The 144,179-nt window shown below is 41.7% G+C and overlaps 1 protein-coding gene across 1 annotated transcript; it reads right to left on the reverse strand.

Moving 5' to 3' along the window:
- Positions 1–14,587: 14,587 nt before the first annotated feature.
- LOC106578577 (cadherin-10) lies at positions 14,588–85,681 on the reverse strand. The gene is made up of 12 exons (XM_014157565.3): positions 85,308–85,681; positions 78,002–78,354; positions 54,841–55,135; positions 47,253–47,372; positions 43,657–43,824; positions 43,021–43,208; positions 36,115–36,374; positions 31,669–31,805; positions 18,940–19,061; positions 18,739–18,847; positions 18,290–18,538; positions 14,588–15,641 (listed from the first exon to the last, which is right to left on the reverse strand). Exons 2-12 carry the CDS (start codon positions 78,215–78,217, stop codon positions 15,148–15,150), a joined length of 2,358 nt encoding a protein of 785 aa, XP_014013040.1. The 5' UTR covers positions 78,218–78,354; positions 85,308–85,681; the 3' UTR covers positions 14,588–15,147.
- Positions 85,682–144,179: the final 58,498 nt, after the last annotated feature.

A 144,179-nucleotide genomic window follows, 5' to 3' on the forward strand; every position in this document is an offset into this window, starting at 1 on the left:
ATTATCTACACATAACGAGCAGCTCATTTTATAGACATGAGATGGTACATGGCAGACCAATCCGAAACTCATCTCTCGACATATTCAGCCCAATCATTTTCTCAGCCGATCATGGCTAACGGGAAGGTTCCTGCCTCTTTCTGTGGCTAAACCAACTAGGCACGTAATTTAACAACTTTATTCATATTTACAGATGACATACAAGTTTGTTATTAAGGCACATGAAAGTTAAAATGTTCCAGAAGGCATTGCTGCCAAAAAAACGCATCTCCTGTAAAGTTGTGATTTGCGACATATGCCTAGTTTCCTGAAATGAGTCACAATTTGTAAAAATGTCCAAAACATAAATCAGTTGTACAGTTAACTACCAAAATTAAGGAAAATGAAATAATTACATGGTCTTTGGAAAGTATTCATATTTTCCCACATTTTGTTACATTACAGCCTTATTCTAACATTTATTTAATCGTTTTTTCCCCTCGTCAATCTAAACACAATACCCCATAATGATACTGCAATAAGTTTTTTTTTTTAATGTTTGTAAATATATGTATGTATATAAAATGAAATCACATTTAGGTAAGTATTCAGACCCTTTACTCAGTTGAAGCACCTTACAGAATCAAGTCTTCTTGGGTATTATGCTACCAGTTTGGCTCACCTGTATTTGGGGAGTTTGTCCCAAACTTAATTTTTACCTTTATTTAACTAGGCAAGTCAGTTAACCTGTTAGGGCTAGGGGGCAGTATTTGCACGGCTGGATAAAAAAATTTACCCGATTTAATCTGGTTACTAATCCTACCCAGTAACTAGAATATGCATATACTTATTATATATGGATAGAAAACACCCTAAAGTTTCTAAAACTGTTTGAATGGTGTCTGTGAGTATAACAGAACTCATTTGGCAGGCAAAACCCTGAGACAGATTCTGACAGGAAGTGGATACCTGATGTGTTGTATTACCTTTAAACCTATGCCATTGAAAAACACAAGGGCTGAGGAATATTTTGGCACTTCCTATTGCTTCCACTAGATGTCACCAGCCTTTACAAAGTGTTTTGAGTCTTCTGGAGGGAGATCTGACCGAACAAGAGCCATGGAACGAAGATGGCCCATTAGACACCTGGCGCGCGAGTTCATGTTGGGTACCCTCGTTCCAATACATTATAAAAGAGAATGCATTCGTCCACCTTGAATATTATTCATGTTCTGGTTAAAAAAGGCCCTAATGATTTATGCTATACAACGTTTGACATGTTTGAACGAACGTAAATATATTTTTTCCCCTCGTTCATGAAGTGAAGTCCGGCGGGCTTAGATCATGTGCTATCAAGACGGAGATTTTTGGACATAAATGATGAGCTTTTTTGAACAAAACTACATTCGTTATGGACCTGTGATACCTGGAAGTGACATCTGATGAAGAGAATCAAAGGTAATGGATTATTTACATAGTATTTTCGATTTTAGATCTCCCCAACATGGCGGCTAGTCTGTATCGCAACGCGTATTTTTCTGGGCGCAGTGCTCAGATTATTGCAAAGTGTGATTTCCCAGTAAGGTTATTTTTAAATCTGGCAAGTTGATTGCGTTCAAGAGATGTAAATCTATAATTCTTTAAATGACAATATAATATTTTACCAATGTTTTCTAATTTTAATTATTTAATTTGTGGTGCTGACTTGAATGCCGGTTATTGGAGGGAAACGATTTCCTGAACATCAACGCCACAGTAAAACGCTGTTTTTGGATATAAATATGAACTTGATAGAACTAAAAATGCATTTATTGTCTAACATAATGTCCTAGGAGTGTCATCTGTTGGAGATTGTAAAAGGTTAGTGCATAATTTTAGCTGATTTTATGGTTTTGGTGACGCCTGTCTTTGAATGGCACAACATTACACACAACTCTTGTAAATGTACTGTCCTAACATACTCTAAATTTATGCTTTCGCCGTAAAACCTTTTTGAAATCGGAAAACGTGGTTAGATTAAGTAGATGTTTATCTTTCAAAGGGTGTAAAATAGTTGTATGTTTGAAAAATTTGAATTTTGACATTTATTTGGATTCAAATTTGCCGCTCTTGAAATGCACCTGCTGTTGATGGAGTGCACCACGGGTGGGACGCTTGCGTCCCACCTAGCCCATAGAGGTTAACCTCTTGACGGTCGCCTAGGATAGGGGGCGCTACAGCGATTTCGGAAAAAAATGTGTGCCCATTTTAGATGGCCTCCTACTCAAACTCAGAAGCTAGAATATGCATATAATTAATACTTGTGTTTAGAAAACACCCTAAAGTTTCTAAAACTGTTTGAATGGTGTCTGTGAGTATAACAGAACTCATATGGCAGTCAAAACCCCGAGACCGATCGTAACAGGATGTGGAATTCTGAATTGCGGACTCAACTTCACCACTTTGCCTGTCATTCACACAGTGAGCAATGGTTCATTGAGCACTTCCTATTGCTTCCACTAGATGTCCCCAGTCGTTACAAAGTGATTTGAGCCTTCTACTGTGAAAACTGAATGAATGAGACGCAGTAGAACGTGGTCACATGAGGAGGGCCATCACCATTATGACGCCGGCGCCCCTGGCTACCCTCCCCTTTCGAAACGTTTTGAAACACAATGCAATCATCCCCCTTGAATCTTATTGGAGCTCTGGTTGAAAAAGGCCCTAAAGATTTATGTTATATAACGTTTGACATGTTTGAACGAACCTAAATTAAAAAAATATGCATTTTTTTCGAAAGAGGTGTCCCGCGCACGACGGAAGTTTTGGAGCAGCCTTCAGAACGCGCCAACAAGAACAAGCTATTGGAACATAAAGGATTAATTTTTTCGAAGGAAAATACATTTGTTGTGGACCTGGGATTCCTGTAATGCTTTCTGATGAAGACAATCAAAGGTAAGGGATTATTGACAATAGTATACAAGACTAGATTTGATATGCGATTGTTCCAAGATGGCGCTGACCTGTATTGCTAGCCTATTTTCTGAGTATCGCATCCCCTTTTATCGCAAAGTGTGATTACCCAGTAAAGTTATTTTTAAATCTGGCATTACAGGTGCTTTCAAGAGATATTCATCTATAAATCTTAGAATGACAATATTACATTTTTAAAATGTTTTCGAATAGTAATTTAGTAAATTGTAGCGCTGTTTCACCGGAGGCATTTGAGGGAAAATAGTTAGTCAACGTTACGCGCCGATGTAAAATGTTGTTTTTATATATAAATATGAACCTTATTGAACAAAACAATGCATGTATTGTGTAACATGATGTCCTAGGGGTGTCATCTGATGAAGATTGTCAAAGGTTAGTGCTGCATTTAGCTGTTTTTTGGTTATTTGTGATGCATGTGGTTGGTCGGAAAATGGCTATGTGGCTACTTTTACGATATACTCCTCTAACATAATCTAATGTTTTGCTTTTGCTGTAAAGCCTTTTTGAAATCGGACAGCGTGGTTCGATTCAGGAGAGGTGTATCTATAAAACGATATAACATATTCCTATATTTGAAAAAAAATAATTATTACATTTTGTTATGCTAATAGCGATAGGATTTTTCGCTGGACCCCCGACCAGGGGTTAAGAACAAATTTTTATTTACAATGACAGCCTACCACGGCCAAACCCGGGAAACTGTGCACCGCCCTATGCGACTTCCAATCACGGCCGGATGTGATGCAGCCTGGATTCAAACCAGGGACTGTAGTGATGCCTCTAGCACTGAGATGCAGATCCTGCAGATCCTCTCAAGCTCTGTCAGATTAGAGTGGGAGCATTGCTGCACAGCTATTTTCAGGTCTATCCAGGGATGTTTGATCGGGTTCAAGTCCGGGCTCTGGCTAGGCCACTCAAGGACATTTAGAGACTTGTCCCAAAGCCACTCCTGCATTTTATTGGGTGTGTGCTTAGCTTCGTTGTCCAGTTGGAAGGTAAACCTCCATTCTGAGGTCCTGAGCACTCTGGAGTAGGTTTTCATCAAGGATCTCTCTGTACTTTGCTCTGTTCATCTTTGCCTCGATCCTGACTAGTCTTGCAGTCCCTGCCATTGAAAACATCCCCACAGCATGCCACGACCATCCTTTACCGTAGGCATGGTGCCAAGTTTCCTCCAGACGTGACACTTGGCATTCAGGCCATAGAGTTCAATCTTGGTTTCATCAGACCAGAGAATCTTGTTTCTCATGGTCTGAGCGTCTTTAGGTGCCTTTTGGCAACCTCCAAGCAGGTTATCATGTGCCTTTTATTGACGAGTGGCCACTATACCATAAAGGCCAGATTTGTGGAATGTTGCAGAGATGGTTGTCCTTCTGGAATGTTCTCCCATCTCCACAGAGGAACTCTAGAGCTCTGTCAAAGTGACCATCGGGTTCTTGGTCACCTCCCTGACCAAGGCCCTTCTCCCCCGATTGCTCACTTTGGCCGGGCTGCCAGCTCTACGAAGAGTCTTAATGGTTCCAAACTTCTTCCATTTAAAAATAATGGAGGCCTCTGTGTTCTTGGGGGCCATCAATGCTGCAGAAATTATTTGGTACCCTTCCCCAGATCTGAGCCTTGACACATCCTGTCTCGGAGCTTTATGGACAATTCTTTTGACCTTATGGCTTGTTTTTTGCTCTGACATGTACTGTCAACTGTGGGACCTTATATAGACAGGTGTGTGCCTTTTCAAATCATGTCCAATCAATTGAATTTACCACAAGTGGACTCCAATCAAGTTGTAGAAACACATCTCAAGGATGATCAATGTAAACAGGATGCACCTGAGCTCAATTTCGAGCCTCGTTGCGACGGGTCTGAAAACTATACGGTATTTCTTTTTTATTTGTAATACATTTGCAAAATTTTCTACAAACCTCTTTTGGCTTTGTCATCAGGAGGTATTGTGTGTAGATTGCTGAGGAATTTTATAATAAGGCTGTGACGTAACAAAATGTGGAAAAAGTCAAGGAGTCTGAATACTTTCCGAAGGCACTGTAATCAAATTATCATGGCTAGTGAAAGAGATCTCAGTGACTTTGAAAGAGGTCACAAAGCAGCATAGGAGGTTTAAGCGGTTGTGGTGTGTGCGTATCTGTTTCTCAACCCAATAGAACACTTATGGGAGATATTGGAGTGGCACCTGAGACAGCCGTTTCCACCACCATCAACAAAACACCAAATTATGGAATTTCTTGTGGAAGAATGGTCTCGCATTCCTTTAATAGAGTTCCAGACACTTGTAGAATCTATGCCGAGGCTCATTGAAGCTGTTTTTGCGGCTCGTGGTGGCCCCAATGCCCTATTAAGGCAGTTCCTACCATTTCTTTAGATTCCTCATGTCTAACTCATTGTTATAAAATATGTTGATCCAAATCAGATGTTAGGTACTGTATTTATGGAATATTATATGAAACATCTAAATTGAAATGACCAATTTGTGTGCAATCAGTTAGCTTAATTTTTCAGATATCAAATGATATTTCAACAAAATAATGTTGCACGAATGCTAATCTTATCTGTTTATAAAAACAGAAAAGATTAGCAGAACCACCTGAGACGGTGTGTGTCAATCCTTTTTCTTGTTCTTTTTGAGATGGAATGACCCTGCATTTCTCTCCCTGGGTTTTATGATTTAGGAAACAAAGCACTATTAGAGTTTAAGCTACAAGTACCTTCTTATATTAAAAACCTATAGTGTGTATATATATGTATATGTATATGTGTGTGTGTATATGTATGTGTGTGTGTATATGTGTATATATATATGTGTGTGTATGTATATATATGTGTGTGTGTGTGTGTGTGTATATATATATATATATATATATATATATGTGTATATATGTGTATGTATGTATGTATGTATGTATGTATGTATGTATGTATGTATGTATGTATGTATGTATGTATGTATATGTGTGTGTATATATGTGTGTGTGTGTGTGTGTGTGTGTGTGTGTGTGTGTGTGTGTGTGTGTGTGTGTGTATATATATATACATATATATATATATATATATATACATATATAGTAAAAACCTATGGTCCTCCATAGATGGGTATAGCAGAGGTCCAGCTGATGATGCTCAGTATCTTCTCCCTGGTGTGTCCTGTCCTGGCACAGATTCAGTCTTCAGCTCTCTCGCACCATAAAATCCGAAGGTGACGGTAGAATTGTCGGGGCTATTTTTCATCAGGACACTGAGTATCATCATCCTGACTGTGCAACCCTGGGTGTTAGAGAATTGGCTTAGCTGAGTCATGGGGTATGAAAAGCACTGAGAAGGCACTGTCAAGTTTAGAGGGGTAGCGTTAGGCAAGAGGCAATACATCTTGCCTTTGTTTTACTAGTGCGCCATATCCCTAAAATGTGACAGTGGAAAGTATAAAGGACTACCTCAGAGCTGCAAATAGACAAATAAAATGTTCTCTTCACAGAATATTGAAAAACATGGCCAAAATGCAATAAGGAGAGATTAGACTATCCACCAAACTGATAGCTAATGCTTGCTTGCAAAAATGCCCCCTTCCTTGTAAACCAAATGCTTCTCTTACCTTGACTGGTCCTTCTAAAAACCAACCAACCTCAGAAAAGCCCATAACTCAACATTCCCAATGACTAGCACGACATCGTCTTTAAGAATGTATTTATTCTTATTAACAGATGAGTCTTGCATTTAACGGGACCATCGGCTTCCATGATGACTCGCTTGATTCGTCGTTACTTTCCTCCTCCAGGACGCATCGCTGGACGCACCTCTTAGCTCCACTCAAGTGTGAGTTCAACCTCTTAACAGGGGGAACAAAGGTTGCGTCCCAAATGACATCCTATTCTCTAAATGGTGCATGACTTTCGACCAAAGTCCTATGGCCCCTGGTCAAAAGTAGTGCACTAAATAGGGAATGGGATGTAACTTTTTACGTAACCACTGACTAAGCCATTTCCACTTGCCTAGGACCCCTCCATGCCTCAGGTGGTCCTCCTTACCTGACAGAGCCTGTCACATCCCGTTCACATGCCAATACTTTACCGGAATTATTGATAAATATGGCCTAGGGGGTCCTTAACCATCTCTGAAAACATTATTTTCCTCTGCCATTCTTGAACCTGATGTATTATACAATGTGACATAGAAACTGACAATCGCTTGTTCTCGTCAACTTCACAGGGGGTACAATAACATCCAAAATAAAGAAAGTTTTGGATGTAGTTATTTCAACGTGCTTGTGGTCTATTATTTACACTGTGTAAGGTAGTGCATATTCAAACTGAGAATAAAACGGGAGGATAACAGAAAGAGTAATACCTAAGCTGTTCACCGACATTGATTACAGCTCAGCATTCAACACCATAGTGCCTTCCAAGCTCGTCACTATAAGCTCAGGGCCTAGAGTCTGAACTCCTCACTGTGCAACTGGGTCCTAGACTTCCTGACAGGCCGACCCCTGACAGCTCGAACCTAGGTGGTCAGAGTAGGCAACAACACCGCCGCCACGCTGATCCTCAACACGAGGGCCCCCCAGGGATATGTGCTGATTACCAAAAACTACGAGACAGTTTACAGGGAGGTTAGAGCCCTGACGGAGTGGTGGCATGTAAATAACCTCTCTCTCAAATTCAACAAAACAAAGCAACTGATCGTGGACTACAGGAGACAGAAGAGGGAGCATGCCCCCATCCACATCGACGGGGTCGCAGTGCACATCACTGAGGACCTGAAATGGTCCCACACCGACACCGTGGTGAAGGCACAACAGCGCTCAACACCCCGAAGACCCTCACAAATTCTACAGATGCACCATTGATAACATTCTGTCGGGCTGCATCACCGCCTCGTACGGCAACTGTACTGCCCTCAACCGCATGGCTCTCCAGAGGGTGGTGCAGTCAGGCCAACGCATCACCGGGGGCACACTGCCTTCCCTCCACTCTGCTACCATCTAGTGGACAGACAATACAGGCGCATCAGATCCTGGAACACAAGCCTGAGAAACAGCTTCTATCACCAGGCCATCAGACTGTTGAACAGCCATCACTAGCTACCTGCCCGATACTCTGCCCTGCACCTTGAGACTAATTCCCCATATATATATATATATAGAGCAGTGGTTTCCAAACAGTTGGGAAGCAGTAGGGGTGTGGGGTTCCCACTCCCCCCCTTTTTTAAAGACCCCAGTCGGGATTTCAACCTACTCTTGAAAGTTGTAATAGTAAAATGCACAATGTGATGTAAGCGAGGCCAGAGTGAAAGTTTGGGAACCACTGAGAGACATTGAACATTGGTTACTTCATATTCTGTTTATATACTGTTGTTTACTCACTGTGTATGTACAGTATACCAAAAATAAATAGGGGTTCAACAAGGGTTCTTTGAAGATCCTCAAAGATCTTCAATGAACCTTAGGGTTCTTGGCATTGAACATTTCCCCCAGAGGGTTCTTCTAAGAACCCCATAGGAGGTGGGGTTCATCGAGGAACCTCCTTAGTTGGTGGGGTTCTTGCAGGAGCCTAACTGCCCAACTGAAACGTTTGGATTTCAAAGGACAGCAGGTACAGGCACTTAACTGAAAAATAAAAAGATCTCATCAATTTAATGTTTGTCCCTTGAATGATGTACATTTTTTATTTTTACCTTTTAATTAACTAGGCAAGTAAGTTAAGAACAATTTCTTATTTTCAATGATGGCCTAGGAACAGTGGGTTAACTGCCTTGTTCAGGGGCAGAACAACAGAATTTCATCTTGTCGGCTCGGGGATTTGATCTTGGAAACTTTCGGTTACTAGTCCAACGCTCTAACCACTAGGCTACCTGCCACCCCAAATTGTTATTGTTTAATGATGATACCATTTATTTTTTTCAGATTTCTGCAAATCTTTCTAAAACAAAAAATGGACAACAATTAACAAAGAAGTAAGAATATGTATGCTATAGGAATGTGTTGAAGGCTAGCTGTATTGGGTGCAGGTTACTAAACTGATCACTTTTGTGGCTGTCTGCAGGTACACAGATGAGGAGGCATACAAAGGTATGTTATGCAGATCACATTTACCATCCTCCTCCCTTACTGAATATCCCATAGGCCTCTACATTATGGACAAAAGTTTTTTTTTAAATTCACATTCATCACAAAAACCAAGATATGAATACTGTTGTGTGCATGTTTTGTTAAACATCTGTATAATTACTATTTTTTGAATTCACAGACTACACCCTCCCTACACCTGTTATGAATATAACAGGAAACCTGTTTGATCACCATGCACTGCAAAATCATTCTGGCTGTGGAAACGGAGAACATCAACACGCTGGGAGTTTATCTCATATGTCTTTTTTTATCAGCTTTGCCACTAAAATCATAATAAATACTGACTTGTGTAATGATTTGTGTAATGTTTTACCCCTTTCATCTGTGTCTGGTGTTATCTAGTTACTGGCTAGCTAGGTCTTCAGTCAGCATGGAACAAAAGAAGGGGCTGCGACGTTCAAAACTCTAAAACAGTTATGTCGACACATCCGTCAGTGCTGCTGTGAATTGTATCACAAGAGACATGCCAAACAGATGTATACCTTTTTATTTTCTTATAGGTGATATTATAGTTACAAAAAGGCTATTTTACTTGAGAATCAGGAAAAACAGTTCATGGAATTTAGTTTAATTGACAGCATTTACTAAGGAACTCACTTGGTGATAGCCACTGAATTAGAAATGAATGAATTCAACAACCATCTAACAAATATAGTCATGGGTGGTAACTCTACAATTCACTGGAAAGGCACACTGGGAAATTATATTGGAGGTTGGCTTAGTGTGGGTGTGGCTTTAAGTTAGTTATTATTGCTTACCTGTGAGTGGAAGAGCTGTACAAGTTTAACAGTTCTGTGTTTTTTTATTACCTCTGGACTGTTGTTGGATATGGTAACCATTTATTCCTCATCAAATCAATTTTGTTTTGGTCACATGCAGATGTTGGTGCGAGTGTATCAAAATGCTTGTGCTTCTAGTTCCGACCATGCAGTAATATCTAACAAGTAATCTAACAATTTCAGAACAACTACCTTTTACAAGTGTAAAGGAATGAATAAGAATATATAAATATATGGATGAGCGATGGTCGAACGGCATAGGCAAGATGCAGTAGATGGTACAGTATATACATATGAGATGAGTAATGTAGGGTATGTAAACCTATAACATTAACATTATATAAGTGGCATTGTTTAAAGTGACTAGTGGTACATTTATTACATCCAATTTTTAATTAATAAAGTGGCTAGAGATTTGAGTCAGTATGTTCAGCAGCCACTCAATGTTAGTGATGGCTGTTTAACAGTCTGATGGCCTTGAAGTTGTTTTTCAGTCTCTCGGTCCCAGCTTTGATGCACCTGTACTGACCTTGCCTTCTGGATGATAGTGGGGTGAACAGGCATTGGTTGTTGTCCTTGATGATCTTTTTGGCCTTCCTGTGACATCGGGTGGTGTAGGTGTCCTGGTGGGCAGGCAGTTTGCCCCCGGTGATGTGTTGTGCATACCTCACTACGCTCTGGAGAGCCTTACGGTTGTGGGTGGAGCAGTTGCCGTACCAGGCGGTGATACAGCCCGACAGGATGCTCTCGATTGTGCATCTGTAAAAGTTGTGTTTTTGGTGACAAGACAAATTTCTTCAGGCTCCTGAGGTTGAAGAGACGCTGCTGTGCCTTCTTCACCACGCTGTCTGTGTGGGTGGACCATTTCAGTTTGTCCGTGATGTGTACGCCGAGGAACTTAACTTTCCACCTTTTCTACTACTGTCCCGTCGATGTGGATAGGGGGGTGCTCCCTCTGCTGTTTCCTGAAGTCCACGATCATCTCCTTTGTTTTGTTGACGTTGAGTGTGAGGTTATTTTCCTGACACCACACTCCGAGGGCCCTCACCTCCTCCCTGTAGGCCGTCTCATCATTGTTGGTAATCAAGCCTACCACAGTAGTGTCGTCTGCAAACTTGATGATTGAGTCTCTATCTCAGGTACAAAAACTGTCTGAGTTGGTTTCCCTAGACTGCATATCTAACTGGCACTAACACATTTGAAGTCTTTCGTTAATGATATCTTGCATGTAGAGAATTTGTTTAATATAAGATTTTGTATGTGGAGCAGCACTGTATTCATTAAATAAATGGCAACTTTTTTCTACATGTTTTCCTCAGTCATTTACAGAAAGTTAAAGTGGATTTAAGCGGAATGCAACACATTGAGTAAAAATCAACACATTTTTTACACATCTGTGTGTCTAGTTATGGTTAAGGCAAAGGTAGATTGTTACTTGATTTTTACTCACTGTGTTTACTAATACCGTAAATTCCGGACTATAAGCCGCAACTTTTTTCCCAGCTTTGAACCTCGCGGCTTAAACAATGACGCGGCTAATATATGGATTTTTCCCGCTTTCATTTTTTTTTTTTTTATAAAAACACATTCTGTGACGTGCTCAGTTTTTTGGCGGCATGAAGCTTTCATTAGACCAATGAAATTGTCGAACGGGTTAAGGTCAAACAACTTTTTTGTTTACTGTTTAGATTAAATCGAGCGCTCTCAAACTTCCCATCATTCTGATTACGGTAGTCATTTTGTCACCCTCATCATGGCAAAGACACGGAGAAATGCATATGATGCAGCTTTCAAGTTGAAGGCGATTGATCTGGCTGTTGGAAAAGGAAATAGAGCTGCTGCACGGGAGCTTGGTCATAATGAGTCGATGATAAGACGTTGGAAACATCAGCGTGAGGAATTGACTCAGTGCAAAAAGACAACTAAAGCTTACTGCTAATTTTTAATTTTTTGTTACAAGCCGTGTTTCGTTAAAGCCTGTGTAAAGTTCATTTATTTCAATGTACCGGTAGGCACCTGCGGCTTATAGACATGTGCGGCTTATTTATGTTCAAAATAATATTTATTTTTTAATTCAGTCAGTGCGGCTTATATTCAGGTGCGCTTAAAAGTCCGGAAATTACGGTAAATTAAATAGATTATAAACTCATCAAAAAAGTAACGTCCCTTTTTCAGGACCCTGTCTTTCAAAGATAATTCGTAAAAATCCAAATAACTTCACAGATCTTCATTGTAAAGGGTTTAAACACTGTTTCCCACGCTTGTTCAATGAACCATAAACAATGAATGAACATGCACCTGTGGAACGGTCGTTAAGACACTAACAGCTTACAGACGGTAGGCATTTAAGGTCACAGTTATGAAAACTTAGGACACTAAAGAGGCCTTTCTACTGACTCTGAAAAACAAACACCAAAAGAAAGATGCCCAGGGTCCCTGCTCATCTGCGTGAACATGCCTTAGGCATGCTGCAAGGAGGCATGAGGACTGCAAATGTGGCCAGGGCAATAAATTGCTATGTCCGTACTGTGAGACGCCTACAGGGAGACAGGATGGACAGCTGATCGTCCTCGCAGTGGCAGATCACGTGTAACAACACCTGCACAGGATCGGTACATCTGAACATCACACCTGCGGGACAGGTACAGGATGGCAACAACAACTGCTCGAGTTACACCAATCCCTCTATCAGTGCTCAGACTGTCCGCAGTAGGTTGAGAGAGGCTGGACTGAGGGCTTGTAGGCCTGTTGTAAGGCAGGTCCTCACCAGACATCACCTGCAACAACATCACATATGGGCACAAACGCACGTTACTGGACCAGACAGGACTGGCAAAAAGTGCTCTTCACTGACGAGTCGTGGTTTTGTCTCACCAGGGGTGATGGTCGGATTTACGTTTATCGTCGAAGGAATGAGCGTTACACAGGAGGCCTGTACTCTGGAGCGGGATCGATTTTGAGGTGGAGGGTCCGTCATGGTCTGGGGAGGTGTGTCACAGCATTATCGGACTGAGCTTGTTGTCATTGCCGGAAATCTCAATGCTGTGCGTTACAGTGAAGACATTCTCCTCCCTCATGTGGTACCCTTCCTGCAGGCTCATCCTGACATGACCCTCCAGCATGACAATGCCACCAGCCATACTGCTTGTTCTGTGCGTGATTTCCTGCAAGACAGGAATGTCAGTGTTCTGCTATGGCCAGCGAAGAGCCCGGATCTCAATCCCATTGCGCACATCTGGGACCTGTTGGATCGGAGGGTGAGGGCTAGGGCCATTGCCCCCATAAATGTCCGGGAACTAGCAGGTGCCTTGGTGGAAGAGTGGGGTAACATCTCATAGCAAGAACTGGCAAATCTGGTGAAGTCCATGCGGAGGAGATGCACTGCAGTACTTAATGCAGCTGGTGGCCACAGCAAATACTGACTGTTGCTTTTGATTTTGACCCCCCCTTTGTTCAGGGTCACATTATTCCATGTCTGTTAGTCACATGTCTATGGAACTTGGTCAGTTTATGTCTCAGTTGCTGAATCTTATGTTCATACAAATATTTACAAATGTTAAGTTTGCTGAAAATAAATGCAGTTGACAGTGAGAGGACGTTTCTTATTTTGCTGAGTTTGTATGTAAATTTGAATGCATACTATTACTATAGACTCCCACAAGGTCCATAGCAGTCAACATGTGTATCATAAATCAATCTTGCTGGAGGAATAGTATTAGCATGAGATGAGAATGTTATCTACCCATGTTGTTTTTATTTTACCTTTATGTAACTAGGCAAGTCAGTTAAGAACTAATTCTTATTTACAATGACAGCCTAGTGGGTTAACTGCCTTGTTCAGCGGCAGATCAACAAATTTTTACCTTGTTAGCTCAGGGATTCGATCTAGCAACCTTTCAGTTGCTGACCCAACACTCTAACCACTAGGCTACCTGCCACCCCTTTAAGCAATGGCACTTCAATAGGATTACAAATGATTCTGTTGTGAAACTAACCATGACCAACCCCACAGGTATCCTTCAAAGTTTCGGATTGCGGCTTGTGTAAGGGGGTGATTGAGTTTGTTACTGGAGTGATTTATGTTTGTAACTCTGAGAGCTATACATTGGATGCATCCCAAATGGCACCCTATTCTCTATATACATTAGTACCCTACATTTGACCTTGGCCCATAGGGCTCTGGTCAAAAGTAGTGCACAATGAAGGGAATATGGTGCCATTTTGGGTCACAGCATTGGCTATATTGGATTTCATTCCACTCGTCTCAAAATATGCATGCAGATACATTATCCATAATTGGGCAAAGAAATTAAATAATGGGTTTTTTTTGTCCACAAAGAGAAAGTCAAGAGGTATTGATCATACAGTATATATGTAAAGTGGAACCTCCCTAGCAATACTCATATCGCTAATATATTACTGCCATCTGATTTACATTGCACCATAGTGGCTAACAATAAATTGAGGTGGTGGTTGTAGCTCATGTCTAGTTTCCCGTACTTCAGATGTGAAAACGTAATATTTACAATGAGTTTTGTCAGCTGAATATTGTGGAACTTCTATATTATCAAATTCCACTGATATGATGTATCAACTTGTATTTTAAAGAGGCCAAGGCGTTAACTGTGCGATTCATAAAGTATTACTAATAAAACTTGAAACTCTATGAAAAATGTATGAAAATGCGAAGTTTCTTATTTTTTTTATTAATAAAAGAAGTATAAAAATATAAATATAAAACAATATGACTTGGCATTCAAACAACATGAATTCAGTGTGTGACAGTTACCCTACAACGTACACATCCTTATTACATCATACACCTACAGTATATGATGAAATGGATCCACAGAATAAACCTAACCAACCATTAACATGAACATTGCTTGCCAAACAAAGATGGCGAATAGGGTATAGTATGTCCATCATGGAAAAGCAGTTCATACATGTATCTATTTCAAATTTACTTTGCAGGAAAAGCATTTTTTTTCTCCAATAAACATTGATAGTATACAAGACTACTATCTCACTCCTCAATTACAAAACACATTGTCCACACCATTGTTCACAACATTTCTTAAAATGCAAAGGCATCTTTACTGATTATAACCAAAAACAGTAAAACTGTGAGAAATATCACCACCAGTAGTGAGTTTAATGTTTAATTCATGAATTCTACTTGACCAGCCATATGAATCAATGGATGGGTTGCAGGATAGTGTGTGAGAGAGATTATCAATGCATGTCGTTGATGATGAGCTCCGGTAGTACAGGCCTAACTGTAACCTAGGTTTCTCTCTCCGTGTCCTTCCCTATATACATGTCCGCTAGTTTTTTGAACGCCGGTCCCCAGTTGCTGAGGTAATCGTACTCCTGGTCCCCCTCCGTAGCTCCAGACTCCAGGGAGCTGAGGGACTCGGCTAGCGAGCCGCTCCCCTCGTAGGCGTAGGTGGCAAGGGAGTCATACGGGGGCGCGGTGGGGTCCGAGTCGTTCTCATGGAGCCTCCCGTGAATGAAGTCTCTGACGTCGGCATTATCCTTTATAGGTGATGTCCTCCCGAAGGGAAACAGCATCTCTGGGATGATGTCCCTGCGCAGCTTGTTAGCGTCCATCACCTCTGGGTTGCGCAGTGTGCCGATATCAAAGGCCTGAGTGTCCTCCTCTCCGCCCCCCTCATCGTTGTAGCTGACAACATTGTCTCTCACATCCTCTTTGGAGATGATCAGAGGCTCCTTCTTCCTCTGCTGCCTCCTCAGGGCAGCGAACAGCACCACGATCACTACACACACAGACAGAAAGAGAGAGAGATAAAAACTTGAGTATGAGATGGGAGAGAAGAGGAGTGTGCTCCATCATGCATTAAGTAAACTCAGGAATACACACCGGAGAGAAAGACATTTGCTATCAGTGATAAATACACTGCACTGCCTTGGGCACTCTCCTCCTTTTATTAAAGATTGAGCAGGACAAGCTTTTCTTTCGTTTTTCCCCTTAACATCAAATTCACTGTAGAAAATCTGTAGCACTTGAACGAGCCCTTTCTTTTTCTCATTCGCAGGTCAGACTACCCTTACTCGCATAATTAAATGCATCTTATTCTATTTTCATTTCTGAGCAGGACTTTAAATCCAAACTTTCCAGCTGAAGGAGGAATTTGCATCCAGAGTGGCGCTATGAGAGCATGGGATTTATGTTGTTGCTCATTATTTTCATGAAAAAGGAGCAAATCGAGAGTAAAAATAATTCCCTCACATTGGGGCCTCCTCCTCATCCCCCTCCTCCTCCTCTTTCCCACACCTCAGCAGGTGCTGTAGTACTCTACCTGCCTCCCACCCAGGTGTTAATTACAAAGGTCTCTAAAGGAGTGGCTCTTTAGAGGCCCAGTTACCAGGCCTTTCTGACTGATACCCCAAGTGTTGGGTGGTGTGGGGTGGCATGGAGCAGTGTGGTGCAGTGTGGAGGAGGAGCGCAAACTGTTCCAGCTCAGCGCCTACTGCCTGCCTGCCTGTCAGAGGCGTAGTGGAGGTGAATTAGACAGCCTGTCAGAGGGGTTCAAGCGAGAAAACCATCGGATAATGAGCAGATGTCAAGATATTTCGCTCAAGAGGCGAACATGGGGTTCAATCTTTAGCACTTCCAATCTGAGTTAGCCAGAAGCCAGAGCTATAGTAGAGCTCTCTCCAGTGTCAGACAGACAAGTGAAGGGGGACTGTGAGGAGGAACAAGCACAGCATGCAGTGGAAGAAATGTCAATAGTTAATTTGCTAGCGAGGGATCAGTGGCTAGGCAAGGATGCGAGCAAGATTCAAGTCGGGCGGAGATCATGGAACAGGAAGAGAAAGGAAGAGAGCACAGATGAACAGGTGAACACATCAACAGATGAGCTGGGTCTCTGCATTATTGAGTGAGGAGGAGGAATAGCACACACACTCATTTAAGCAATAAAACATGAGAACCTGTGCATTATCATGAATAACACAGGGCTAAGGGCTGTTCTTAGCCATAACGCAAAGCAGAGTACACAAACAAAACTCAGTGGATTGGTATTTATGTTGCTATTAAGTCACTCATGACTTTTAATTGGGTAATTGAATATATCAACACCCTTAATAAGCTCATGGATGATGCCGTTTAGGTGGCACCGGGGTCATGCTTGGCCAAGTGCAATACCAGGCTCAAAGTCATTTTTTTGCCTATTACTTATTGATATCCCCTTGAACATAAGCACTACATATTTTTTGCTTTTTGCCGGGGAAAAAGACATGCACACTTTCTGTTTTGCACTTTGTGCTTTTACATACTGCATTAGCTCACAAAGGAGGCTGAAGTGTTGCTTTAGGATGCCAGGAAATAGGATGTGACCTACTTTAGCAGGGAAAAACACAAATACCTTTTTGTCAAGTGGATATAACCAATAATAAAAGCTTTCATCCTGCTGCACCATTTTCATGAGGAAACACACTACTTACACATGCAGCCAGCAAAGTAATGTCTCAGTGAGTGGCTCTACTTTAAACTTTCTTTAGTTGAAGAAGTTTGATGATGAAAGGAATAACACAAAGGAATAACACAGAAGTAGCACATAGGATTTAAGTGCTGTCGAAGGACTCGCAGCAGAGAAAAAGAAGGAGCTAACCAGTGCCTACCGGGCGCAAATGAAGTCCCTTCTCCCTCCGTAGGGTGTTATCACATTATAATCCAGGATATGTGTGGCTACAGACCAGTTCATTACACGTGCAGTGTAGTTTATTGTGGTAGAGTCCAACACAGCCTAGAATAATTGCTTCAGCTTTGTAATAAGTGACTTGGATTGCTGTGTGCTACTGTACAGTACTGTATGTTCAGAATTAAGAATACCACTTAAATTATCTGACACAGTTTGATTTGGCCGTCTCCCAAATGGCACCATATTCCCTATGCTGTGCACTACATTTGACCAAAGCCTTATGGGCTCTACACAGTGTGACGACCCTCCCACTCTGTCTGCCGAATTCTTTCTCTTTGCTCTTATTTTCCCTAATAGGATGTCGGTGGGCGGAGCCGGGAGGGTCGTCGGTGAAATGGGACACTACCTGTGGTCGGGTGTGTCCCGGGGATAAATACACCTTTCCCCCCATAGATTGAGGAGACTCTTCCACCCAAACACACTGGTGTTTTTTGTTGTGGCGTTTTTGGGTGGCATGCGTGAACACCTCTCAACACCCCTCATTATCACCATCTATGAACGCATCCACTCACTTACACTATTGACTACATTGTTACTCGGATATAGTTTACTTTGTTTAATAAATATGTTTGTCATTTCTTTATTTCTGCTTTGTCTCCCTCTTTGTTATGGGCTATGAGCTGGTTCGTAACAACATGGAATAGGGTGTAATTTGGTATGCGGAGGTTGACTTTACCAGTGTGATTGATAGTGATACTTACTCAAGAGGATGATGACACAGAGCAGGATAGCCACCAGTGCTCCAGTGCTCAGCCCGGCAGACAGCAGAGCCTCTGTGTTGCAGGACTGCACGTTCCCCCGGCTGTCGCAGGCACACACGTTCACAGTCAAAGTGCTGGTGCTGCTCTGGATAGGGTAGTCATTGTCTGAGATCACCACGGGCAGTAGGTATGTATTCATCTCACGCTGGCTAAATCCTCCCCTTCGAGTGATGATCCTGGCTGTGTTATCTAAGGGGTGGATTGCAGAGGGAAGGAAAAAGGAATATGAGAAATGAAAGGTTGTTTCTAATGTTTAGAACAAATGTTCCCAGTAATGATTGTAACATTGCAGCTCCATATGTTACAAAAAAGTTAAATTGTTAATACAACTCGCACCACTAAGACCAGATAATGGCCAGATAAAAAGCACAAGGCTAACATTTAGCTACCTTCATTGTCAATGATGGTGAAATTTGGATTGGAGAAGCTCATACTGAAGACAAACTTATGTCCAACAAGGGGCTCATCGGTGTCAACCGCACTTATCGTCTGAATCAGCTGTGGATAGTGAAAAAAAGGTATGAGAAAACATGTTTCTTCAGGCTTTTCTTCAGCATTTGTAGTATTATGATGTCATACATCTACTGTACCTGTCCAGATTTGACATTTTCACAGACAAATGTCTCATAATACATGGCAAATTCAGGTGCATTGTCGTTTACGTCCAGAACCCGTATGAACACTGGGACTCGAGTGGTTTGGCGAGGGTTACCTAAACAAGAAGATTGAAAATGTGTAGTTGGCCCATACAGTAGACCCCTCAAATTCAAATCTGGACCTCAAAACCAGTTACAATGCTTTTTTTTATTTCTTCCCCTCTAATCAGGGACTGATTTAGACCTGTGACACCAGGTGGGTGCAATTCGTTATCAGGTAGAACAGAAAAACAGCAGTAGTCCGGAGCTCGTAGGGTAAAATTTAAATATCCCTGAAGTTGACATTAGCAAGTTAACAAAAAATATAACATACAGTGCATTTGGAAAGTATTCCGACCCCTTGACTTTTTTCACATTTTGTTACCTTACATCCTTATTCTCAAAAAGGATGAACTTGTTTTTTTCCCTCATCAATCTACACATAATACCCCATAATGTTTTAGAAATGTTAGCAAATTTTTATATATATAAAAAAAACACATTTACATAGGTATTTAGAGCCTTCACTCAGTACCATGTTGAAGCAATTTTGGCAGCGATTACAGCCTTGAGTCTTCTTGGGTATGATGCTACAAGCTTGGCACACCTGCACTTTGGGAGTTTCTCCCATTCTTCTCTGCAGATCCTTTCAAGTTATGTCAGGTTGGATGGGGAGTGTCGCTGCACAGCTATTTTCAGGTCTCCAGAGATGTTCGATCAGGTTCAAGTCCAGGCTCTGGCTGGGCCGCTCAAGGACATTCAGAGACTTGTCCTGAAGTCACTGCTGTGTTGTCTTGGCTGTGTGCTTAGGGTCGTTGTCCTCTTGGAAGTTGAACCTTCGCCCCAATCTGAGGTCCTGGAGCAGGTTTTGATCAAGGATCTCTCGGTACTTTTCTCTGTTCATCTTTCCCTCGATCCTGACTAGTCTCCCAGTTCCTGCCACTGAAAAACATCCCCACAGCATGATGCTGCCAACACCATGCTTCACCATAGGGATGGTAATGACCAGATGATGAGCGGTGCCTGGTTCCCTCCAGACGTGGCGCTTGGCATTTAGGCCAAAGAGTTCAATCTTGGTTTCATCAGAACAGAAAATCTTGTTTCTCATGGTCTGAGAGTCCTTTTGTTGCTTTTGGCAAACTCCAAGTGGGCTGTTGTGCCTTTTACTGAGGAGTGGATTCAGTCTGGCCACTCTACCATGAAGGCCTGATTTGGTGGAGTGCTGCAGAGATGATTGTCCTTCTGGAAGGTTCTCCCATCTCCACAGAGGAACTCTGGAGCTCTGTCAGAGTTCACCTCCATGATCAGTGCCCTTCTCCCCCAATTGCTCAATCAAGTAGTAGAAACATCTCACGGATGATCAATGGAAAACGGATCTCAATTTCGAGTCTCATAGCAAAGGGTCTCAATACTTCTGTTTTTTATTGTTAATAAATTTGCCCCAAAAAACGAAAACCGGTTTTTGTTTTGTCATTATGGGGTATTGTGTGTAGATTGATGAGTACATTTTTTTCAATAGCATTGGAAAGACATTGTTGCAGACTGATTATCCTACACGATTGCCTGAAACATTCATTAAAATATTAACTTGTAGTTGCATGTTTATTTTAGTTTTCTCAAAATACTCCTGACTTCCTAACGAGGCTCCCATTGGACAAATGGTTCTGATGAGCAGCCCTTTGAGCCAACTGAAACTGTGGGCGTTGCCCATGTGGACCTATGGGGCTGGAACAGGAGTTGTCCATCCTGGTTGTGACCACATATATGCATATGTAGAAAGACTGCAGCAGAACACTGTGAATATCACCCAAACCGACGCCAGATTGACGAAGCCAGGAAGTGTAGCAGCACTGATACATCCCAGGTCAGTGGGCTGGAGCCCGCTACCCAGGAAGATTTCAAGTAGACTTAGTCTAATTTATGAAGTGGAAGATGCAGCAATTATAGTGCCGGCTACAGTTCCACTTTGGACTTGCTGCAGGGCTCGGTTGGTTGGCTATAGCGGCTAATATTAGCTAAGTTATGTGGTAATATAGCGTTATTTGCACATTTCACAATTTTTACTTCAATATTGCATAGATTCCCTTTGTTGTTTTTATTTTATCAAGTTAAAACTCTTGATAATTTTGCACATTCTTGCCGGAGCGCACAAATCTGTGGGACAAGGGGCTGGCCAGGTGGCATAGTTCGGCTACATTACATATACCCCTCGGCTGCCTGACATTTGGCAGAAGTTGGAAGGATTGGGTTTTTAGGAGCAGTGTTCAGTTACTCAAAGGGCAGGTTTTAGGAAAACAAATATGATGATGCCATTTTACCCCGGGGCACACTGGGTGCCTCAGTGTAAAGGTCCTAATGGTGATTTGAAGTATGGCTAATGGAAAGAGAATATTGAGGGGATCTTAGGCGTTAAAGGAAAATAAAAACTAAAAAGTTTATCCAAGTAGGGGCTTTAAATGGGCAAAGCTAAGCAACAGGTCAGCGTGACCTCAGAGGAGGAGTGCGACAGAGCCACTAAGGTATTTGCCTATTTAGATTACCTGTATGTCAAACAGGTTCCTATACCCCTGTTGAGGTAACATTTTTAAAGTAGCAAATCGTATTTCTCTCAAATTTTGTGCATACATTTGTGGACATTTCTCCTTTGCCAAGATAATCCATCCACCTGACAGGTGTGGCTTATCAAGAAGCTGGTTAAACAGTATGATCATTACACAGGTGTACCTTTTGCTGGGGACAATAAAAGGCCACTCTAAAATGTGCAGTTTTGTCACACAATGCCACAGTTTTGAGGGAGCGTGTAATTGGCATGCTGACTGCAGGGATGTCCACCAGAGCTGTTGACAGAGAATTGAATGTTCATCTCTTTACCATACTTCACAGGGGAGCCGTTTGAATGTAAACTTCTTTATTTTTATCAAAATGTGTTTCTTTGCAGAAATGCCTTCTCGAACATGTGAACTTTCATGTGCCTTAATAACAAATGTGTATGCCATCTGTAAATACGAATCAAATTGTTAAATTACAAGCCTTGTTTGTTAAGCCACAGAAAAAGTCAGCAACCTTCCCACTAGCCATGATTGGCTGAGATAATGAGTGGGCTGGACATGCCGAGAGATGAGTTTGGATTGGTCTGCCATATAGTACACTTCTGTCTATTTGAGCTGGTCAGTAAGTCTAGGTAATCCTGTCAACGCTGCTTTTTATAAAATGTATTGCGTTGTAAAACTGCATAAACCTAATGTCAAGTTAAAGTTAGCTTGCTAACATTAGCTGGCTGGCTCATTAGCTAACGTTACGTGTGTGCTCTCCACTTTCTGGAGGACTGTTTTGAAATCAGTGGAAATTGAGTATGTTAACTAAGGAGATGGAGAAAACACCTGTCTCCAGATTACATTTTCAAACTAAGGGCAATCATGGCATTCAACAGGAGACGCCTCCATCCATAATATGAACGGGTAAGATAATCTAGCTAGCTACATTTTCAGACATTACACGTTTATCATTTTGACATAGTCTTTTCATCTCAAGTTAAAGTGTACTGCTAGCTAATGTTAGCTGGCTGGCTCGCTTGCTAACGATACATGTATAATCTTGTAATTCGTATCTCAGAGCCACTAGTTATAGCCTAATGGTAGCTAGCTTGAACCTGGTTGGTTAGCTACCTGCAGATGAATGCAGGGTAGTAATATCATGAGTTGGGATTATGGTTCATTCAACACCAGTTGAATATGGCCGGTGTCAGTAAACGTTGGCAAAAAAGCGTAATTCAATTGTTGCCAGCAGCACAGTTACAGTCACCAACGCTCTGGATAACATGAAAACAGGCTAACCAGATCTGCTAGGGCGAGTAAAATGGTCACAAAATGGTCATTGTTATCTCATTATGTGTCTGGAAGTAGCTTGCAAGCTAGCCAATGTTAGCCAGTTAGCATGGGTTCTGACCTGCCGTTGTTAAGTCTGAACGCTCCGAGAGGAAAGTGCTCTGAATTTATGAGCGGACAATCTGACAGCACAGTTGCAGTCACCAACGCTCTGGATAACATAACAGCCTAACCAGCTCTCTTAGGGTGAGTAATGTTCAGTGAGCTGTTCTCTCATTTGTGTCTGGAAGTAGATAGCAAGTTAACTTGGGTGCTTGACTGCTGTTGTACCCTTAAAGAGATGCTGAAGGTTACAAGTTTATCAACTAACAAAGCAAAATTACTTTCCCGTTGTTCCTCAACTGTAGTGTATGATATACCATTTTGTAGCGCCGAGTCTCTACTTTTATCCAATGTAAAAACGCAATTTCAAATTTTGCTACATAAGACCGAAATGAGTCGGTCGGTCACATTTGGCAGTACGTCCAACCAGCCTCAAACGCAGACCACATGTATAGCGGCATGTGGGCGAACGGTTTTCTGTTGTCAACGTTGTGAACAGTGCCCCATGGTGGTGGTGGGGTTATAGTATGGGCAGGTGTAAGCTACGGACAACGAACTCAATTGCATGTTATCGATGGCAATTTGAATGCACAGTTACCGTAACAAGTTACTGAGGCCCATTGTTGTGCCATTCCTCCACCGCCGTCACCTCATATTTCAGCATGATAATGCACGGCCCCATGTTGCAAGGATCTGTAGACAATTTACGGAAGCTGAAAATCTCCCAGTTCTTCAATGGCCTGCATACTCACCAGATGTCACGAATTGACCATGTTATGCTAGGAGGCCATGCTACTGGAAAAGGAACATGGTAGCAAAAAGTGGGCTGAGGTAAAATGTTCTGCTGTTGCAGAGTCTAATACATTGAGGTCTCTGACTGAAAGCAGGCCCTTAACTACTTGGGATTTTGAAGGTAATACAATCTGCTATCACTGCAAACAGGCTGGTTCTGTAGGGGGCTCTCAAAATCTGAGCCGGCTTTAAACTAGCCAGCCCTGCTGCGGAGGTTCGAGCAGAGGGGTCAGCTGGTACTGCAAACTCAACTTTTATTGTCCAACAGTGGACATTTGTATAGATGGAGTTAACCTGTTGGGTCTAGGGGGCAGCATTTGCACGTCTGGATAAAAAAAATGTACCCGATTTAATCTGGTTACTAATCCTACCCAGTAACTAGAATATGCATATACTTATTATATATGGATAGAAAACACTCTAAAGTTTCCAAAACTGTTTGAATGGTGTCTGTGAGTATAACAGAACTCATTTGGCAGGCAAAACCCTGAGACATTTTCTGACAGGAAGTGGATACCTGATGTGTTGTATTGACTTTAAACCTATCCCATTGAAAAACACAGGGGTTTAGGAATATTTTGGCACTTCCTATTGCTTCCACTAGATGTCACCAGCCTTTACAAAGTGTTTTGAGTCTTCTGGAGGGAGATCTGACCGAACAAGAGCCATGGAACGGTGATGTCCCATTAGACACCTGGCGCGCTACTTCATGTTGGGTACCCTCGTTCCAATACGTTATAAAAGAGTATGCATTCGTCCACCTTGAATATTATTCATGTTCTGGTTAAAAAAGGCCCTAATGATTTATGCTATACAACGTTTGACATGTTTGAACGAACGGAAATATATTTTTTCCCCTCGTTCATGACGAGAAGTCCGGCTGGCTTACATCATGTGCTAACGAGACGGAGATTTTTGGACATAAATGATGAGCTTTTTTGAACAAAACTACATTCGTTATGGACCTGTGATACCTGGAAGTGACATCTGATGAAGAGAATCAAAGGTAATGGATTATTTACATAGTATTTTCGATTTTAGATCTCCCCAACATGACGTCTAGTCTGTATCGCAACGCGTATTTTTCTGGGCGCAGTGCTCAGATTATTGCAAAGTGTGATTTCCCAGTAAGGTTATTTTTAAATCTGGCAAGTTGATTGCGTTCAAGAGATGTAAATCTATAATTCTTTAAATGACAATATAATATTTTAACAATGTTTTCTAATTTTAATTATTTAATTTCTGACGCTGACTTGACTGCCGGTTATTGGAGGGAAACGATTTCCTCAACATCAATGCCATAGTAAAACGCTGTTTTTGGATATAAAAATGAACTTGATAGAACTAAAAATGCATGCATTGTCTAACATAATGTCCTAGGAGTGTCATCTGATGGAGATTGTAAAAGGTTAGTGCATCATTTTAGCTGGTTTTATGGTTTTGGTGACCCTGTCTTTGACTTGACAAAACATTACACACAACTCTTGTAAATGTACTGTCCTAACATACTCTAAATTTATGCTTTCGCCGTAAAACCTTTTTGAAATCGTAAAACGTGGTTAGATTAAGGAGATGTTTATCTTTCAAATGGTGTAACATAGTTGTATTTTTGAAAAATTAGAATTTTGACATTTATTTGGATTCAAATTTGCCGCTCTTGAAATGCACCTGCTGTTGATGGAGTGCACCACGGGTGGCACGCTAGCGTCCCACCTAGCCCCAAGAGGTTAAACTCACTGGGCTATTATATAATGCCTCTTAGGTCACCCTGGTGCAACAGCAACTATTGAACAAACACTTCCTTAACAGCAAGATACAGTATGTGTGGGAGAGGCTTCTTCAATTCTGACCATCAAAGCTACAAATGGCCTAGACCATCCATTTGTAGGTTATGCAATTATGGATTTTAAAATTGAAGGTGTCAAGATACCAAACTGTGGAGTTGGGATTGTCAAAGACAAGTGTTCAACTAACCCCCTGATCGTGGGCATGAACGTTATTAATGCAAGAAAAGAGAGCCAAGAGAAGCCAAGAGAGGCCAGTGTCTTTGTCCTGCCAGAACCCCAAGTTCCAACAGATCTGGAAACGAGCCTTTGCCACCTGCCAACAGACCATCGGCACCAGTGGAGGGGATAAATTCCTGGATTACTTCTGGCCTGCCAACAGACTGGGGATTCATGTTCCAACCAGGAACGAAGTTGGGGTATTGGGATGTGCCTGGATGGGCCCGCATGGAATGGCAGTGACTACTGTGGGCTCGTGAAGGCCTTACCGGACCCTAATGCTGTAGGGGTGGAAAGAACACTGGATGTCGTAAAAGAATGGGGAGTTCCAGTTCATACTTTCAATCTGAACCCTTTCATGTCTGTCTATAGGCCGCTACCAGAAGCTGCGGAGTGTCAATCATGTTGATGAGGTGGATGTACATGGAGCTGGAGATCTGAGCATGATGCTGGACTCTGATGGTGTAGTCCATGTGGGCGTTGTTGAGCCCTACACAATGTGGAGTCCAGCTTTGATGTGAGCAGCCTGATGGACAGACCAGGACTCACTGAAAAACAGCAATCGATCTCAGTGCTCTGTTGCAGAAGTGGGAGAAGGTTTTTGCTGAAGATTTTGGAAGGACTGACATTGTTCAACATAGAATACCTACAGTGGATGCAGCTCCAATTGGGTAGACGTTTCGGCCCTTACCCCCCATGATGTACAGGATTCTACTGTCAGGTATGCTAGAAAATTGTATCATCCGCAAAAGATCCAGTTCTTGGGTTGCACCCATTGTTATATTAAAGAAAAAGGTTGGAAGTTGGCATTTTTTTTAATGTTAACCTGTTAGGGCTAGGGGGCAGTATTGACACGGCTGGATAAAAAACATACCCGATTTAATCTGGTTACCACTCCTACCCAGTAACTAGAATATGCATATACTTATTACATATGGATAGAAAACACCCTAAATTTTCTAAAACTGTTTGAATGGTGTCTGTGAGTATAACAGAACTCAAATGGCAGGTCAAAACCTGAGAGATTCCTTTACAGGAAGTGGCCTGTCTGACCATTTCTTGAACTTCTTTTCCATCTCTATCATTTACTAAGGATCTCTGCTCTAACGTGACACTTCCCACGTCGTCCATAGGCACTCAGAGCCCGGGAAAAAACAGAATGTCGTCATTCCAGCCCCAGGCTGAAACACATTATCGCCTTTCTCAAGTGGCCGATCAAGGGACACTGGGCTTATGCGCGTGACCCCGACCGCCCCAGCCTTTGGGATTTTTTCCTCTGTTTGCCGAAAAGGAGATTCCCTGTCGGAATATTATCGCTTTTCTACGAGAAAAATGTCGTAAAAATTGATTTTAAACAGCGGTTGACATGCTTCGAAGTACGGTAATGGAATATTTAGAATTTTATTGTCACGAATTGCGCCATGCGCGCGACACTTCTTTACTATTTCGGATAGTGTCTGGAACGCACGAACAAAACGCCGCTATTCGGATATAACGATGGATTATTTTGGACCAAACCAACATTTGTTATTGAAGTAGCAGTCCTGGGTGTGCATTCTGACGAAGACAACAAAAGGTAATCAAACTTTTATAATAGTAAATATGATTATGGTGAGTGCTAAACTTGCCGGGTGTCTAAATAGCGAGCCCGTGATGCCTGGGCTATGTACTTAGAATATTGCAAAATGTGCTTTCACCAAAAAGCTATTTTAAAATCGGACATATCGAGTGCATAGAGGAGGTCTGTATCTATAATTCTTAAAATAATTGTTATGCTTTTTGTGAACGTTTATCGTGAGTAATTTAGTAAAATGTTAGCGAATTCCCCGGAAGTTTGCGGGGGGTATGCTAGTTGTGAACGTCACATGCTAATGTAAAAAGCTGGTTTTTGATATAAATATGAACTTGATTGAACAAAACATGCATGTATTGTATAACATAATGTCCTAGGGTTGTCATCTGATGAAGATCATCAAAGGTGAGTGCTGCATTTAGCTGTCTTCTGGGTTTTGGTGACATTATATGCTGGCTTGAAAAATGGGTGTCTGATTATTTCTGGCTTGGTACTCTGCTGACATAATCTAATGTTTTGCTTTCGTTGTAAAGCCTTTTTGAAATCGGACAGTGTGGTTAGATTAACGAGAGTCTTGTCTTTAAATGGCTGTAAAATAGTCATATGTTTGAGAAATTGAAGTAATAGGATTTTTAAGGTTTTGAAAATCGCGCCACAGGCTGGCAGTGGCTGTTACGTAGGTGGGACGCAAGCGTCCCACCTAGCCCATAGAGGTTGAAGTACATTGAACTTTGTGACTCACAAGGATGCTTTTCCCTTTCCCAGAGTTGAGGCGACTCACCACACTCAGCAAACCTTCACGACCCTAGACCTGGCCAGCAGATAATGCACCTGCCACCTTCCAACCATTGCTAAAACAATGTCTCAGTGGGCAGATCAAAGAGTCCCTTTTAGTCTTGATGAGATCATTGTCTGCACTTTGGACTTCTCATCCCACTTGCAGCACCTTGACGAGGTCTTTGAAAATCTTTAGAGACATGGACTGAAGCTGCAACCTAACAAGTGTAATCTTCTTCAACAGCAGATAAACTTCCTGAGGCACGTGGTAGACAGACAATATTTATTCTGTTACTGACTGGGCCACCTTGACCACGGTCAAACAAGTCAGGGCTTTCCTAGGCCTAGTGGGGTACCACAGACATTTTGTATCAGGATTTGCTAAGATTGCACGCTCCTTGAATGCACTATTGATTGGCATTCCTGCTGACAAGAGGTCAGGGACCAATAAGGTCAATTGGTCGCCAGCCTGTCAATCCTCGTTTGAGCCGCTGAAGGCAGCCGTAACCCAGGCCCCAGTCTTGGCTTATGTAGATTTCTTTCCTACCCTTTGTAGTTTATACTGATGCAAGTAACCACGGGCTTGGGGCAGTCCTAACTCAAATGCAAGACGGCTGTGAGCATGTGATAGCCTACACTAGTTGCAGCCTGCACCCAACTACAGCTCTTTCAAGTTAGAACTCTGGGCCTTGAAGTGGGCCATCACAGAGAAATTTCGGGACTACCTGAAGGGTATTAATTTAACTGTTTTTACAGATAATAACCCAGTTGCCCAACTACAGACTGCCCGGCTAGGTGCCGTGGAGCAAAGGTGGGTTGCCCAACTCCCCTCCATTGCTTTCACTGAGAAGTGTCGTTCTGCATAAGAGAACACCAATGCTGAGGTCCTGTCTAGGTTCCCTCCAGTCTCCTTGCCCACAGGAAATGTGAGCAGCTGCATGCTGGCCGGCATGAATCTAACCAATGCTGTGGCGGCACGAGGTCCACAGGAGAACTCTGAGCTACCGTGTGATGACTGAAAAACCTGACAAGCAGTTGACCCTGATGTTCAGACAGTCAAGTGGTATGTTGGAATGGGATTGATTCCAGGGAGCCTAGAGAGGAGGGCTATGCCCCAAAAAGTAAAATGTCTGTTCCAACAACAGAGGAAACTAGAGATCTGTTAAGATGTGATGTGCCATGAAGTAATTGACTAACACCCATGAGCATTCTATCCCAGATTGTCTGCCGAGCTTCTAGGTGCAGAGAGGTGTGGAGGAAGTACCATGTAACCGCTGAACCATGAGTGGAGCAGACTTTGTTCAGCATTCGGTGACACTTCTACTGGCCACAGATGGAGGAGGAGGTATGGGGTTTCCCCTCTGGATGCGTTGTCTGTAGCCTGCAGAAAGACAGAGTAGATGCCAGGGCCCCCCTTAATCCCCATTCCAGCGTCCTTCCCCCTGGAAGTGGTTGCCCTAGACTTCCCTTCCCTCAGTAGGCCCCTAGACACTTATCAAAACATCTTGGTCATGATTGACATGTTTACCTGATATACATGGGCTGTCCCTACTCGTGCTCAGACAGCAAAAACCAAAGTCGGAGCAGTATGGTCCCATGTAGTCGAGACATTTTTGTTGCCCCTCCCATTTCCACTCTGATATGAGCCCACATTTTTTTGTCAGCTTTGATGCCAGCCATCCTGAAGAAGCCTCAAGTCTGTGAAATGTATGACATTTCTAAGAGTAGTACAACCAAATACAATCCAGCAGGGAATGACAGGGTAGAGCGAATGAACAAAACATTGTTGCACACTTTAGAGGCAGAGAAGCAGAGTAGGTGGCCAGAGCACATCCCAAGCTATTGCAAGCCTACAACGCTGTGCATGTCCCAGGGTATTCATGTTTGGTTGCCACTTAACACTCACAGTAGCTGTTGGGTTAGGCGTAGATCCCCCTCAGCCAAAGCTCAACCCCAATGGGTGGGTTAGGGACCATCACCAAAGGCTGACCTTTTGATTATGACTTAGTCAAAAAGAAAATGGGGGACCCAGCTGAGCAACACAATAAGTACTATGACTGCAAAATACAAGCTTTATCTCTACTTCCAAGTGAGCAGGTGTGGGTGCGAGACAGGAAGAGGAAGGGACAGGGTGAGCACCTGAACAGGAACCTACACCCATAGTTGAGGCAGAGGCTGGAGTAGACCCCCCATTCAATGTTTTTTTTATGTTGTCCCTGCTGCTGAGCCCCATAGGCCAGATGAAGCAGATGTTATAACCCGGCCCCTGCTCGGGCTAACCTTGGACAACCTGTAACAGCTGTCTTCAGAAATGGACCAAGGCGCAGCGGGTATGTGGATACTCATAGTTTTTTAATCAACTCAAGTAAAGCATCCACAGGCAAAAAACAATAAACAAGACAGCAACAGTTTTGCAGGCTAACTAACGCAGTGCAAAAACAACTACCCACAACCCCAAAGAAAAACACACACTCCTATATAGGACTCCCAATCAAAGGCAACTCAACACACCTGCCTTCAATTGGGAGTCCTAATCACCAATACAACACTTAACACACAAAAAACCTGCCACGTCCTGACCAAAACTAATAGAATACCTCCCTCTGCTGGTCAGGACGTGACACAACCACAAGCTCACTATAGAGACCAAGACATGGCATGTGACAGGGACTGGCTACATTCAAGTTTGCGGGGATGACACGCTGCTGTGAACAATACACTTTGATTTACAGTGGAATTAGAAAGACTCACATTGTTGCAGACTGATTATCCTACACGATTGCCTGAAACATTGATTAATCCATGACATTGTATTTGCATGTTTATTTTAGTTTTCTTCCAAATACTCGCTCCTGCCATGAACACTGAACTTCCTAATGAGAATCCCATTGGACAATTGGGTCTGATAAGCGACTCTTTGAGCCAACCGAAACTGTGGTCGCTGCCCATGTGGACCTATTGGGCTGGGACAGGGGTTGTCCGACCTGGTTGTGACCGGATATATGCGGATGTGGAACGAGTGGAGCAAAAAGCCTTGGATATTACTCGGAGCCGACCCCCGATTGACCAAGCCAGCCATCCTGAAGCGTAGCAGCACTTTTGTATCAAGGCAAACTACACACATCCTGGTCCGATCAGCTGAAGCCAGCTACCTAGGAAGATTGTAAGTAGACTGTCTATTTTATGTAGTGGAAGATGAACCGATTATAATGCTGGCTACGGGCCCTCGCAGGATTTGCTGCTGGGCTCGGTTGGTTAGCTATAGCGGCTAATATTAGTTATGTGGTGTTATTTGCATATTGCGCAGATGCCCTTGTTTTTAACTTTTTTCTTTCTTGATTTTATACATTTAAAACTTTTGCCAATTTTGCACACTCGTGCCAGAGTGCACGTATCTGTGGAACAAGGCGCTGGACAGTTTTCTCTGTGTTTTAGAGCACGCTACTTGGCTGCGGATGTCTTGTTGTCTTATTCTAATTTATCTGAGTTCCTTGGGCTTATAACCACACCTAGTTGGCGTAGTTCGGCTACATTACATATACCCCTCGGCTGCCTGACACATGCATAGACATTTTTTGCAAAACAAGGTAAAGAAAAGGGATTATAATCTTACTTATTTCAGTTGCAACAACAGAGATGTTATGCCATTTGGACATCTCCCTGTCGAGGGCTTTCAGTGTTGTAATGGTGCCATTTACAGAATCAATGTTGAATAGTCTCTCCAGATCGGTATGGCGGTCAATGGAGTATCTGCAGAGTAATACAAATACATAATTTTGATTGTGTAAAAATATCAATATTAGTTATATACGCATCATTTACACAATCAAATGAAAGAATCTGGACATTATTTATTTCCCCAGACAGTAGGCTATTTGCACAAGGCTGTCCCTGTTTCTTGTGATCCATTACATTAGAGCATAATAACACACGACTCTATGAGAAAATAAATTACAAATCACACATTTTTGGTCCCCACAGTACATATCATTCCTCTCCTTCTGTTTCCTTTGTCAGGAAATTATGAATCCTCATATACTGCTGTCTCATTTATCACTGTCAACTTACATATTCCACTGACATTTCATAATTTGCAACACAATCCTCCCATGCCGCACAAGCAGAGACAGGGTTGTCTCCATGTTGGAGACAGATACACAGACAGAAAAATACACAGACAGGCACCATATGTGTGGAATGGCAGAACAGAGCAGTGTGAATCGATAGAGCAAATGAGGCTCTTTCAGTTTGACTTTGTGCCGCTACCGCACTGGGCTAGTTTACATAATTATGTGGATATAAACAGTGTCTGTATTCTCTTCACAGTGCCACAAACTTCCGCTGGGAAATCACCAGGAGGGACCGATGAATAATTTGCTTTTCTTCCAACCTCCCTTCCTCTCTCCCTCACTCCACACTGACACTCGGATACACGGATGGATTAGATTTATCCAAGTGAACCATATTTCCACCCCCAAAAAAACCTTATTAGAGGAAACTTTGAATTGTTGTTATAGACTTGATACCACACCAATAATCATTTGTTTCTCTTGCTGTGTTTATTCTTACACCATAACCATCCATTAGGTCATAAAACAATCAAATGACCTCAAACGGCTTTATTCAGCAGCAGAACATCGAATCTACTTAAGAGCCCTTTTCCCAACAATGCAAAGTAAAAAAGTACGAAAAGTAGAAAATACAAAAGCTAACACAATAGATAACAATAACAAGGCTATATACAAGTAGTACCGGTACAGAATCGATGTGCAGGGGTACAAGTTACTATGTACATATAGGTAGGGGGAAAATAACTAGGCAATTAGGATAGATAATAAATAGAGTAGCAGCAGTGTATGTGAGTGTCTGTGGGGAATCATTTTGATGTGTGTGTGTGTGTGTGTGTGTGTGTGTGTGTGTGTGTGTGTGTGTGTGTGTGTGTGTGTGTGTGTGTGTGTGTGTGTGTGTGTGTGTGTGTGTGTGTGTGTGTGTGTGTGTGTGTGTGTGTGTGTGTGTTTTGAAGTGTCAGTGTAAGTTTATGTGAATGTGTGGGTAGAATCCAGTGAGTATGCATAGTCAGTGCAAGAGAGTGAATGCAAAAAAGGATGAAATCTAATTTTATTTGTCACATGCGCCAAATACAATAGGATTAGACCTTACTGTGAAATGCTTATTTACAAATCCTTAAACAACAATGCAGTTCAAGAAATAGAGTTAGGAAAATATTTACTAAATAAACTAAAGTAAAAAGCAACGAGGCTATACACAGGAGGTACAGAGTCAATGTGTGGGGTTACACGTTAGTCGATGTAATTTGTACAAGTAGGTAGGGGTTAAGTCACTATGCATAGATAATTAACAGTGCGTAGCAGCAGTGTAAAAACAAAGGGGGGGGGGGGGGGGGGGTGTCAATGTAAATAGTCTGGGTGGCCATTTGATTAATTGTTCAGCAGTCTTATGGCTTGGGGGTAGAAGCTGTTAAGGAGCCTTTTGGTCCTAGACTTGGTGCTCCAGTACCGCTTGTCATGCGGTAGCGGAGAGAACAGTCTATGACTTGGGAAACTGGAGTCTTTGACAATTTTTTGTGCCTTCCTATGACACCGGCTAGTATATATATGTCCTGGATGGCAGGAAGCTTGGCCCCAGTGATGTACTGGGCCATTCGCACTACCCTCTGTAGCGCCTTACAGTCGGGTGCCGAGCAGTTACCATACCAAGTGGTGATGCAACGGGTCAGGATGCTCTCAATGGTGTATCTGTAGACCTTTTTGAGGATCTGGGGACCCATGCCAAATCTTTTCAGTCTCCTGAGGGGGAAAAGGTGTTGTCGTGCTCTCTTCACAAGTGTCTTGGTGGGGTTGGACCATGATAGTTTGATGGTGATGTGGACACCAAGGAACTTGAAACTCTCGACCCGCTGCAACCCTGTCGATGTTAATGGGGGTCTGTTCAGCCCTCCTTTTCCTGTAGTCCACGATCAGCTTCTTTGTCTTGCTCACATTAAGGGAGAGGTTGTTGTCCTGGCACCACACTGCAGTTGTGGGTGAACAGGGAGTACAGGAGGGGAATAAGCATGCACCCCTGAGGGGCCCCAGTGTTGATGATCAGCGTGGCAGATGTGTTGTTGCCTATCCTTACCACCTGGGGTGGCCCGTCAGGAAGTCCAGGATCCAGTTGCAGAGGGGGGTGTTTAGTCCCAGGGTCCTTAGCTTAGTGATGAGCTTTGTGGGCACTATGGTGTTAAACGCTGAGCAGTAGTCAATGAATAGGATTTTCAAATACAGTTGAAGTCAGGAGATTACATACACTTAGGTTGGAGTCATTAAAACAAATTTTTCAACCACTCCACACATTTCTTTTTAACAAAATATAGTTTTGGCAATTCGGTTAGGACATCTATTTTGTGCATGACACAAGTCATTTTTCCAACAATTGTTAACAGACAGATTATTTCACTTATAATTCACTGTATAACAATTCCAGTGGGTCAGAAGTGTACATACACTAAGTTGACTGTGCCTTTAAACAGCTTGGAAAATTCCAGAAAATTATGTAATGGCTTTAGAAGCTTCTGATAACCTAATAGACATAATTTGAGTCAATTGGAGGTGTACCTGTCAATGTATTTCAAGGTCTACCTTCAAACTCAGTCCCTCTTTGCTTGACATCATGGAAAAATCAAAATAAATCAGTCAAGACCTCAAAATAAAAAAATTGGGAGCAATTTCCAAATGACTGAAGGTACCACGTTCATCTGTAAAAACAATAGTATGCAAGTATAAACACCATGGGACCACGCAGTCATCTTACCGCTCAGGAAGGAGACGCGTTCTGTCTCCTAGAGATAAACGTACTTTGGTGCGAAAAGTGGAAATCAATCCCAGAACAACGGCAAAGGACCTTCTGAAGATGCTGGAGGAAACACGTACAAAAGTATCTATATCCACAGTAAAACGAGTCTTATATTGACATTACCTGAAAGGCCGCTCAGCAAGGAAGAAGGCACTGCTCCAAAACCGCCATAAAAAAGTCAGACTACGGTTTGCAACTGCACATGGGGACAAAGATCATACTTTTTGGAAAAATGTCCTCTGGTCGGATTAAACAAAAATATTACTGTTTGGCCATAATAAACATTGTTATGTTTGGAGGACAAAGGGGGAGGCTTGCAAGCCGAAGAACACCATCCCAACTGTGAAGCACGTGGGTGGCAGCCTCATGTTGTGGGGGGTGCTTTGCTGTAGGAGGGTCAGGTGCACTTCACAAAATAGATGGCTTCATGAGGAAATAAATGTATGTGGATATATTGAAGCAACATCTCAAGACATCAGTCAGGAAGTTAAAGCTTGGTCACAAATGGGTCTTCCAAATGGACAATGACCCCAAGCATACTTCCAAAGTTGTGGCAAAATGGCTTAAGGACAACAAAGTCAAGGTGTTGGAGTGGCCATCACAAAGTCCTGACATCAATCCTATAGAAAATGTGTGGGCAGAACTGAAAAAGCGTGTGCGAGGAAAGAGGCCAACAAACATGACTCAGTTACACCGGCTCTGTCAGGAGGAATGGGCCAAAATTCACCCAACTTATTGTGGGAAGCTTGTGGAAGGCTACCCAAAACGTTTGTCCCAAGTTAAACAATTTAAAGGCAAAGCTACCAAATACTAATTGAGTATGTAAACTTCTGATCCACTGGGAATGTGATGAAAGAAATAAAAGCTGAAATAAATAATTCTCTCCTATTATTCTGACATTTAACATTCTCAAAATAAAGTGGTGATCCTAACTGACCTAAGACAGGGAATTTTTACAAGGATTAAATGTCAGGAATTTTGAAAAACTGAGTTTAAATGTATTTGGCTAAGCTGTATGTAAACTTAATCCTCTGAATGAACAGCATATATAAAAAGTTGCTGATACAGATTAGTTCAGTATACTATATGGAACCGAGTTGGATTAGTAACCTCGCTCCTCAGCATGACATTCCTCCACATGTGCCATTGACTTGTTAGCTTTGTACTGTTAAGCAAGCAGCGTGACCCTTGTCACATGATCACTTACTTGACTGGGTTGTTGTCAGCATCGAGGTCCTTGGCTGACACCACACCAACAAAGCTACCAGCGGCTGTATCCTCATGCACCTCGATGATGTAAGGGTTCCTGCTGAACACTGGCGGCTCGTCCACATCCTCTATTGTCACCCTCACCATGGCGTCATCTTTGAATGGAGGGTTGGGACTGTACATGAACCTGGGGTCCAGATAGGTGTTGGTCACCTCCACTTTAAATGAGAATGTCTTTTTTCTCTCGTAATCCAGTTGCTATGAAGAAAATGAAACAGATACATGATCAATAATTATTAAATAGAATAAATATACTATCCTAAATGTATGTCCTTTCATAACTGTAGGTTGATAGTTTAATTGATAAACTTGGTGGATTTTTGGTTGAAGTAAAAATGAGTAAAATATAGTGGAGCTCCCCACCTACAGTGGCTTGCGTAAGTATTCACCCCCCTTGGCATTTTTTGTTGCCTTACAACCTGGAATTAAAATAGTTTTAGGGGGTTTTGTATCATTTGATTTACACAACATGCCTACCTCTTTGAAGATGCAAAATATTTTTTATTGTGAAACAAACAAGAAATAAAACAAAAAAACTGAAACGTACATAACTATTCACCCTCCAAAAGTCAATACTTTGTAGAGCCACCTTTTGCAGCAATTACAGCTGCAAGTCTCTTGGGGCATGTCTCTATAAGCTTGGCACATCTAGCCACTGGGAATTTTGCCCATTCGTCAAGGCAAAACTGCTCCAGCTCCTTCAAGCTGGATATGTCTGCTGGTGTACAGCAATCTTTAAATCATACCACAAATTTTCAATTGGATTGAGGTCGGGCTTTGACTAGGCCATTCCAAGACATTTAGATGTTCCCCTTAAACCACTCGAGTGTTGCTTTAGCAGTATGCTTAGGGTCACTGTCCTGCTGGAAGGTGAACCTCCGTCCCAGTCTCAAATCTTTGGAAGACTGAAACAGGTTTCCCTCAAGAATGTCCCTGTATTTAGTGACATCCATCATTCCTTCAATTCTGACCAGTTTCCCTGTTCCTGCAGATGAAAAACATCCCCACAGCATGATGCTGCCACCACCATGCTTCACTGTGGGGATGGTGTTCTCAGGGTGATGGAAGGTGATGGGTTTGTGCCAGAAATAGTGTTTTCCTTGATGGCCAAAAAGCTACATTTTAGTCTCATTTGATCAGAGTACCTTCCATATGTTTGGGGAGTCTCCCACTCGCCTTTTGGCACACACCAAACATGTTTGCTTGTTTTTTTCTTAAACAATGGCTTTATTCCTAGCCACTGTTCCGTAAAGTCCAGCTCTGTGGAGTGTATGGTTTAAAGTGGTCCTATGGACAGATACTCCAATTTCCGCTGTGGAGCTTTGCAGCTCCTTCAGGGTTGTCTTTGGTCTCTTTGTTGCCTCTCTGATTAATGCCCTCCTTGCTTGATCTGGCAGTTTTGGTGGGAGGCCCTCTCTTGGCAGGTTTGTTGTGGTGCCATATTCTTTCAATTTTTTTAACAATGGGTTTAATGGTGCTCTGTGGGATGTTCAAAAAGTTTCTGATATTTTTTTTATAACCCAACCCTGATCTGTATTTCTCCACAACTTTGTCCCTGACCTGTTTGGAGAGCTCCTTGGTCTTTATGGTGCCACTTGCTTAGTGGTATTGCAGACTCTGGGGCCTTTCAGAACAGGTGTATATATACTGAGATCCTGTGACAGATCATGTGACACTTATATTGCACACATTTAGACTTTTTTGAACTACTTATGTGACTTCTGAAGGTAATTGGTTGCACCAGATCTTATTTAGGGGCTTCATAGCAAAGGGGGTGAATTCACATGCACGCACCAGTTTTCCGGATTTTTTGGGGGGTTTTAAGTTCGTTTTTTAAATTTCACTTCACCAATTTTGACTAATTTGTGTATGTCCATTACATTTTATTTCCATTCCATTTTGTGTATGTCCATTAATCCAAATAAAAATCTATTTAAACTCTACACTATAGCTGTATATTGTTCATTCTCAAGGCCTACAGTCTTAGAAAATGTGTTCTCTTTTTAACACATCCTTGTGTCGAGTTCGGGACAACACATGTGTTACGTTGACACAACATGATTTGTGTAAATGTTTTAAAATATTGTGTCAATTCCTGCAATTAATGTGTAAAAGCTGAAAACCATACAACACACCAGTCACGTACTGACCATAGAAAGCATTTATTTTCTATGGTAGAGTAGGTCAGGGCGTGACGGGGGGTTTTGTCTAGTTTATTTATGTCAATGTTGGTTCTAGTTTCTTTTTTCTATGTTGGGGGATTTGTCTAGTTTATGTATTTCTATGTGGGGTTCTAGTTTCTGTATTTCTATGTTGTTTATTGGGATGATCTCCAATTAGAGGCAGCTGGTAATCGTTGTCTCTAATTGGGGATCATATTTAAGTTGTTGTTTTTCCCACTAGGTTTTGTGGGAGATTATTTTGACTAAGTGTATGTTGCACCACTTCGTCACAGTTTGTTGTTTTGTATGTCTTGCATAGTTTCACAGTTTTAATAAAATGTGGAACGATACACACGCTGCGCCTTGGTCCCATTCTTCAGACAGTCGTGACAACACCCTAGATGTGTTAGATTATTGACCAATCACACTGCAGATATGAAGATAAATTACATTTCTTTTTCTAGACTAATCCAATCACTTAGATTTTTTTGCACCCGTTTTTGCACCCGTTACCGGGTGTTCAAGTTTAAATGGTTTAGGTAGTCTCCTCATAATGTTTCAAACCCTGGCTTTCATTCCATAGCAATGCGAAGTAGGGGTGCTGGTGCACCCCCTAAAATAAATAATAATACAAAAAGAAACTAAGTTATTCACAAAAGGGCACTGGACCTTTACAACTCCTGTTTTAATGGACCAATATAGAGTACCACAGTACGAGTCATAATACCCATAAAACTTTGCGGTCAAACAATGAAACGGTTCCAATCGTTTTTCAACCATACATTTTTCCCATAGGGGATTTTAGAAACACTTAAAATAAAGGCTCTGTTTCGTGTAGGCTAACCCGTGTGACATTTTGATAACCGTGTAAATATCTCTAGGACAAGGTGCCGCCGTAGGCGAGACAAAAATATTGCTGTACCTTGCAAAACAAGAAAAGTCTCAGTAAGCAAAATTACGTTCAAAAGATTTCTAAAATATGTATTTTCCCGAAATTGAAGTTCGGTTCAATTTACGTTTTGAATGAAAGTCGAAAAAAGACGTCTTTTCCAGACGTTGAAATCAGGTTCATTTTTGGTTCTGAATTGAAGTAGAAAATATGTATTTTCCGGATGTTAACATGTACATTTTCGGTTCTGAATGAAAGTTGAAAAGATGTCATTTATCTGTTTGGACCAAATCTGAACTAAACATAGACGTTTATGTTTCGGTCAAATCAAGGCTGGTCCAGACTGGACCAAAAAAAGACAGCTAGTTTCGACAGGACCAAAAAAAGACGTCCAAAAGATGTTGATGTTGATTCCTGTGACGAATCAATTTGGCTGTTTAAGCTCTGAATATCAGCTACCCAGCTACTGTACATCAGAAGTTATCCTGAGCCTATTTCTCATGTGTTTACATAGCGGGAAATGCAGAAGTCATTTTTTTCCTCGCTGTGTCAGATCAACAACAATTGACGGAAACAAACTAGAAACCAATGATCATGACAATTTAGCCCACGGGGTGAAACTCCTGGAGAGCAGTTGTGAGTAGCCTGATTATCCATTAAATATTGACCATTTTACTTCGACGTATCCTGTTTTCAGGATATTTTTTGATTTGATTGGGTGCCATTTAGGTATAAGTCTATTTGAATGTTATGATGGGCTCCCGAGTGGCGCAGTGGTCTAATGCTTCGAACACACTGACATTGCATTTTGGTACACCAGAATTACATTCATTTCCAATGAAACGCTGCGTTTCCCTTGCAGCATTGAGTTGCCGAGGCAGTTGCAGTGTGTTCGGTGTGGTGCATACGTTGGATTTATCGAAAGTTTGCGTGAAATTGTATGCATAGACGGCTTGACAGAAATGGTAGCAGAAGGTGAATGTTGGTGAAGGTGAAACTTTTGTTGCATACATATCCAGATGGTGCTATTTTGCGCAATGACGCTGTCGGTGTGTTCGAAGCGTAAGGCACTGCATCTCGGTGCAAGAGGCATCACTACAGTCCCTGGTTCGATTCCAGCCTTTATCAGATCCAGTTGTGATTGGGAGTCCCATAGGGCGGAGCACAATTGGACCAGTGTCGTCCGTCATTGTAAATAAGAATTTGTTCTTAACTGACTTGCCTAGTTAAATAAAGGTTAAATAAAAATAAAAAAATAAAAAATATGTAAAAAGTGTCTGTCTCATTACATTGTCATACATTTTATCTCCAGCCTGCTCGGCCAAGGAAACCTATTTCATGAATCTCCCAACGAACAGTGCTTGTGCTGACGTTGCTTCCAGAGGCAGTTTGGAACTCTGTAGTGAGTGTTACAGACGATTTTTATGCGCTACACGCTTTAGCACTTCACACACACACACACACACACACTTGTGCGGCCTACCACTTTGCGGCTGAGCCGTTGTTGATCCTAGACGTTTCCACTTCATAACAACAGCACTTACAGTTGACTGGGCAAGCTCTAGCAGTGCAGAAATGTTACAAACTGACTTGTTGGAAAGGTGGCATCCTATGACGGTGCCACGCTGAAAGTCACTGAGCTCTTCATTAACCAGACCATTCTACTGACAATGTTTGTCTCTGGAGATTGCATGACTGTGTGCTCGATTTTATACACCTGTCAGCAATGGGTGTGGCTAAAATAGCTGAATCCACCAATTTGAAGGGGTGTCCACATACCTTTGTGTATATATAGTGTATTAGTGGACAAATAAAGCCCTCTGCAGCTTGGGAAACCTTTTGTTTTCTCTCACAAAAGTAGTGCACTGAAAGCCACGCCCGCACTAAGCCACGCCTCCAATATTTTTCAGTAAGTTATTTTTGGCCACCCATGAGTGGAAGAGTTTTACCAGTTTAAATGTTCTATGGTAGAAGTACGTTGGTCACTCTGACAGAGCTCCAGAGTTCCTCTGTGGAGATGGGAGAACCTTCCAGAAGAACAACAATCTCTGCAGCACTCCACCAATCAGTCCTTTATGGTAGAGTGGCCAGACGGAAGTCACTCCTCAGTAAAGGGCACATGATAGCCCACTTGGGGTTTGCCAAAAGACACCTAAAGGACTCTGAGATCATAAGAAAAAAGATTCTCTGGTCTGATGAAACTAAGATTGAACTCTGTGGCCTGAATGCCAAGCGGCACGTCTGGAGGAAACCTGGCACCATCCCTATGGTGAAGCATGGTGGTGGCAGCGTCATGCTGTGGGGACGTTTTTTAGCAGCAGGGACTGGGAGACTAGTCAGGATCGAGGGAAAGATGAACGGAGCAAAGTACAGAGAGATCATTGATGGAAACCTGCTCCAGAGCACTCAGGACCTCAGACTGGGGCCAATGTTCACCTTCCAACAGGACAATGACCCTAAGCACACATCCAAGACAATGCAGGAGTGATTTTGGGACAAGTCTCTGAATGCCCTTAAGTGGTCCAGCCAGAGCCCGAACACGATCGAACATCTCTGGAGAGACCTGAAAATAGCTGTCCAATGACGCTCCCCAACCAACCTGACAGAGCTTGAGAGGATCTGCAGAGAAGAATGAGCGAAACTCCCCAAATACAGGTGTGCCAAGCTTGTAGGGCCATACCCAAGAAGACTCAAGGCTGTAATCGCTGCCAAAGGTGCTTCAACAAAGTACTGAGTAAAGGGTCTGAATACTTACGTAAATGTGAAATTTTAGTTGTTTATTTATAGAAAATTAGCAAACATTTCTAAAAACCTGTTTTTGCTTTGTCATTATGGGGTATTGTTCATACATGGATTAAAACATGCATTCTTCTCATCTATTTTAGAATAAGGCTGTAACATAACAAAATGTGGAAAAAAGTCAAGGGGTCGGAATACTTTCCGAATGCACTGTCTGTAAAAAAACAAACATGTTTTTACACCTCCGTGTGTACAGTTAGGGATGTCACATTACTTTTAACATAATCATTGTGTTGAAAAATGTACACAACATGTTAAATGTGACAACACAGTGACTGTGTTAAAAGGAACACGTCGTCCCTAACTACACAGAGATGTGTTAAATAATAACAACTTGTGGCGTTTTTAATACATCTGTTCTAAGAGAGTAGATGCATGTTGACTTCGGATCCACAATGTGATTGGTCAATTAACACATCTAGGGTGTGTTGTATGGTTTTCAGATTTTAACACATTCATTGCAGGAATTGACACAAAATGTGTTGAAAAATGGACACATCATGTTGTGCCAACACGGTGATTGTGTTAAAAGTAATACATCTGGGATGACATGTATTACAAATGACTAAGAGTGTACTGTATCAATAACTGGTGGTCAATTCGAATATAATCTTTATTGCACTTTCAGATATGAAGGACTCCTATAATTTTTCATCTGAGCCTGTGTATACAGTACGTACGCACCACTTATGTTCTTCAATTTGCATAATTTGCTGAGGCTCTGAAAAGTATGGCCCTGGCTAAGAAAGGAAAAGCTAAACCTGGATTTCAAAAGTCTGACTCTTTATTCAAATCCCAAGGAGGAATAAGGGTCTCTTGACAGTGAAAAGAATCAAGTACTTTCATGAAGATGATGATAATAATAGAAGACAGGTTTAGTTCAGAGAGAGGATCACTCTGTCTGCACACAAAGTGGTATCTTGTGATTTGAAGCAGTGGCGAATCATAGGCGATTAAAACATGAGAGCGTTGCACTCAGGAGTTTAGGGGCTACCTTTTTCACCCTGATAATGCCCTCCTGAGTATTTTGATCAGTGATGATGGTGAATATGTCCTGTCCGTCTCGGTCGACGATGCTATACTGCATCTCAGCATTCCGCCCCACATCCGCATCGTTAGCCTTGATCCGACCTATGGCAGCTCCTACTTCAGCTGACTCCAGAGTGCTCAGACGAAATGTATCTGGGGAGATGAAGAAAAACTATGATTTAAGCACTGCCATTTTTATGCAATTTTCCTTGTGTGGGAATGATTGGCTATGTTATCATTAGTTGTGGGACTCCTTTAGAAATAATTATTTCGTACAGATGGTTCTCTTTGGGACTATGATGCCAGTCCTAACCATACGCTACATACAGTGCATAGAACAACATCTGCTTTTCAACGGAAATTAAAGGTTCAGTACAGTGGTAGAAAAAAGCTTATTGGTTATGTCTTAAAACCCTATCTGACATTGACTGTAGACAGAGATCACAAGATATTGTTGATAGGCCTACAAGCTAGAATAACCTTTGTTGACTTGGTTCAAACAGTTTTGCAGAGTTATAAAGCACATACATGTACTGTACAGTACAGAATTGTGTGCCTTCATTAAAAACAGGTCAACATGGAGAGCGGAATTGAGTCTTACGGTTGGCGAAGCGGGGTGGGCTGTCGTTCTCATCAGAGAGAGTGATGCTGACCGTGGTGGTTCCTGATAGTCCACCCATCTGGCCAGCCATGTCTTTAGCCTGGATCACAACCTGGTAGTTCTCCTTCGTCTCCCTGTCCATGTTGGGCAGGGCTGTCCTGATCGTACCTGAATAAGAAAATAGATTATTATCCGTATATATAAGTACGACAGGTGTATGATTGGTCAGGTTTAACCTCTCTTGGGTAGGGGGCAGTATTTTGACGTCCGGATGAAGAAGGTGCCCAGAGTAAACTGCCTGCTACTCAGTTCCAGAAGCTAAGATATGCATATTATTAGTAGATTTGGATAGAAAACACTCTGAAGTTTCTAAAACTGTTTGAATGATGTCTGTGAGTATAACAGAACTCATATGGCAGGCAAAAACCTGAGAAAAAATGCAACCAGGAATTGTGGAAATCTGAGGTTTGTAGTTTTTCAAGTGATTCCATATCCAATATACAGTGTCTGTGGGGACATTTTGCACTTCCTAAGGCTTCCACTAAATGTCAACGGTCCTTAGAACATTGTTTCAGGCTTCTACTGTGAATGGGGAGAGAATAAGAGCATATGGAGTCAGATGTCTGAGAAAATGACATGAGCTCAGTGGCACGCACTCATGTGAGTGTTAGCTGTGTTCTTTTTCTTTTTTGAAGACAAAGGAATCGTCCGGTTGGAATATTATGAAAGATTTATGATTAAAAACATTGTTTGACATGTTTCTACGAACTGTAATATACATTTTTTGGCTTTTCGTCTGAACTCACTGCGCGAGCACAGTGGATTTGGTTACTCGACTGAACGCGTGAACAAAATGATGGTATTTGGACATTAAGGATGGACTTTATACAAACAGATTAACACTTATTGTGGAACTGGGATTCCTGGGAGTGCATTCCGATGAAGATCATCAAAGGTAAGTGAATATTTATAATGCTATTTCTGAGTTTTGTTAACGCCACAAAATGGCGGGTTTGGTTTTGTGACTGAGCGCCGTACTCAGATTATTACAAAGTGTGCTTTCGCTGTAAAGCGTATTTGAAATCTGACACAGCAGTTGTATTAAGGAGAAGTGTATCTATAATTCTTTGAATAACAGGTGAATATTTTATCAAAGTTTGTGATGAGTATTTCTGTAAATTGATGTGCTAATTCACCGGAAGTTTTGGGAGGCAAAACATTTCTGAACATTACACGCCAATGTAAAATGGGGTTTTTGGATATAAATATGAACTTTATCGAGCAAAACATACATGTATTGTGTAACATGAAGTCCTATGAGTGCCATCTGATGAAGATCATCAAAGGTTAGTGATTAATTTTAGCTGTATTTCTGTTTTTTGTGACGCCTGTCCTTGCTTGGAAATTGGCTGTGTGGTTTTTCTTGTCTAGGCGCTGTCCTAACATAATCTAATGTTATGCTTTCGCCGTAAAGTCTTTTTGAAAATCGGACAATGTGGTTGGATTAACGAGAAGTGTATCTTTAAAATGGGATATAATAGTTGTATGTTTGAGAAATTTGAATTATGAGATGTTTGTTGCTTTGAAATTGGCGCCCTGCTATTTCACTGGCTATTGAATAGTGTGACGCTAGCGTCCCACATACCCCAGAGAGGTTTTAACATGAGTTAAAAATAATTTACAAGGACAAGATCTACTTTATTTAGAATAAACAATAATCTGTATTGCCAGTATTCAGTATGAGCGCAATATATTACAAATCTTGTTGAGTTATCAAATGAAGGCATCAAAAGCTGAACACCAATGTATACAGTTGAAGTCGGAAGTTTACATATAATTATGTTGGAGTCATTAAAACATATTTTTCAACCACTCCACAAATGTCTTGTTAACAAACTATAGTGTTGGCAAGTCGGTTAGGACATCTACTTTGTGCATGACAAGTAATTTTTCCAACAATTGTTTACAGACAGAATATTTCACTGTATCACAATTCCAGTGGGTCAGAAGTTTACATACACTAAGTTGACTGTGCCTTTAAACAGCTTGAAAATTCCAGAAAATGATGTCAAGCTTCTGATAGGGTAATTGACATCATTTGAGTCAATTGGAGGTGTACCCGTGGATGTATTTCAAAGCCTACCTTCAAACTCAGTGCCTCTTTGCTTGACATCATAGGAAAATCAAAAGAAATCAGCGTGGAGACTACAAAAAAATTGTAGACCTCCACAAGTCTGGTCAATCCTTTGGGAGCAATTTCCAAATGCCTTAAGGTACTACGTTCATCTGTACAAACGATAGTATGCAAGTGTAAACACCATGGGACCACGCAGACGTCATACTACTCAGGAAGGAGATGCATTCTGTCTCCTAGAGATGAACGTACTTTGGTGCGAAAAGTGCAAATCAATCCCAGAACAACAGCAAAGGACCTTGTGAAGATGCTGGAGGGAAAAGGTAACCTGAAATGCCGCTCAGCAAGGAAGAAGCCACTGCTCCAAAACTGCCATAAAAAGCCAGACTATGGTTTGCAACTGTAAGTGCGGACAAAGATCATACTTTCTGGAGAAATGTCCTCTGGTCGGATGAAACAAAAATATAACTGTTTGGCCATAATGACCATCGTTATGTTTGGAGAAAAAGGGGGACGCTTGCAAGCTGAAGAACACCATCCCAACCATGAAGCATGGGGGTGGCAGCCTCATGTTGTGGGGGTGCTTTGCTGCAGGAAGCACTGGTGCACTTCACAAAATAGATGGCATCATGAGGCTGGAAAATTGTGGATATATTGAAGCAACATCTCAAGACATCAGTCAGGAAGTTAAAACTTGGTCATAAATGGGTCTTCCAAATGGACAATGACCCCAAGCATACTTCCAAAGTTGTGGCAAAATGGCTTAAGGACAACAAAGTCAAGGTATTGGAGTGGCCATCACAAAGCCCTGACCTCAATCCTATAGAAAATGTATGGGCAGAACTGTGCGAACTGTGTGCGAGCAAGGAGGCCTACAAACCTTACTCAATTACACCAGCTCTGTCAGGAGGAATGGGACAAAATTCACCCAGTTTATTGTGGGAAGCTTGTGGAAGGCTACCAGAAACGTTTGACCCAAGTTAAACAATTTAAAGGCAATACTAATTGAATGTATGTAAACTTCTGACCCACTGGGAATGTGATGAAAGAAATTAAAGTTGAAATAAGTAATTCTATCAACTATTATTCTGACATTTCACATTCTTAAAATAAAGTGGTGATCCTAACTGACCTAAGACATGGATTTTTTACCAGGATTAAATGTCAGTAATTTTGAAAAACTGAGTTTAAATATATTTGGCTAAGGTGTATATAATCTTCCGACTTCAACTGTATTTACACCACACCAACAGTTCACGGCAGACATTACCCCACAAATAAAATATCATTGCTTGATTCAGACGAGAGGAAACCTTTGATTCACCTCAACTCACTTCTCATTCACAAAAAAACACCCCATACTGAGTGCTGCTGAGTCTCTTTTTGTAGAAAGATAATATGCACACAAGATTCCTAATTTCAAGTGTTTGCGTGCCCATTTTTCTTGTTGGGAATATCTTACCATTGTCTGAATCCACTGAGAAATAGGGTTGACCCTGTAGAATACTGTACACAAGCTTGGCACTGTTCCCGTATGTTTGATCGTCAGCATCTGTCGCGGTAACTTGTATAACTGACGTGCCTGTGGAGGAGAAGATAGAGATAATGCACATATCCAAGATAATGCACATAGCCATACAATTTCATTACACATGGAGCAATTATTAGGAATGCACTAACATGCATATAATAGTCATTATAACCACAATGAAATTTGATTAATTAATTTGAAATGTGATCCAGCTCAAAGGGAGGCAGAAGTTGAGGCATTGAAATTTATGTTTCACAGTTAACATTGCCCAGGGAATTATGCACAATGTATTGCTCTTTTCAGTATAGATATAGCAACCAAAAAAAAGTATCCCAAAATAATCTAATAAAATAAAAGTGCAAGTTGCAATCAAATACGGTTCTTGAGAGCGATGCTATAGGGTTCTCAAACTCAAAGCCAGTTCCACTGCATTTTTGTCATTGTTCCCCTATAATCAGAGACTTATTTGCACCTGGGACACCCTGTAAATGCAATGTTCAGGTAGAACAGATAACCAGCAGGCTCTGGACCTCGTAGGGTATGAGTTGATTACCCCTGCCATAAGGGAACCATTTTAGGGTCTCTGAAGAACCATAAAAGGGATGGTTCTTTGAAGAACCATACAACAATCCAAAACTAGAGATGTTTTGGCCCTCCAGGATGAGAATTTAATACCTCTGCTATAGGGTTTCAAGCCTTATTTGCATACTTCCCAAGATGCCTACTGTGGGAATTTTTGTTACCTGTACCACCCATGACTGTTTGCTAGTGACAGGGAGATTGTTATTAGATTCATGCATTTTCAGTCATGTGGTCTTCACCAAGTGAGAGTCTAAGTAAATAGATTGTCATCAAAATGTAATTCTTTAAAGCTCATGAAGTCAAAAATCATGTTTTTCATGAAATTGGATGATATTTGAAGGAAACAAGATCAACGTATGGCAAATGACTGTTGCGTCTACATTGATCAGGTTTGATCATAAAGTTAGTGTTACCATCCCCCATGTCAAACACTTGCAATTATTATTAAGGGGACAAGGTAACATCACCTTAACTCTTATTTTAATACACCAATGGTAACATGATATTCTGTTACATAATTTAAATAAGTTCAGCCTTGTATCCAACATTGGAGAAGGCGTGTTTGCAAAGGAGCGTGGTTTATATAGCTAGATAACTACTCTACTGATGCCAATATTTTACTGGAGGTGTCAAGAAATATAATTAAAAGTTAACCATATTCATCTCTGGCGAAGATACTAATGTTTCCCCTTTCATCTGTGTCTTCAGCCAGCATGAAACAAAAGGGGGGAGGGTCGTTCAAAACTCAGGTGGGGGGGGAGTATTTCTATCTAATGGGGAACCCAACCCGACTCAAGTGGCTGTGCCCCTACACAGTCATGTGAAATCCATAGATTAAGAGCTAATTAATTTACTTCAATTGACTGATTTTCTTATATGAACTGTAACTTAATAAAATCTTTGAAATTGTTGCATATTGCCTTTACATTTTAGTGTTAGCTAGGGTTTGATGTAGGTGTATCTACCTGTCAGTTATAAAATCATTTACACACCACAAAAACCATAAAGACACACACACAATGAGAAATTGAGATTGTGTGCTACTGATTGAACACAGACAAATCGAAAACTTTCTTGTGCATGTGCACCATCTCCCCTCCACGACCCTGCACATGACTCAAGTTCAAATACAAAATAAACATTTCTGACAAAATAAAAAATATATTGAAAGCATTGTTTACTAATGGGGAATGCAGTCAGAGGCTATACAGGTGGTTCAGATTACAGTCCCCCCAGGTCTCTCTTTGCTGAAGCCATATGTGCACGTTTCAGTGCCCAACAGGTCATAGATCGGATTTTTGTCCAGGAGGAACAAGAGAACAATGATTTAGAAGTGGAGGAGGTATCTGAAGAAGAAGAAGATGGGGAAGAATACAACCCAGAGCAAGATGCATCATCTTCAGATGAAGAAGAAATCCCCCAAGCTGAATGAGAGACATTTTTATCAAAGAATATCAAAATATCATGGTCCTTGTCACCATATGACAACCAGGGCAGAATGGCAGCACAAAATGTCATAAGGGTGTCCCCAGGGCCCACAAGACATGCAGGAGCCCATGCCCAGGACATCGCCTCAACATTCTACATATTCATCACACCAGCCATCGAAAAAATTATCCTGGAGATTACAAATTTGGAGGGTTTCCGTAAATATGGAGATAACTGGAAAAGGATGGATGAGATTGACCTGCGTGCCTACATAGGGCTGCTAATCTTAGCGGGTATGTATAGGTCCTGAAGCGAGGCTACATGTAGTCTCTGGGATGCAGAGAGTGGAAGGGTGATTTTCCATGCCACGATGCCACTGAAAGTCTTTCACACTTTGTCAAGAAAGCTACGACTTGATAACCATGAGTCAAGACCTGCAAGATGTGTGAGAGAAACTGGTGGCCATAAGAGTGGTCTGGGAGAAGTGGGTGGACCGTCTGCCATACCTCTACAACCCTGGGCCTGAAGTAACAGTGGATGAGCAACTGGTTCCATTCAGAGTTACATTTTTATTTTCATATCTGTAATGTAAGTGATTTTCACTGTTAATTTTATTATGTATTGCTGTAATATCATTGATTTATGTGATTGTTTTCTGAGACACTAATACTAATTATTGATAGTAATCTCTTTTGTCAAGAAGGTCGCTGTCCTTTCCGGCAGTATATGTCCAGCAAGCCAGCAAAGTATGACGTCAAGATATGGGTGGCCTGTGACGTACAATCCAGCTACGCTTGGAAGATGCAAGTCTACACATGGAAGAACCAGGGGATGCGGGTTGTGCTTAATGTGACAGATGGACTGAGGGGGCACAATGTCACGTGTGACAATTTCTTCACCTCTTATGAACTCAGCCAGCAGCTCCTGAAGAGGAAGATCAACATGGTTGGCACAGTTAGAAAGAACAAGCCTGAGCTCCCCCCTGCACTCCTCGCAACAAGGGGGAGAGAGGCCTTCTCATCAAAGTTTGCCTTCACCCCCACCACCACTCTAGTTTATTACCTCCCAAAGAGGAACAATAATGTGGTCCTCCTGAGCACACTGCACAAAACGGCTGAGATCAGTGATCATGAGGACAGGAAGCCAGCCATCATCCTGGACTACAACCACAACAAAAGAGGCGTGGACAACCTGGACAAGGTGATTGGAACTTACAGCTGCAGCAGGATGACTGCCCGCTGGCCCCTGGTCATCTTCCATAACATCATTAATGTGTCCACATACAATGCCTTTGTGATATGGAGCAAGATCAACCCTACCTGCATGCCTGATAAGCGGAACAAGAGGAGGGTGTTCCTGGAGCAGCTGAGAAAGTCACCTGTAACCCCACACATTCAAAGGATGCAGCAGCCTTTGCAGGGCTTGTGAAAGCTGTTCAGGGGGCTGAAACTTGTCTTGATCCAGCTGGGGCAGGCAAGGAGGAGATGACAATTCTGCCCCCCCAAAGAAGGACTGTAAAACAAATACTATGTGCTGCACATGTGCAAAATACATCTGCAAAGTCCATGCACACACACTTGCATACTGTCCTGTATGTGCGAATTAGAGTCGATTGATTTATGTTCTTCACATTTTTCTTTTGCATCTATTATCTTATTTTCGTCTTATTTACAGTTGTTGTTTATACATCTTGTGGGTGGGGGCAATGGTTAAAAAAAAATTAGAAGACTAGTATTTTGTAGTTGAATTCTTTATTGTACAGTATATAACAATATATCACTATTCAAGACTTATTGTTTTCCTTCAATAAAATGCATTCAAAACTACTTTCTGCACATTTATGCTACTTTCTTAGGCTATACAAGTGCTATCTCTTGCAAAATAAATTTATGTTTACACCTATGCAGTACCTTTAGAAATAATAATAATAATAGACCTCTGGAGAGACCGGGTCAGTAACTAATACTCTTAGTAAAAATATTTATCTTCAACTTGCAATCTGTGGATTCTATTCGATTTAGATAGATTAAAATTGTATGTTAAACATCACAGCATAGTTGAAAGATAAGTGTTGCGTAGAAATCAGAAGAGGGTGGCCAGCAGAGATAGGTGGGATGGGCTGAGGGAAGCTGAGGGTTGGGATGTGGAATTGGAGACAAGTGAGAGTGGAGTTGCTGGGCACGGGATAGAATGACGGTCAAAGATAAAAGTAAAAAAATTAAGTCAAAATAAAACAACAAAAAGTATTCTTTGAATGACACTGAGGGGCAGTTGTTACATCTAATGCCTGTTTTCCTGAGGCTGATGCCACACAGCTGTTTGTACACATGCATATACACACACACTCATTCAAATGCACACATGTGCACATACATGGACACAAACACACATGTAAATAGTACCATACATGCACTCAAACATATTCAGTTGGCTTTGCTGTTAGGATTTTTGTTGTCCTTGATGTCTTTTTTGTTGTTGTTGCATTGCTGTTTTCTGTTTTCCTTTGTCTTTTTTCTCTTTTGTTAATTTTGTTGGTTATTGGTGCATGGGGGGGAGAGTGGTGAAACTTACGCACTCCAAAAACAATGCCTAGAGTTTCTTGTTCTCTCAACACATAATTCATTTTTGCTTTGTTCATTGTCCTCGATGCGAAAGTGATAGGCTTCTCTTCACCGGAAGGCATGGGACATGACTCCTCTCACACCATAGGGACTAGCATCCCAAGTTATTTGGATGGGCAATGATGTGTCAAAGTTTTGTCAGTGCAGATTTCCGGAGTGTTTTCTTGGTTTTCATGAATGCTTCCTCGCATTGTTTTGTCCATTTCCATGTTTTGTCCTAACAAAGCAATTGATGCAGCAGCTTCAGCTTCGTTGCTAAGCTTGGAAGAAAGTGTCCATAGTTATTCAGTAACAACAGGAAGAATGTAGTTGGCTCACGTTCTGAGGAGCTGGGGCGTCCAAGATAGCCTTGACCTTGGACAAAGCCTTGTAAAAGCCTGTAGCGTCGATGACGTGTCCAAGGTACTTAACCAAGGATTGGAAGAATGCACATTTCTCCTTACAAACTCGCAGTCCATAGTCCTTCAATCTCTGTAATGTTGCATCCAAGTTCTGGAGATTATCCCTTTCGTTCCTTTCCAGTAACAAGGATGCCATCCAGGTAGCATTGGTCTTCTGGCAATCCATTCAGGATCTGGTCCATCTCCTTTTGGAACAGTGCTAGTGCACTTGTGATTCCGAATGGTAGACGACAATACCTGAAGAGCCCATTTTGCGTCAGAACAGTCAGCAGCTCTTTTGACATTTCTTCCACGTGCATCTGCAAGTAGGCTTGGTAGTGGTTTATTTTGCTTTTGACTGCCGGCTAAATTGATGTGTGGTAGCAGATACTGTTCAGCGGACAACACAGGGTTAACTGTGACTTTAAAAAGTCTCCACATATCCTTATTCCACCGTCCTTGTTAAGGACTGGTACGATGGGTGTCGCCTGTTCACTCACACTGACCGGCTCCAGGACTTTGTTTTTGACTAGAGTAGGGAATGTCAACAAATCATGTCTCTCTTATGTGTGGGAATACTGGGTAACAGAATATCATCATTAAAATCACATGGAGGTGATTTCCTGGTGTTTTTACAGTTTTTTTATGTCCAACAATATATTTTTAAAAACATGCGGTGTATATATATATTTTTTGGGGGCCAAATAAAACCATGCCTGCTGGCCGCCAGTTGGGGAACCCTGGACTAGAGCGTCCAAGTCAGCCTCAACTTTTGGTCTGATAGCATAAGGTACCAGTCGTGTTTTCAGAAACTTTGGTTTGTTGTCTGGCTTAATGCTAAGTTTCACTCTAATATATTTCATGAAACCCAGCTCTCCATTAAATACTTCTCCATGTTTCTTTAAGATAGGCCTGTGTCTCCATGTGTCATTGTATGCACTGATGGCCAGTCCAGCATGATTTTCTCCAACCACGAACATCCCAGTAGTGATGGACAGTTTCCTTTCACAATATAGACAGGCATTTTTTCAGTTTGTCCCTTTATCTGAACTGTGACCTCAGTGATGCCTCTCATGGCGACAGATTCACCCGTGTAAGATTTTAATATGATGTGTGCTGGCTGAAGTGGAAGGTGTTCCAGTGTCTTTTTTTCAAACTGTGTCTGACACAAGAGATACAGCTGCCCATGTCAATCTCTATATGCACCGGCTGCCATCTAGCAAGGGAGAGACATAGTAGCCATGCAGCCCCCCAGCAACAGTCAGTATATTCAGTGTGACTTCCTCGTCTGATTGGTCACTTGCTAAACAGCCTAAACATGTCTATTTTTCTAGTGTTGGAATGTCTCTTTCTTGTTTTCAGTCTTACACGTTTCCTCTGAGCTCTTTTTGTTTCTGCAGGCTCGTTCGACAAGGCGCTTTTTTACCACAGGCTCATCAATCCATGTCCTTACGCCAGCATGTAGACGCCTGATATCCTGCTTTGACACAGTGGAAGCATGTGCATTGATTTCCCTCTCCTGATTTTCAGTTGCAACTTGGTGCACATTTCCTGATAAATCCAACTGTTGAGCCTCTTTTGCAGCTATTTCCATGGACACACTGACTGTAATAGCTTTTGAAAAGGTCCAATTACTTTCAGTCAATAGTCTCTTGTGTAGCTTCATGCCTTAGCTCACATACTAGTCTGTCTCTAATGCTGTCATTTAGAACATCAAACTCACAGTGCACTGATAGTTTATTCAATGCAGCAGCAAACGTGTCACTGATTCTACCTATTCCTGACTTCTTCTGTGGAACCCTTCACCAATAACTAGTGATTTGGTGAAAATGGTCCTTCCAGTATTTCCACAATACCCCCACACCGCAGACTGCGGAGTAAATTACATTTCTTTGGCCCCATAATACTAAATAATTTAGGCACAATTTTGTCCTCATCAATGTAATATGCAAGAACACAATATTCAAACTGTTCTGTATAAGAGCTCCACTGCTCAATACTTTCATCAAATGTTTCCAGCAATTCCAGCCACAATTTCATCAATGTTTTCAAACATTCCAGCAATTCCAGCCACAATTCCAGTCACAGTTAACCTCAACATCCTCTCTCTTGAATCAGTTAATGATTCCATCATTATGTGAACACGATAGAGGACGATTATTTGCCATATTGGCAAATAGGCTTTTATTTAACTTGCAATTACACTTTCTAATAATTTGTGGGCTAATAATTGGAAATGTATTCCAGTTTGCCCGTTTTACTTTTTAAGGCTTTGTGTGTATTTGTGCCTACTTGTTAATATAGATTAACTTAATTAAGTTCAGTGTAATGAGGCAAAACCTTCACTAAAGATTCAACCTTCCACTATTACATATGCATATTATGGTGTCAATTACATGATTTGATTTCCAGTTCATTATCTCTAAAAATAATTGTCAATCACATTTCTAAATGGAAATACAGCATCACAAAAGGACCAACTCAGACTAAGCAGTTGTTTTTACTCACCTACATCTGACATCTCTGGGACACTGGCGAAATAGATGTCTTTTGAGAACTTTGGCTCATTGTCATTGATGTCATGGATCTTGATGTTAAATTCAGTATCAGCCTCCAGTGTCTTGTTGGTCCTCTTATCCACCACCTTAGCATGGAGTGTGTATATGGCCCTCTCCTCCCTGTCCAACCGCTTAGTGGCGTGAATGTCACCTGAGTTCTCATCTATTAGAAACAAGCTCCCCACCCCGTCTCCAGTTAGAATGTACTTCACGTTACCATCCCCTCGGTCCATATTGGAATGCAGCTGTGGATAGAAAGAAGGAAAAAACCATGTAAGAGATTTCTTTTGAGATGGAGAGAACATTCAGTCAGTCAGGAAATTTGAAATGTACAAAAAACTCAAATGTAAATAACAGATTCAACACGAAATTCAACATTACATCTTTACATCTGCCTTGGATTAGAATCTCTGGACAGATGTTCATATACAGCCAAGCTAGCTATAACATAATAAGACCGTAATTTCCGGACTATAAGCCGCAACTTTTTTCCCACGCTTTGAACCTCGCGGCTTAAACAATGACGCGGCTAATGCATGGATTTTTCCCGCTTTCAAATAAAAATAAATTAAAAAAAAGATTCTGTGACGTGCTCAGTTTTTTGGCGGCATGAAGCTTTCATTAGACCAATGAAATTGCCAAACGGGTTAAGGTCAAACAACTTTTTTGTTTACTGTTTAGATTAAATCGAGCGCGCTCAAACTTCCCATCATTCTGAATGCAGTAGTCATTTTGTCACCCTGATTCCTGGGGGCACAAAGTATTTGCAGCCACTCGACATCAGTGTAAATCGTGCATTTAAGGTGGCGCTGGATGTTCAGTGGGAGGCTTGGATGACAAGTGGGGAGAAATCCTTCACTAAAACGGGTCGCATGCGAAGAGCAACTTATGGTCAAGTCTGCCAGTGGGTCCTGACAGCGTGGAGCATTGTCAAAAAATCCACTATCATCAATGGGTTTCAAAAGGCTGGACTGCTGCGTGTTGAAGAGGGCTCAGCGGGCTATTCAACTCCGAGTGGTTTCAGTGCACAGGACGAGGAAGATAGTGACCAATGACTTTCTTGGTAGGCTACTGTTTACTGCAATTTTTTGATTTTTTGTTACAAGCCGTGTTTCGATAAAGCCTATTTATTTTTGTTACACGCCGTGTTTCGTTAAAGCCTATTTATTTTTGTTACAAGCCGTGTTTCGTTAAAGCCTATTTATTTTTGTTACAAGCCGTGTTTTGTTAAAGCCTGTGTAAAGTTCATTTGTTTCAATGTACCGGTAGGCACCTGCGCCTCTCCCGAGTCCGTACGGGAGTTGCAGCTACCAAATACTACCAATTGGATACCATGAAATTGGGAGACAAAGGGGGTAAAATAATAAAATAAAAAAACATGAATGGTTGCTCAGAGACTGCTCTGTTTGGCACAGAACATCCATCTTGCATTCCAATGGATTCTTAGCAAAGTGAGTATGTACTTAAAGCTTGTCCCTCAAATTCATTGCAATGCTTCTTATCCTAATTGTAATTTCCCCCTGAAGTGGCCACGCAGGGCATGCCCTGTCTGATTGAAATAATCATATTCTGTGGGTAATTTTAAACGGACAACTCTTAAGTCCTGTATTTGATGTTACAACACCCACATCAATATACTCCTACATAAAAAAATCTATAGTATACTATGGTAGAAATACTATTCACTCCAGTGTATTTGCAGACTTTAGTATATACATTTAATATAATACCATAGTATTTACAGTTAACTATAGAATGAATAGTAGTGTTTAGTATAATGTTTTTGCTTTATTATCTTTGACAAAGAAGTGCAAGCTTTCTCCTAGAGGAATATTCAAAGACCACATTTTCCATAATCTGTAGCTAGCTCAAAATAGGGTATTTTCAAGTATTTCCGCTCTTTTCTATAATGTGTAGTGTACACAATATATGGTCTACTTGGCATGTAGATTTCTTACTTATGGGTGGCACAAATTGGGATATGGGGGAGGGGGCAGGGTATATGCAAAGTATTACTATAGTTAGAAAAGTGATGTGTTTTTGCGGACTGTAGTGTTTTTGTAGACTTTGCTGTGTGGTATTTCCAACAGTGTTTTTTTGTGGATACTACTGTAGTATTCCTATAGGGAATTCCTATAGGGATACTACTATGTATAATATAGAATTCTAGAGTATACTACAAAATTCTGTAGTAAGCACTATATGATTGAGGGATACAAAAGTGTGTACGGTGGTAGTACAGCGGGGGGGGGGGGGGAAAGTATTTGATCCCCTGCTGATTTTGTACGTTTGCCCACTGACAAAGAAAGGATCAGTCTATAATTTTAATGGTAGGTTTATTTGAACAGTGAGAGACAGAATAACAACAAAAATATCCAGAAAAACGCATGTAAAAAATGTTATAAATTGATTTGCATTTTAATGAGGGAAATAAGTATTTGACCCCTCTGCAAAACATGACTTAGTACTTGGTGGCAAAACCCTTGTTGGCAATCACAGAGGTCAGACGTTTCTTGTAGTTGGCCACCAGGTTTGCACACATCTCAGGAGGGATTTTGTCCCACTCCTCTTTGCAGATCTTCTCCAAGTCATTAAGGTTTCGAGGCTGACGTTTGGCAACTCGAACCTTCAGCTCCCTCCACAGATTTATGGGATTAAGGTCTGGAGACTGGCTAGGCCACTCCAGGACCTTAATGTGCTTCTTCTTGAGCCACTCCTTTGTTGCCTTGGCCGTGTGTTTTGGGTCATTATCATGCTGGAATACCCATCCACGACCCATTTTCAATGCCCTGGCTGAGAGAAGGTTCTCACCCAAGATTTGACAGTACATGGCCCTGTCCATCGTCCCTTTGATGCGGTGAAGTTGTCCTGTCCCCTTAGCAGAAAAACACCCCCAAAGCATAATGTTTCCACCTCCATGTTTGACGGTGGAGATGGTGTTCTTGGGGTCATAGGCAGCATTCCTCCTCCTCCAAACACGGCGAGTTGAGTTGATGTCAAAGAGCTCCATTTTGGTCTCATCTGACCACAACACTTTCACCAGTTGTCCTCTGAGTCATTCAGAAGTTCATTGGCAGACTTCAGACAGGCCTGTATATGTATTCTTGAGCAGGGGGACCTTGCGGGCGCTGCAGGATTTCAGTCCTTCACGGCGTAGTGTGTTACCAATTGTTTTCTTGGTGACTATGGTCCCAGCTGCCTTGAGATCATTGACAAGATCCTCCCGTGTAGATCTGGGCTGATTCCTCACCATTCACATGATCATTGCAAGTCCACGAGGTGAGATCTTGCATGGAGCCCCAGGCCGAGGGATATTGACAGTTCTTTTGTGTTTCTTCCATTTGCGAATAATCGCACCAAATGTTGTCACCTTCTCACCAAGCTGCTTGGCGATGGTCTTGTAGCCGATTCCAGCCTTGTGTAGGTCTACAATCTTGTCCCTGACATCCTTGGAGAGCTCTTTGGTCTTGGCCATGGTGGAGAGTTTGGAATCTGATTGATTGATTGCTTCTGTGGACAGGTGTCTTTTTTAGATAGATAGATAGATAGATAGATAGATAGATAGATAGATAGATAGATAGATAGATAGATAGATAGATAGATAGATAGATAGATAGATAGATAGATAGATAGATAGATAGATAGATAGATAGATAGATAGATAGATAGATAGATAGATAGATAGAGTACCAGTCAAACGTTTGGACACACCAACTTATTTAAGGGTTTTTCTTTATTTGTACAATTTTCTACATTGTACAATAATAGTGAAGCCATCAAAACTATGAAATAACACATATGGAATCTTGTAGTAACCAGAAAAAGTGTTAAACAAAGCACTCTCAACCAGCTTCACCTGGAATGCTTTTCCAGCAGTCTTGAAGGAGTTCCCATATATGCTGCTTTTCCTTCACTCTGTGGTCCAACTCATCCCAAACCATCTCAATTGGGTTGAGGTCGTGCAATTGTGGAGGCCAGGTCATCTGATGCAGCACTCCATCATTCTCCTTCTTGGTAAAATAGCCCTTACAGAGCCTGGAGGTGTGTTGGGTCGTTGTCCTGTTAAAAACAAATGAAAGTCCCACTAATCGCAAACCAGATGGGATGGCATATCGCTGCAGAATGCTGTCGTAGCCATGCGGGTAAAGTGTGCCTTGAATTCTAAATAAATCAGTGACAGTGTCACCAGCAAAGCACCACCACACCATCACACCTCCTCCTCCATGCTTTATGGTGGCAACCACACATGCGGAGATCATCCGTTCACCTACTCTGCGTCTCAAAGACACAGCGTTTGGAACAAAAAAAAATCTAAAATTTGGACTCATCAGACCAAAGGACAGATATCCACCGGTCTAATGTCCATTGCTCGTGTTTCTTGGCAGAAGCAAGTCTCTTCTTCTTATTGGTGTCCTTTAGTAGTGTTTTCTTTCCAGCAAATTGACCGTGAAGGCCTGATTCATGCAGTTTCCTCAGAACAGTTGATGTTGAGATGTGTCTGTTACTTGAACTCTGTGAAGCATTTATTTGGGAAGCAATCTGAGGTGCAGTTAACTCTAATGAACTTATCCTTTGCAGCAGAGGTAATTCTGGGTCTTCCTTTCCTGTGGCGGTCCTCATGAGAGCCAGTTTCATTATAGCGCTTAATGGTTTTTGCAACTGAAGAAACTTTCAAAGTTCCACATTGACTGACCATGTCTTAAAGTAATGATGGACTGCCATTTCTATTTGCTTATTTGAGCTGTTCTTGCCACAATATGGACTTGTATTTAGATTTTTTTTACACTTTTTTTGGTTACTGCATGATTCCATATGTGTTATTTCATAGTTTAGTGTCTCACTATTATTCTACAATGTAGAAAATAGTAAAAATAAAGAAAAACCCTGGAATGAGTAGGTGTGTCCAAACTTTTGACTGGTACTGTATATATATTCTGGACTCTGAAATTGCTCGTTCTGATATTTCTTGATTTGTATTATTTTATTATAGTTCATAAATGTATTTGTGTGTTTTGTTTTATGTTGTTCGGTATTACTTCACTTCTGGAGCTAGAAACGGAAGTATTTCGCTGCACCTGTGATAACATCTGCAAAATTTGATTTGAGTTCAGATCATGGAATTCTGAACACATCATGTGTCTACGCCTATATTTAAACGTGTCTATGGCGCTATATTTACATGCCAGTAACCATTCCTCAAAAGGAGGCATAGGTAAAATATGATAATAGCAAAACAACAACTTAATGGCAGTAGCTAGCTAACTGCTGTAACTCGATAGTCTCTGTAGCTAGCCAGGAAGCTAGCTAGCAGTTATAATGAAAAGGTGCCTCTCACTCCCAAAAGACTTGTGGGTGGAATGCTGATGACGTCGCTCACTGTATGCACTGTCAATAGCCTGATTGAGTCTAGACTGAGGAGAAATCTACATACGATGTGTCACTGACCAAATCTGAACATAATCAGACCGCAATGCGACTTCTGTGTGTCAAGACATGTCTTTTCAATGCAAACATTTTATTCTAATAGCAGAATTTGCATGTACTGTAAGTGTCAAGTGTAGACATTCCCCAAGTTGCCTACAAGACCCAGCAACATGAAAATGCAATCATTTAATGGAAAGAAATAGGGGAAATCATTGGACCACAAGAACGCAATACAACATATATTCTTGCACTTTTGTTTCTGCTAAGCTTGGTCCGATGTACCATCTAAGTGCCTTTTTCTAGACTATTCATCGTCTTGAAATAAATTAGCATTACTTCAAGTAAGTATGATGAGTGACTGGCTTGAAGCTCATTACTGCACTGCTGATACTACAGTGTCATAGGCTTATATTTAGCACTATATCTCATAGGCCATCACATCCTAAGTGACAAGCAGTGAGGGACACAGCATCATAATATTCATGAATATTAATATCAACACACTGAGGGAGAAACTCATTATTTTCTGCAATCTGAAAACCAGGATCAACAACAATGCAACTTTGGGAAGAAAGTGAGAAATATGCTAATAGAACCCTATTCCATATTTAGTGCACAGCACTGGTGAAAAGTTGGAATAGGGTTCCATTTTGGGACGCTGATTATGAATACAGCTACAGTCTGAATAGTTTCTCATGATGTTCATTGCTGAACATTGAAGAATATGATAAGCCAATATAATAATTTCAACATAAACTGTACAGTGGCTACTCTTCAATTGTGTTCAGATTCTCCTAAAGTACTTTGTTTTTACCCAGTGTTCTTTACTTTCCCACTGCACATTCCGCTGATGACACTTGCAGTATGTTTATGTCCCAAATGGCACCCTCTTCCCTACATTTTGACTACTTCTGACCAGGGATATTTGGGACATATGGTATGCGTCTCAGACTCAATGGTTAACCCCAATAAGAGAGAGAATTGACAGAAAGAAAACAAAGAGGAGACCATCAAATGAAAGGGAAGAGGGAACTCCATACAATGGAGCCATGCTGTCAGGTCTGCCAGCTAATTGGAGTTTGACAGTTCTCAGACAACACAGGACTAAGGGATTTACTATATACGTGCTAGCACTTATTGAATTAGACAAGTCAGAAAATACACAACACGCTCAGACGGTAAACACTAAAAGGTAATTATTGGAGGTCCGTTTATGGGCAATCTCACAAGCCACAGTGTAATCCGCTGTTTACAGTACACCGTCTGTCTGCCAGTCTGGATAACTGGCAGGCTAGCACACTAGTATGGAGTGGGCAATATACCCCTGTGCTGCATGTATTCATGCAGTATTATTGAGTACAGTGATTTATGCAGATTTATACAGTCGATTCATGCAAAATTCAAATCTATTCATGCAGTATTATACAGTCAATTCTTGCAGCAGTATGGAATTGAATCATGTAATTCATGCAGTGTTATTGATTAATGTAGTAGTATAGAGTCGATCCATGAGTAAAATAAGTGACATAAAAGTCTATGAATTGCTATGATATTTTCTATCTATGACCTAATGCCCCACATAGGCTATGCAGACACTGTAGTTTTTATGAACATGTCCTCCAGAAATGCAATATTGTTTCATGAGTTTAGCAACAAAATAGAATACATATAATTCAATAGGGATGCATTGGTGGCGATTTGAGGTAAGCACAGATAACATGCAGTCTTGTATTTGCCCAAGTAAGTCTTGGTCAATTAACACCAAATTATTATGTACTATATTACATATTGGACCACAAAAAAAACTGACCTTTACATTACCGTGTAGTTCACCAATAAAATGGTCTAACGATGATGTGGACATACTCGGCATTCAAATCCAGAAAGAAATTCTCACGACAATACATTTTAATAAAAAGTTAGCAAAAAATATATATAATCTTGCTACCATGAAAAGGAAAATACTTGTCTATTTGTGGAAAAATCACCTTGATTAACTCTTCAGTCATATCCGAGTTTACCTATTTGGTTATGGCCTTGTCCGCCTATACCTAGCGACCTGTTTTTTTTAAATGATATATATGTGTGAAAAATATTTCAATTTATTTGGAACTGCAGGCCAGACAAAATTAAACGGGCCTATTTATATAATGAATATAAATTCAGAAGGCAGAAATTATGAAATATTAAAGCATTAGACCTCTCACTAAAGGCTTCAGTCATACAAAAGTTATACTTAAAACCTCTTACATCTAGACGTTCCGCTAGCGGAACACCTGCTCCAATATCCAATGATAGGGCGTGGCGCGAATTACAAATTCCTCAAAAATACAAAAACTTCAATTTTTCAAACATATGACTATTTCACAGCATTTTAAAGATAAGACTCTCCTTTAACTAACCACACTGTCCGATTTCAAAAAGGCTTTACAACGAAAGCAAAACATTAGATTATGTCAGCAGAGTACCAAGCCAGAAATAATCAGTCACCCATTTTTCAAGCTAGCATATAATGTCACAAAAACCCAGAAGACAGCTAAATGCAGCACGAACCTTTGATGATCTTCATCAGATGACAACCCTAGGACATTATGTTATACAATACATGCATGTTTTGTTCAATCAAGTTCATATTTATATCAAAAACCAGCTTTTTACATTAGCATGTGACGTTCAGAACTAGCAAACTAGCAAACTTCCGGCGAATTCACTAAGAATTTACTAAATTACTCACGATAAACGTTCACAAAAAGCATAACAATTATTTTAAGAATTATAGATACAGAACTCCTCTATGCACTCGATATGTCCGATTTTAAAATAGCTTTTTGGTGAAAGCACATTTTGCAATATTCTAAGTACATAGCCCAGGCATCACGGGCTAGCTATTTAGACACCCGGCAAGTTTAGCACTCACCAATATCAGGTTTACTATTATAAAAGTTTGATTACCTTTTGTGGTCTTCGTCAGAATGCACTCCCAGGACTGCTACTTCAATAACAAATGTTGGTTTGGTCCAAAATAATCCATCGTTATATCCGAATAGCGGCGTTTTGTTCGTGCGTCCCAGACACTATCTGAAATGGTAAATCAGGGTCACGCGCATGGCGCAATTCGTGACAAAAAAAATCTAAATATTCCATTACCGTACTTCGAAGCATGTCAACCGCTGTTTAAAATCCATTTTTATGCCATTTTTCTCGTAAAAAAGCGATAATATGCCGACCGGGAATCTCCTTTTAGCTAAACAGAGGAAAGTAAACAAAGCTTTCGGTCGACGCGGGCACGAGCCTGAGTCTCACAGTACTGTAACCAGCCACTACCCAAACGCGCTACTTTTTTTTCAGCCAGAGCCTGCAAAGCCACGATTCAGCTTTTTACCGCCTTCTGAGACCCTATGGCAGCCGTAGGAAGTGTCACGGGACAGCTAAGATCCTCACTCTTCAATAAACAGAGACAAGAAGAACGACACCTTGTCAGACAGGCCACTTCCTGCCTGAAACCTTGTCAGGTTTTTGCCTGCCAAATGAGTTCTGTTATACTCACAGACACCATTCAAACAGTTTTAGAAACTTTAGGGTGTTTTCTATCCATATGTAATAAGTATATGCATATTCTAGTTACTGGGTAGGAGTGGTAACCAGATTAAATTTTTTTATCCAGCCGTGAAAATACTGCCCCCTAGCCATAACAGGTTATTAAATCCAAACTGGTTCTCTGGCAGACCTCTCACTTTCGGTTATTTGAAAATGATCTCCAAAATATCTCTATTTTTAAAAGAAGCCATATGAAAAGTTGGTTGCAATTTCAGTTTAATCCACCAGAAAAAAACAGAACAAATAATACAACAAATATTATGGTGAAACACAATTATAAACTGGGTGGTTCGAGCTCTGAATGCTGATTGGCTGAAAGCCATGGTATATCAGACCGTATACCACGGTAATGACAAAACATTCATTTTTAATGTTCTAATTACATTGGTATCCAGTTTATAATAGCAATAAGGCACCACGGGGGTTTGTGATATATGGCCGATATACTACGGCAAAAGGGTCTTATCCAGGCACTACGCATTGCTTAAATATACTAATTGATAAAAAAAAATTAACATTTGAAAAGATGTTTAAAAAAGGTATAATCTTTGTAAATTATATCACACTCAGCTAACAAAAATATCTGGAAATGTCTTCTCTATTCAAAATTACAACCAACTAATTGCAGCATTACTGCAAAAATGGAAGAGGCAAGTTGAAGGGGGGAAAAGTAAGGAACTTGTCTGTTGGCCCTGCATTAGAGACCAATATTGGATCAAGAAAATTGTGATAAATAAAAAAGTATACCAGTTTCATTTAAGGAGAAAAAAGTGACAGCTGTGCCATATAGATTGCAAAATAGTTGGGATTTTTTTTTCTATGTACCGATTAACCTCTTGACGTTACCCTAGGATAGGGGGCGCCACAGCGCATTTTGGAAAAAATCGTGCCCATTTTCAACGGCCTACTAATCAAACTCAGAAGCTAGGATATGCATATAATTAATACCTGTGGATAGAAAACACCCTAAAGTTTCTAAAACTGTTTGAATGGTGTCTGTGAGTATAACAGAACTCATATGGCAGTCAAAACCCCGAGACCGATTGAAACAGGAAGTGGAATTCTGAATTGTGGACTCAACTTCACGTCGTTGCCTATTATTCACACCGTGAGCTATCGTTATTTGAGCACTTCCTATTGCTTCCACGAGATGTCACCAGTCTTTACAAAGTGTTTTGAGCCTTCTACTGTCGAAACTCAGTGAATGAGACGCGTTGGAAATTGGTCACAGGGGGAGGGCCATCACCATTATGACGCCGGCGGCCCTGTCTACCCCCACCTTTGGAAACGTTTTGAAACACAATGAAATCGTCCCCCTCAAATCTTATTGGCTCTCTTGTTGAAACAGGGCCTGAAGATTTATGTTATACAACGTTTGACATGTTTGAACGAACCTAAATGGGAAAAAAAAGTTTTTTTCCGAAACGGCTGTCCCGCAGGCGGCAGAGCTTTTGGATACAGCCTTCAGACGCGCTAACAACAGCAAGCTAATGGAACATAAAGGATGGACTTTTTCGACCGAAAATACATCTGTTGTGGACCTGGGATACCTGGAAGTGCTTTCTGATGAAGACAACTAAAGGTAAGGGATTATTGACAATAGTATACAACATTAGATGTGATATGCGATTGTTCCAAGATGGCGCCGAGCTGTATTTACTAGCTCATTTTCTGACTATCGCATCCCCTTTTATCGCTAAGTGTGATTACCCAGTAAAGTTATTTTTAAATCTGGTATGACAGGTGCTTTCAAGAGATATTCATCTATAAATCTTAGAATGACAATATTACATTTTAAACATGTTTTCGAATAGTAATTCAGTAAATTGTAGCTCTGTTTCCCCGGATTGCATTTGACTGGAAAATAAAGGGAACACTTAAACAACACATCCTAGATCTGAATGAAAGAAATCATCTTATTAAAGACTTTTTTCTTTACATAGTTGAATGTGCTGACAACAAAATCACACAAAAATAACCAATGGAAATCCAATTTATCAACCCATGGAGGTCTGGATTTGGAGTCACACTCAAAATTAAAGTGGAAAACCACAATACAGGCTGATCCAACTTTGATGTAATGTCCTTAAAACAAGTCAAAATGAGGCTCAGTAGTGTGTGTGGCCTCCACGTGCCTGTATGACCTCCCTACAACGCCTGGGCATGCTCCTGATGAGGTGGCGGATGGTCTCCTGAGGGATCTCCTCCCAGACCTGGACTAAAGCATCCGCCAACTCCTGGACAGTCTGTGGTGCAACGTGGCGTTGGTGGATGGAGCGAGACATGATGTCCCAGATGTGCTCAATTGGATTCAGGTCTGGGGAACGGGCGGGCCAGTCCATAGCATCAATGCCTTCCTCTTGCGGGAACTGCTGACACACTCCAGTCACATGAGGTCTAGCATTGTCTTGCATTAGGAGGAACCCAGGGCCAACCGCTCCAGCATATGGTCTCACAAGGGGTCTGAGGATCTCATCTCGGTACCTAATGGCAGTCAGGCTACCTCTGGCGAGCACATGGAGGGTTGTGCGGCCCCCCAAAGAAATGCCTCCCCACACCATGACTGACCCACCGCCAAACCAATCATGCTGGAGGATGTTGCAGGCAGCAGAACGTTCTCCACGGCATCTCCAGACTCTGTCACGTCTGTCACGTGCTCAGTGTGAACCTGCTTTCATCTGTGAAGAGCACAGGGCGCCAGTGGCGAATTTGCCAATCTTGGTGTTCTCTGGCAAATGCCAAACGTCCTGCACGGTGTTGGGCTATAAGCACAACTCCCACCTGTGGACGTCAGGCCCTCATACCACCCTCATGGAGGCTGTTTCTGACCGTTTGAGCAGACACATGCACATTTGTGGCCTGCTGGAGGTCATTTTGCAGGGCTCTGGCAGTGCTTCTCCTGCTCCTCCTTGCACAAAGGCGGAGGTAGCGGTCCTGCTGCTGGGTTTTTGCCCTCCTACGGCCTCCTCCACGTCTCCTGATGTACTGGCCTGTCTCCTGGTAGCGCCTCCATGCTCTGGACACTACGCTGACAGACACAGCTAACCTTCTTGCCACAGCTCGCATTGATGTACCATCCTGGATGAGCTGCACTACCTGAGCCACTTGTGTGGGTTGTAGACTCCGTCTCATGCTACCACTAGAGTGAAAGCACCGCCAGCATTCAAAAGTGACCAAAACATCAGCCAGGAAGCATAGGAACTGAGAAGTGGTCTGTGGTCACCCCCTTCAGAACCACTCCTTTATTGGGGGTGTCTTGCTAATTGCCTATAATTTCCACCTGTTGTCTATTCCATTTGCACAACAGCATGTGAAATTTATTGTCAATCAGTGTTGCTTCCTAAGTGGACAGTTTGATTTCACAGAAGTGTGATTGACTTGGAGTTACATTGTGTTGTTTAAGTGTTCCCTTTATTTTTTTGAGCAGTGTGTATACATACATACATACATACATACAGTTGAAGTCGGAAGTTTACATACACTGAGGTTGGAGTCATTAAAACTACTTTTTTAACCACCCCACACATTTCTTGTTAACAAACTATAGTTTTGGCAAATTGTTTAGGACATTTACCTTGTTTACAGGCAGATTATTTCACTTTATCACAATTCCAGTGGGTCAGAAGTTTGCATACACTAAGTTGACTGTGCCTTTAAAAAGCTTGGAAAATTCCAGAAAATTATATCATGGCTTTAGAAGCTTCTGATAGGCTAATTGACATCATTTGAGTCAATTGGATGTGTACCTGTGGATGTATTTCAAGGCCTACCTTCAAACTCAGTGCCTCTTTGCTTGATATCATGGGAAAATCAAAAGAAATCTGCCAAGACCTCAGAAAAAAAATTGTAGACCTCCACAAGTCTGGTTCATCCTTGGGAGCATTTTCCAAACGCCTGAAGACATGGTCATCTGTACAAAGTATGCAAGTATAAACACCATGGGACCACGCAGCCGTCATACCACTCAGCAAGGAGACATGTTCTGTCTCCTAGAAATAAACCTACTTTGGTGCAAAAAGTGCAAATCAATCCCAAAACAGCAGCAAAGGACCTTGTGAAGATGCTGGAGGAAACAGGTACAAAAGTATCTATATCCACAGTAAAACGAGTACTATATCAACATAACCTGAAAGGCTGTGCAGCATAGAAGACGCCACTGCTCCAAAACCGCCATAAAAAGCCAGACTACGGTTTGCAACAAAGATCGTACTTTGGAGAAATGCCATCTGGTCTGATGCAACAAAAATATAACTGTTTGGCAATAATGACCATCATTATGTTTGGAAGAAAAAGGGGGAGGCTTTGAAGCCGCAGAACACCATCCCAACCGTGAAGCACAGGGGTGGCAGCATGTTGTGGGGGTGCTTTACTGCAGGAGGAACTGGTGCACTTAAGAAAATAGATGACATCATGAGGATGGAAAATTAGGTGGATATATTGAAGCAACATCTCAAGACATCAGTCAGGAAGTTAAAGCTTGGTTGCAAATGGACAATGACCCCAAGCATACTTCCAAAGTTGTAGCAAAATGGCTTAAGGAAAACATTGGTGTCACGGTTGGTGTCACGGTTGTCGTAGGAAGAAGAGGACCAAAGTGCAGCGTGTGTGTCATTCCACATTTTATTTATACTGTGGAAACTATGCAATACATAAATACACTGAATGAAAAAAAACAACAAACCGTGACGCAGAGATGAACACATACATAACTCAAAATGAATCACCCACTAAACCCAGGTAGAAAAACCCCATACTTAAGTATGATCTCCAATTAGAGACAACGAGGACCAGCTGCCTCTAATTGGAGATCATCCCAAACAAAGCAACATAGAAATACAAAAACTAGAACCTAACAACATAGAAATAGAACACATAGAATAAACCCCCCTGTCACGCCCTGACCTACTCTACCATAGAAAATAACAGCTTCCCATGGTCAGGACGTGACAGTACCCCCCCTCCCCAAAAGATGCTGACACCGAATGCAACTAAAAATCAAAACAAAAAAACAAAAGGGAGGATGGGTAGGGTGACCAGTGTCTATGGCAGCTCTGGTGCAGTACCCAGAACCTTATCATCCAGCGCATCCTCCAGTAGAGGAGACGGCTCTCTGCCCGCTCTAACCCCCGCTCTGCCCGCTGATCCCTCTGCTTCTGTGCCACCGGACCGAATATCGTCGCCGGAGGTTCTGGGCTGCAGGCCTCCACTGGATGCTCTGGGCTGCAGGCCGTCGCTGGCGGCTCTGGGCTGCGAAAGCGCACTGAAGGCCTGATGCGTGGGGCTGGCACAGGTGATGCCAGACTGGTTACACGCACCTTAGGGCAAGTGCGGGGAGCAGGAACAGGACACCCCGGACTGGGCAGGCGCACTGGAGGCCTGATGCTTGGGGCTGGCCTAGGTGGCGCCAGACTGGTAACACGGACCTCATGGCAAGTGCGAGGAGCAGGAACAGGGCGTACCAGGCTGGACAGACTCACTGGAGGCCTGGTACGTGGGGCAGGCACAGAGCACACCGGGCTGTGAATGCGCACTGGCGACAGAGTGCGTATCACCGCATAACACGGTGCTTGCTCAGTCACTCGCTCCCCACGGTAAGCACGAGGAGTTGGCTCAGGTCTCCAACCTGACTCTGCCAATCTCCCCGTGTGCCCCCCCCCCCAAAAAAAATGTGGGGGCTGCCTCTCGCGCTTCCCTCACTGCCATGCTCTCACTGCCTCCACCTGTTCACATGGGAGGCGCTTTTCTCCTGCCCCTAATTCCTCCAAAGCCCTAGATATACTCCTCCTCATCTCCTCCCAAGTCCACTGGTCCAGTCCACGCTGCTTGGTCCTTTGGCGGTGGGTGATTCTGTCACGGTTGTCGTAGGAAGAAGAGGACCAAAGTGCAGCGTGTGTGTCGTTCCACATTTGATTTATACTGTGGAAACTATGCAATACATAAATACACTGAATGAAACCAACAACAAACCGTGACGTAGAGAGGAACACATACATAACTCAAAATTAAATCATCCACAAAACCCAGGTAGAAAAACCCCTTCTTAAGTATGATCTCCAATTAGTTACAACGAGGACCAGCTGCCTCTAATTGGAGATCATCCCAAACAAACCAACATAGAAATACAAAAACTAAACCTAACATAGAAATAGAACACATAGAACAACCCCCCCCCCTGTCATGCCCTGACCTACTCTACCATAGAAAATAACAGCTTACCATGGTCAGGACGTGACAATTGGAGTGGTCATCACAAAGCCCTGACCTCAATCCTATAGAAAATTTGTGGGCAGAACTGACAAAGCGTGTGCGAGCAAGGAGGCCTACAAACCTGACTCAGTTACACTAGCTTTGTCAGGAGGAATGGGCCAAAATTCACCCAACTTTTTGTGGGAAGCTTGTGGAAGGCTACCCAAAACATTTGACCCAAGTTAAACAACCTAAAGGCAATTCTACCAAATACACTCATTTAGTATGTAATCTTCTGACCCACTGGGAATGTGATGAACGAAATAAAAGCTGAAATAAAGAATTCTCTCTACTATTATTGACATTTCACATTAAAATAAAATGGTGATCCTAACTGACCTAAGACAGAGAATTTTTAATAGGATTAAATGTCAGGAATTTTGAAACTATTTCTGATCGATTAGTTATTTAAATAGACACTTTTTTCGCATTTCTTTCGAAAACAAGGACATTTTTGAATGGTAGTGTATATCACTTTTACATAAGTATTCAGACCCTTTACTCAGTACTTTGTTGAAGCACCTTTGGCAGTGATTACAGCCTTTAATCTTCTTGGGTATGACACTTGAAGCTTGGCAATTATTCTTCCATTATTCTCTGTAGATCCTCTTAAGCTCTGTCAGGTTGGATGGGGAGCAATGCTGCACAGCTATTTTCAGGTCTCTCCAGAAATTTTCGATCGGGTTCAAGTCCAAGCTCTGGCTTGGCCACTCAAGGACATTCAGAGACTTGTCCCAAAGCAACGACTGCATTGTCTTGGCCGTGTGCGTAGGGTTGTTGTCCTGTTGGAAGGTAAACCTTCACCCCAGTCTGAGGTCCTGAGTGCTCTGGAACAGGTTTTCATCAAGGATCTCTGTAATTTGCCTTTTACCCCAACTAGTCTCCCAGTCCCTGCCGCTGAACATCATCCTCACAGCATGATGCTGCCACCACGCTTCACCGTAGGGATGGTGCCAGGTTTCCTCCAGATATGATGCTTGGCATTCAGGCCAAAGATTTGATCTTGGTTTCTTCAGACCAAAGAATCATGTTTCTCATGGTCTGAGAGTCCTTTAGGTGCCTTTTGGCAAACTCCAAGCAGGCTGTCATGTGACTTTTACTGAGGAGTGGCTTCCGTCTGGCCACTCTACCATAAAGGCTTGATTGGTAGAGTGCTGCAGAGATGGTTGTCCACAAAGGAACTCTGGAGCGCTGTCAGAGTGACCATTGGGTTCTTGGTCATCTCCCTCACCAAGGCCCTTCTCCCCTGGTTGCTTAGTTCTAGGAAGAGTCTTGGTGGTTCCAAACTTCTTCTGTTTAAGAATAATGATGCCACTGTGTTCTTGGGGACCTTCAATGCTGCAGACATTTTTTGGTACCCTTCCCCAGAGCTGTGCCTCAACACAATCCTGTCTTGGAGCTCTAAAGACAATTCCTTTGACGTTATGGCTTGGTTTGTGCTCTGACATGCACTGTCAACTGTGGGACCTAATATAGACAGGTGTGTGCCTTTCCAAATCATGTCCAATCAATTGAATTTACCACAGGTGGACTCCAATCAAGTTGTAGAAACATCTCAAGGATGATCAATGGAAACAGAATGCACCTGAGCTCAATTTAGAATCTCATAGCAATGAGTCTGAATCTTTGTTTTTTTATTTTTAATACATTTGCAAACATTTCTAAAAACCTGTTCTTGCTTTGTCATTATGGGGTACACAAAAATATATTAGGGATTGGATATGATGCAGACAATAACATTGCTGGAAGCTACAATATATCTGTAAAATTAAAGCTGATCTGCCCCCCAAGAAAATCATAATAATGAAAAAAGGCTTGGTGGTTCTCTTTTCCAAAGTTCTTGTTGCACAAAATGAGCCTTTGACAGAGGAAAGTTTTTGATGACTAAAAGCTAGAAGCCTTAGTTGATACATCCATTTTTGGATTTATATACTGCATCATTAATTTATAAATCCAAAAATGGATGTATCAACTAAGGCTTCTAGCTTTTAGTCATCAAAAACTTTAGATGCCTCATTTGCTTAGTTCAACTGTCGTACCCAATCAGAACCCAAAATATACGTTAGTTTTACACCAACGTTTGTGAACAACGTAAGTCTAAGCAAACACTGTATAGACTCAAAACATGGTTATCACTATACATTTGATATAATGGATGGTCAGTCCTTGCATCAATAGCCCTATGAAATTTCTCTAGCCCCATCCCTTAGCCTTCTCCCAGCCCTTGTTTTGCAAAAAAGCTTTCTTATTGTATCAATTAAGGATTCTAGCTTTAAATCCCCTTGCACAAACACAGAGGAATAGTCAGTAAAGCAGCAAAGTCATTGGCAATTCTTGTCAGGTCTCTAGTGAGCATTGTTTAGTGCTGCAAAGGGGAGATAGGAAAATAGAGCCCCAAACGGATACAGAATAATTATATTCTCTCTCTCTCTTTGTTAGTTGTCCTTGTTCTCCAGGATTATACACATTCAGTAGTGTTTTTTCAGTTTCTTCAATTTTTCCTATGATCAGTAGAGTGCTCAGGGGAACTGGAGAGCGGCAGCGTTTGTTTACAAAGCATCACAGACTACCAAGAGGTTAAAGGGGTTTTGTCCACATCAATAGCTGGGATGGAACAGCTTTTTATGTGAGTCACTGCACCCCTACAGAAAGAAACTCCAGACACAAGCCTTCTGATTGCATTGCAAGTGTTCACACTTCAGAGCCATACTGAACAAGTACGCCTCCCTCCACGAGGACTTGGCTTGTTAAATACCCTCCCTCATGCTAATGGCTGTCTGAAATGGCTCACTGAAAATCAGGTGATAGTGAATCAGCAACGCCAAGAGGCGCATCTAGTGGAGTTTGACAAAAACACACATGGCCCACTTTCATAATGCTGATTTAGTATCAGGTCCCCCGTCCATGTAATTATATTAATTGATTATCACCGCAAAGGAAAAACTGATCCTATATCAGCAGTACTACGTTGACACACTTCGTGAGTATGGGCCATTCTGTGCACGGTATATAGTTCACCTTGAAGAGAAGCCATTTCAGCACCATGTACAGTTCCACACTGTAGTCATCAGTATAATCCTTTATGACATACAGTATGTATAATGAGCCCTAAAAGCATGACATATATTATGCAGTGTTAATTTTGGCGGTTATTTTAGATTTAGTTTTAGGCTTAAAATACCTTTTAGTTTTAGTCACATTTTCGTAATTTCAGCCTTCGTCTAGTTTGAGTCACAGCCATTATAGTCACATGACAGTCCGTGCATTTTTTTTCTATTAAATAATAGGCTACCTCTAACTTCCATCATGTGCATATTCAGATGTCCAAGTAGGCCTTTTAACCTTTTACATTTTAGCAGACACTCTTATCCAGAGCGACTTACAGTTAGTGCATTCATCTTAAAATAGGACAACCACATCACAGTAAGTCCTTAATAAAGTAGCTATCAGCAAAGTCAGATGTAGTAAGGGGTGAAGAAAAGTCAAGTGCGAGTGCTCATTTACAAAATGCTTTTTTAGGGGGTGGGTGCTATGGGAAGCTGGTTCCACCATTGGGGTGCCAGGACGGAGAAGAGCTTGGACTGGGCTGAGTGGGAGATGCCCTCCCATAGTGCTTAGAGACCAGAGGTGGCAGAACGGAGTGCTCGGGTTGGGGTGTAGGGTTTGAGCATAGCTTGAAGGTAGGGAGGGGCTGTTTCTCTTGCTGGTCCATAAGCAAGTACCATAGTCTTGTAGTGGATGTGAGCTTCGACTGGAAGCCAGTGGAGTGTGCGGAGGAGCAGGGTGACATGAGAGAACTTGGGAAGGTTGAACACCAGGCAGGCTGCAGCATTCTGGATAAATTGCAGGGGTTTGATGGCACAAGTGAGTTGCAGTAGTCCACCTGGGATTAGAGCCTGGATTAGGACCTGCTCCACTTCCTGTGTGAGGTAGGTTCGAACTCTACGGATGTTGTAGAACATCAACTTGCAGGAGTGAGTCACTGCTTTGATGTTTTCAGAGAACAACAGGGTGTTTTCTAGGGTCACGCCAAGGTTCTTTGCACTCTGGGGGGGAGACACCGTGGAGTTGCAACCGTGATGGATAGGTCTTTGAGTAGGCAGGCTTTACCGGGAGGAAGAGCACGTCTGTCTTGTCGAGGTTGAGCTTGAGGTGGTGGGCCGACATCCAAGCTGAGATATCTGTCAGGCAAGCAGAGATGTGTATCACCATCTGGGTGTCAGAAGGGGGAAGGAGAAAAGTGGCATAGTGTCATCCGCATTCTATGATAGGAGAGACCATGTGACGATATGACGGAGCCGAGTGACTTGGTGTAGAGAGAGAAGAGGGCCTAGAATCGAGCCCCGGGGGACACCAGTCGTGAGAGTATGTGATACAGACACCTGGTGGGTGGTAGATAATAACAATGTTAAGTTTGAGTAGACAAGTGACAGTGACAGCGTGGAAATCAAATGAGGAAATGGACAGGTGAGAGGGAAAAAAATGTAATATCTCCACTTAGGAGAAATTAGTAGCCCTGTGCCACCTCCGCAATGACCAGATGCTCTCTGATAATGAGAGAAAACATAGTCAGATGAAGAGAGAGCAGCTGGAGTAGCAGTGTTCTCTGTGGTGATCCATGTTTCCGTCAGGGCCAAAAATTCATGGGACTGAAATGCAGCATAGGCTGAGATTAATTTAGTGTTCTTGACCGCCGATCGGCAGTTCCAAACGCTGCCAGAGACCAGGAATTCCACATGGATTGTGAGTGCAGGGTACACAAAATTAGAAGGGTTGCAGCCGGGGGGGCGTCTGAAAAGTCTACAGGTAGAGGAGCAAACTGAGATAGAACACACAGACAGTTGCAAAAGCTACAAAAGAGCAAAATTAGATATTCTGAAAATCACTAGGTAAGCTCCTCAAGTGAGAGTGTTGTGGGGCCTTTCTCTCTTTCCTTCCTCAAATAACTCTGCAGAACCATCTTTGTTTCGTTGACAGCCTTAGTTTTGCGACACGACCACCGCTGAGAAAACAGAGGAGACTGAAGTACAAATACTAATTGCTAATTGCCTTGAAAAGGTGAAGAGCACACCTCCCGGTACTAATTGCTGATTTCCTAGGAGACGAGAAACCACTCCCCCTCCAATAAAGCCACTGATTATGAAAACAACAAGTCATAAATTGCCCTGTCCCTTAATCCTGGTTGATGTGTCAACAATCAACTGCAAGTTAATAGCAGTCAGCAGTTCACAACACCAAGTAGGCTACTGGGAAGACAGGTAGAACTTATAGCAGATTCCCTTGTATACCTTAGCTTGCAACATTGATATTATGGCAGATTGTAACGAATGCCAACCATAATTAACCATTTAGGCTATAAAAAAGCCTTGGCTGCAGGTTAAACAATTTACAGCTCTGATTTTCTCCATCATAGCCATCAAGGAGGAGTAAATTATAGGGTTGACCTTGAAAAGGGGAGAATTTAATTTAAGCTTTCCAAAAATCCCAGAAGTATTAATGTACTCCTAATACTCAACAAATTGCATTTGTTTTTCCCATAGGAAAAAAGCAACCACAACTAGCATTTGCGGACCGTGGCGCCAGAGTGGCAACACAGATGAATGAATAACAGAACACATGGGAAAATAGAGTTTCCAGTGTGCTCAAAGCAAAAATAGCCTACTTGAAAGAAAGAGAGAGTAAACATTATTGTTTCAGGTTGAGGTTAGTTACATGTGAAGTGTCTTGGCTTCGCATCAGTTCAAAAGACTGACGAATGACTCACGTGACAGCCTGAGAGCAGTGTGGGAGCCGGGCAGAATCAGATCACAAAACTGAAAGATATCAATTCTGCAAATAAGAGGATTGCATCAAATATTCTGCATGCATGCATACTTATGATTGGACAAAACAAATGTTATCGTCATAGTTTTAGTCAGGAAAAATAGGTTGTTGACAATATTTTTTTGTCATAGTTATTGTTGACAAAATGAACACTGATACAATGGTTTAGTAACCATTAGTTGTAAGGATGTGCCCAGAACCTCACACCGCCACAGTGTTTTCAACTTACATATTAGACACATTATTAAATTTTTCTTATTTATTTATACAGTAATTATTACTCAACGTGTCCTCACCTAGGATTTGTACTGACAACCTCTTTGTTCACTGCCTTCTGATCTTCCTGCTATGTCACCATATCTGTGTCAATAACTGATTTCACCTGTATTCCTACACTTTGGACTTTGTTAAAAATACACTCAAGAAAAACTATTATAATATCATTGTGATTCAGGATTAACATCGAAAATATAATAGTATGCCCCACCAACATTAGACAACTATACAGAAAACCCTCAAATGGCTGAAATAGTCAAATTAAAAACAATGACAGTCAGATTAAGGGATAACTAAAATAGCAGTGCAGATGGCACTCTTTTGCTATGTGCAGAGATGTATTGAATCTGTAAGGGAGTTCTGAAAAAGCTACAGACTTTGTGGCACAGCAAAACATTTGCAGTTTCACATGTGAAACTTGATTGGATGTGAAATAAATAAGCCCAGCTTGGTGCTGGGCCTTTAAGTGCCTGTCCTTATGCCCAGGCTTTTCACCACTCCTTCTCACAGACAACAATTCCAGAGTGAAGCTGATGGAATTAGCGTTAGCAATCAACACTAGCTTCTTCAGTAAAGCCAGCGTGTGGGTGTTTCTTTTCTCCCCCTTTATTTATTGCGGCCTCATGTCATTCTGGCAGTTTGATTGTGAATGATATTGGACACCGGGTGAGTCAATGGCCAGCGCATGTGATTGCTGTCATGCCAGGAAACTTGCCAGTGTGCCAGCCAGAGACCATCAAAGAGTCAGGAAGAAAGCCAGAATGCAGCAGTCACTGACAACATCAGTGGATAGCCTCAATGGATAGCCGGGCCTGTTTTGTTGCCTCATCACATATAACACAGTGAAGTGAAATATCATTGACCTGGCTTGATTGATTCATCATTTCTCTCTCTAACACCCCCTTTCCCTCCATCTTTTCCTTTTTGTTGTTCCCCTGATTCTCTCCAATGCGTCAGGACGATGCTATCTGCCAAGCTGGTAGTCATATCCTTCTACTCCACCCTGTACCATGACACTTGTTTACTCTTGAGGATGAGGCATGTGATGAAAGCCAGCTTCCTCTGAGAAAATAGGCTTTCGACAGTCACCTCGTTCCCCTCCCTCAGGATGATAAATGTAGCATCATCTCTAACACTGTGACTAGCTCCCTTTGTTAGCACTAACATGGGTGGCTTGACAAGTCGCTCCTCTGATCTAAAGTAGGGGGTTATAGCTCTGAGAAATATTTATGTTTTTTGTGCTGTCTTATCAGTTAAAGAGCTGTGTCAACATGACAGAGGTGGCTCAGGCCGTTGACAATGTGAGGTAGTGGGTCAGTGATTTTGTCTAGCCTCATGATGTGATTTGATTATGCTGTCTGTTATCCCTCACATATGGGAACATCTATTCCTCCTCTATCTGTCATGTTAAATTGCTAATTTGAGAGACTGATTCTTCATTTAGATTTCTCTATTCCCACTGTTGTTTTTGAATTGTTGTGTGAATGAGAGACTGGAATTAGTTGCACGTTGCTGGGAAATGGAGCCCATTCCCTTAACCTATGGCTATTGGTTTAACAAGCTGATCTTTACATTAAGGGAGTTCTCAGGTGGTGCACTCCTCTCTAATTTCTATGTCCTAACTATTGAAAGGTATGTCAATACAACAGGAACAGTCCTTTTGACTGAGTGTACTATGACATAATCGATCATCTCTAGGCAGCCTACAAAGAATGTCCCATAAAAACGGCACATAAAACCCTTACCTTGCCAACATACTGGTTGTCATTCCCTGTGTACTCCTCTAGAAGAAAGAATTGATTCCACATCCATCCTCGTTTGGAGCGCTGGAGTATCTTTCCATCATCCTTCGCCAGTGATGTTCCCAACAGATTCACAGTATGTCCAGGTGCCACGGGCAGGGCAGTGATTGGCAGCAGAATGGAGACCATTATTAGAATCTGGAAGTGATTGGTTATCATGGTATCCAATCACGTGGGGAAGAAGTTCTGTATGACTAATGTGTTATGGTAATGAGCTTCTGGTAGGATGCACGCTGGAATGCAACACCACCAAATCATGCATTGTAGTCCTTTTCCCTTTGATAGCCTATTGATCCCTGTGAAGAAGAAAAACAAGGATGAATCAGAGAGATAACACAACAATGATATTGAATTCAGGTAGGCATAATTTGTTTCAATATCCGCCCAAAGGTAATATCGCCTGCCTGTGTCCAGTATTAAGAGAAAATTGGCTTCAAAGCTGTTTAGCGTTGCCAGTATTTTAATTGCTACTGTTTTTCTCCATAGATAAAACATTATGAATTATATGCTCTGGAAGATGAGATTAGAAATTTCTTCAAATGCGTTCATTGATTCTCTTAAAGGAATTCTAGTTTCAAAGTCTGCCATTTTATCTAGAATTAGCTCTGATAAGCTAGCTCAAACCTGCTAGTTTCAAACTGCTAGTTCCAGTAAAAAAACATGTGACAGTAGTTTTAGTTCATGCAAAAAATAAGTTATTGACTCATTCCTACATACAACTTTTAGCTGGCTAGCTAGCTAGATGACGTGAACTTGTGGTTTAGTTCATCGTTTTTTTGCAAGCTAGCTATCAGCTGGCTAGCTAGTTTGATTAAAAACAGTTGTGAAATGACAACACGTGTATCATTTCTAGAAACAAAGGGTAGTGAAGTAAATGAAAATACAGCCAGCTAGAATTAAATTAAAGGAAGTTAGCTAGCTTGCTAGCTACATATATACAGTTGAAGTCGGAAGTTTACATACACCTTAGCCAAATACATTTAAACTCAGTTTTTCAAAACTCCTGACATTTAATCTTTGTAAAAATTACCTGTTTTAGGTCAGTTAGGATCACCACTTTATTTTAAGAATGTGAAATGTCAGAATAACAGTAGAGAAATTATTTCTTTCTTTCATTACATTCCCAGTGGGTCAGAAGTTTACATACACTAAATTAGTATTTGGTAGCATTGCCTTTAAATTGTTTAACTTGGGTCTAATGTTTCGGGTAGCCTCCCACATGCTTCCCATAATAAACTGGGTGAATTTTGTCCCATTCCTCCAGACAGAGCTGGTGTAACTGAGTCAGGTTTGTAGGCCTCCTTGCTCGCTCATGGTTTTTCAGTTCTGCCCACACATTTTCCATAGGATTGAGGTCAGAGCTTTGTGATGGCCACTCCAATACCTTGACTTTGTTGTCCTTAAGCCATTTTGCCACAACTTTGGAAGTATGCTTGGGGTCTTTGTTCATTTGGAAGACCCATTTGCGACCATGGTTTAACTTCCTGACATGTCTTGAGATGTTGCTTCAATATATCCACCTAATTTTCCAACCTCATGATGCCATCAATTTTGTAAAGTGCACCAGTCCCTCCTGCAGTAAAGCACCCCCACAACATGATGCTGTCATCCCCGTGCTTCACGGTTGGGATGGTGTTCTTCGGCTTGCAAGCCTCCCCCTTTTCCTCCAAACAAAACGATGGTCATTATGGCCAAACAGTTTTATTCTTGTTTCATCAGACCAGAGGACATTTCTCCGTGTGCAGTTGCAAACCGTAGTCTGGCTTTTTTTATGGCGGTTTTGGAGCAGTGCCGTCTTCCTTGCTGAGCGGCCTTGCAGGTTATGTCGCTATAGGACTTGTTTTACTGTGGATATAGATACTTTTGTACCTGTTTCCTCCAGCATCTTCACAAGGTCCTTTGCTGTTGTTCTGGGATTGATTTGCACTTTCGCACCAAAGTATGTTAATCTCTAGGAGACAGTACACGTCTCCTTCCTGAGCGGTATGGCGGCTGCGTGGTCACATGGTGTATATACTTGCATACTATTGTTTGGACAGATGAACGTGGTACCTTCAGCCATTTGGAAATTGCTCCCAAGGATGAACCAGACTTGTGGAGGTCTACAATTTTTTTCTAAGGTCTTGGCTGATTTCTTTTGATTTTCCCATGATGTCAAGGAAAGAAGCACATAATTTGAAGGTAGGCCTTGAAATACATCCACAGGTACACCTCCAATTGACTCAAATGATGTCAATTAGCCTATCAGAAGCTTCTAAAGCCATGACATCATTTTCTGGAATTTTCCAAGCTTTTTAAAGGCACAGTCAACTTAGTGTGTGTAAACTTCTGACCCGCTGGAATTGTGATACAGTGAATTATAAGTGAAATAATCTGTCTGTAAACATTTGTTTGAAAGATTACTTGTGTCATGCACAAGTATTGCCAAAACTATAGTTTGTTAACAAGAAATGTGTGGAGTGGTTTAAAAATGAGTTTAATGACTTCAACGTAAATGTATGTAAACTTCTGACTTCAACTGTAACTCAACCATGGTTTTCCTAGCCTGCTTCATATACAGCTTAAGCTAGCCATCTTCCTATGTATTGATGAAATGGTGGCTGACCACTAACATAGCTATATCTATGAGTATGTGTTCCATAAGAAAAACAGTCTCCCACGTGCAGAGCTGTGGTGTAGTGGTAACACTCCCGGGCACAAGTCGCACATATGATTATCTATTGGGTATTGGGCTTCAATCCTAAGCATCCACCCTCTTTAATATTTCATTTTTGGATCTCTTAATTATTTCATTTGCATTCATGGGATAATATTCATTTACATGTGGCGGTGCTTCAGTTCCATCAATGGAAACTATAATACTAATTTGTTCACAGAAAAAAACTGGGTCATTTGTTCAAATCTAATGCCTTCGTTGACTTTAGTGTTCTTTTTTCAGATTGTTGAACAAAAGTGGTGGAATTCTAAAATCTGGTCCTTGTTTGTTCACGGTCCCTCGTTAGATACACAATGAATGCTTGTCAGGATGGCACTGGCACTATGGCCTTTCCACAAGCCTCCCACTAAATTGTCTCCTTTAGAAAAGGAGGACAAGATTTATTAGGATTAACTTCCCAAAGACCATAAATTATGTATGAATCCCCAAATTACCTATCAAGTCAGGCCCTGATGGGGAATTTACTTCATCTCGGTACTCTATCGAACATGCCATGAAGCCAATAATACAGTACCTTTAGAAGTCACAGCCAGCAAGTCAATTATTCTCATCAAGCATGGGATACTTTTTTAAATATATATACGTTTAGTGTGTGTGTGTGTGTGTGTGTGTGTGTGTGTGTGTGTGTGTGTGTGTGTGTGTGTGTGTGTGTGTGTGTGTGTGTGTGTGTGTGTGTGTGTGTGTGTGTGTACTGTGGATATAAATAAATAGGGGGTATTTTTAAGACAGTTTTGAAACAAGAGGAGGATACAGGTAGGTGGAGCCCATTTAGTGAGAGGCTAGTGGAAAGGCCTTCATTGTGTATCTAATGAGGGACCGTGAACAAACAAAGACCGATTTTTTTTAATTCCCCCACTTTTGTTCAACAAAAATAACCCTAATATCAATGAAGGCATTAGATTTGAATGAACAAAGGACCCTGTTTTTCTGTGAACAAATTAGTATTATGTTTTTCATTGATGGAACTGAAGCACCGCCACATGTAAATTAATATTATCCCATGAATGCAAATCAAATAATTAAGCTAATGAGATCCAAAAATGAAATATTAAAGAGTCTTAAAGAGCTCTGCGGAATGTAATTCATGTCATTAGAGATTGAGCTAATGCCTGTACTGAATCAAACCATGACTCTCATACAGACAGGTTATGTCTTGTATCCAAATGTTAAAAGGTTTTGACAATATCAGAGAGAGACAGTTGAGATTGGAAATACTGGTACGGTCTCAGTTGTCATCCAAGGTCAATACTTCAAAATATTAAGCGGGACTAGACCATTAATGGTAATTTAGAGTAAGGAAAACCAACCAGTTTCCCAGAAGTCTAATCTCAGTAAAACAGCAGAACATAAAAAAATCGCTAAATTCAGAAAAATTGACAATACATGAGGACAAATTCATAATTTTCACAAAGCATGAGATCGATAACATCTATGAACCAAGAACATTTGATATCGACTGTGGTTTTCTCTCTCCATACCACCAGATATAGAATGAAACCAAGAACATTGGGGATGTCGTGGGGTGCCAGTAAGCCATAAACTGATGATGATGTACTGTTATCACTTCACTACGTGCCCAGGGTTTGCCATGAATATGACAGGCTGCAGGCGGGCGCAGCATCCCAGAAATCGGGAAACATTGGCTGGAAATTAATCTGGGCTGATTCCCGTGATTGCATTTTCTAATTATCATTCAAGGCTGTCCTTGAGTTTTAATAGCATTCTGGATATTAAGCTTTGATGCACCATGCCTATTAAGCATTAGGCCAGTGTGTCTTTTTAGAATTCCTCCAAACCCTCCATTAAAGGATGAGCTGAGCAGAGTGTACTGACTGGATTTCTTGTCCAGATGCTATAGACTCCGCTCACTGAATTATCTAGACTTGATTAGTCCATTAAATGCCTACAGTGTATTAAAAAGTTGTTTATGATTAGATTAGGTGGTAGAAAGCTTGAGAGGCTTGGCATGCAAACAGCCAGAGAGAGGCATGAAAGGACAAAATCGTTAAATATGCTCTTATAAGTTAAGTCTTTGAGTAGAGCGTTTAATTTATGGTTGTCTATTCTGGCAAACGCTAGTGGAATAAACACTATTACACACACACAGTTGGGAGTGTTTAGACTCCTAACAGACATGGTCAGTGGAATTGCACTCGCCCTTTATACTATATGAGTATCCTGGGTGCATTTCTCCTGAAATCCGAAAACCTATCTGCAACAGCAGCCTTAATAGGGAATATATAACCACTTGGAGCCCAGCTCGGGCCATTCCATTTTACAATAGAATGCTCCCTAGACCTTTATAATAAAGTGGACACTGATGATCACATCTCCCTCTGCAATAATCAAACTTAAATCACATACATACTGTATCTTGCTTTGCCATCAACAAACTCACTGAAGGGCACTAAGGGATACCTTATGGCCACAATTTGAGAATGTTGTGCTTATGACATTACGTCATTAAAAAGAAAATTGGTCAAATACAACATATTCTATATTTGGTTTATATGATGTCCATGTGGATGGATCTATCTTAAAAAGACAGAGAGATGGTTTGAATACATATTTGACAAAAATCAAACGTGGTACTTCTTGAAAATCTAAACATTTTAGAAAAATTGGGCACTTGAGGTTTAGGCAGTTGTGGTCTATTGAGGTCAAGGGATATTTAGGTTTAGGCAGTTGTGGTCTATTGAGGTCAAGGGATATTTATAATAATTATTAATGGCTGTTTTGTGATTTAGAGATTGAGTGGCTCTTGCCTTCTGATTGCACACTCACAGACCACCACAGAGCCTGTCTACAGTCGGGCGGTGATACAGCTGTGAAAAAGCAGCAGACCTGTAAAAGTGCCCACTTGGTGGAGCCCTAGACCTTTCCAACATCGCTAGCATCCCGGCTGCTGGCTGCAGTCTTTGGCAATGCTTGACAGCCCTTTATAGATGCTCTGAAATCTGCCGCAATTTTGAAATGCTCTCTTCACTTTGTAACTTGAAAACTGGTCCAAAAGGGGGTAGACTTCTTACATATGTGAGGCCATAAACAGACAATATCAATCCCATTGAATAAATCATCACTGTAGATAGTTATAGTTAGAGCTGTAATTTTGATCTGAATGTGACACAATAAGTGGAAGATTATAATTTCTTTGAAAGTTTCTTTTGCAGTCTATTTATGAGTTTATTGATCATATTTTAAATTATGTGTTTTGAATGAGCCCCACTACACAAAATTCACTTTGTTACAGGATCCCAGCAATTTCGAACAATGACAACCCACATGATATATATATATTTTTATAGAGCTTTTTTTCCTAACTATATCCAACATGTTAATTTAGAGAACGTCCGTTATGTTTACATTGAGGCTGTTTAAAGATTTGGTTTAGTGTTTGTATGAGAGCCATGCAGTTTGTGTGTGTGGGAGGGCAGGGATTTGCTATTATTCGTTCCAACACTGAAAGGCCATTACATATCTGACAATAATTTAGGGAACATGTTAGTGGTTAATTTGTGTTAAACAATAATGCATTACACAAACGACCCAGTACAAAATGCACCCTTATAAATCACCTGTGTGATTATAAAGCTGTCTCCACCAAGCCCCACAAAACACAGCAGCAGAGAGAATGAGGGGAAGAGAGGGAGAGAGAGAAAAAGAGAGAGAGAGAGACAGAAGGACAGAGAAGTGCGTTCTTTGCTTCAGTGTACATACGACATCCTAACATACTCATTGAGTGCAGTGCTCAAAACCCCATGATCAACCCCTTCACCCTTCCATGCATTTGAGCTGAGATAGGATCAGTAGTACAGTGCCTCACCATCAATTCTGCTCACACTTAATTACAGGTAACGTTATGCCATCTCTACAACACACACACGCACACACAAACACACACAAATCCCTCTGGCAGCTGACATAAGTCTGAATATCACTTAGCTTATTGGTGAAAGGCCGTTCATTAAAACATCTAAATCAGAGTGATACACTGGAGGAAGTAAACTGCCGTTAGCGTTCACATCTGTAAATCCCCTACATGCGCAAACACAATGCCAGTCCTATTTTGTTTAGGAAAAGTATCTGAATGTATGCAGCTACTGCCTTTCACATCTGTAAATCTGTCACACGAGCACTGTGTCCATCCGATTTTGTTTAAGAAAAGTATCTGAACACATGTAGCTACTGTCCTTCTTCTAGCACTTTCTATTTTGGAGTTTCCTAAGACTGCAGTGGTTTTACAGAGATGGAGAGGAAAGTTGCCCCAGAGATTTGGTAGGACTAAAACTTCATAAAATATTCAACACAGAGGTTCCAGATATCAACCCCTTGATTATATGTTATTTGTAGCATGGCAGGTGTCCAAAGTAAAGAATACTGCACGTTAACAACATGTAATGCATTGATTTAATTATTTACCTGTTCTCAACAATCCAGCACCTATCTATTGCAGGTGGGTTATTTCACCCCACCATCCAGAAAAGTGAGGCAAAATATCCTTTAAAACAGAGAACAGAAAATCAGAAACCTTACCTTTTGTATTTACAGCTTAGTAGTGTCCATCTGTGTTTCTGAGTGTCGTGTTACTGTCCCTACTCCTCACGTAGCAGTGCTTAGAGGTGGCGCTTATTCTGAATCCTCTCGGCTGCACTTACATTCCAAGACTGACAACAGTGCTGTGAGAGCGAGTGTGAGTGTAAGTGTCTGTTCAGCCTGCTACTCTCCCTCCCCCTCCCTCTATTTCTCCACCCCCTGCCTCTCTTTTTTTCTCTTCTCCCCCACCCTCTGTCTTTCCAACCTCTCTCTCCCTGCCTATCTCCCTCCCTCTTTCTCTCTCTCTGCCTCTCTCTCTCCTCTCTCTCTCTCTTTCTCTCTCTCTCTCTCTCTCTTTCTCTCTCTCTCTCTCTCTCTCTCTCGCTGCATCACATCTTGCTGTGGATGTCGGGAAGACTGAAGCGGAGAAGAAAAAAAGAGAGAAAAGAAAAAGGAGCAATGGCAACAAGGGGACAAGGAAAGGAGAGTGTCCTTACTCCCAACAGTTGACTATAGCAGCAGTGGAATTGAGGATGGGGAGGTTAGGAGGCTGAAGGGGCGTGGACTCCTGGATGGCACAGAAAGATCTCCATGTGAACGCAGGGAGAAAGGGGGAAAGGCAGCTATGTAGAAAGGAGGATCACTAGTCTATGCTAGGATGTACTAAGCTACTCTTATTTACATTTACATGTACGTCATTTAGCAGACGCTCTTATCCAGAGCGACTTACGGATTGACTCTGTGATGTTCGATGTCTAAAGCAATCGTCCGGATCTAATCTCCTTTCAATGACAATGGAATGAAGGAGAAACCAGGCATGAGTTGTAAATAACCCTCTCAGAGGGAGGATGTTTCTCCATCTCCATCGCCGCCTGGTGACTTGGCCAACCAGCCAGCAGTGAAACGTAGTGTGTGCGAGCAGGAAGTCTGTCCAGGCAGGCAGCACTCAATCATATCTTTTCATTATTTGCCTTTTGAAAGTGATACAGCATTTTAATTTAGTTGAGAGAGAATTACATGCCAATACACATACATGTATCTTGAGCTGATAAATGATGTGATGGAGAAACTTTGAAATGCATGGGATGTCCCTCAGGGTCTGCAGTCAGTCCACTAGCCCTCATCCTAGCACAAGTTGTATCTCCCACTATCAGTGTGGATAGATGATTAACTCAATGTCTCTATTTGCCAAAAGGTGTGCACTATGTTGGGAATAGGGTGCCACTTGAGATGCAGACAAATTGTACCTAATAAATAAATAAATAAATAAATAAATAAATCAATCAAAATGCAAACAGGTTAAACTAATTAACACAGGCACTGAGGTAGCCTTTCTCTGATGTGAAGCCAACTCCACATCCTTCATAATTTACAGTTGTGTCGTTTCTGCTGTCATGAGAGATATATAGGGTAACTGTGTGTGTGTGTGTGTGTCTCTGTGTGTGTTTGTGCGTGCGTACGTGTGTACGTGAGTGTGTCTGCGCATGTCGTATCGATGTGTCCCCATTTGTGTGTGTAACAAGCCAGTGTAAAAACAGGCTATTTTGTACATAAACAGGTTATTTGTTTTAATTTTCTTGTCATTTACATCCTTAATTATCTTGTTACCAGTACCACCCATTACTATATTTGCTGGTGACAGAGACATGGTTGTTGAATTCATTCATTTTCAGTCTGTGCCCTTCACCAAATGAGATTCTACTTGAACACCTTGTAATTAAAATTGAATTATTTAAGACAATAAAATGCATATTTCATAAGGCCTTATTTTATGTGCGTAGTTTTACCCTAATACAGTGGCCTGAAACTCATCTTATTGGAATCCAGCCAGAGTCGGGATATCCAACATCTGGAGAAAATAAATCACCTGCAACCTGCACTCAAAATGACTGCCAGGGTTGGGAAGACTAAGGTATGGGACTACCTTAATTACACATTTAAACTGGAACAACATTTTCAGTAACGGGTGCAATAAGTCCAAGTTACAGATTTGAATAGTTTAGAAAAATACATGTTACTGATATGTGAGCAGCAGAACATTCATTAATCAATCAATGTACATGCAAAAACATTTAAAAAAAATAACCTGCAATGGTCCAAAACTCTCTCACACACACCGCCAACAAATCACTCACCTAGGTGCAGTACTTACAGTATAGCTCTAAGTACATCAGTAGCTAGCTTAGTAAAAGTATTCCACTGCCTGGCAAACAGTTTTCTTTTCCAATCCATGTCACTTGCCCTCTATTCTTCTACCACCTCTTGGTACAGTGTCTTCACTTACTACTATGTAGTGAGAAGTACTTGTTGCATTTAATCAAACCATTTTATTCCAGGGGCAGCAACAGCTATCTCAAGTAAGTGCATTTCAGGGATGCTATCCCAATTGTCCTCTACAACCCAAATGGCACCCTATTCCCTATATAATGCATGACTTTTGACCAGAGCCCTATGAGCCTACGTTAAAAGTAGTGCACTATAAAGGGAATAGGGTGCCATTTGGGTAGCTGACGCTGTGTCTGCTCCTATCAGCATCCTATCAGCTTGCACTCCCATTCACCTCCACATTCACTCCCATTCACCTTATTGAAGCTGTGATCTTTCAGACTTCGCCAGGAGTATATGCCAGGAGGTAGTGTGTAAGGGCCAATGGCACTCTATTCCCTATTTGACCAGGACCCATAGGGTTCTGATCAAAAGCAGTGCACTATGTAGAGAAAGGGGTTCCATTTGGGACACAAACATTGTCTGTAGAGAAAATATAAAACCACACAACCAATTGAGCTTTCAGTGAAATATCTACAGACCATTGTTGGCACCCTATTTATAGTGCACTACTTTTTATGTAAGCTCATAGGGCTCTAGTCAAAAGTAGGGCACTATATAGGGGAATATATAACACCGCCTTGTAATAAACATCGCAAAAGGTGTGTTCGCAGAGAAGCGTGGCTTACACAGCCAGGTAGCTACACTAAGACTTTTCTGTAATTTCAACAGTAAAACAATGTCAAATGCACAGTAAAATACCGTAAATCTGTTTTCCAGCAATAATGCTGTAGATTGCACTGCATCATGTGTAAAATTCAGAAAAATACTGTTATTAACTTTAATGGAAAGTCTCCTGTAAAATGTACTCTAACATATGGTATTTCTTTACAGTAATATCTTATGCCTACTGTAGATTCAAATGATCCGTTTCAGGCACCACCTTCATGCTGTTGGATGAGACACATGAAGCTGCAGTGAAATGGAAGAATATTTCCAGCAGCTTCTGGGTAGGTACCTTGACTTGTTTATACAGTAAATAACATTATTGCTAGCCAACATTGAATTACTGCATGTTTTCTTAGCTAGCCTGCTCTAAATTGCTTGTAAATATCTTGCTGTGCAACCTGTTTTCACCACTACTACAGACAAAATGTCTTGTTTCTAGAAGTTCAAAAGATGTGATCCATATTAAAAAAATGGGATTGACGGGCCGCATTCCACAGACGAACCACTTCGTGGGCCGTTAAACTGACCGATGCACCGGTGTTGTATCGAGATGCCTGCCGACCTAAGACACTTCCACTGGGCAGCTCTATCACAGTGTCGCCAGCGGTAGCTAGTAACGTGGCCAATTATTTTTCCTCCCAGAATTATACTCCAAAGTAGAACAAGTAGCCTACACAAGAAATAACTAGTATTGATAGCTATCTAGATGTCACCTTGATATAGTCTACTCAATAAGGAGAGAATCAATGGCAACAACACCAGAACATAGTGTCCTCCTTAGTTGTAACAACGCTGTGACAACTATGTGTTTCAGGGACACACTCTTTTCACGCCACTTCAATACAGCTATTAGCAGGTTAGGAAAGCATTTTCAATAACCCTAACCCTTTTCATAACCTTAACCTAATTCTCTTAAACCTGCTACCTTAATTCTCCTAACCTGCTTCGTAAGTTCTCCTAACCTGCTACAAAAAAAGTCACTTCCAGTCGTAGCTGTCTTGAAGTTAGAGGTCGGCCGATTCACAACGCCGATACCGATTATTGGAGGGCCAACAAAGCCGATGCCGATTAATCGGCCAATTAATTAATTTATTTATTTGTAATAATGACAATTACAACAATACTGAATGAACACTTATTTTAACTTAATATTATACATCAATAAAATCAATTTAGCCTCAAATAAATAATGAAACATGTTCAATTTGGTTTAAATAATGCAGAAACAAAGTGTTGGAGAAAAAAGTAAAAGTGCAATATGTGCCATGTAAAAAAGCTACTGTTTAAGTTCCTTGCTCAGAACATGAGAACATATGAAAGATGGTGGTTCCTTTTAACATGAGTCTTCAATATTCCCAGGTAAGATGTTTTAGGTTGTAGTTATAGTAGGAATTATAGGACTATTTCTCTCTATACGATTTGTATTTCATATACCTTTGACTATTGGATGTTCTTATAGGCACTTTAGTATTGCCAGTGTAACAGTATAGCTTCCGTCCCTCTCCTCGCTCCTACCTGGGCTCGAACCAGGAACACATCGACAACAGCCACCCTCGAAGCAGCGTTACCCATGTAGAGGAAGGGGAAACAACTACTCCAAGTCTCAGAGCGAGTGATGTTTGAAACGTTATTAGCGAGCACCCCGCTAACTAGCTAGCCATTTCACATCGGTTACACCAGCCTAATCTTAGGAATTGACAGGCTTGAAGTCATAAACAGCGCAATGCATTGCGAAGAACTGTCACGTCCTGACCAGCAGAGGGAGTATTGTATTAGATTTTGGTCAGGACGTGGCAGTAGGGTTGTGTTGTATGGTTTTTCTAGTATGTCTGTTTCTTTGTTGGTCTTTGTGGCTCCCGATCAGGAACAGCTGGTTATCGTTGTTCCTGATTGGGAGTCATATATTAGGTGTGTGTTTTTCACCTGGGGTTTGTGGGTTGTTGTATTTCGCACTGCTGTTATTATTGTAGCCTGTGAAACTGTCGGTCTGTTGTTCTTTGTTTTCCGTGTTCACGTTTATTTAATAAATTATAATGATGAGCACGCAACCCGCTGCACCTTGGTCCTCTCTCTCCTACGACAGCCGTTACAGAACTACCCACCAAACAAAGACCAAGCAGCGGAGGAAGGAGCAGCAGGTGGAGTACATGGACTATAGAGAGAGATGGACTTGGGAGGAGATTCTGGACGGGGCTGGACCTTGGCACCAGGCTGGGGAATACCGTCGCCCAGGGGAGGAAATAGAGGAAGCTGAGGCAGAGAGGCGGCGGTATGAGGCCAGGAATGCGCTGATGGAGAAGCACGAGAGGCACCCCCAATAATTTTTTTGGGGGGGGGACACACGGGTAGTTTGGCTAGGCCAAGGAAGAGTCATAAGCCAGCTACCCGCGCTTATATGGAGGAGCGTATGGAGTGGAGGGCGCCGTGTTTTGCAGAAGTGCGCATGATCTCGCCCATACGCACGCACAGTCCAGTGCGAGTTATTCCAGCCCCTCGCAGATGCCGTGCTAGAGTGGGCATCCAGCCTGGTAGGAGGATGCCTGCGCAGCGCGTCTGGTCGCCGGTACGCCTCCTAGGACCATGCTACCCTACTCCCGCTCTACGCACAGCAACCATCAGGCCCCTGCACAGCCCAGTTCGCCCTGTACCAGCACTCCATGCGTACAGGGCTACTAGTTCCATCCAGCCAGAACGGGTTGTGCAGGAGGTGCGTTCAAGACCACCTGTGCGCCTCCATGGCCTGGTGTTTCCAGTTCCTGTCTCTCGTGCTGACCCGGAAGTGCGAACCCCTAGTCTACCACGTCCAGTACCAGCACCACGTATCAAGCTTCCAGTGAGTCAGCCTAGTCCTATTCAGCCTGTTCCCGCTCCTCGCACTAGCCATGGGATGCGTGTTCTGAAACGGGCAGTTCCAGTACCAGCACCACGCATCAGGCTTCTAGTGCGTAATAGTAGTTCCTCTCGGCTGGTTCCTGCTTCCCGCACTAGCCCTAGGGTGCGTGTCTCCAGGCTGGTACCTCCTCTACCAGCCTCACGCATCAGGCTTCCAGTGCGTCAGCCCAGCCTCGAGAGTCCGGAGACAGTGCCCCGTCCAGAGTGTCCGGAGACAGTGCCCCGTCCAGAGTGTCCGGAGACAGTGCCCCGTCCAGAGTGTCCGGCAACAGTGCCCCGTCCAGAGTGTCCGGCAACAGTGCCCCGTCCAGAGTGTCCGGCAACAGTGCCCCGTCCAGAGTGTCCGGCAACAGTGCCCCGTCCAGAGTGTCCGGCAACAGTGCCCCGTCCAGAGTGTCCGGCAACAGTGCCCCGTCCAGAGTGTCCGGCAACAGTGCCCCGTCCAGACTGTCCGGCAACAGTGCCAGGGGAGACGGCCCACTGTCCGGAACCGGGGGAGACGGCCCACTGTCCGGAACCGGGGGAGACGGCCCACTGTCCGGAACCTGGTGAGTCTGCCCACGACCCGGAACCGGGTGAGATTGAAATGAACTATGAACTGTGTGAGTCTGCCCGCGACCCGGATCCGGGTGAGTCTGCCCGCGACCCGGGAACCGGGTGAGTCTGCCTGCGACCCGGAACCGGGTGAGATTGAAATTAACTATGAACCAAATGAGTCTGCCTACAACCCGGAACTGAGGGAGTCTGCCTACGGTCCAGAACCAAGAGCCTATGTCAGTCGGGAAGACAGGAGGCCAGAACCAGAGCCTCCTCCAGTGTAGGTGGGTTGGGGAGGGGGGGTGCACAAGTGCCGTCATTGACGGCAGCCACCCTCCCTTCCCTCCCTTTTTTTTTAGGGGGTATTTTATTTTTGTAAAAAAAATTTTGTGGTATTGGGGGATTTTTCTTTTGAGGTGCATTCGGGGTCTGCACCTTTAGGGGGGGGGGGGGGGGGGGGGTGGGTACTGTCATGTCCTGACTAGCAGAGGGAGTATTGTATTAGATTTTGGTCAGGACGTGGCAGTAGGGTTGTGTTGTATGGCTTTTCTAGTATGTTTGTTTCTTTGTTGGTCTGTGTGGCTCCCGATCAGGAACAGCTGGTTATCGTTGTTCCTGATTGGGAGTCATATATTAGGTGTGTGTTTTTCACCTGGGGTTTGTGGGTTGTTGTATTTCGCACTGCTGTTATTATTGTAGCCTGTGAAACTGTCGGTCTGTCGTTCTTTGTTTTCCGTGTTCACGTTTATTGAATAAATTATAATGATGAGCACGCAACCCGCTGCACCTTGGTCCTCTCTCTCCTACGACAGCCGTTACAAGGGCTGCTGGCAAAACGCACGAAAGTACTATTTTCAATGAATGCTTACGAGCCTGCTGGTGCCTACCACCGCTCAGTCAGACTGCTCTATCAAATCATAGATTTAATTATAACATAATAACACACAGAAATACGAGCCTTTGGTCATTAATATGGTCGAATCCGGAAACTATCATCTCGAAAACAAAACGTTATTCCTGTTACATTGCACAACATTCAATGTTATGTCATAATTACGTAAAATTCTGGCAAATTAGTTCGCAACGAGCCAGGCGGCCCAAACTGTTGCATATACCCTGACTGCGTGCAATGAACGCAAAATGACACAATTTCACCTGGTTAATATTGCCTGCTAACCTGGATTTCTTTTAGCTTAATATGCAGGTTTAAAAATATATACTTTTGTGTATTGATTTTAAGAAAGGCATTGATGTTTATGGTTAGGTACAGTCGTGCAACGATTGTGCTTTTTTCGCAAATGCACTTAAATCATCCCCCTTTTGGCCAAGTCGGCTGACTTTGTTAGGAAGAAATAGTCTTCATAGTTCGCAACGAGCCAGGCGGACCATACTGCTGCATATACCCTGACTCTGTTTGCAAGAGAAGTGACACATTTTCCCTAGGGCTCGGGGGCAGTATTGAGACATTTTGAAAAAAATATGTGCCCATTTTTAACTGCCTCCTACACCAACTCAGAAGCTAGGATATGCATATTATTAACACATTCGGATAGAAAACACTCTGAATTTTCTAAAACAGTTTGAATGGTGTCTGTAAGTATAACAAAACTCATATTGCAGGCAAAAACCTGTGAAAAATAGATCCAAAAAAATTTGAATTTTGTGACTGTACTATTTAGTCATTGTTTTATAGATACCATAGTGAGAAAGGATTCATTTCGCAACACCTACGGCTTCCACTAGATGTCAACGATCTTTATAAAGTTGTTTGAAGCGTCTATGATAAACAGAGAGCAAATTAGAATCCAAGGACGTTGACATGTCATCACTTCATTTTTTTGCGCCTGCGCATAAATCTGAGAAACGTGAGTTTGTCATCATTTTTTATCTAGACATAGGATAGGTTGTGTGAAAATATTACTGATGTTTAACGTTAAAAATGGACCAAAAGATTAATGCTAAACAACATTTGACATGTTTGAACGAACATAAATAGATTATTTACTAGGTTTTTTTAGCTTTTCGGCGTGATTTTACCAGCCCCCACCACGTTTTGTGGGAGCATAATGAACGCTAAGTACTTGGTGTTATTTGGACATAAATTATGAACTTTGTCAAAAGAAACCACATTTGTTCAAAACCTGGAATGCCTTCCGGACCTGGGATCCTGCCTTCTGATGGAGATAATCAAAGGTAAGGGGGTATTTACAATGTTATTATCGATTTTAGATGATGCTAACTGTATAGCATAGCCTGTTGTTCTTAGCATAGCACCCCGTTTATTGCAAAATGTGATTTCCCAGTAAAGTTATTTTGAGATCTGGCCATTCGGTAGCAATTACGAGATGATAATATATTATTCTTTGAATGACAATATTATAATTTACCAATGTTTTCGAATAGTAATTTTGTTATGTTCACCGGAAGCATTTCAGAGAAGAAAAAAATCTGAATTTTACGCTACTGTAAAATGCTGTTTTTGGATATAAATATGAACTTGATGGAACAAAAAATGCATGTATTGTATAACATAATGTCCTAGGAGTGTCATCTGATGGAGATTGACAAAAGTTAGTGCATAATTCAAGCTGGTTTCTGCTTTTGGTGACGCCTGACCTTGAATTGAAAATGGATGTTTGTACTTTTGTGGCTATGTACTGTCCTAACATAATCTAACTTTATGCTTTTGCCGTAAAGCCTCTTTGAAAATCGAACAATGTGATTAGATTAAGGAGATGTTTATCATTTAAATTGTGTAAAATAGTTGATTGTTTGAGAAATTGAAATTATTCGATTTTTGATGTTTTGAATTTCCAGCCTTGTTAGCAATCCCGGCTCGGGGTTCATTGCTAACCTGTAGCCCCAACAGGTTAAACAGCGGTTGACATGCTTCGAAGTACGGTAATGGAATATTTAGATGTTTTTTTTGTCACGAATTGCGCTATGCTCGCGACCCTGATTTACCATTTCGGATAGTGTCTGGAACGCACGAACAAAATGCCGCTATTTGGATATAACGATGGATTATTTTGGACCAAACCAACATTTGTTATTGAAGTAGCAGTCCTGGGAGTGCATTCTGACGAAGACAACAAAGGTAATCAAACTTTTGTAATAGTAAATCTGATTTTGGTGAAGGCTAAACTTGCTGGGTGTCTAAATAGCTAGCCCGTGATGGCTGTTCTATGTACTTAGAATATTGCAAAATGTGCTTTCACCAAAAAGCTATTTTAAAATCGGACATATCGAGTGCATAGAGGAGTTCTGTATCTATAATTCTTAAAATAATTGTTATGCTTTTTGTGAACGTTTATCGTGAGTAATTTAGTAAATTGTTAGTAAATTCCCCGGAAGTTTGCGGGGGGTATGCTAGTTCTGAACGTCACATGCTAATGTAAAAAGCTGGTTTTTGATATAAATATGAACTTGATTGAACAAAACATGCATGTATTGTATAACATAATGTCCTAGGGTTGTCATCTGATGAAGATCATCAAAGGTTAGTGCTGCATTTAGCTGTGGTTTGGGTTTTTGTGACATTATATGCTAGCTTGAAAAATGGGTGTCTGATTATTTCTGGCTGGGTACTCTGCTGACATAATCTAATGTTTTGCTTTCGTTGTAAAGCCTTTTTGAAATCGGACAGTGTGGTTAGATTAACGAGAGTCTTGTCTTTAAAATGCTGTTAAATAGTCATATGTTTGAGAAATTGAAGTAATATCATTTCTAAGGTATTTGAAAATCGCGCCACGGGATTCAACTGGCTGTTGCGTAGGTGGGACGAATTCGTCCCGGCTAGCCCAGAGGTTAAAATGTAATATTGTCATTCTAAGATTTATAGATGAATATCTCTTGAAAGCACCTGTAATGCCAGATTTAAAATTAACTTTACTGGGTAATCATACTTTGCGATGAAAGGGGATGCGATACTCTGAAAAATAGGCTAACGTTACAGGTCAGCGCCATCTTGGAACAATCGCATATCACATCTAGTCTTGTATACTATTGTCAATAATCCCTTACCTTTGGTTGTCTTCATCAGAAAGCACTTCCAGGCATCCCAGGTCCACAACAAATGTATTTTCGTTCGAAAAAATTACTCCTTTATGTTCCAAGAGCTTGTTCTTGTTAGCGCGTCTGAAGGCTGATCCAAATGCTCCGTTGGCCGCGGGACAGCCATTTCGAGAAAATGCATTTTTTTCCCATTTAGGTTCGTTCAAACATGTCAAACGTTGTATAACATAAATCTTCAGGGCGTTTTTCAACAAGAGAGCCAATAAGATTCAAGGATGATGATTGCATTGTGTTTCAAAACTTTTCGAAAGGGGAGGGTAACCAGGGGCGCCGGCGTCATAATGGTGATGGCCCTCTCCGTGTGACCACGTTCCACAGCGTGTCATTCTTTCAGTTTTCACAGTAGGAGTCTCAAATCACTTTGTAAAGACTGGGGACATCTAGTGGAAGCAATAGGAAGTGCTCAATGAACCATAGCTCACGATGTGATTAATAGGCAACGTGATGAAGTTGAGTTTGCAATTCAGAATTCCACTTCCTGTTTCCATCTGTCTCGGAGTTTTAACTGCCATATGAGTTCTGTTATACTCACAGACACCATTCAAACAGTTTTAGTGTTTTCTATCCACAAGTATTAATTATATGCATATCCTAGCTTCTGAGTTTGAGTAGTAGGCCGTTTAAAATGGGCACTAATTTTTTTCAAAATGCGCTGTGGCGCCCCCTATCCTAGGCGACCGTCAAGAGGTTAATTTGTGGAATTTCTTTCCTCCTTAATGTGTTTGAGCCAATCAGTTGTGTTATGACAAGGTAGGGTGGGTATACAGAAGATATCCCTATTTGGTAAAAGACCAAGTCCATATTATGGCAAAAACAGCTCAAATAAGCAAAGAGAAATTACAGTCCATCATTACTTTAAGACGCGAAGGTCAGTCAATATGGAAAATGTAAATTACTTTGCAAGTTTCTTCAAGTGCAGTCGCAAAAACCATCAAGTGCTATGAGGAAACTGGCTCCCATGAGAACTGCCACAGGAATGGAAGAGTTAGCAGAGTTACATCTGCAGCAGAGGATACGTTCATTAGAGTTGCCAGCCTCAGAAATTACAGCCCAAATAAATGCTTCACAGAGTTCAAGTAAAAGACACATCTCAACATCAACTGTTCAGAGGAGACTGTGTGAATCAGGCCTGAATCATGGTCGAATTGCTGCAAAGAAACCACTACTAAAGGACACCAATAAGAAGAAGAGACTTAGTTGGCCCAAGAAACATGAGCAATGGACATTAGACCGGTGGAAATTTGTCCTTTGCTCTGTAGTCCATATTTGAGATTTTTGGTTCCACCGCGTGTCCTTGTTAGATGCGGTATGGGTGATCGGATGATCTCTGCATGTGGTTTTCCCACTTTCAAGCACGAGGGAGGAGGTGTTATGGTTCGGGGAAGGTGTTATGGTGTGGGGGTGCTTTGCTGGTGACACTAGAATTCAAGGCACACTTAACCTCTCTTGGGTCGGGGGCAGTATTTTCTCATCCGGATGAAAAGCATGCCCAAAGTAATCTGCCTGTTACTCAGGTCCAGAAGCTAGGATATGCATAGAAAACACTCTAAAGTTTCTAAAAGCGTTAAAATCATGTCTGTGAGTAGAACAGAACTGATATGGCAGGCGAAACCCAGAGGACAAACCATCCCCCAAAACATTATATTCAGCCTACCATTGTTTTCAATGACTGACACATTTATTATAAGGCAAGATCCTCCCAGATTGCAGTTTCTAGGGCTTCCACTAGATGTCACCAGTCTTTAGAAAGAGTTTCAGGCTGGTTTTTTAAAAAATTTGCCAGAAATTGTAGTTTTTCAAGGTGGCTCCCATTTTGGCTGTAGTGTTTCCAAGCGCTTGGAAGAGAGTGCGTTCTTTGGTATTTTCTCCGGTAAAGACAATAACAATACTCTGTCTTAAATGTTATCATTTATTTACGTAGTAGGGTACCTAAGGTTTGATTGACTTGTTTGGAAAAGTTTATTAGTGACGTTTGGGATTCATTTTGTATGAATTTTGATGGAGGGAAACTGGGTGGATTATTGACTGAAGTGCGCCAGCTAAACTGAGTTTTATGGATATAAAGAAGGACTTTATCGAACAAAAGGACCATTTGTGATGTATCTGGGACCTTTTGGAGTGCCTTCAGAAGAAGATCAAAGGTAAGGCATTTATTATATCGCTATTTCTGACTTTCGTGGCACACCTGCCTGTTTGAAATACGTTTTTCATGTGTTTGTATGCGGGGCGCTGTCCTCAGATAATTGCCTGGTGTGCTTTCGCTGTAAGGCCTTTTTGAAATCTGACACAGAGGCTGGATTAACAAAAAGGTAAGCATTATTTTGATGTATTACACTTGTGATTTTATGAAAGTTAAATATTTATAATTCTGTAGTTTGAATTTCACGCTCTGCAATTTCACGAGCCCATAAGAAGTTAACCAGAATGGATACCACAGCATTCTGCAGCAATACACCATCCCATCTGGTTTGGGTTTAGTGGGATTATCATTTGTTTTTCAACCGGACAATGACCCAACACACCTACAAGCTGTGTAAGGGCTATTCTACCAAGTAGGAGAGTGATGAAGTGCTGCAGAAGATGACCTGGCCTCCATAATACCCCGACCTGAAACAAATTAAGATGGTTTGGGATGAGTCGGACCGCAGAGTGAAGGAAAAGCAGGAAACAAGTTCTCAGCATATGTGGGAACTCCTTCAAGACTGTTGGAAAAGCATTGCAGGTGAAGCTGGTTGAGAGCATGTCAAGAGTATGCAAAGCTGTTGTCAAGGCAAAGGGTGGCTATTTGAAGAATCTCAAATATAACATATATTTTGATTTATTTAATACTTTTTTGATTACTACATGATTCCATAAGTATATCATAGTTTTGATGTTTTCACTTTTTTTGACATGTAGTGTATATATCTTCCAGAGCTTAATTCGGGAGATGGTAACTCATTAAACAACTTCTTCCGTGGTGCACCAAATCCTTATGAGTTAATTGTTACGTGATTAATTTAATTGAGTAACAATTAAACATACAGTTGAAGTCGGAAGTTTACATACACCTTAGTCAAATATATTTAAACTCAGTTTTTGAAATGACAACTCAATTCCTGACATTTAATCCTCGCAAAACTTCCCTGTCTTAGGTCAGTTAGGATCACCACTTTATTTTAAGAATGTGAAATGTCAGAATAATAGTTGAGAATTATTTATTTCAGCTTTTATTAATTCCATCACATTCCCAGTGGGTCAGAAGTCAGAAGCCTTTAAATTGTTTAACTTGGGTCAAATGTTTTGGGTAGCCTTCCACAAGCTTCCCACAATAAGTTGGGTGAATTTTGGCCCATTCCTCCTGACAGAGCTGGTGTAACTGAGTCAGGTTTGTAGGCCTCCTTGCTCGCACACACTTTTTCAGTTCTGCCCACAAGTTTTCTATAGGAATGAGGTAAGGGCTTTGTGATGGCCACTCCAATACCTTGACTTTGTTGTCCTTAAGCCGTTTTGCCACAACTTTGGAAGTATGCTTGGGGTCATTGTCCATTTGGAAGACCCATTTGCGACCAAGCTTTAACTTCCTGACTGATGTCTTGAGATGTTGCTTCAATATATCCACATAATTTTCCATCCTCATGATGCCATCTATTAAGGGGAAGTGCACCAGTCCCTCCTGCAGCAAAGCACCCCCACAACATGATGCTGCTACCCCTGTGCTTCACGGTTGGGATGGTGTTCTTCGGCTTGCAAGGCTCCTACTTTTTCCTCCAAACACAACAATGGTCATTATGGCCAAACAGCTCTATTTTTGTTTCTTCAGACCAGAGGACATTTCTCCAAAAAGTACGATCTTTGTCCCCATGTGCAGTTGCAAACCATAGTCTGGCTTTTTTTATGGTGGTTTTGGAGCAGTGGCTTCTTCCTTGCTGAGCAGCCTTTCAGGTTATGTCAATATAGGCTTTGTTTGTGGATATAGATACTTTGTACCTGTTTTCTCCAGCATCTTCACAAGGTCCTTTACAGTGGTTCTGGGATTTATCTGCATTTTTCGCACCAAAGTACATTAATCTCTAGGAGACGGAATGTGTCTCCTTCCTGAGCGGTATGGCGGCTGCTTGGTCCCATGGTGTTTATACTTACATACTATTGTTTGTACAGATGAACTTGGTACCTTCATGCGTTTGGAAATTGAACCAGGCAAGGATGAACCAGGCTTGTGGAGGTCTACATTTTTTTCTGAGTTCTTGGCTGATTACTTTTCATTTTCCCATGATATCAAGCAAAGAGGAACTGAGTTTGAAGGTAGGCCTTGAGATACATCCACAGGTACACCTCCAATTGACTCAAATTATGTCAATTAGCCTATCAGAAGCTTCTAAAGCCATGACATCAAACACAACAATTATTTTAAGAATTATAGATACAGAACTCCTCTATGCACTCGATATGTCCGATTTTAAAATAGCTTTTCGGTGAAAGCACATTTTGCAATATTCTAAGTAGATAGCCCGGCATCACAGGGCTAGCTATTTAGACACCCAGCAAGTTTAGCACTCACCAAAATCAGATTTACTATAAGAAAAATGTTATTACCTTTGCTGTTCTTCGTCAGAATGCACTCCCAGGACTTCTACTTCAATAACAAATGTTGGTTTGGTCCCAAATAATCCATTGTTATATCCAAATAGCGGCGTTTTGTTCGTGCGTTCAAGACACTATCCGAAAGGGTAAATAAGGGTGACGAGCATGGCGCATTTCGTGACAAAAAAATTCTAAATATTCCATTACCGTACTTCGAAGCATGTCAACCGCTGTTTAAAATCAAATTTTATGCCATTTTTCTCGTAAAAAAAGCGATAATATTCCGACCGGGAAATCGTTTTTTATTACAAAGAGCGTGAAAGTAAAAGCATGCTATCCCCTCATGCACGAGCCTCAGTCTAATGGCCCTCTGATAGAGCACTTGCCAAACGCGCTAATGTGTTTCAGCCTGGGGATGGAATTACATCATTCAGCTTTTTCCCGCCTTCTGAGAGCCCATGGGAGCCGTAGGAAGTGTCACGTCATGCCAGAGATCCCCTGTATTTGTTAGAGATGATCAAGGAGGGCAAGAAATGGTCAGACAGGCCACTTCCTATAAGGAATCTTCTCAGGTTTTGGCCTGCCAAATGAGTTCTGTTATACTCACAAACACCATTCAAACAGTTTTAGAAACTTTAGGGTGTTTTCTATCCAAAGCCAATAATTATATGCATATTCTAGTTACTGGGCAGGAGTAGTAACCAGATTAAATCGGGTACGTTTTTTATCCGGCCGTGCAAATACTGCCCCCTAGCCCCAACAGGTTAACCGATATAAGACACTTGTATGTTCCTAAATGTCTAATTTCCATAATTTTTAAGATTATTTATTTGAATTGCGCGCCCTTCCATTTTCACTGGTAGTTGTCGACAGGTGTCTCGCTGGTGGGACGCCTAGCCCTAAATATATTGAATTGAAATTGTTTCATCGTTCTGTACAATGAAAATACGAAAATCACGTCGAGACACACATTATTTAAGTTTTGAAATCAGTGGAATTAGAGTATGATAGCTAAAGAGATGGAATAAACAACTGTTTCCGGATTACATCTTCAAACTAAGGGCAACCGTGGTATGGCATTCCTGACAGGGAGACATGTTGATGTATGCAGGTAGGATAGTCTAGTGTTAGCTAGCTACATTTTCATATATTACACATTTCTAATTTTGACAAAGTGGATTCATTTCAAGCTAAAGTGTACTGTTAGCTAGCTAGCTAACTAACGCTGGCTGACTCCCTAGCTAACATTATTTGTTTCCCAGAGCCATTTGATTTTCTAGTTAAAGTCTAATTTTAGCTAGCTAACATTGTACCTGGTTGGTTAGCTCCCAACGCTGTGGCATTGATGCCACTTTGTTCAATGTTGTTTAGCTGGCAGGCTCGTTAGCTAACGTTACAGGATGTGTGTGAGCTTAAACATTGTTTACCTAGTTAAGTTCATTGTATACCTAGCTAGCTAGCTAGCTAGCTATATATCTTAAGTAAAATTGTAATGTTAGCTAGCTAGCTGACGTTAGCTGGCTGGCTCCCTAGTAGACGTTATTATTAGTTTCCCAGAGCTGTTTGTTTTTCTAGTTATAACCTAATGTTAGGCATTGTTGGCACTTTGTTCATTGATGTTTGACTTGCTAACGTTAGGTGGCTGGCTAATTAGCTTAAATTACGTGACGTGTGAGTGATCTTAAACTTTGTTTACCTAGCTAGGTTCATTGTTTACCTAGCTAGCTAGCTATATGTCATAAGCTAGCTAGCTAACGTTAACTGGCTGGCTCCATAGTGGACGTTATTATTCGTTTCCCAGAGCTGGTTGCTTTTCTAGATAGAGCCTAATAGTAGGCAGTGTTGGCACTTTCTTCATTGTTGTTTAACTAGCTAACGTTAGCTGGCTCGTTTGCTAACATTACTTGACGTGTGTACAACACCAGTTGAATATGGCCGGTGGCAGTAAACGTCTGTAAAAAAGTGTAATGAAATTGTTGCCAGCAGAGCTGGTTAGGCTGTTTTCATGTTATCCAGAGGTAAACAAATCATCGGCCAGAGCATCAAGTATGTGCTCCGAGAGCGAAACAAGATGGGTGGGTCTAAAGCTTATTATTAAGAGGGTGTGAACGATGCTGAATGGGTGTAGACAAAGAAGAGCTCTTCACGAGAAACCATAAACATTCAAAGACGATTTTCTCAAAAGTGAGTTCGCAAGTTGATCAACTTTCAAAGCAGAATGACCTTCCCATTGTTCTTCAAATGTAGTGTATGATATACCATTTTGTAGCTCTGAGTCTCTACTTTTATCCAATGTAAAAAGCACCATTTTACATTTTGCTACATAAGACCGAATCCAGGTTGTGAGTCACAATTTAGAATGAATTTAGTCAAGGAGCAGAAGGGACATTTTCGCTCATCCTCAACTACTGAGGTAACCATTAATATGGGTCTTAAACATGTGATGTAGTCTATTTTGATGTGTGTATATTTGTGATATGTTGCACATCAAATCAATTGCATGTGCTCTATTACTCTGAATTTGATCTCAATTGATAATTGATAATATCGGAAGAAAAAGTACAACAAATTAAAGATCTGTGCGGCCCTCTGAATGACTATCTCAATCCAAACTGGCCCCCTTTCAACAAATTGTGAGTAACACTGATGTAGGGAATAGGGTGCCATTTAGGACACATCCCAGTCCCTCTGCTGCATCCATGCCTCCTTACTGCTTCCTGTATTTAGTTTTTCTGATGTATTTGAGTATCCTATGTTTCTGAAGCTTTTGTTTAAATGTAACTGCATTTTGCATAATTCAGTCTCGTGGACTGCAAGCATGAATGAAATAAATCAAATCATGTGTGGATTGGCTGTTTTCACAAGGAGGATGTGAGTCGAAAATGGTGTAGCAATGGAACAAATCGAAGCAGATTGTATATACTATGACACGTTAATGAATTCTGAAGTCCTTGTTCTCATGCCGATCGTGAGAAAAACAAAAAAAACTATTGTATCATCTGAAAATGATGTGATAATGTATTTTATACTCTGTTGACTGCATGCCTTCTAAGAGGGAAACAACTCTCATCCCCTCACTGGACCATGAGTGAAATACAGCCACAGATCTGGAAAGACATACATATGATATTGTTTCCCAAATAATTTCATGCCACATTAGGGGTAATACCAGATATAAAATTGAATGGACACAGTGAGTCAGATGAGTATACATTCTAGCACTGATTTCCCACATCAGTGTTTCACATTAGCAATCAGTTCACTCTGTGGTATTTTGTAATATGAAATGATCCCCATAACTCAGAATAAATACAAATAGTTGAGTTTATAAAATCTGTCCTTGGCATCCCATATTTTTCAGGTAGTTAGCACTGAGAAGGTGAAGTAACTTTGCTGAAGGATGCTGGGCTAGTGACATTTGCAAAATCATCCTCATCTCCCACGATAACACTCACCTCCAGGACAAGAAAGATAAGAAAGCTGATAAAATTCTAGTCATGCTGTCTTATTGCTGCTACAATTAGTGATTTATAACTTCAACATTACCTTGAAGACTACATCTCCTCAATTGCATCTATTCTCTAGTTCCATTATGTCCTCTTGCTATTTTTCTGTTGCCATGGTCATACACATCCTCCAATATTACCCTTACATTCACATTTGACATTTTGCTAATTTAGCACAAGCATATCCAGAGTGACTCATTCCCTTACAACTACATTTCCACAATGGCATCCATTGTCTACTACTTATGTCCTTTTGCTATTTTTCTGTTGCCATGATCATACTTTATCCCTCCTTCAATTCAACCTATTCTCTGCTACTTTATTTAGCAGATAGAGTGCCTTGTAAAGTATTCACCTCCAATAGCGTTTTTCCTATTTTGTTGCATTACAACCTGTAATTGAAATAGATTTTTATTTGGATTTCATGTAATGGACATACACAAAATAGTCCAAATTGGTGAAGTGAAATGGAAAAAAATTACTTCTTGCAAACAATTCAAAATGTAAAACTGAAAAGTGGTGCGTGCATATGTAGTCACACCCTTTGCTATGAAGCCCCTAAATAAGATCTGGTGCAACCAATTACCTTCAGAAGTCACATAATGAATTTAAAAAAGTCAACTTGTGTGCAATCTAAGTGTCACATGATCTCAGTATATATACACCTGTTCTGAAAGGCCCCAGAGTCTGCAACACCACTAAGCAAGGGCCACCACCAAGCAAGCGCCACCATGAAGACCAAGGATCTCTCCAAACAGGTCAGGGACAAAGCTGTGGAGAAGTACAGATCAGGGTTGGGTTATAAAAAAATATCAGAAACTTTGAACATCCCACGGAGCACCAATAAATCCATTATTAAAAAATGGAAAGAATATGACACCACAACAAACCTGGCAAGAGAGGGCCACCCACCAAAACTCACAGACCGGGCATGGAGGGCATTAATCAGAGAGGCAACAAAGAGACGAAAGATAACCCTGAAGGAGCTGCAAAGCTCCACAGCGGAGATTGGAGTATCTGTCCATAGGACCACTTTAACCTCTGGGCGGGCTCCGTATGCGGGACGGACATCCAGCGAAAAATCCTATCGCCATTAGCATAACAAAATGTTATATTTTTTGGTTTTTCAAATATAGCACTATGTTATATCGTTTTATAGATACACCTCTCCTGAATCGAACCACATTGTCCGATTTCAAAAAGGCTTTACAGCAATAGCAAAACATTAGATTATGTTAGAGGAATATATAGTAAAAGTAGCCACATAGCCATTTTCCGACCAACCACATGCATCACAAATAACCAAAAAACAGCTAAATGCAGCACTAACCTTTGACAATCTTCATCAGATGACACTCCTAGGACATCATGTTACACAATACATGCATTCTTTTGTTCGATAAAGTTCATATTTATATATAAAAACAGCATTTTACATCGGCGCGTGACGTTGACTAACTATTTTCCCTCAAATGCATCCGGTGAAACAGCGCTACAATTTACTAAATTTAAAATGTAATATTGTCATTCTAAGATTTATAGATGAATATCTCTTGAAAGCACCTGTAATGCCAGATTTAAAAATAACTTTACTGGGTAATCACACTTTGCGATAAAAGGGGATGCGATACTCAGAAAAATAGGCTACCGTTACAGGTCAGCGCCATCTTGGAACAATCGTATATCAAATCTACTCTTGTATACTATTGTCAATAATCCCTTACCTTTGATTATCTTCATCAGAAGGCACTTCCAGGAATCCCAGGTCCACAACAAATGTATTTTAGTTCGAAAAAGTTAATCCTTTATGTTCCAATAGCTTGTTCTTGTTAGCGCGTTCTGAAGGCTGCTCCAAAAGTTCCGCCGTGCCGGGACTCCTCTTTCAACAAAATGCATTTTTTTTAATTTAGGTTCGTTCAAACATGTCAAACGTTGTATAACATAAATCTTTAGGGCCTTTTTAAACCAGAGCTCCAATAACATTCAAGGGGGACGATTGCATTGTCTTTCAAAACGTTTCGAAAGGGGAGGGTAGCCAGGGGCGCCTGCGTCATAATGGTGATGGCCCTCCTCATGTGACCACGTTCCACAGACTCTCATTGTGTCAGTTTTCACAGTAGAAGGCTCAAACCACTTTGTAAAGACTGGGGACATCTAGTGGAAGCAATAGGAAGTGCTCAATGAACCATTGCTCACGGTGTGATTTATAGGCAAAGTGATGAAGTTGAGTCCGCAATTCAGAATTCCACTTCCTGTTACAATCTGTCTCGGGGTTTTGACTGCCATATGAGTTCTGTTATACTCACAGACACCATTCAAACAGTTTTAGAAACTTTAGGGTGTTCTCTATCCACAAGTATTAATTATATGCATATCCTAGCTTCTGAGTTTGAGTAGGAGGCCGTTTAAAATGGGCACAACATTTTTTCAAAAATCGCTGTAGCGCCCCCTATCCTAGGCGACCGTCAGGAGGTTAAGCCGTACACGCCAGAGAGCTGGGCTTTACGGAAGAGTGGCCAGAAAAAAAGCCATTGCTTAAAGAAGAAGTTAAGCAAACACGTTTGGTGTTCGCCAAAAGGCATGAGGGAGACTCCCCAAACATATGGAAGAAGGTTCTCTGGTCAGATGAGATTAAAATTAAACTGTTTGGCCATCAAGGAAAAGGCTATGTCTGGCACAAACCCAACACCTCCCATCACCCCGAGAACACCATCCCCACAGTGAAGCATGGTGGTGGCAGCATCATGCTGTGGGGATGTTTTTCATTGGCAGTGACTGGGAAACTGGTCAGAATTGAAGGAATGATGGATGGAGCTAAATACAGGTACATTTTTTGAGGAGTGACAGACTCCATCCTAGCTGGAGGGGTGCTCTCATCTTATCTACGAACATAGACAGGGCTCTAACTCCCCTGTAACTCCCCTGTCGAACAGCCAGGCAGCAGGCTGTTAGCCAGCCTGCCAGCTTAGTCGAGTCTGCCACTAGCACAGTCAGCGTAGTCAGCTCAGCTATCCCCATTGAGACCGTGTCTGTGCCTTGATCTAGGTTGGGCAAAACTAAACATGGCGGTGTTCACCTTAGCAATCTCACTGGAATAAAGACCTCCTCCATTCCTGTCATTATTGAAAGAGATTGTGATATCTCACATTTCAAAATAGGGCTGCTTAATGTTAGATCCCTCACTTCCAAGGCAGTTATAGTCAAAGAACTAATCACTGATCATAATCTTGATGTGATTGGCCTGACTGAAACCCGGCTTAAGCCTGATGAATTTACTATGTTAAATGAGGCCTCACCACCTGGTTACACTCGTGAACATATCCCCGGTGCATCCTGCAAAGGCGGAGGTGTTGCTAACATTTACGACAGCAAATTGAAATTTACAAAAATAAAAACGACTGCATTTTCATCTTTTGAGCTTCTTGTCATGAAATCTATGCAGCCAACTCAATCACTTTTTTATAGCTACTGTTTACAGGCGTCTTGGGCTATATACAGCGTTCCTCACTGAGTTCCCATCAGACCTTGTAGTCATGGCAGAAATTTTTCAAATTTTTTGTGACTTTAATATTCACATGGAAAAGTCCACAGACCCACTCCAAAAGGCTTTCGGAGCCATCATCAACTCAGTGGGTTTTGTCCAACATGTCTCCAGACATACTCACTGCCACCGTCATACTCTGGACCTAGTTTTGTCCCGTGGAATAAATATTGTGGATCTTAATGTTTTTCCTCATAATCCTGCACTATCGGACCACCATTTTATTACGTTTGCAATCGCAACAAATAATCTGCTCAGACCCCAACCAAGGATCATCAAAAGCCGTGCTATAAGTTCTCGGACAACCCAAAGATTCCTAGATCCTCTTCCAGACTCCCTCCACCTACCTAAGGACGTCAGAGTACCCAAATCATTTAACCTCTTATGGCTAGGGGGCAGTATTTTCACGGCTGGATAAAAAACGTACCCGATTTAATCTGGTTACTAATCCTACCAAGTAACTAGAATATGCATATACTTATTATATGTGGATAGAAAACACCCTAAAGTTTCTAAAACTGTTTGAATGGTGTCTGTGAGTATAACAGAACTCAAATGGCAGGTCAAAACCTGAGAGATTCCTTTACAGGAAGTGGCCTGTCTGACCATTTCTGGAACTTCTTTGCCATCTCTATCTTTTACAAAGGATCTCTGCTCTAACGTGACACTTCCTATGTCGTCCATAGGCGCTCAGAGCCCGGGAAAAAACAGAATGTCGTCATCCCAGCCCCAGGCTGAAACACATTATCGCCTTTCTCAAGTGGCCGATCAAGGGACTGTGGGCTTAGGCGCGTGACCTGGCCGCCCCCGTCTTTGTGATTTTTTCCTCTGTTTGCCGAAAAGGATATTCCCGGTCGGAATATTATCGCTTTTCTACGAGAAAAATGGCATAAAAATTGATTTTAAACAGCGGTTGACATGCTTCGAAGTACGGTAATGGAATATTTAGATTTTTTTTGTCACGAATTGCGCCATGCGCACGACCCTTCTTTACCATTCGGATAGTGTCTGGGACGCACGAACAAAACGTCGCTATTCGGATATAACGATGGATTATTTTGGACCAACCCAACATTTGTTATTGAAGTAGCAGTCCTGGGAGTGCATTCTGACGAAGACAACAAAGGTAATGAAACTTTTATAATAGTAAATCTGATATTGGTGAGTGCTAAACTTGCCAGGTGTCTAAATAGCTAGCCCGTGATGCCTGGGCTATGTACTTAGAATATTGCAAAATGTGCTTTCACCAAAAAGCTATTTTAAAATCGGACATATCGAGTGCATAGAGGAGTTCTGTATCTATAATTCTTAAAATAATTGTTATCCTTTTTGTGAACGTTTATCGTGAGTAATTTAGTAAATTCTTAGCAAATTCCTCCAGAAGTTTGCGGGGGGTATGCTAGTTCTGAACATCACATGCTAATGTAAAAAGCTGTTTTTTGATATAAATATGAACTTGATTGAACAAAACATGCATGTATTGTATAACATAATGTCCTAGGTGTGTCATCTGATGAAGATCATCAAAGGTTAGTGCTGCATTTAGCTGTCTTCTGGGTTTTTGTGACATATGCTAGCTTGAAAAATGGGTGTCTGATTATTTCTGGCTTGGTACTCTGCTGACATAATCTAATGTTTTGCTTTCGCTGTAAAGCCTTTTTGAAATCGGACAGTGAGGTTAGATAAAGGAGAGTCTTGTCTTTAAAATGCTGTGAAATAGTCATATGTTTGAAAAATTGAAGTTTTTGTATTTTTGAGGAATTTGTAATTCGGGCCACGCCTATCATCGGATATTGGAGCAGGTGTTCCGCTAGCGGAACGTCTAGATGTAAGAGGTTTAACCACCTAACTGAGGAACTCAATTTAACCTAAAAACAAAAAATATTTGTCATAAGAAACTGTCACCCTAGTATACTGATGTCACGGCTCCTCCTCTGCAGTGCAGGGGTGGTTCCTCCTGCAGGCAGAGGAGGGTCATTAGTGATTGGAGCTGGCGTGATTGGAGCCACCTGGGCTCAGGGTATAAAACTGCTCCACTAACCTCTCTCTCTCCCTGCTCCTCCAGGTATGATCCTGTTTTGTTTGTTCCTTTGTAGGTTTATTTAGTTTCCACTCAGTCATGTTCACGCATCCATGCACCTTACATACACCTTACATTATGACATTTCCACACCTCATTCCCTTTTCTTTGTTTAGAGTTAATAGTTTTGTTTTATAATAAAGAACCTTTTGAATTGACCTATACCGGTTGTTGATGTCCCCTCGTTTTTGCCACAGGCTATGAGCCGGCCTGTGACAAGTGGGGGCTCATCCATAAGTTAAAGTTAATTGTACTTTAGTCTTACTTTAGTATTTTAGTTTAGTTTAACAGTTTGTCATAGTTGGTTAAGGTTTTGTCTATTGTCTTTACTTTATTATTGATACGTTTGTTTATTTGTAATTTGGCTTATTTGACTTGTTTTATAGTTGGGTTAGTTTAGTTTGCCATATTTTTTTTGTTTGAAGGGATGTTTTGGTTGGGCCAATATTGTTGGAGAGAGCATTGAGAGCCATGTGTTCTTTTGGTTCAGTTAGCTTGGTAGCTAAATTTGGTTAACAATTCACTCTGGGTTTTTCTGGGTTTTTGTTCAAGTGGGAGACCTCTCCTGTTCAGGTTTATCAGCGAGTGACAGTAGGAGGCTCGTGGTGTTTTTGTTTTAGGTGGCAGTGAACGTGGGTAGAGCTTCCCTTTTCCTTTTCCCCTACATCAGCTCGGGAGCACCTCCGTGGTTATGGGGGGGCCGCCAGTTTCTGGTTGTCTTTTCCACTCCACTGGTTGTGTGCATAAAACCCCACCACATGTGACTGCACGAAGACCAGGGCCAGTTAGTTAGTTGTTTTTGGAGGATAGTGGGGTGTGGCTCCTGTCCTTGAACCGAGACTAACAGCAGGTGAGTTGTGTTTTTTTTTTAGCATTTGTAATAGTTGTATTGGTTGAGGAAAATGTCTTCCATTCTGAGTAGTTTTGTTTAAGCTCCTTCAGAGGTAGCCTTAGAGTTGTGTACTAAGGAGCAGTTAATTGAAATTGCTGAACATTATCAGATTGAGTTTGTTGATAATTTTTTTTAAAGAGACTGTTAAAACTAAATTAAAGCAGGGTCTTAAGGAAATAGGTGTTTTTTCGGGTCAGTCTGCTAGTAGTGAGGGTTCAAGTTTTCAGTCTAGTCCTTCATTAACTTTTGAGCAGCAGCGGGAGCTGTTGCAAATGCAGTTGGAGATAGAGCGATTGCGACATGCTAATAGACCAAAAGAATTCACAGTTTGATGTTTCATAGAATCTTAATTTGTTGCCTAAATTTGATGAGTCAGATCCAGATACTTACTTTGTTTTATTTGAGCGTGTTGCGGAAGCTAGAGCTTGGTCTGATTTGGACATGACTATGTTGTTGCAATGTGTACTTACAGGTAAAGCACGTGAGGCTTTTGCAGCACTGAGTGTAGCTGACAGTAAAGTGTATGCTAAAGTTAAATCAGCAGTTCTGAAGGTTTATGAACTTGTGCCAGAGGCATATCGTCAACCTTTTCGTTACAGGAAAAAGTTAGATTCACAAACCTATTCTGAGTTTGTTCGTGATTTGACTTCTGCATTTAATCGTTGGTGTACAGCTTCTGAAGTTAGTACTTTTGAGGATATGTCTAATTTGATTGTGTTAGAACAGTTCAAAAATTCTGTGTCTGACCAGGTTGCTACATACATGAATGAACGTAAAGTTAAGTCTCCAAGTGATGCAGCAGTCCTTGCGGATGAGTACAGGCTAACATATAAAAGCCATTTTGAGTCAAACAGTGACATGTACCATAAAAATAACTTTACTTCTAGGAATAGTAGGTCACATTTTTTTGGAGCTTCTTTCCAAAGGCCTCAGCAGAAGTTTGGGTCTGGAGGACTTAAAGCACCAGTTAATGCTAATACCTGTTGCTACTGTTTAGTTGAAGGACATTGGAAGAAAGATTGTCCTCTACTTAAATCAAAAAGGTCAGGTCAAGTTAAACCTGCTGTGATGGCAGCTCCTGTTTCAGCCTCTGACCACCAGGGTGAGTTTTTTCAGCCACTAGTTGAGTTTGATTCTCAGTCTTCCCACTGTGATTTTTCAGCCTTTATTTCAGATGGTGTAGTGTCCCTGAAAGATGGCAACCAAAATGTTTCGATCAAGATCTTAAGAGACACTGGAGCTTTAGATTATTTTATCCTGGAATCTGTTTTGCCGTTCTCTAAGGAGTCTGATACTGGCAGATGTGTAATGGTACGTGGTATGGGTTTAGTTCCATTCTCTTCTCCTTTACATGAAGTTACCCTAAAATGTGGTCTGGTAGAGGGTGATGTAGATGTTGGGGTTAGACCCCAGTTACCAGTAGAGAGTCCACATGATTTTGGGGAATGACTTGGCAGGTAGTAAGGTGTGGGCAGATGGCAAACTAAACATCTTTACAAAGCAACCTTCAGTGTCCCCACCAAGGGTATCTCCAGATAGCAACTGTGTATCTCCTGAGGTATTTCCAGTTTGTGCTGTTACCCGCGCTGCCTCTCGTAATAAGGTTGAGAGTAAGCCAGAAAGACTTGAGTTGCCAGTCAAACTCCAGACAGAACAGTTGACTAGTTCTAGAGATTCATTGATTGCTGAGCAAAAGGCCGATACTACCGTGGCTGATCTGTTTGATAAAGTTGTTCCTGATTCAGTGGTGAGGAATAGTGCTCAGTGTTATTTTCTTCTTGATGGGCTGTTGATTAGGAAATGGGTTCCACACTATGATCAGGGTCTAGGAGAACCAGTCTTTCAAATAGTTGTACCTACTACTTTGCAAAATAAAGTGTTGCAAACTTCACATGGTGATATGGCAGGTCATATGGGTGTTCGTAAAACTTATGATTGCATACTCCGTTATTTTTTTCTGGCCACGTTTAAAGCGGGATGTATCTCAGTTTATTAAAACTTGTGATACATGTCAGCGCACAAGCAAGCCAAACCAGGTTGTAAAGCCAGCACCTTTGTATCCAATACCAGCCGTAGGGCAACCTTTTGAGCATCTTATTATCGATTGTGTTGGGCCTTTACCACGGTCCAAGTCAGGTCATAGCTACTTATTAACTGTTATGTGTCAAGCAACTAGATATCCAGCAGCTTTTCCCTTGCGTACCATAACTTCAAAATCAGTAGTTAAAGCGTTAACTCAATTTATTTCAACATTTGGGGTTCCAAAAATCATCCAGTCAGATCAGGGATCTAACTTTACCTCCCATTTATTTGCTCATGTTCTCAAACAGCTTAAAACCTGTTAGGGCTAGGGGGCAGTATTGACACGGCTGGATAAAAAACGTACCCGATTTAATCTGGTTACTACTCCTGCCCAGTAACTAGAATATGCATATAATTATTGGCTTTGGATAGAAAACACTCCAAAGTTTCTAAAACTGTTTGAATGGTGTCTGTGAGTATAACAGAACTCAAATGGCAGGTCTAAACCTGAGAGATTCCTTTACAGGAAGTGGCCTGTCTGACCATTTATTGTCTTTCTTTGACATCTCATTCAATTACAAAGGATCTCTGCGGTAAAGTGACACTCACTTCCCACGGCTCCAATAGGCTCTCAAAGCCCGGGAAAAACCTGAAGGTCGTCATCCCAGCCCCAGGCTGAAACACATTATCGCCTTTCTCAAGTGGCCGATCAAGGGACACTGGGCATTAGGCGCGTGACCTGGCCGCCCCCGTCTTTGTGATTTTTCCTCTGTTTGCCGAAAAGGAGATTCCCGGTCGGAATATTATCGCTTTTTTACGAGATAAATTGCATAAAAATTGATTTTAAACAGCGGTTGACATGCTTCGAGGTATGGTATTGGAATATTTAGAATTTTTTTGTCACGAATTGCGCCATGCGCACGACCCTGATTTACCATTTTGGATAGTGTCTGGGACGCACGAACAAAACGCCGCTATTCGGATATAACGATGGATTATTTTGGACCAAACCAACATTTGTTATTGAAGTAGCAGTCCTGGGAGTGCATTCTGATGAAGACAACAAAAGGTAATCAAACTTTTATAATAGTAAATCTGATTTTGGTGGAGGCTAAACTTGCCGGGTGTCTAAATAGCTAGCCCGTGATGGCTGGGCTATGTACTTAGAATATTGCAAAATGTGCTTTCACCAAAAAGCTATTTTAAAATCGGACATATCGAGTGGATAGAGGAGTTCTGTATCTATAATTCTTAAAATAATTGTTATGCTTTTTGTGAACGTTTATCGTGAGTAATTTAGTAAATTGTTAGTAAATTCCCCGGAAAATCGCGCCACAGGATTCAACTGGCTGTTACGTAGGTGGGACGAATTCGTCCGGCCTGCCCTAGAGAGGTTAAAGTTAAACACAATAAGTCTACTGTGTACCATGCCCAAAGTCAGGGAGCTTTGGAACGTTTTCATCAAACTTTAAAATCCTTGCTTCGTGCATATTGTACAGAACTGCCTGCAGATTGGGAGGAGGGGTTACCTTGGCTGTTACTAGCTGCTTGTGAAGTAGTGCAGGAAAGCACAGGGTTTAGCCCAAATGACTTAGTGTTCAGTCATAACGTGCGTGGGCCTTTAGCAGTGCTGCAGGATGGTTGTTTGCCTGAGGAACCACCTTGGAACCTTATTGACTGTAAATGGTTTTAGGTTGAAGTTGTATAGGGCTGGTGAACTGGCAAAAAAAGAAAAACTAAAATGTTCTCAACAGAAAATGAAACTGAAATATGACGGACAGGCTGAGTTACGTGAGTTTAGTCCCGGTGATCGTGTACTTGCTCTTTTGCCTCTTGTAAGTTCACCTTTTCAGGCAAAATACTGTGGTCCTTTCACTGTGTTGCGCAAAGTGTCAGATTTGAACTATCTTATTGAAACCCCATGTCATAGGAAGTCCTCTAAATTATGCCATGTGAACCTGTTAAAATGTTATCACTCCCGTGATCTAAGCAAGGTGGAAGGCACTTCAGCGGTGAGGTCAGCGTTGACTGCTGCTCCAGTCACTGCATCTTGTGGCTTTAACTTTGTGGAGGGGGGAGAAGAGGAGGTAGTTAGGGTTTCGGATGAGGTCTTACAAGGTCGGTTGAAAAATTCCCAGACTTTGCAAAACCTTGGGGTTTTGGTAGATCATTTAGACTCTGAGAAACGTGATGAATTGGTAGCTCTTATTAGAAGCTACCCTGTTTTGTTTTCTGAGACACTATCGAAAACCCATTTAATTGAGCATGACATAGACATCAGAGATGCTAAGCCTATTAAACAGAGATTTTATCATGTATCTCAGGAGAAGAGAGTGTAATTGGAAACAGAGGTGCAGTATATGTTGGACAATGGTATTGCGGAGCCATGTTATTCAAATTGAGCTTCACCCTGTCTTCTGGTCAAAAAGTCTGATTCCACTTTCAGACCTTGCACTGATTATAGAAAAGTTAACAATGTTACTAAATCAGACCTTTACCCTCTTCCTAGGATGGAGGACTGTATTGATCAAGTTGGGTCAGCAAAGTATGTTAGCAAATTTGATCTTTTAAAGGGATATTGGCAAGTACCCCTTATCAAAAGAGCTTGTGAGATTGCTGCCTTTATAACTCCATCTGGTTTGTTCTCTTATACAGTGATGCCTTTCGGGTTGCGGAATGCATCAGCCACTTTCCAGAGGCTGATGAATCGGGTGGTCTCAGGTCTGGAAGGGTGTGCCGTGTACTTGGACGACGTGGTCGTCTACTCAGACTCTTGGGAGGAGCATGTCTGTAGAGTGCAAGCCCTGTTCGAAAGACTGGTGTGGGCCAGGTTGACTATCAATTTGGCCAAGTGTGAGTTTGCCAAAGCTACAGTCACATACCTAGGCAAAGTTGTGGGTCAGGGTGTTGTCTGTCCCGTGGAAGCCAAGGTTCAGGCTGTGAAGCAGTTTCCAGAGCCCTCCACAAAGAAAGAACTGATGCGCTTCCTGGGAATGGTGGGGTACGACCGTGCTTTTTGTAAACTTTTCGGTAGTAGTGTCCCCCCTGACCAATCTGTTGAAGGCCAAGGCTGAATTTATCTGGTCCATCCAGTGTTAAGAGGCATTTGATGCAGTTAAGGCTCTTTTGTGTTTGGCACCCGTGTTGGTAGCACCAAATTTTGGGAAACCTTTCAAATTGCAGGTAGATGCCAGTCAAATCGGTGCTGGGGCTGTGCTTCTCCAGGAAAATGATAACAATGTTGAGTGTCCAGTCAGTTTCTTTTCCCGGAAATTGAATAAGTGTCAGCAAAACTATTCTGTAATTGAAAAGGAGGCTTCAGGTCTCATTTGGGCTTTACAGCACTTCAAGGTCTGTTGGTTCTGGTTTAACCCCTTTAACTGTGTTCACTGACCACAACCCACTTACTTTTCTGAAGTCCCTGCAAAATCCCAACCAGCGCCTGATGCGTTGGGTTTTGTTCTTGCAGCCATTCAACCTTGATATTAGACACATTAGGGGTAAGGATAATAATATTATTGATGATGCTCTGTCCCGTGCTCCGTTAGCCTAGTTTGTATTTTCTCTCTGCTGACCCCTGCAGGCTGTCTGCGCCTCTTTCCTCTTAATTTGCTCCCCGGGTACCAGGGCTGCTGAGTTTGAGGACGAACAGTCAGCTAGGGGACACGGGGCTACTACTAGGAGCCTGGACTGGTATCTGTTTTTTTGTTCTTTTTTGGGAATTATGGATTGTTTTGAGTATGTTGGGTCATAATTTGGATTGAGGGTGGGACCCTCATTTTAAGGAGGGGGGTGTCACGGCTCCTCCTCTGCAGTGCAGGGGCGGTTCCTCCTGCAGGCAGAGGAGGGTCATTAGTGATTGGAGCTGGCGTGATTGGAGCCACCTCTTGAAAAAGCCAAACCTTGATCGAGAAAATATAAAAACTATCGGTCTATATGTATCTCCCTTTCCTCTCAATGTTTGGGGAAAAAGCTGTTGTGCAGCAACTCACTGCCTACCTGAAGACAAACATTGTATTTGAAACGCTTAAGTCTGGTTTTATACCCCATCATAGCACTGAGACTGCAATTGTAAAGGTGGTATATTACCTTTTAACCTGTTGGGGCTAGGGGCCAGCATTGACACGGCTGGATAAAAAACATACCCGATTTAATCTGGTTACCACTCCTACTCAGTAACTAGAATATGCATATACTTATTACATATGGATAGAAAACACCCTAAATTTTCTAAAACTGTTTGAATGGTGTCTGTGAGTATAACAGAACTCAAATGGCAGGTCAAAACCTGAGAGATTCCTTTACAGGAAGTGGCCTGTCTGACCATTTCTGGAACTTCTTTGCCATCTCTATCATTTACTAAGGATCTCTGCTCTAACGTGACACTTCCCACGTCGTCCATAGGCTCTCAGAGCCCGGGAAAAAAGAGAATGTCGTCATTCCAGCCCCAGGCTGAAACACATTATCGCCTTTCTCAAGTGGCCCATCAAGAGACACTAGCTTATGCGCGTGACCCCGACCGCCCCCGCCTTTGGGATTTTTTCCTCTGTTTGCCGAAAAGGAGATTCCCTGTCGGAATTTTATCGCTTTTCTACGAGAAAAATGACGTAAAAATTGATTTTAAACAGCGGTTGACATGCTTCGACGTACGGCAATGGAATACTTTGAATTTTATTGTCAGGAATTGCGCCAAGCGCGCGACACTTCTTTACTATTTCGGATAGTGTCTGGAACGCACGAACAAAACGCCGCTATTCGGATATAACGATGGATTATTTTGGACCAAACCAACATTTGTTATTGAAGTAGACGTCCTGGGTGTGCATTCTGACGAAGACAACAAAAGGTAATGACATTTTTATAATAGCAAATATGATTATGGTGAGTGCTAAACTTGCCGGGTGTCTAAATAGCGAGCCCGTGATGCCTGGGCTATGTACTTAGAATATTGCAAAATGTGCTTTCACCAAAAAGCTATTTTAAAATCGGACATATCGAGTGCATAGAGGAGGTCTGTATCTATAATTCTTAAAATAATTGTTATGCTTTTTGTGAACGTTTATCGTGAGTAATTTAGTAAAATGTTAGCGAATTCCCCGTAAGTTTGCGGGGGGTATGCTAGTTCTGAACGTCACATGCTAATGTAAAAAGCTGGTTTTTGATATAAATATGAACTTGATTGAACAAAACATGCATGTATTGTATAACATAATGTCCTAGGGTTGTCATCTGATGAAGATCATCAAAGGTGAGTGCTGCATTTAGCTGTCTTCTGGGTTTTGGTGACATTATATGCTGGCTTGAAAAATGGGTGTCTGATTATTTCTGGCTTGGTACTCTGCTGACATCTAATGTTTTGCTTTCGTTGTAAAGCCTTTTTGAAATCGGACAGTGTGGTTAGATTAACGAGAGTCTTATCTTTAAATGGCTGTAAAATAGTCATATGTTTGAGAAATTGAAGTAATATGATTTTGAAGATTTTGAAAATCGCGCCACAGGATGGCAGTGGCTGTTACGTAGGTGGGACGAATTCGTCCCGCCGGTCCCATAGAGGTTAAAATGCTGTGAAATAGTCATATTTTTGAAAAATTTAAGTTTTTGTATTTTTGAGGAATTTGTCATTCGCGCCACGCCTACCATTGGATATTGGAGCAGGTGTTCCGCTAGCGGAACGTCTAGATGTAAGAGGTTAGGCAAGGGCTAATTTCAAGGTTTTATTGCTAACCTACAAAGCATTACATGGGCTTGCTCCTACCCATCTTTCTGATTTGGTCCTGCCATACATACCTACACGTATGCTACGGTCACAAGACGGAGGCCTCCTTACTGTCCCTAGAATTTCTAAGCAAACACCTGGAGGCAGAGCTTTCTCCTATAGAGCTACATTTTTATGGAATGCGTCTCTCACATGGATAAGCAGACCAGACTCGGTCTCGATCTTTAAGTCTTTATTGAAGACTCATCTCTTCAGTAGATCCTATGATTGAGTGTAGTCTGGCCCAGGAGTGTGAAGGTGAACGGAGAGGCACTGGAGCAACGAACCGCCTTTGCTGTCTCTGCTTGGACGGCTCCCCTCTCTCCACTGAGATTCTCTGCCTCAAACTCTATTACAGGGGCTGAGTCACTGGCTTACTGGTGCTCTTCCATGCCGTCCATAGGAGGGGTGCGTTACTTGAGTGGGTTCAGTCACTGACGTAATCGTCCGGTCCGGGTTGGCGCCACCCCTTGGGTTTGTGCCGTGGGGGAGATCTTCGTGGACTATACTTGGCCTTGTCTCAGAATGATAACTGGGTGGTTGAAGATATCCCTCTAATGGTATGGGGGCTGTGCTTTGGCAAAGTGGGTGGGGTTATATCCTCCCTTGTTTGGCCCTGTCCGGTGGTATTGTCAGACGGGGCCACAGTGTCTCCTGACCCCTCCTGTCTCAGCCTCCAGTATTAATGCTGCAATAGTTTGTGTCGGGGGGCTAGGGTCAGTCTGTTATCTGGAGTATTTCTCCTGTCTTATCCGGTGTCCTGTGTGAATTTAAATATGCTCTCTCTAATTCTCTCTCTTTTTCTCTCTCTTTCTTTCTCTCTCTCTCTATCTAGGAGTACATGAGCCCTAGGACCATGCCTCTGGACTACCTGGCCTGATGACTCTTGCTGTCCCCAGTCCACTGAGTCGTGCTGCTGCTCTAGTTTAAACTGTTCTGCCTGCGGCTATGGAACGCTGACCTGTTCACCGGACGTGCTACCTGACCAAGGCATGCTGTTTTCAACTCTATAGAAACAGCAGGAGCGGTAGAGATACTCTGAATGATCGGCTATGAAAAGCCAAATTACATTTACTCCTGTTGCACTCTCTACAACTACTGTTATTATTATTTGACCCTGCTGGTCATCTATGAACATCTTGGCAATGTTCTGTTATAATCTCCACCCGGCACAGCCAGAAGAGGACTGGGCACCCCTCATAGCCTGGTTCCTCTCTAGGTTTCTTCCTAGGTTATGGCCTTTCTAGGGTGTTTTTCCTAGCCACCATGATTCTACTCCTGCATTGTTTGGAGTTGTAGGCTGGGTTTCTGTACAGCACTTTGTGACATCAGCTGATGTAAGAAGGGCTTTATAAATAAATGTGATTTATTGATGGCGCTAAATACAGGGAAATTCTTGAGGGAAACTTGTTTGTCTTCCAGAGATTTGAGACTGGGACGGAGGTTTACCTTCCAGCAGGACTATGACCCTAAGCATACTGCTAAAGCATCACTCGAGTGGTTTAAAGGGAAACATTTAAATGTCTTGGAATGGCCTAGTCAAAGCCCAGACCTCAATCCAATTGATAATCTGTGGTATGACTTAAAGATTGCTGTACACCAGCGGAACCCATCCAACTAGAGGGATCTGGAGCAGTTATTTATTGAAGAATGGGCAAAAATCCCAGTGGCTAGACGTGCCAAGCTTATAGAGACACATCCCAAGAGACTTGCAGCTGTGCTGCAAAAGGTGGATCTACAAAGTTTTGAATTTGGGGGGGTGAATAGTTATGCACGCTCAAGTTTTCCGTTTTTTGTCTTATTTCTTGTTTGTTTCACAATATTGTTTGCATCAAATTGTTTGCATCTTCAAAGTGGTAGGCATGTGGTGTAAACCAAATGATACAAATCCCCCAAAAATCTATTTTAATTCCAGGTTGTAAGGCAACAAAATATGAAAAATGCTAAGGGGGTGAATATTTTCGCAAGGCACTGTAGCTAGCAGCAGAGAGTAGCATATAAAAGTACTTTCAGAACAACTCTATTTCCACAACGTACCTTTCCCCTTTCCTGACTGACTAGCAGTGACAATAGACTGCCAATCTTGTCTCCCCCATTAAGAAGAGGGTTGCAAATTTCCTCGCTATGGGCTGCCAGCATTCTGCTCTTAGTGTTTTCTTTGAGAAGTCATATACAGATAAATCAAATCAGGAAGTATCGAACTACACTGTTCTTTCACACTGGCTGCTCTGACAATGCAGGAGACAAGCTAGGCAAGAGTGTGCACGGCATGTCTACTAGTGGAACAGAAGGTGGCTATGAAAGAGACGTCCCTTGCACTGCATATATAGAGAGAGCGAGAGCATAAAGAAGAAAGATGTGGAGCGACTAAAAAATAGATAGAGGCTCTGTTTTGCGTTGGATGAGACCTCAGAGATACAGTGCCTTTGTTGTATTATGTTGAAGGATGGCATTTCAGCCAGCCTGAAAAAACAACCTTTGTTATTTTGATTTACATAGGTACAGTGCTTTCAGAAAATATTTAGAACCCTTGACTTGTTTCACATTTTCACATATTACAGCCTTATTCTAAAATGGATTAAATCAAAAAATGTCCTTAGCAATCTACACACAGTAGCCCATAATGACGAATTGAAAACATGTTTTTAGAATGTTTGCAAATGTATTGAAAATAAAAAACTGAAATACGTAAGTATTCAGACCCTTTGCAATGAGACTCGAAATTTACATCAGGTGCATCCTGTTTCTGTCAATCGTCCTTGAAATGTTTCTACAACTTGATTGGAGTCCACCAATGGTACATTCAGTTGATTGGACATAATTTGGAAAGACACACACCTGTCTTTAAGGTCCCACAGCTGATGTTGCATGTCAGAGCAAAAACCAAGCCATGAGGTTGAAGGAATTGTCCATAGAGCTCCGAGACAGGATTGTGACGAGGCACAGATCTGGAGAAAGATACCAAAACAATTCTGCAGCATTGAAGGTCCCCAAGAACATTATTCTTAAATGGAAGAAGTTTGGAACCATCAAGGCTCTTCCTACAGCTGGCCACCCGGCCAAAATAAGCTATCGAGGGAGAAAGGCCTTGGTGAAGGAGGTGATAAAGAACCCGATGGTCAGTCTGCCAGAGCTCTAGGGTTCCTCTGCGGAGATGGGAGAGCCTTCCATAAGGGCTAATCTTTGTCTAATGAAACCAAGATTGAACTCTTTGGTCTGAATTCCAAGTGTCACATCTGGAGGAAACCTGGCACCATCCCTACGGTGAAGCATGGTGGTGGCAGCATCATGCTGTGGGGATGTTTTTCAGCGGCAGGGACTGGGAGACTAGTCAGGATCGAGCGAAAGATGAACGGCGCAAAGTACAGAGAGATCCTTGAGAGCCCTCAGGACCTCAGACTGGGGCACAGGTTCACCTTCCAAAAGGACAATGACCCTAAGCACACAGCCAAGACAATGCAGGAGTGGCTTCGGGATAAGTCTCTGAATGTTCTTGAGTGGCCTTGTCAGAGCCCAGACTTGAACACGATGGAACATCTCTAAAGAGACCTTAAAAAAGCTGTGCAGCAACGCTCCCCATCCAACCAGACAGAGATTGAGGATCTGCAGAGAAGAATGGGAGACACTCCCCAAATACAGGTGTTCCAAGCTTGTAGCATCTTACACAAAAGACTCACGGCTGTAATCGCTGACAAAGGTGCTTCAACAAAGTGCTGAGTAAAGGGTCTGAATGCTTATGGAAATGTGACATTTCAGTTTTTTGTAATAACAGCTGGAATTTCTAAAAACCTGTTTTTGCTCTATCATTATGGGGTATTGTGTGTAGATTGATGAGGATTTATTTTTTTAAATACATTTTAGAATAAGGCTGTAACCTAACAAAATGTGAAAAAAGTCAAGGGGTCTGAATACTTTCCAAAAGCACTGTACCTATGTAAATCAAAATGACAAAACTATTGTTTTTTTCATGCTGGCTGAAATGCCATCCTTCAACATAATAAAACAAATATGTACAAATATTTTGTTTTACGAAAATCTGGAAGAGATGTGTTGTTGATCCATGTGCATGTGTAACCTAATACTGTGTAATACATGTAAAAAATATTATAGCCCATTTTTGTCAAAAAGTACACCTGGCCCAAGCCAGAACAGCCCACAGTGCAGGAGCCTATCTTCTGTTTTTGTAGCCTAAAATAAAGTACACCAATAGCCTTACATTAATTTGGTCGTTCCACCAATTCAGTGCCTTTTGAGAAGTGTTACCTGGTCCAAAAAACATTTGATTTCACCTAATTTTAACATTCTGTCGTAAAGAGCACATAATCACCTTCATAAAAACATGTTTTGCCACCGTGAATTTAATTTTAAAAAAGACAATAGTAAGTGCCAAATAAAGTAACAGGGTTCACAACAGTGTTGATGATTTCATCTTAAATCAATCATAAATCCCCTTGTGACAGAGGGAATGTAAACTTGTTGTGTGCAACAAGTAGGGGCAATCGAATGCAAGCTTCACAAACATTTTTAAATTGTTAAAACATTTCTAGCCTGTCTATCTATAGGCAACAGGGTTGACATGTTTCAAGCTCAACTCGCTCAGTGTTCCACCAGAAATGCCCAAAAATAGTAGAAGCAGGGCATCTGCTTTTACATTATGATTTGACCATTAGACGTTCTTTTGTTTCTTAAATATATATTTTTTAAAGTTATGGTTTTACCATATTAAAACAAGATTTCAGTTCACATAACAGGGTTGACCTTAAAATGAAGGACAGCTAATTACATAAATTAAATAAATAATAATCTTCAGAAGTGACTTTGTCAAAGCAGCAAAATAACTACAGCTCAACAATGATGGTGAAAACTCAGAAATGTTGGGGTTCAGAGGGTTAAAATATTCCTAGAAGTCACAGAGGGTGCAAGGAGGTGCACTTTATTCATATTGAAAATCAGATTTATTGAATTCCCCCTGTGGTCTATGTTAAAAGGGACTTTTTTTTATGACAGACTTTTAAAATTCCATAAGGACACATGCTTAAAATATCAAAGGGACGCAAAAGGCACTCTTTTTTTGGAACAACACAATTATTGCCTATTGTGCCATAGTTTTCTGTCAAATGTGCTTCCCTGATTATGGGTGAATCCTGTATTAACCACAGAAGGTACTCAGGTGTTGTCGAATCCTGGATGTCTATCACTGGCTTAGAGACCGACCCTAGTGGGACCTCCCAAATGGTGTGTGTGTGTGTGTGTGTGTGTGTGGCACAGACTATGCCTGCTGGGAGGGTTAAGGCTCCTCGCTCCTACACCAGATGCTTTCTCTGGCTGAGGAATATTCCACCAGTACTACTGGCATAACTCAGGCTTTTATATTTTGATATGTTGCACATTATCAGCCCCGATTCTTAGAGCCTTCAGAGATATAGGGAGAGTTTGCCCCATACTGTCAGATAGCTAATAAACTACTGCTATAGATTTGTCTGTGAAGAAAATGGCACAACATTATTGTTCAAGTACATTAATAAGAGTAAGACAGCTCCAGAGTTGTGTCCTCGGCTATAAAAACGTTGCTTGCAGACAGAGTTCACCTCTGGTCCTTAAGCCACTGCAACCCTCCAAGCAGCATGAGACTTAATACATAGGTTCAGTCCCAAATGGTACCGTTTTCCCTACATAGTGCACTACTTTTGACCAGAACCCTATGGAAAGTAGTGGACTAGTAATTTGGGTGTCATTTGCAACAAAGCCACAGTCTCCAAAGTCCCATCCCACTGGGAACAGTCACTGTCATTACCAATGTGGTAGCCCTATACAATGTGTAAAAAAACAGCTAGTGCCTCTCCAATTACATCAGGAAATGAAACATTCAAATATTTATCAACAGAGAGCATTCTTGTTAATTAGCAAATACAAGTGTTTATTTTATCATTTGGACTGCCTGCTAGTCATGGCGAGACATCTCTTTCAGAGATGGTGCCAAGTAATGGCTGCTTTTTTCCATATTAAACTGGAGGAAAAGACTGAACATCAAACAATGACGCTAAAGTAATGAAGACAGCTATGTCACTGCATAGCAACCCAGACTTGTTCTCCCATCTATTTCACTGACTGTGTTCCGAATGGTACCCTATTCCCTACATAGTATGCTACTTTTAACGAGGTCCCATAGAGCTCTGGTCAAAAGTAGTGCACTATGTACGGAATAGTCATTTGGGACGTAACCACTGTCTGAGAACTTTCTGGTTTCACAATGTTTCAATATGTGAAGTTTCTTATTAAAAAATTGTCTGAATGATTCTGCATAATCTTGATTATCTTGATTTTGTGTAATATACACTACCGTTCAAAAGTTCAGACGCCTCACAAGTCCTCAACTGGCAGCTTCATTAAATAGTACCCGCAAAACACCAGTCTCAACATCAACAGTGAAGGGGCGACTCCGGGATGCTGGCCTTCTAGGCAGAGTTGCAAAGAAAAAGCCATATCTAAGACTGGCCAATAAAAATAAAATCTTAAGATGGGCAAAAGAACACAGACACTGGATAGAGGAACTCTGCCTAGAAGGCCAAAATCCCGGAGTCGCCTCTTCACTAATGATGTTGAGACTGGTGTTTTGCGGGTACTATTTAATGAAGCTGTCAGTTGAGGACTTGTGAGGCGTCTGATTCTCAAACTAGACACACTAATGTACTTGTCCTCATGCTCCATGGTGCACCGGGGTCTCCCAGTCCTCTTTCAATTCTGGTTAGAGCCAGTTTGCGCTGTTCTGTGAAGGGGAGTAGCAAACAGCGTTGTACGAGATCTTCAGTATCTTGGAAATTTCTCGCATGGATTAGCCTTCATTTCTCAGAAGAAGAATAGACTGACGAGTTTCAGAAGAAAGTTATTTGTTTCTTGCCATTTTGAGTCTGTAATCGAACCCACAAATGCCGATTCTCCAGATACTCAACTAGTCTGAAGAAGGCCAGTTTTTTTGCTTCTTTAATCAGAACAGTTTTCAGCTGTGCTAACATAATTGCAAAATGGTTTTCTAATGATCAATTAGTCTTTTAAAATGATAAACTTGGATTAGCTAACACAACGTGCCATTAGAACACCGGAGTGATGGTTGCTGATAATGGGCCTCTTATGGAATATCTATATAGGCGCACAAAAAAATCAGCCGCTTCTAGCTACAATAGTCATTAACAACATTAACAATGTCTACACTGTATTTCCGATCAATTTGATGTTATTTTAATGGACAAAAAATGTGCTTTTCTTTCAAAAACAAGGACATTTCTAAGTGACCCAAAACTTTTGAATGGTAGTGTATATAGATTCAATTGAGTAAATGTTTATATTTTTTAAAACTTTAAACAAATCTGCAGGCCTAATATAGGCATTGTTCTCTCCCTTGACTTCATACAGAGAAAAGAACACCTGTGGCAGCGGGACAACTAATACATGAGGAGTGTGCTGGAGATATACACTCATAGATCACTGCCCAAGCTACAGTTCCTTTCCTCGAAAAACAATAGTCAATTTCTGTTTTCCCTCCCTACTCCTCGTGTCATGTTTGCTTTATTTTTGTATACCAATCTTTATTGCCCAGCCGGATGACTGGATTGTGGAGATCACGGCGGGTAATTCATCATAATGCGAGATGGCAACATAAGTGTCCTAGATGGCTGCTCATACATCATTGCCATGTTTGACTGTGGATGATTACATTTGAGGTTTGTCATCAGGTTCCAACAGACGGGGCGCAGAGGGCCAGTAGAGTTGAATGTGTACGGGCATATGTGTGTGTGTGTGTGTGGGGGGGCAAGTGTGTGTGGGCAAGTGTGCGTGCGAGCTTGCGTGCGTGCGAGCTTGCATGCGTGCAAGCGTGCGTGTGTCATGTCCGAGGTGCGGTAGGTGTTGATTTGTGTCTTATTGCAGGAAATCCAGCAGGGGACACTGGAGAGAGCAGGGTGGAGAGGAAGTATTGTTTTCCAACACATTGTTACGGTAATGTTTTATCTATGTAGACACATACAGTAATTGGAATATTGATGGGATTATTCACCCATAAATTTCCAGATTTTGATTAAATGTTGATTAGATGGATAAACCTGTAATAGGCCATTCTGATAGTTATTAGTGTATTTTGGATCCATTTTTATTCACATTGTAAACTAAAACATTTCTAAAGAACATGTATTAAAAGTATTGATAATGGGAATACCCACACATATAATTGCATTTCCCAATCATAAGCAGTGCATAAGGTAGTTCCAAATGGGTAGAAAGAGGCTCTGAAGGCCACCATGGACACGTCTAAAGTAAGCTGTATTTGTATCATTCATGCAGCAATCAAAAAGACACTGAAGACACTCATGACACTGATTCTGCATGGTGCATCATTTTCACTAGAAGGACTGAGAGCTAGCTGGCTTAAATTTGACAGACTAATTATGTTTCTCTTGGCTCTCTTCCGGTGGAGACATCTCTCTGCCTGTCTTTTTATGGGTTATTGTTTGCTGATCTTTCTCGCAAACTCATTGACTATTCACAAATAATTGGTTTCCTTCTAAAGAAAATCCACAAATGTGACTTTGTTCAAAGAATTCACTGTGTGTGCAGACAGACTCACCCCTTTGTTCATTTGCAGAGAGCTAAGAAGACCTTCTCAGTGTGAGGGCACACTGAATGTCTAAACGTTTCTTCTCATTGCTACTAGTCTTGGAAGAGAGCGAAAAGTCCCCAGAATTGAAAAAGTATCATGCAAATGATATCTGACACTCTCCAACGCTCTTTTCAAACGTCGGACATAAAGAACTCCTGTCAGTTCGATCATTCAGGAAACGTAAAACAAAATATATATATATATAGATATTTATTTCTGAAGTTAAGCTGCCCTCTTTATCCTCATTTACAGTGGCAGTTCTCAACAATGCTCTAACAAGCGCAATGGATGACATATTAAAAGTAACTGACTGGTTGTTTCTAATGAGCTGTCATAGAGCTTCCACTGTAATCCCCTCAGCACAGCCCTGTAGCACAGAGATTCTGCATTAACCTGTTGATGACAGGATTTAGGAGAGGTCACTGGGTGCTAATCCTGAATCCACATATTACCCATCATGGCCTCATGTAAAAAGTGCCCTTGTTAGACCAGAAGAGAGTGGTGGGTGGAGCTATAGGAGGATGGGATCATTGTAATGGCTGGTATGGAATGATAATAATAATAATAATAATAATAATAGTAATAATACATTTATTATCTATAGCTCTTTTCATTACAAACAAGAATCTCAAAGTCACATTGAACAGAAAAACAAATGTAGGGATCTTGCCGTTCATATTTAATGATCTTCCACAGCTTCAGATGTCTTGAGGCAGTTCAGAAAGGAATATACGGAACGGTATCAAACCTTCAAGCTGCATACTGGACCCTATTTCAACTAAACTACTGAAAGAGCTGCTTTCTGTGCTTGGCCCTCCTATGTTGAACATAATAAATGGCTCTCTATCCACCGGATGTGTACCAAACTCACTAAAAGTGGCAGTAATAAAGCCTCTCTTGAAAAAGCCAAATCTTGACCCAGAAATTATAAATAACTATCGGCCTATATCGAATCTTCCATTCCTATCAAACATTTTAGAAAAAGCTGTTGCGCAGCAACTTACTGCCTTCCTGAAGACAAACAATGTATACGAAACGCTTCAGTCTGGTTTTAGACCCCATCATAGCACTGAGACTGCACTTGTGAAGGTGCTAAATTACCTTTTAATGGCGTCAGACCGAGGCTCTGCATCTGTCCTCGTGCTCCTAGATCTTAGTGCTGCTTTTGATACCATCGATCACCACATTCTTTTGGAGAGATTGGAAACCCAAATTGGTGTACATGGACAAGTTCTGGCCTTCTTTAGATCTTATCTGTCGGAAAGATATCAGTTTGTCTCTGTGAATGGTTTGTTCTCTGACAAATCAACTGTAAATGTCGGTGTTCCTCAAGGTTCCGTTTTAGGACCACTATTGTTTTCACTATATATTTTACCTCTTGGGGATGTCATTCGAAAACATAATAATAATTTCACTGCTATGCAGATGACACACAGCTGTACATTTCAATGAAACATGGTGAAGCCCCAAAATTGCCCTCGCTAGAAGCCTGTGTTTCAGACATAAGGAAGTGGATGGCTGCAAACGTTCTACTTTTAAACTCGGACAAAACAGAGATGCTTGTTCTAGGTCCCAAGAAACAAAGAGATCTTCTGTTGAATCTGACAATTAATCTGGATGGTTGTACAGTCGTCTCAAATAAAACTGTGAAGGACCTCGGCGTTACTCTGGACCCTGATCTCTCTTTTGAAGAACATATCAAGACTGTTTCAATCTACGTAACATTGCAAAAATCAGAAACTTTCTGTCCAAAAACGACGTAGAAAAATTAATCCTTGCCTTTGTTACTTCTAGGTTGGACTACTGCAATGCTCTACTTTCCGACTACCCGGATAAAGCACTAAATAAACTTCAGTTAGTGCAAAATACGGCTGTTAGAATCCTGACTAGAACCAAAAAAATTGATCATATTACTCCAGTGCTAGCCTCCCTACACTGGCTTCCTGTTAAGGCAAGGGCTGATTTCAAGGTTTTACTGCTAACCTACAAAGCATTACATGGGCTTGCTCCTACCTATCTTTCCGATTTGGTCCTGCCGTACATACCTACACGTACACTACGGTCACAAGATGCGGGCCTCCTAATTGTTCCTAGAATTTCTAAGCAAACAGCTGGAGGCAGGGCTTTCTCCTATAGAGCTCCATTTTTATGGAATAGTCTGCCTACCGATGTGAGAGACGCAGACTCAGGCTCAACCTTTAAGTCTTTACTGAAGACACATCTCTTCAGTAGGTCCTATGATTAAGTGTCGTCTGGCCCAGGGGTGTGAAGGTGATCGGAATGGCTGGAGCAACCAACCGCCCTTGCTGTCTCTGCCTGGCCGGTTTCCCCTCTTTCCACTGGGATTCTCTGCCTCTACCCCTATTACAGGGGCTGAGTCACTGGCTTACTCGTGTTCTTCCATGCCGTCCCTGGGAGGGGTGCGTCACTTGAGTGGGTTGAGTCACTTACGTGGTCTTCCTGTCTGGGTTGGCGCCCCCCCTTGTTTGTGCCGTGGCGGAGATCTTTGTGGGCTATACTCGGCCTTGTCCCGGTATGGTATGTTGGTGGTTGGAGATATCCCTCCAGTGGTGTGGGGGCTGTGCTTTGGCAAAGTGGGTGGGGTTATATCCTGCCTGTTTGGCCCTGTCTGGGGGTTTCATCGGATGGGGCCACAGTGTCTCCTGACCCCTCCTATCTCAGCCTCCAGTATTAATGCTGCAATAGTTTGTGTCGGGGGGCTAGGGTCAGTCTGTCACATCTGGAGTATTTCTCTTGTCTTTTCCGGTGTCCTGTGTGAATTTAAATATGCTCTCTCTAATTCTCTCTTTTTTTCTCTCTTTCTTTCTCTCCCTCTCTCTCTCGGAGGACCTGAGCCCTAGGACCATGCCTCAGGACTACCTGGCTTGATGACTCCTTGCTGTCCCCAGTTCACCTGGCCGTGCTGCTGCTCCAGTTCCAACTGTTCTGCCTGCAGCTATGGAACCTGTTCACCGGACGTGCTACCTGTCCCAGACCTGCTGTCCCAGACCTGCTGGAACCCTGACCTGTTCACTGTACGTGCTACCTGTCCCAGACCTGCTGTTTTCAACTCTCTAGAGACAGCAGGAGCAGTAGAGATACTCTCAAAGATCGGCTATGAAAAAGCCAACTGACACTTTCTCTTGTGTTACTGACTTGTTGCACCCTCGACAACTACTATGATTATTATTATTTGACCATGCTGGTCATTTATGAACATTTGAACATCTTGGCCATGTGCTGTTATAATCTCCACCCGGCACAGCCAGAAGAGGACTGGCCACCCCTCATAGCCTGGTTCCTCTCTAGGTTTCTTCCTAGGTTTTGGCCTTTCTAGGGAGTTTTTCCTAGCCACCGTGCTTCTACACCTGCATTGCTTGCTGTTTGGGGTTTTAGGCTGGGTTTCTGTAGAGCACTTTGAGATATCAGCTGATGTAAGAAGGGCTATATAAATACATTTGATTTGATTTTGAGATGGACACCACATGTTTGACTCCAGTCCATGAATTCCAGTACAGCCTTTACAATGAGCCTGTCCTCATACAGCTCCTCCCACCAGTCTCTTCTGATGTAGACCCATAGTAACCCAACCATCACTTGGGTAAAAAATAAGCACAGTTTTGAAGTGTTATTTTTTGTGCTCTTAAAATGTTTATTTTGGCAAAATGAGTGTTTACCGAGGGCAGTATTGTTGACATAAACTATGGCCTATCCTTTGAGTTTCCATAAAGCAAATTGTCCAGTGTTAAGTCAACACTGAAAGAGTGGGACCATATACACACTGGAACCAGTGTTAAATTAAATCAAGAGTGTTATATCAACACTGACAGAGTGGGACAATATACAAACTGGAACCAATGTTCAATTAGCACACTGTTTAGTGTTAAACTTTATTCAAATATTTCCCAGAATGCCTTGCCTTTCAAGTGAATTGTAGAGTTACCACCCATGATTGTATTTGTTAGTGACAGAGGCACGATTGTTGTGTTCATCAATTTCCGGTCTTACGAGCTTCACCAAGTGAGATTCAGAGTGAATATGTTATCATAAATATATTTAATAGTGATGGTGAATCGAAGCTTCCTGACACGTTGAGGTTTTCCAGACAATTTTGTTGAAAATACATTCATTACTCAAGGCTTTGATCAACACAGTGTACACTAGTGACCTACTGGTCAAAATAATTTACATTGACCATGCACATACCTTATGCTTGCTTTTGTTGCCTTTTTTTCCTTGTCTATTTTTGATTTAATAACTGATTGATTGCTTATGATTTATTGACTCAACATGTATTGAATATCTTGCTTTAAACATTTTAACATGATTGCAATCTGAATTATGTCAATTTATTAGTTTTTTCCAAAATTCATTACAGTTTACAATGTTAAACAACTTCCATTATAAATTTAAAATGACAAATATAAGTAAAGAATTCAAATCTGTCAGTCAATCAGTCCATTAGTCTGTCAGTCCACAATGTGTTTGTGTGATTATGTATGGGAGGGGAAGGGGTGAGGTCTGGGCTGGCAGTTGCTAAAAGGAATTGGTACTTGTGGTTGTTCGGGGCTGTGTCCAGGGTTGGTGCTGATGTTGTGGCTCGGACGGGACTGGAGGCCATTGATTGTTGCTGGATGTGGTGCTGGGAACCGGGAAAAAAACATGAACCGAGAACCAGGAACCGGGACTGCTGCAGGTGCTGGATCTGGGTCTGTATAGGGGAGGAATGACAACCTGAGAAGCAAGTAGACACTAGGGAGCCACAGACCCAGAGGTCAATGGTGGTATTTCCCTGTGGCCGGCTCACTCCAGGTGAAGATGTGATCTTTGATTCCTCCTTCGCGCCTGGTCTGGTGGTCTGTTGCTGGGACTGGCCATTGTGATCTGGATTGGTGCTGGGACTGGTGTTGGATCTGCAGAGGGGAGGAAGGACAACCTGCGGAGTGAGCAGACACACCTAGAAGCACAAGACCCGTATGTCAGTGATGGGACTCCCCTGTGACCTGCTTGATCCGGGCATTGGTCTAGAGCATTGGTCCTTCCTCCGCGCCTCTTCTAGTGTGGTGGTGAATGGTTCCTGGTACTGGTTCTAAGTTTACAGGAATGAAGGGGGTAAGGGATTGAGTGGGAGCAGGTGGGGGTGGTATATCCATCGGCCTAAGCTGGTGTTGGAGAAGGAGCTATGTGGCGGCAAGGCTGGATGCTGGAAGACAGAGGGAACAGTGGGGCCCAGATCCACCTGGCCATGGAGAACTCACAGACAGTTGGTAGGTGTGTTCAGCGCCTAAATGGGGGCAGCTCTTTGTACATACCTTGTGGCATCTATAGATGGATTCCCTAGTGCGGAGGCAACTATGAACAGCCACCTGGGGAAAATCCTTCTGTTTGGAGTGTGTTCTCAGGGTCATGGTGATGGGTTGTTGGGGGAGATGTCCATGTCTGGTGTTGGCTATGTGATTGCAGATTTGGAGTGCCTCTAGTGGGTCATTTGTGTTGGGTGGTTCTTGGCTATTCACTGGTCTAGACATGCCTCCCCACATACTGTCTGTTGAAAACCTGTACAGTCTTGGTGATGGAATGGGAGATGCTGGGAGGGGTGAAGGTGTTTCGGAGGGTCCGAGGGGTCTGGACTGAGGCTGGCTGGTTTGCTGCTGTGTGGGATCAGGGGCCGGGAGGGGTAAGGGGTGTGGATCTGAATCGCTACGGAGCAGGGTGGAGAAGTTAGGGGCAGTACGGAATATTCAGACCCCTTTGTCCCTGACCTGTTTGGAGAACCCCTTGGTCTTCATCGTGCTGCTTGCTTGGTGGGACCCCTTGCTTAGTGGTGTTGCAGTCTCTGGGGCCTTTCAGAACAGGTGTATGCTGAGATCATGTGACAATTAAATAAAGTCCACCTGTGTGCAATCTAACTAATTATGTGACTTCAGAATGTAATTGGTTGCACCAGATCTTATTTAGGGACTTTATAGCAAATACATATGCACGTACCACTTTTCCGTTTTTATTTATTTGAATTTTTTTAAACAAGTAATTTTTTTCATTTCACTTCACCAATTTGTACTAATTTGTGTATGTCCATCACATGAAATTTAAACTACAGGTTGTAATGAAACAAAATAGGAAAACGCCAAAGGGGATGAATAATTTTGCAAGGCACTGTAGGTAGGGGTAAAGTGACTATGCATAGATAATAAACAGCGAGTAGCAGCAATGTAAACAACCTCTCCTTCAACGTGATCAAGTCAAAGGAGATGATTGTGGACTACAGAAAAAAGACGCCCCCATTCTCATCGACGGGGCTGTAGAGAAGCAGGTTGAGAGCTTCAAGTTCCTTGGTGTCCACATCACCAACAAACTAACATAGTCCAAGTACACCATGACAGTCGTGAAGTGGGCAAGACAAAACCTATTCCCCCACAGGAGACTGAAAAGATTTGACCTCAGATCCTCAAAAGGTTCTACAGCTGAACCATCGCGAGCATCCTGACTGGTTGCATCACTGCCTGGTATGGCAACTACTTGGCCTCCGACCTCAAGGCACTACAGAGGGTAGTGCGAACGGCCCAGTACATCACTGGGGCCAAGCTTCCTGCCATCCAGGACCACTATACCAGCCGGTGTCAGAGGAAGGCCCTGAAAATTGTCCAAGCCATAAGACTCCTGAACATCTAGTCAAATGGCAACCCAGACTATTCACATTGCCACCCCCCCTCCACACCACTGCCACTCTCTGTTGTCATCTTTGCATTGTCACTTTAACCTTTCTGGGAAGGGGGTTCCGCTAGCGGAACACCTGGCCTAGAGCCAGTGAAATTGCAGGGTGCCAAATTCAAACAACAGAAATCCCATAATTAAAATTCCTCAAACATACAAGTATTATACACTATCTTAAAGATAAACTTCTCATTAATCCAACCACATTGTCCGATTTCAAAAAGGCTTTACGGTGAAAGCACACCATGCGATTATGTTAGGTCAGCATCTAGCCACAAAAAAACCATACAGCCATTTTCCGAAGGAAAGGTGTCACAAAAGTCAGAAATAGCGTTAAAATGAACCACTAACCTTTGATGATCTTCATCTGTGTCACTCCCAGGACTCCATGTTAGACAATACATTTTTGTTGTGTTCGATAAATATAATCTTTATGTCCAAAAACCTCATTTGAAATTGCCGTGTTATGTTCAGAAATGCATTGTCTCAAACAAACATCCGATTAAAATGCAGAGTGCCACATCAAATTACAGAAATACTCATCATAAACATTGATATAAAATACAAGTGTTATACATACGATTCAAGATACACTTCTTGTTAATCCAGCCGCTGTGTCCGATTTCAAAAAAGCTTTACGGCTAAAGCACACCATGCGATTATGTTAGGTCAGCGCCTAGCCACAAAAACCATACAGCCATTTTCCAACCAAGGAGAGGTGTCACAAAAGTCAGAAATAGCATTAAAATGAATCACTTACCTTTGATGATCTTCATCTGATGGCACTCCCAGGTCTCCATGTTAGACAATAAATGTTAATTTTGTTCGATAAAGTTAATCTTAATGTCCAAATACCTCCTTTTTGGCGTGGGCACTAAGTCCAGACGAAAAGTCAAAAAAGTGCCATTACAGTTTGTAGAAACATGTCAAATGATGTATAGAATCAATCTTTAGGATGTTTTTATCATAAATCTTCAATAATATTCCAACCGGACAATTCCTTTGTCTTTAGAAATGAAAGGGAACGGAGCTCGTGCTCACGGCTGCGCGCCTGACTAAACTAAAGGCTTTCAGCCAGAACACTGGTTCCAACAGCTTTTATTCGCTCCCCTTTTAAAATAGAAGGAAACAACGTTCTAAAGACTGGGCCCTCCTAGTGGAAGCCTTAGGAAGTGCAATCTGACCCCACAGACACTGGATATTCGATAGGCATTCACTTGAAAACTACAAACCTCAGAATTCCCACTTCCTGGTTGGATTTGTCTCAGGTTTTCGCCTGCCATATGAGTACTGTTATACTGACAGACATTATTTTAACAGTTTTGGAAACTTTAGAGTGTTTTCTATCCAAATCTACTAATTATATGCATATTCTAGCTTCTGGGCTAGAACAGGCAGTTTACTCTGGGCACGCTTCTCATCCAAACTTCCCAATGCTGCCCCCTATCCCTAAAGAGTTTTAATTAACTCTACCTACATGCACATACTACCTCAACTAACCGGTGCACCTGCACATTGACTCTGTACCAGCACCCCCCTGTGTATGTTGCTAATTTGTTACTGCTCCTCTTTAACTACTTGTTACTTTTAGCTCTTATTCTTATCCATATTTTTTTAAACTGCACTGTCGGTTAGGGACTCGTAAGTAAGCATTTCACTGTAAGGTCTACACCTGTTGTATTCGGCAAATGTGACTAATAAAATTTAATTTGATTATTAAAAACAAAGATGTGAGCGGGTGTCAATGTAAATAGTCCGGGTGGCCATTTGATTAATTGTTCACAGTCTTATGTTAAGGAGCCTTTTAGACCTAGACTTGGTACTCCGGTACCGCTTGCCATGTGGTTTACAGAGAGAACATGCTATGACTTGGGTGACTGGAGTCCGACAATTTTTTTGGGCCTTCCTCTTACACTGCATAGGTCCTGAATGGCAGGAAGCTTGGCCCGAGTGATGTACGGGGCTGTATGCACCACCCTCTGTAGCACCTTACGGTTGGATGCAGAGCAGTTGCCATGCCAGGCATGATGCAACCGGTCAGGATGGTCTTGATGGTGCAGCTGTAGATCTTTGAGGATCTGGGGACTCATGCCAAATCTTTTCAGTCTCCTGAGGCAGAAAAGGCATTGACTTTCTTGGTGAAACTCTCGGCCCGCTCCACTAAAGCCCTGTCAATGTGAATGGGAGCGTGTTCGGCCCTCCTTTTCCTGTAGTCCACGACCATCTCCTTTGTCTTGCTCACATTGAGGGAGAGGTTGTTGTCCAGTCACCACACTGCCAGGTCTCTGACCTCTTATCTATAGGCTGTCTCATCGTTGTCAGTGATCAGTCCTACCACCGTTGTGTTGGAGCAAACTTAATGTTGGTTTTGGAGTCATGGGTGAATAGGGAGTATAGGAGGGGACTAAGCACGCACCTCTAAGGGGCCCCTGTGTCTTTGCTTTCTTGGGCATAGGGACTATGGTGGTCTGCTTAAAACATGTAAGTCCTGGTAATCCATCTGGCTCTGCGGCCTTGTGAATGTTGACCTGTTTAAAGGTCTTGCTCACATTGGCTATGGAGAGCGTGATCACACAGTCATCCTGAACAGCTGGTGATCTCATGCATGCTTCATTGTTGGCCGCCTTGAAGCAAGCATAAAAGGCATTTAGCACATCTGGAAGGCGCGTGTCACTGGGCAGCTCGCGGCTGGGCTTGCATTTGTAGTCCGACGAACATCAGAGCTGGTGTTGTAGGACTCAATCTAGGTCCTGTATTGATGCTTTGCCTGTTTGATGGTTTGTCTGAGGGCAAAGCAGGATTTATTATAAGCGTCCGGATTAGTGTCCCGCTCCTTGAAAGCAGCAGCTCTTCTGGTTGGGATATGTACGTATGGTCACTGTGGGGACAATGTCGTCGATGCACTTATTGATGAAGCCGGTGACTGAAATGGTATTCTCCTCAATGCCATTTGGATGAATCCTGGAACATATTTCAGTCTGTGCTAGCAAAACAGTCCTGTAGCGTAGGATCTGCATCATCTGAACACTTCTGTATTGAGCGAGTCATTGGCACCTCCTGCTTTAGTTTTTGTTTGTAAGCAGGAATCAGGAGGATAGAATTCTGGTCAGATGTTCCAAATGGAGGGTGAGAGAGAGATTTGTACATGTCTCTGTGTTTGGAGTAAAGGTGGTCTAGAGTTTTTTTTCCCCTGATTGCACGTGACATGCAGGTAGAAATGAGGTCAAAATTCTAAAGGCACTCGCACATCTGAGAAATACTTTTTGCAGGTGCATGGTAACAGTTGAACAAGATGAAGGAAAAAAGAAACCGCACACTGCTCTTGATAGTATCACTGTTAGAAATTAGGTAAAATTTCCCAATATTAAAGTCCCCGGCCACTAGGAGTGCCGCTTCTGGATGAGCATTTTCTTCTTTGGTTATGGACTTATACAGCTCGTTGAGTGTGGTCTTGGTGCCAGTGTTGGTTTGTGGTGGTAAATAGACAGCTACGAATGATATACAGTTGAAGTCGGAAGTTTACATACACCTTAGCCAACTACATTTAAACTCAGTTTTTCCACAATTCCTGACAAGAATTCCCTGTCTTAGGTCAGTTAGGATCACCATTTTATATTAAGAATGTGAAATGTCAGAATAATAGTCGAGAGAATGATTCATTGCAGCTTTTATTTCTTTCATCACATTCCCAGTGGGTCAGAAGTTTACATACACTCAATTAGTATTTGGTAGCATTGCCTTTAAAATTGTTTAACGGGTCAAATGTTTCGGGTAGCCTTCCACAAGCTTCCCACAATAAGTTGGGTGAATTTTTGCCCATTCCTCCTGACAGAGCTGGTGTAACTGAGTCAGGTTTGTAGGCCTCCTTGCTCACACACACTTTTTCAGTTCTGCTCACACATTTTCTATAGGATTGAGGTCAGGGCTTTGTGATGGCCACTACAATACATTGACTTTGTTGTCCTTAAGCCATTTTGCTACAACTTTGAAAGTACGCTTGGGGTCATTGTCCATTTGGAAGACCCATTTGCGACCAAGCTTTAATTCCTGACTGATGTCTTGAGATGTTGCTTCAATATATCCACATAATTTTCCATTCTCATGATGCCATCTATTTTGTGAAGTGCACCAGTCTGTCCTGCAGCAAAGCACCCCCAAAACATGATGCTGCCACTCCCGTGCTTCACGGTTGGTTCTTCGGCTTGCAAGCCTCCCCCTTTTTCCTCCAAACATAATGATGGTCATTATGGCCAAACAGTTCTTTTTTTGTTTCATCAGACCAGAGGACATTTCTCAAAAAAGTAAGATCTTTGTCCCCATCTGCAGTTGCAAACTGTAGTCTGACTTTTTATGGCGATTTTGGAGCAGTGGCTTCTTCCTTGCTGAGCGGCCTTTCAGGTTATGTCAATATAGGACTCGTTTTACTGTGGATATAGATAATTTTTTACCTGTTTCCTCCAGCATCTTCACTAGGTCCTTTGCTGTTGTTCTGGGATTGATTTGCACATTTCGCACCAAAGTACGTTCATCTCTAGGAGACAGAATGTGTCGCCATCCTGAGCGGTATGACGGCTGCATGGTCCCATGGTGTCAAGCAAAGAGGCACTGAGTTTGAAGGTAGGCCTTGAAATACATCCACAGGTACACCTCCATTTGACTCAAATTATGTCAATTGGCCTATCAGAACCTTCTGAAGCAATGATATCATTTTCTGGAATTGTCCAAGCTGTTTAAAGGCACAGCCAACTTAGTGTATGTTCACTTCTGACCCACTGGAATTGTGATTCAGTGAATTATAAGTGAAACAATCTGTCTGTAAACAATTGTTGGAAAAATTACTTGTGTCATGCACAAAGTAGATGTCCTAACCGATTTGACCAAACTACACTTTGTTAACAAGAAATTTGTGGAGTGGTTGAAAAACGAGTATTAATAATGACTCCAACCTAAGTGTATGTAAACTTCCAACTTCAAGTGTAGATGAAAACTGTCTTGGTAGATAGTGTGGTCTACAGCTTATCATGAGGTACTCTACCTCAGCGAGCAATACCTCGAGACTGCCTTAATATTAAACAGCGCACCAGCTGTTATTGACAAATAGACACACACCACCACCCCTCGTCTTATCGGACGTAGCTGTTCTGTCCTGCTAATGCTCGAAAAACCTATCCAACTGTATATTATCCGTGTTGTCGTTCAACCACAACTTGGTGAAACAGAAGATATTATAGTTTTAATGTCCCGTTGGTAGGATAGCCTTGAACGGAGCTCATCCAGTTTATTCTCCAGTGATTGCACATTGGCCAATAGAACGGATGGTAGAAGCGAGTTACCCACTCGCAGACAAATTCTCACAAGTCACCTTGATCTCATCCCACTGTATTTCATTCTCATCTTCATGCAAATGACGGGGATTTGGGTCTTGTCTTGGAGCAACATTATATCATTCACGTCAGACTCATAAAAAAAAATATTTGTTCAGTTTGAGGTGAGTAATTGCTGTTCTGATATCCAGAAGCTATTTTCGGTCGTAAGAGATGGTAGAATCAACATTATGTGCAAAATAAGTTACAAACAATGTGAAAAACATAAAGTAGCATAATTGGTTAGGAGCCCATAAAACGGCAGCCATCCCCTCCGGTGTCATTCTTTTTCTCTGGCGCTAACTGTACGTTCACCTGTTAAATTCTACTGTATGTCATAAACCACACTCCCTTTCAGATTCATAGAGCAAAAACTAGAAAATATAATGGCCTATCTATTAGGCACAATTAAATAAGAGATGTGCATGGTAAATTGGTGCATGGTTACTTCTGGAATATGAACTCATCATTGCCAGAAAGCGTGAGGAATTTAATTTGCAATGGTTATGATATATGTATAATGTATATTTATAAATGAAATATTGTCTACCTGAGAAATGTTACATTACAGTACTCAGACATAGCCTACAAACGTCAATGGAAAAGCTGAACCTTCTGTTTTGCCGTTTATCTTCAGATCGGATTGTATAGAGCAAAATACTTGAAATAGCTTATCTATTTACTATTGTGAAGTAGGTCCAATTAGATGAGAGATGGGACGAATGGTAGCCTATCCTAACTTCTTTTAGGCCTATAGGCTATTTCGCGAGTATGAAATCATCACAGTTAGAACATATTTATTCTGCAATGATCATGGTAATGAAATAAATAGAAAATATATGCCTATCTCTAATTATTTTAGAATGTGAAGATAAAATAAAGAGATTTTCACTCTTCTCAGTAACGGCAAGTTATTGCATCTTCTTATTATATTTAGCTGCCTGTTTTTTGTCGTGAATAAGAGTGTCATATTATATTCCCTATTTACAGAAGGCTACTTTTGCCTTCATGTAATGCAATAATTCAACCACTAGAAACTGTGTACCCATGGTTTAAAGTTTGCGGGGAGGAAAGCACATTCTCAAGTCAAGTTCAGTTTTTATAAATTCCAACTTTTGTGTGAAAACTGGCGCATGTACATTATGGGGTCGGTTTTGTACGTATGAACGGTTTATAAATGAGGCCCCTGGACAGCTCCTCAGCTTTTAGTTCCAGCATGACCTGACACAGACTGTCCCAAGGCAACACAGTTACTGCAGCTGGTCCTCATCGTCAGTCACAGCAGCATCCATTGAGAGGTAATTTTCTGTGCTGAATCGGAAAAGACATACAGTCGAAACCGGACCGATCAAGAACGACTCTCATCTCTTGCCATCATCTCCATCGCATATCGGGACCTTAGAAACTTTTAAAACTGAGGGCAAACCTTGGAGGAGTTTTACAGTCACTGATGTCTTTACCCAGAAGGATAGACGGATGGACTTTGTTTACAAGTAAGTGCAAGTGTTTATTTACAGTAGCGCCTTTGCGCATTACATGTCTATTGCGTAAGTATACATCTTAATCAGTAGCGCTGACTACTAGGCATTTTGTGTGTGTAGCGCTATCTACAAGTAGGCCTACTCGCTGGCATTTGGGCCCTGTCTGTGCTGCTGAAATTCTCCTGTTCCTGCAGGGCAGATGTGTGGGGCACAAGCTATAGAGTACCACACTATGAGTCATAATACACATTAAACTTAGCGGTCAAACAAGGAAATGGTACCAAATGTTTTATCACGATTCATTTTCCCCATAGGGGATTTTAGAAACACATAAAATAAGGGCAGTGTTTTGTGTAGGCTTACCATGGCATGACGTTTTGACAACCATGTAAATCTCTAAGACAAGGTGACTTTTATCAATATATTCGCCTGTATTTACCCCCCAAAAAGGAAATGCTAATTAGCTGCTAATGTGGCTATCATAAAGAACTACAAATGCCATGATGATTTGGACGAGACTGCCGAATCGAGGCAAAGGTAAGAATCACTGGATTAACTATCAAATGTTAACTAGCTAAATGTAGTAATGAATAAATTGGCTACATTTCTTTAAATGGATAATTATGTGAACTGTCGTATGCAAGTTCAAAATTAACACAATACCTGTTAGCAAAGGTGTCAGCTAGAGATGACGTGCAGGTGCTTGCAGGGATTCTGAGTCTTGCATGATGCCTACTTTGACACAAATAGGCATTTTTCGAATCCGAGAGTAAATACTGCCGGATATATTGATGAAAGTCACCATATGAGATTTATATGGTTATCAAAATGTCACACAAGGGTGCAAAATTATTCATCCTCCTTGGAGTTTTTCCTATTTTCATGCATTACATCCTGTAATTGAAATGGATTTTTATTTCGATTTCATGTAGTGGACATACACAAAATAGTCAAAATTGGTGAAGTAAAATGTAATACAAAATTTAAACGGAAAAGTGGTGCGTGCATATGTATTCACACCCTTTGCTATGGACCCCCTAAATAAGATCTGGTGCAACCAATTACCTTCAGAAGTCACATAATTAGTTAAATAAAATCCACCTGCGTGCAATCTAAGTGTCACATGATCTGTCACCTTGTCTCAGTATATATACACCTGCTCTGAAAGGCCCCAGAGTCTGCAACACCACTAAGCAAGGGGCACCTCCAAGCAAGTGCCACCATGAAGACCAAGGAGTTCTCCAAACAGGTCAGGGACAAAGTTGTGGAAAAGTACAAATCAGGGTTGGGTAAAAAAAGATATCAAACTTTGAACATCCCACGGAGTATTATTAAAAAATGGAAAGAATATGGCACCACAACAAACCTGCCAAGAGAGGGCCGCCCACCAAAACTCACAGACCAGGCAAGGAGAGCATTAATCAGAGAGGCAACAAAGAGATGTATTTTTTTTAATTTGATCTTTATTTAACTAGGGAAGTCAGTTAAGAACAAATTCTTATTTTCAATGACGGCCTAGGAACAGTGGGTTAACTGCCTTGTTCAGGGACAGAACGACAGATTTATACCTTGTCAGCACAGGGATTCAATCTTGCAACTTTTCAGTTACTAGTCCACTGCTCTCACCACTAGGCTACCTGCCGCCTGTTACTGTAACTCTGAAGGAGCTGCAAAGCTTCACAGCAGATATTTAAGTATCTGTCCATAAAACCACTTTAGCTGTACACTCCACAGAGCTGGGCTTTATAGAAGAGTCGCCAGAAAAAAGCCATTGCTAAAATAAAAAAATAAGCAAACACGTTTGGTGTTTGCCAAAAGGCATGTGGGAGAATCCCCAAACATATAGAAAAAGGTAGTCTGATCACATGAAACTAAAATTGAGCTATTTGGCCATCAAGGAAAATGCTATGTCTGGTGCAAACCCAACACCTCTCATCGCCCACAGTGAAGCATGGTGGTGGCAGCATCATGCTGTGGGGATGTTTTTCAACGGCAGAGACTGGGAAAGTGGTCATAATTGAAGGAATGATGAATGGAGCTAAATACAGGGAAATTCTTGAGTGAAAGCGGTTTCAGTCTTCCAGAGATTTGAGACTCGGACGGAGGTTCACCTTCCAGCAGGACAATTACCCTAAGCGTACTGCTAAAGCAACACTCGAGTGGTTTAAGGGGAAACATTTAAATGTCTTGGAATAGCCTAGTCAAAGTCCAGACCTCAATCCAATTGAGAATCTGTGGTATGATTTAAAGATTGCTGTACACCAGCGGACTGATCCAACTTGAAGGAGCTGGAGCAGTCTTGCCTTGAAGAATGGGCAAAAATCCCAGTGGCTAGATGTGCCAAGCTTATAGAGACATACCGTAAGAGACTTGCATCTGTAATTGCTGCAAAAGGTGGCTCTACAAAGTATTGACTTGGGGGGGGTGAATAGTTATGCACGCTCAAGTGTTCAGTTGTTTTGTCTAATTTTTGTTTGTTTCACATAAAACAGTTTGCATCTTCAAAGTGGTAGGTATGTTGTGTAAATAAAATGATACAACCCCCCCAAAGAAAATCTATTTTAATTCCAGGTTGTAAGGCAACAAAATAGGAAAAATGACAAGGGGGTGAATACTTTCGCAAGCCACTGTAAGCCTACTATAAACACAGCCCTTATTTTAGTTCTTTCAAAAATTCCCTATGGGAAAAATGAATTGTGGAAAATAGTTTGGAACCATTTCCCTGTTTGACCGTTAGGTTTATGGGCATTATGACACCTCCACTGTGGGGCTACATTTGGGCCTGTGAATGTGTGAGTAATGTTTGCGCTGCTTACCTGTTGTTGTTTGATGGTTAGTTGTGGTTTCTTGATGAAAATATGAAATAATGTGATTTTCTGTAAGGGTTTGCTTGTTTGCTCTCTCTCTCTCTCACGGTCGGTCCTCAGCGAGTAGGCTTTGTGGATTACATTATCCAGAGATGGCCACTAAATCTGTTACATGTATTTGAAATCCATATTTTTATAAAAAATGTATTTAACCCAGCAAGTCACTTAAGAACAAATTCTTATTTTACAATAACAGCCTACACCAGCCAAACCATCCCCTAACCCAGACAATGCTGGGCCTATTGTGTGGCACCCCCGATCATGTCTGGTTGTGATACAGCCCAGGATTGAACCAGGGTCTGTAGTGATGCCTCTAGCACTGAGATGCAGTGCCTTAGACCCCTGCTCCACTCGGGAGCCCTGATTGCTTCTAGTTCACTGGGCTGAACAACACTTCAATGTATTTTGTATTTTCAAAACACAAAATCCTTTTCTGTACCCTTTTTTTTATAGTGGTCTACATTTTGTGCCCCTCCTTTCACCATGCATTGGTATCAGAAGTTTGATAGCACTCTGGTGTGATAAGGGCATCTGCTAAATTAACTAAATATAAATGTACATGTAAACATTTTGATAAATTCTTTGTTGAGGGAAAATGTACTTGATAAGATTGTGATGTTGTCTCACCTAGCAACCTTAAAGATGCACTATACAGACATCACTCCGCCATTTCCGGGTTGTAAAAATTTGAATAGTTCCCCTAATTTCAATTTAGTGTAGAGCAGGGTGTCCCAACTGGAGAATTTGGCCCGCTGGTGTTTTTATTTGGCCCCTCAAGTTTTCTGAGTAACAAATGCATATATTTCTATGATTTTTTTTTCATGGTTGGACATAAGACTAAAAACACCAGCAAATCACCATCAAATTTTAATTTTGGAAATCTGTTCCCAAGTATTCCCACACATAATAATTCTCATTGATGGGGCTGTAGTGGAGCAGGT

This window comes from Salmo salar, chromosome 19 (assembly GCF_965601325.2).
Source record: "Salmo salar chromosome 19, fSalSal1, whole genome shotgun sequence".
Lineage (NCBI taxonomy): Eukaryota > Metazoa > Chordata > Actinopteri > Salmoniformes > Salmonidae > Salmo > Salmo salar.

What these genes read in the sequence shown, in the direction of transcription:
- LOC106578577 (XM_014157565.3), bottom strand. Translation starts at nt 78,217, where the DNA reads ATGATAACCAATCACTTCCAGATTCTAATAATGGTCTCCATTCTGCTG. An exon ending in ACAACCAGTATGTTGGCAAG is followed by an intron (nt 55,136 to 78,001) that starts GTAAGGGTTTTA and finishes TTCTATCCACAG; the next exon opens with CTGCATTCCAATATGGACCG. An exon ending in GCATTATCAGGGTGAAAAAG is followed by an intron (nt 36,375 to 43,020) that starts GTAGCCCCTAAA and finishes TTTTCTTCATAG; the next exon opens with CAACTGGATTACGAGAGAAA.